The sequence below is a fragment of the Pinus tabuliformis genome, chromosome 2_1, assembly GCF_031772625.1.
Source record: "Pinus tabuliformis cultivar Carrire ecotype Pingquan chromosome 2_1, CPIR1, whole genome shotgun sequence".
Classification (NCBI taxonomy): Eukaryota; Viridiplantae; Streptophyta; class Pinopsida; order Pinales; family Pinaceae; genus Pinus; species Pinus tabuliformis.
The window spans coordinates 162,475,026-162,619,204 of NC_142299.1; the positions used below are offsets into that span (position 1 = coordinate 162,475,026).

The following is a 144,179-nucleotide window of genomic DNA, read 5'->3' on the forward strand; positions in this document are numbered from 1 at the left end:
GGCAACACCTCCCCTGACAACTACATCTGTGTCTGCTACTACGGGTATCTCTCCAAGCATTGCTGAGATCAAAAAAGTTTTACCCTCTCTCGTGCTACCAACAACTACCACAAGACTCCCGACCGAGATATCAAGATGAATGTTGGATAGTGTTGTTCTTTCTACCTTTGCGTCCCAAGAAAAACTTCCATTTTTAATTGATATAGTAGGTAGGCCTGACTGAATAGGTGGTTTTGGTTGCAATACTCTTTTTTTTCTGCCAAGAGCAGATCCTCTAGTCTTTTCAAAGATACATTAACATTAACAACCTGAGTTATCAAGTATGGGAACATATAGAGTGAACCTCTCAATACTATAAAATAGTTAGGAGATGAAGAGACTTTTGCAGGTGTCAATTCACCACCGAGCAAAGTATACAGCCGAAAAACAAGCACGGTAACACCGATTGAAATAGTATTCAGAATCAAGTTGTTGCACGAAAACAACAATTGTGCCCTCCTCAACTAGCTGAGCTCATCATTCCTAATAGTCTGGACCTTCGACCGAAAACTATTTTCCCATGCACAACATTTGACCATGTCCATTGCATCTAGGATTTCATTCATGAGACCAATCCTCTTGTCTGTATGCTGCAATGCTTCCTTTGATAGCTTCTTCATCCTACTAATGACAAATACTTGTACAAGGAACATAAGCACCAATACTGATGTACCAAATAGTGATGCCATGCCAAGTTGTTTATAGAGAAAAACAATAGCAACAACAATACGAAGAGGTGTTGCCCAAAGGTCATTTTCCTGTTGGAAAATTTGCGGGAGAGATTTCAGCATCTTGAGTCATCATGTTGGTTATTCTTCCAGAAGCAAATTTCTTGTGGCCTTCATGTGTCAACCTCAATGTTTTCCGAAATACAGCAGCAACCAAGGTTGCCCTGATACAGAAAGCAACACGCATAGCATTCTGGAGGTACTGTGCTTGTGATAGTACACCAAGGAACACTCCTAGAAAGAATAATGTTGCATACAAGCAACCAATATTTGTAGGCTCCTTGCTTTGCATTGACTCCAACAGAAAATTTAAAACAATCGGACCAACAAATTTTGAAGCATCATATCCAATCTTGAATAAACCTCCAAACCAGAATCGTCCTCCAAGACTACGATTCAATGCCCTTATTGGCCATGGTTTGTGTTTGGTACTTTCTTGTTCCGAACATCACTGGGAATATCATTGTCAGCAATGTACAGTGTCCTCTGCACAGATTCATGGATATCTCTTTCAATCAAAGCAGAACGAGCTCGCCATATGTTGAGATGGGGATTAATCGCACAACAATAAACCCGAAATGCTATGTTCTTTCCTTCTCTATCACAATCCAGCCACAAAACCAGCCACTGACATCTCCTAGCTTCCTCTGGATATTTCAATACCTGAACTGCTGCACGGGAGGGTCTTTGAGCCAATCACTCATTCGGTCATATCTTTTGATCTGGGAGCCGGTTTTTGGAGTGTAATATAATGTTGGAAATCTCTTTCCAAGCTGCTCATGATGAATAGACTTATTACATGTTTTTTGCTGATTAGCATTTGCAAAACATCTAACTAAACCAAACATAGTAAGAGCTCATGTTGATCCCTAGTGACAGGCTACAAAGACTGACTCTAACATTGGCTCCATTGGGGATGGCAGCTCCTTGGAGGTGTCAAGAACACCATAGACCAAGTGCCTCATCCATTGGGAAATACGGTCAACCAGCTGCAAACTCAAAACAACTCTTACCAATCCAAACATACACATACTGCAAATTGTACATAACAAACACCGGAGACTAAAATGTTGCCTTTGGCATATTATTTATGCACAATCCTACCCTACTTTGCAACCAAATCAATAGATCAAGTGATATTGTAATGCCATATCAACCATTCAAGTAACTATGACAAATATGCTGCTTGGAAATGCATGAACCAGGACACAACTGGAAATTCTTCCAGCAATATATACCCATACTACCTCTGGCTCTGTAAAAGGTAACCTGGTTTTTCTTTCAACTTAAAAATATATTCCATATATGCAGCTATAGGATCATATAAACCAGATTCTATTTGCTGCCCCAACTCATTAACATATGCTCTTAGCTGGAGATTGTCACATCCTAGTTGTAAATCATAACATCCTTCAATCCAACCATCCAAGGGTAGCCTTATCTTTCCTTCTTTGGGAGGAGTGAGAGTTTTAAAGAACTGTTTTGGGTCTTGGAATTCAAGTGATTTAACTTGAACATCCAATAATTCAATTTTAGCTTCCAATATTTCAATCACTAAGCCAAGAAAAATATTTATTCTAAGGTGTGAGTTGGCTGGATTTCAAGCTAAGAAACAATGATGTTAAAAAAACTCTGATCAATCTGAAATTTTGCTATATCATCCCTTAAAATCAATAACATTTCACTAGATAATGGATTTGCTACATACACTGTCATCGGTGATTACTATCAACATTCTAAAAACTGGATTCTTTGGCAGTGAAGTCAAAGCTCAAGATCTTGAAAATTGGAGTCATCACGTAGATGATTTCAGCCTTCATATATGTCTGACTTTTGTCCACCATTAGCAATCAAATCTGCAACTTGAATGATCTTTCCTGGAGAAGATCTGTCTCCCCTTCCCCTGTATGGTCGCCACTATGTTAGTGCCTAAATCTACCTCAGGCTAAAGGAAGGTAGGTCTAGCGTAACATCAAACCACACTTAACCTGGTAGCTAGCCCTATCAGGTCGGGAGAGGGCTCTCTCCTTATCAATCTCAATTGAATATGGCAACTAGGGCTTGAGATGACTAAAATGAAATGCTAATTTTAGGCTAGGTATATTAGGTCAGAGGATTTTATTTGATTTTAATGGTTGGTTGCTGGATCAAATGAAGAAGGTAGCTTTGGGTCCAGGAAATCAACTAAGATTTGCAGGATGTTCTGTGGGGAGAGGTAGGTAGGTGTTTTGACACTTCGAAATGAGTGTGATGGTAAGTCTAAGACCAGTGAGGAGTTGGAGAGGGCATGCAAAGTTCATGAGTCCTCTTCAAACAGCAGGAAACATTAAAAACTAAATGTATCCTTAAGGTAGAGCACTGAATATCAATGGATTCCACCTATTTATCTTGATTCATTTATTTATGAAGAAATAAATAGATGCTGGCACATATACACATAAGAGAAACTAAATAACATAGGAAGAAACAATGCCAAGACACATTACCACAAGAATCCCACAAAATGCTGCAAAACCCTGGTTCATTTCCTTGCCAAACTACAGAAGTGATTTACAATGAAGCTCAAAGCATCCACAAGCGTCCAACCTTTACAAATGACTAAGAAAGTACATAATATAGGGAAAAAAATACCTATGCTAGCCATCAGGGGTCAAATCCATGAGTCAAGGATCTTTTTCAACAACATCTAAACTAGGAACTAGAAAATAGGCAGTGGAACAACTTGCCTCTAAAACTATGGAAACTGATTCATTCAACCTCAAACCACCTCTAACTGATGTATCTATCCCCTCAAGTCATTTTCCATCAAATTTACATAATATTACATCATTTACCATCACAAATTTACCAAGGAGAAGAGAAAAAGTCAATTGATAGTCAAACTGGGTGAAATTTTGAGTTTTAGGCAAAACTAGCGAAATTCATCCTATGCGCAACGCCATTGATCCGATGTGTAGCGCTTTTTCAAGGCAAATTTTGGAAGGCTTCCCGGAGTCCACATCATGTGTAGGATAGCTCATTTGAAAGCTTGGTGAGTATTCTTTCTTGAACAACTTGAATTTTTGAATTTGGATGCCATTTACCCCTCCAAAAATTGATTCTCCCAAGACTACTTCTTGTGTGGCAAAAAAGTGGTAGACAGGGCACTTTTTATGTTTTTTTTTGCCTTTTTGGAGACCTAGAATTTGTCCAAAATTCTCACCCACTTCTGAGCTTCCATATTTTTCCATGTTGATTCTAAAAATATAAGCTTTTTTGCAAATGGATGCCTCCAACAAAAGCGCAGTGCCACCTGCTGAAAAAACCTATTTTTACATTAAAAATTCAAAATTGACAAAAATTTCTCCAAATTTCTTGAAATTTGGCATGATTGACCCTTGTTAAGTTATTTGATGAGCCAATGATGTTCCAAATAAGATCTTTAGTTTATCTTGCTCTTTTTTTCTCCTCAAATCTCTTTTTAGCTTAGCCTTTAACCTCTTCACCCTTGTTTTGCAAATTTTGTTTTGGGTTAGGTAGTGATAGGCCATATGGCACAACATTTTCTTCTCTTTGTTGGCTTTCTCAAGCATCTTCTCAAGATGAATGTTTTCCCTCTCCAACCATGATCCTTGGTCATCCTCAATTTCTTGCTCAAGGAAGGTCATCTTGATCTTTCTTTTCTTTACCATTTGCCTATTTTCCCTAATCGTTTATAGTTCCATAATAGCTTGCTTCTCTATCAGTTGCTTGTTTTCCTGCTCAAGGAAGTTGATGATCCATTTGGCCCTGTCAAGATCAAGTGATAAGGCTTTCATTTCAGCCTCCTTCTCTTTGATAACCATGTCCTTGAGTCTTGAGCTTTGAGAGCCCAAATCAGTGACATCATTCTCAATCAAAACAAAATCCCTGTCTTGCCCTTCAGTAGGGCCCTCCTCATGCATCTTGCTAGGGTTCAAGAGAAAAACAATATAACAATCAAGAAATACACATTCAAACCATGTACACCATGATTATCTGGAAAACCCCAATTGAGGGAAAAACCAACCAACAATAGATCTATTATTGTCCTTGGCTAAAATATAGCCAAGCCGGCCAACAACCTGAGCTTTCACTGCTCAACCATGGCTACCTACAATGGAAAATACACAAGCCTTTTAAGGGCTTCAACTACATGTAATACCATGGGCTCAATACCATGAGTCACCAATATTAGGTGCCCAAAACCACAACCGTTAACCATAACTGTTGACATAACCTCAACTCCACCATAAGGTCAAGTTTATCTAACATCCCCCCTTTAAACTTGACTTTGGGTTTTCCTTAGCCAAATTTAGCCAAATATGCCAAGCGAGCCAGCCACCACTCATCTCCAAGCCCTACCTATTCAATCGTAGGATATTTGATAATCTCAAAAGCTGTCCTAGTTCAGCATGCTTCATCATACCACCACATGCATCCCCATATCACCCAAGTGGAAATTCAGACTTTACCAGTGATTTACTGGGGTACGCATGCCTTACCAGGTCTTACATTCATATACCCATTTACATGAAAATTTTCATTTTATTTTTATTTTGTTGCTATCTTGACCCACACACAACTTGAACAGTTGTAAGTTTAACCATGCATTTCACCCTGTAAGACTCCTATCCCACTATTTAACCCTTCTCTTGTAAGAGAATTTTTATTTAAAATTTCTTTTACTATTTTAGAATAGAAAATGATCTTCCCAAAGAGAGTGAGAACAATACCATTCAAATTCTTTTTATCACTTCAGAGTCTGATGAACTTGGGGGTAATCCACCTGTTCCTTCACAACAGGAAGAGAGTCCCCCAGTTCCTACTACTCAAGGGTTTAATTCAACCGTTTATTCGGTACCCCCTCCAAGTATTCTAGTCACTTCCTTTGATTGGAATCAACTAGCAAGTTCCCACCTTCCTTCTAATGTACCCTTCCAAATCATAATACAAGTTTACAAATTGATCGTGTCTGGAACTATCATAGATGAAGGGGCATCAGTGAGTATCCTTTCCTCAACTTCTTGGAAAGTGCCTGGTTTGCCATCGCTTATGCCTATCATACAGAATCTGTCAGGATTCAACAAAGGAACCAGTTGACCATTAGGGATCCTTCTTAAATTACCCATAATTTTGAGAAGGAAAACCGTTCACTTGAACGTGATGGTAGTCCAAGGACCGTTATATTACAATCTACTCCTTGGACGTGACTATATTTATAACATGGAAGCTATTGTTTCAACACTCTTTCGAGTGATGTGTTTCCCGCATGAAGGAAAAATTGTCACTATTGACCAGCTTTCATTCCCCAGTTCAAGCATAGCTCCAAGTCGATCATCATCCCTAAATGGTCCTTTTGCGTCGAGAATGTCTCTTCAACCTTCATTCAATCCACTTGATTGCCGGGAGTAGTCCGACGAATGTAACGAAGCTTAGGGGGCATGCACCCTTGTCTATTTTGAGACGAGCCCAGCTGAAAAGAAAATTTTCCTTGTAGGTTGTGTGATTGGAAGTGCAATCCCACACCATTCACCTTTGTCCACTATGTGGACGAATCCATGGAAGTGTTTTGTTACTATGTTTTCCAAGGAAGTGTTTTGTCTAACTACTGACAATAACCATCCTACTTAACCACAGTGATTTCCATATGGTTACTAAGAGACTCTCCTTTTCATCATGCTGGGGGCATGAAACTTTTTTTTTTCAATTTCATTTCCTAGCCTTTTAGCTTTTTAGCTTCTTAAATTCTTAGGTTAGGTGATTGGTCCAACACACCATTCACCTTTTTTTGCACTGCAAACAAAGAAAAGGAAGTTTTTTGTCTAAACGCTGATGAAACCATCCTACCTATCCTCAGTAAGTTCCTTAGATTTTTAGTTTTCTAGCTTTTTAGCATTGTTTTTTTCTAGTTTTTTTAGTTTTGCCATTTTTAGCATACATAAAAAGAAAAACTAAAAAAAAAAAACTGAGCATATGTTATCGCATGGTTCAAGCTCGTTAAAAAATAAACCTACCAATGAGCATAGTTCCCCACGGTTCAAGCTCGTTAAAAAATAAACCCACCTTCAGTAAATAACCTTTGTGATTGCCATGCTATCAACGTTTTGAGCCTTGGTTGTGTTCCTGCCATCACCTCCATCCTTTTGGTTGATCATACGCTTCCACTTGATTGTTTATCCTTTTGAGGAACAGTTGCGACGAGTGGTCCTATTAGCCAATCTCTTCACATCACCATGTTTTGAGAAGTTCCAAGCTTACTCGAAACTAGTTGCTACCCTAAACGCCACCTGTTCTTCAAAAAACGAGTCTCCTTTAAACTATTTTTAGACTCGTTAAATATGAAAAGATTGTCGAGCTATTGGCTTTTCCAGCTCATTAAATTAATTGAAATACCATCCCTCCTATATATTTTAATCTTTCTCAAACCTGAGGGATTATCTCATGAAAAAGTTCAAGCGCTTGTCATTTTCGGCTCGCTAAAGTGATCTAAAAGTCATCCCTTTTGTATTATTTTATCCTTTTTTGGACTTAAGGGGTTATGCTATGGAAAAGAACTATTGGAGTTTCCTTTTCATCCCTTTTCAAACTCTCTAAACATGAAAAGGACTGAGCTGTCTTTGTCATTAAACTTGTTAAAACAATAGCGACGAACTTGTCCACCTAGGCAAGAACGAGTTTCACTGTCACTAGACTCGCTAAAACGTAGCGACAGGTTTGCCTGAAGGGAAAATGATAGAACAAGCATATGTTATCCTCCTCAAGCTTGACAAAAATAAAGAGGTATTGGTCAGCAATGACTGGGGGAAAAAGGGAAGAAAACTTGAAGAATATTATGGTAGCAGGTTGCTCTTGAACATGACACTTTCACTCCGTCACCCTGATTGAGTCAGGTTGGGTTATTCCCTTCACCATTCATTTCACGATTGGTATTCCACACCATCCATCTGTTGGGGTTAATGCTACCAATCCATCTCAATGTCGCAGATATGTTCAAGAGAATTCATTCAGTTGAGAAGCCACCATCCAGTTAACGTCTCATCCACTGCAATACCTTCACCCTCCATTTTTCATGACCGCCATTCCTGAACCTTGTGTTGTCAAATCATTTGCTTCGTTTCGTGTCGTAAATGTGGGATACATTAATGCCCTCCTACGACGGGTCACTTCTTTTCGACATCAACTCATTATCCAAGAAGTTGACCTAGAAACAACCCTTTCAGTACTTTGAAGCTTGCATGCCTCAATGGCAAGTTTCTCACTTCCGGCGACAAGTTGACATCACTGGCCTTCGACTGAAAGATTTTGCGTGGTGTTCGACATCAGATCATATATTCACACCACATGACTTGTACTGTTGTACCTTGAGGGTCATCATCATTATCGATGATTCCTCTCACGTCTGTTAACAACTCACACTATTGGCTGGTAATGAGGTGATGTCTTTCCATGTTCGACCTCAGAACATATCTTCACATGGATCGACTTGTACTTTGAGTGAAGATTGAACGAGATTGAAGACCCCGGATCTAGTTTGATCCATCCGGGCTGCAATATATTCAGGAATATAAATGCACACAGAAGTTGCACAGACGGTCATCTGTACTAGGGGTGATGATTCTACATTTGAGGAATCACCAGTCTACATATGTAGGCAACTATCTTTTCTATGTACATGAAATGAATTTATAAAGTTGAGCATGGGAATGCCTGCCTCAACTAGATCATGAAAATTATATGATGATGATGTATTGTATTGTATCTTATATAGGTCACCTTCCAGTTTCGAAAACCTCGAATCCTCATGATAAATCATTTCACCCAACATCAAAGATTTACGACTTCATGCTTTAGGGGAAAACTGTTATAGACATATTTGGGAACTGCAAACCCAATCTTATATGTCGATAAACTAAGGGCTCTTTAACCCCTAAAAGTGTTGTTTCATACCCTAAAGGATCATGGTCAACTGATTACGCCATTCCCTAAAAGTTCCACCTGAAAAACTATTCAAAACTGGCAAAATCAGGACCATACTCATTGCTCCACTATCAGGGTTTGATGCATACTGATTGCTACACTAGCCAGGTGCGATGCATACTAATGAGGCCCTCTGTAGGGTGTGATGAGCAAGGATGGACAAATGTCCAAGGCATTTTGCTAAGTGGATGCTCATGGAATCTTCTAGAAACTTCTCTTATGACACTTGCCTCTCTGAATTCACCCAGGGATGAGTAAGAGATCCAAGAAATCTCCAAGTGGAACCAAGAACAACAAGTGGAATGAAACTAATCAAAAACCCAGAGATGACTCACACCCTTGCACACATCTATAAATGGATCCCTCATCTAAGAGAACTGGAAGCTGGAATTTTGTAATTTGCAAGGAAGTGCTGATAATTTGTGGTTGAGAAAGAGTATTGTATTGTTGGTGTGATCTTGCTTTTCATGAGCTGAAGAGGGCTTTGATGTTGGGAGAATGATGTTGGACTAGACAGTTGGGTTGTAATTCTCCCTTCTTATTTAATAAAGTTCTTTGAGTTTTCCTCCATCCAGTCATGTATTTGTGAATGCCATTGTATGTTCATTGTATTTCTAATTCTACAATGCTTATGATATAATAGATCAAGATGCTTTGATGGTGTATTATTACTTTGTTTATACAGATAGTCTCTGAGTGGGATAAGTAAGAGAGGATTTGCAAGCTCGGTCAAGGGGGAGAGAGATCAAGCAAGGAGTCAAGTGAAAGATCCATCTTGGTTCCTTTGCCTCTCTCTTATCTATCATACATAGAATAAATCCCATATTTCTTTGATTGTTTCTTTCTAGGATAGTTGTCAATCCTAGAGGGCTAGTCGGTCGAAAAGACACTAGCTTTCCCAGAAACATTCCTCTTACAACACAACATATAATATTGATGTGTGCTCCCCCTTAAAACATTTTGGAAACATTTTCCTTACTCCTACAATGATTTTTTATTATTCATTCTCGTTGCCTGCATCTAACTTATTTGGCCTCCCTTGAGGCTAGTCTCTTCCTTCAATGAGGACAAACAAAGGATCTACTCCCCCTCAGCACATTTTCCTCCTTTTTCTTTCAAATCTTCAATGGAAAAGTCTTGATAGAGGCATTCCTTCCAGCTTTTCATTTACCCTTGTTTGGGATTTTATCTTGGCTACGCAAGGCTAGAAAACACTTCTCCTTGCTTTCTTCTTTATTTCTCCATATCTTCTTGCTGCCTATTTGCTTGATCTGCAATCGATAAATAACATGGCTGATGTTGCTCTTGATTGCATGCAACTTTTTCCTATTGCAATTAATGATCTTAGAGAAGTGTGCTATAGGAATAGGAGGATCATGTATTTTAAATCTTCTCTAATTTTCTTTGAGGGAAGTATTATACATATGTTGAATCCTTTCACCTCCTTCCAACATGCTGCCTCTATGCAGAGCACTGGAGACAAACTCATTTTCTTCTACCCTATTATTTCGTTTCATATTCAAAGGACAAGTTGCTTCTTTTTTATGCATGTTCTATGAAGAATACTATGCGTTCTTATTTATGTATCTTGCTTCCTTGTGCCCAAAAATGCCACAATTATAGCATTTGAAATGGTAAAGGAATGGGATATAAAGATTGCTATGGCTAGCAACATTATTGACAAAGCCACTACTATTTCATGTATGCTTATTCCTAGGAATATTATGCCTTCTTGAATTGTTGATATCCAACACATTTTGTTTCCTTGTATACCATCTATAATCTATGGCTTTATGTCCAAAATTTTTGTAAGAAAATCAATAGCTGAGGAAGAATTTTTGATATCACATCACAAAGAAACTCTACTGCCAAATTGATGAAAGGAACTCTTTCCCATCCCCTCTTTTTATAATAATTTTTTTTCTTTTTCATATTATGAAAGCGTAGAAAATAATAAAATACCACTTTTAAAATCCTAAAAAAAAAAATGTAGGAAATATAGTGTATACTAGATATAGGAGGTGTTGAATGAAGCACTCCTATCAAAACACTCATGCGTATCCCTGTGCTCCACTTCCTTAGTGTAAGGCCTTCGTGAGCGAAGTGCGACGGGCACTGGCGACTCATGCACGAGAGCGGGCGCGCAGGCGGGCACACGGGCACGCGGACAAAATGTGCGACGGGTGCGACACTTGTGCGGAGGAAATGTGACATAAAAATGCGACGATAACATGAACACTTAATTCGACTAAGTGTTGAGCATATATATCTGTGTGTGTGTGTGTGTGTGTGTGTGATGTTGAACGATGCTTGCAAAGCCGACTTATGGAGTGACTTGTGGGCATGCGTTGGCAGCTTTAGGGGGTCGGACAAGGGGCTGTACACCCCTTGAAACCTGCGCAAGGTTTCATATATATAAGTGGAGTTGAGACTCATTTGTTCACCAACGAATTGGATCATCACTTCTACACACCAGTAAAGGGTAAAACTGCGCAAGGAAGAGATAGAGTTGCGCATATCTCATGTGCTCTATCAAGGTGCAGTTTTGGTGAATTCTTGTGCCGGGTGAGGTGAAGGCAAGCATGCCGGGGTTCAGTTTGGATGTAGATTTGTGCAGGACTTGGTAGAGAGGTATAAGTGGCTCGGGTGAGCACTTCTCTTTGTGCAAGGGTGCACATGATTGTAAAAGGTTGTTCTATGCCTTGGTTGTAAAATATTTTAAGTATAGACTTGGAGTTTTGCCAAGTATACTTGATGATTGTATTATTGAAAAACTGATATAATATATTGTCGGGCAGACTCACATTATGGGGAGTTGCCCCTCCCCTTTATACTTGTTGCAATTGTTGTTCTCGGTTAATTGCATGATGATAATGAATGAGTATGGGCTTCATTAAGTATAAAGGATAATTGCTTTTACTTAGTTGCGAAACACAAGCTAAGTATGTTAATGTGAAAGTAGGTGTAGTCCACGAATGTTAGTAATTGTGAAAAGAACGCATTCGGTGGTGCCGCACCTTGCTACAAGCGGTTGGAAGACTACCGCAGGTGTAGGGGCGTGACAGTTGGTATCGGAGCTCGATCTAGAGCTGGTGAGCAAGGGTTGCTCGTGACAGTGGAAGCAGGTTTAGCAGAGGTGAAGCCTAGTGCTTGGACCAAGTTGAACGATAAGGCATGGCAAGTTTGGGAGAAGGTGGAAGGAAGCTCTTGCTTACCTTGGACAAGTTGAAAAGGTTGAAGGAAGAGAAGCCCCGTATCTGTGAAGAACTTGAAGTCTTGGAAAAGAATGTTGAGGACGAGCTTCTTCAACTCAGTTGGACAATGGAGCAAGATGAAGTTGCAGATTGTGCTAACAAGGAAGAGGAAGCCGTGACAGTTTAAGATGTTGCAGACATGACAACGATGGAGGATGAACTTGAGGATGATCAAGTTGGACCAAGATCGTGCAGTTTGTGGACATTGATGAATGAGGAAGAGCCTCATGATGATGAAGTAAGTATTGATACTTGTGTTCATTTGGACATTGGGTGGATGGACCGTGTGCAGGGAGAGGCAAAGCCAGTCTGCTTATGCTATGGAGGATCTTGCTGTGGATGTCTATGATGAGACCTTGTATGGAGGAACAAGGATTATCGATTGTTGCAGGACTTGTTGGGTTGTTTGTGACCTTATGATAGAAGGTGCAAAGGCCCTTGACAAGGGAGGAACATGATGATCATTGTGGATGATTGGGTCATGCTTTAGCCACATGGAGATTTGGCTAAGTGCCCGGCATGAATCATGGACAGTTGAGGAGGGCACACATTTGTGATGCTTGGGTGGACTTTTCATGGCCGAGACCAAGAGATAGTCTTGGTGGACACTTTAGTGGAGGAGCTATGATGGAAGGGACTCGTGATGATGCTAATATGGTTGGGTGACCGAGTTCACTAAACCGAAGGTTGCAGCTTGGATGAGGATGACCGATGGTTGTGATGGACTACATGGGCAACTTAGTCATGGACATCAGGTTGGAGGCATGGAGCATGGCAGTCTTATGCAGGGACATAGTGTGGGAGCACTTGTAGAGGTGTCATGGACATCCAATGGGGAGTGAAAAGGCAAGGATGTTTTGCATATGGATTTGCTGATGTGACATGGACACTTATTACTTATGAGCCTATGGAGAGGTTGTACACTCTTGTGCAACAAGACCATGGACTTGGTTGGATTTGTGAGCAGATTATGGAGCATTCATACTACATGGAGATGTTGGTTGGAGATGACTCGTGGAGCTCATGATGACATGAGATTGTTGTGACTTTTAGGGACTTCATACATGGTGGACTTCAAGGATTTGATGCATTAAGGAGCTGAGGTCAAGAGACTTTGATGCAGTATGGGATGCATACTTTCAAAGTACATGTATGGGCATGGCTTGGAAGAGTGACTTGATGTAGAGGATCGATATGAGACACTTTGGAGTGATGGAGTTACAACGATGATGATGATGCCTTGACTTAGGCATGGGTTGAGCCGAGACTCAAATACTTTTGGCATATGGATGACTTGAGGGATGACACATTGTAGATATGATGAAGGGGTGCTTCATGGACCTATGTGGCACATCGAGAGTCGGTTTGAGGAGATGATCTCTTCATATGGAAGAGACACACACACACATGATGATGTTGGGATAGATGTGGTTGATTACATGTAGCACATTGACACCAAACATCATGGACAGCATGTTGCAGATGAGGTGGATGGAGTTCCATGGACCTGAGCATCGATTATGGAGATAGATTCTTGATGAGTCAGGGATGTGGCAGAATGTTTTGAGAAATGACTGATGGTGGCATGAGGATGTTCACTCTCATGGATTGAGCGTGGCAGTTGGACTGGCCATCCGACTAGTTCAGACATAAGGTCCGGAAGTGTACAGAGATGTGTTGGCATTATGCTGGTGTATCATGACGAGGTTCACATGATGACATATGGATCGAGATGACATCTTATGGAGAGCATATCGTGGAGGTGCATGCCTTGGTATGGTGAGCTTGGTGGCAGGGGTCATTGAGCCGAGACATAGTGGAGAAGAGTCTCTACATATGTTGCAAGGATGTTTGCCTTGCGAAGAGGAGTTCACATCACAACTGAGTGATGATCTTGGTGGATGGCTACCAGGATGGTATGTTGTCGAGGACGACAACGATTTCAGGTGGAGGAGGATGTAAGGCCTTCGTGAGCGAAGTGCGACGGGCACCGGCGACTCGTGCATGAGAGCGAACACACAGGTGGGCGCACGGGCACGCGGACAAAATGTGTGACGGGTGTGACACTTGTGCGGAGAAAATGCGACATAAAAATGCGACGATAACATGAACACTTAATTCGACTAAGTGTTGAGCATATACATATATGCGATGTTGAACGATGCTTGCAAAGCCGACTTATGGAGTGACTTGTGGGCGTGCGTTGGCAGCTTTAGGGGGTCGGCCAAGGGGCTGCACACCCCTTGAAACCTGCGCAAGGTTTCATATATATAAGTGGAGTTGAGACTCATTTGTTCACCAACGAATTGGATCATCACTTCTACGCACTAGTAAAGGGTAAAACTACGCAAGGAAGAGATAGAGTTGCGCATATCTCATGCGTTCTATCAAGGTGCAGTTTTGGTGAATTCTTGTGCCGGGTGAGGTGAAGGCAAGCGTGTCGGGGTTCAGTTTGGATGCAGATTTGTGCAGGACTTGGTAGAGAGGTATAAGTGGCTCGGGTGAGCACTTCTCTTTGTGCAAGGGTGCACATGATTGTAAAAAGTTGTTCTATGCCTTGGTTGTAAAATATTCTAAGTATAGACTTGGAGTTTTGCCAAGTATACTTGATGATTGTATTGAAAAACTGATATAATATATTGTCGGGCAAACTCACATTACGGGGAGTTGCCCCTCCCTTTTATACTTGTTGCAATTGTTTTTCTCGGTTAATTGCATGATGATAATGAATGAGTATGGGATTCATTAAGTATAAAGGATAATTGCTTTTACTTAGTTGCGAAACACAAGCTAAGTATGTTAATGTGAAAGTAGGCGTAGTCCACGAATGTTAGTATTGGTGAAAAGAATGCGTTCGGTGGTGCCGCACCTTGCTACAAGCGGTTGGAAGACTACCGTAGGTGTAGGGGCGTGACACTTAGGGTAATGATGAATCTATCAAGCATGGTAATCATGAAGATTGTCTTCGATGATGTGGTGGCACTCGATGGCCCTTTGGACTCTCAATATTCTCCTTTGGCATGATTATGTCTATGCTATGAATGTTTTCGTGTCTATGCTCTTTCAAGTGATCTAATTTCCTCACAATGGAATAATTTCACCATTCATCAACTTGCACCTAAAAATCACTATCCTAATTCAACTTTAACTCAAAACACCCCTTCTTATGTTCCTAGTGTTCGAGTACACTCTACTCCACCATGAATGAATTATGTGGCATCATATATCCTCAATGCTCAATTGCTTCTGAGAAGGGTCATTTGAACTCATGTTTTATTTCGTAGGACTTTGTCCGAGTAGTTGATAGAGAGATTTCCCTAATGGGGGCATGGGAGCCTTTGCTTCCCCTTGTTGATCCTTCTAGTTCTCATGATTTCTTCTACGTTAAATTGCTTTCATAGTCTGATTACCTTGAAGCCAAAGCGATTTCCCTAATGGAGGCATGGGAGCCTTTGCTTCCCCTTGTTGATCCTTCTAGTTCTCATGATTTCTTGGATGTTAAATTGCTTTCATAGTATGATTACCTTGAAGCCATGAGGATGGTTGATTGATTATACTTTCTTCCAAAACTAGAGACTGTGTGTTTTATATGTCAAAGGAGTCTTTGACCTAAGACTTATAAGGAGCTTATCCTAGAGAATTGCAAGCCACAAGGCTGTGTGGTCCCATGTACCATATTGTACATATAAGGTATGAGCTTTCAATTTTTGTATTATGCAAAACAAGATTTTATCAAATGTTTATATATTAGATGTATTAACTTCTAGTATAGTGTTTATAATTATGTCTACAAGACTTTGAAGCCATCTTGCTTTGGTATGTTCATGTTGATCCACTGTGACAGGTATTGGATCTCAAAACTAGCATATAGGTTGGGTTCACTGCCTTGCATTGTGCATTATTAGTTTCCTATTCAATTTTGGCCTTAGGATTGATCCCATCAAATTGTGACATAGAACCTTCTCATGTTTTAGAAGTGTCATAATTTGTGCGGTAGATCCTACCTTATCATGCGTGCTCTAGCTAGTACCTTCTTGTCACTTGGCACCCATGTTAAAGTTTTCTTCATAGGCTTGGGAGTCCTCTTTAGTCCTATCATGAATTCTCATTGAACGTGCATACTTCTTCCTTGCTCTTATTTTGACCTATACCTCAAAGACTCTTAAATCTTAAGTCATATTATTGCATTGCATTCGACCACTTGCACTTTTGAGCCTAATGCCAACTCTAGTTTGCTCTCTTATAATTTAACCCCTATGCATTCTCTAAAGTACAAGCCTTGCATTTATTTCCTTTGTGACTTGACACCCTTATCCTTAGAGAGAACATCTAGGGAGTGACATTATCCAACATGATTTTCCCTACATTGAACATAAGAATGTTCCAAGCATCGGATCTAGTTTTTCGATTTAAAATTCTTTTAATTAGATTTAATTTAATTTAAAGAAATTTATTATTATTATTATGATTCAATTTACCATTATATTAAATTAAAATAATATTCTTAGTAAAAATAAATATAAAAAATCAAAACCAAACCATTGCACATCAAGGCCACCCAATTCCAAGTCTAGCCATCACTACACACACGCCACCACCATTGGCCTATAAAACCCTACTCCATGCCCACTCCAACTCCACCCACAATACGCAATCCCCACTCAATTCCGCTCCAAATCAAGCCTACACCAAGCACATCTTACATGCCGGATCCCATCGAGCCACCCCGTCACAATTAGTCCACCCTCGTAACTTTACATAGGTAGCTAAACCCTGCATAAGCAGTGTAACCTTGTGTAAGTAGCTAAAATCTCACACGCATTTCTACAATGAGCCATGAATTCTACTTGGGGTTCTAGAGGACCATAATGTGAAGTATTGTGTGGAAGAAACAAGGTGATTTGAGGCCTAATCAAGAACAATATAACACAGATATGGGCATCATCTCATATAACACAGAGTTGAGCATCATCTCATATTACTTTGATTCAAAGTTGTTCAAGGTTTCACTCAATTAAACAAATCTTCATTTGGGCTCGTTTTCCTTTAGCCTAGAGGTCTAGGCTGAATTGCACTATATATGAATGGATAACCTTGATGCCTTCATTAAAATTCTGGTAAGTTCCTAATTTTTGGTGTTTAATTTCCTTGATAAATTTTTACCTACAATTATCTCTGGTGTGGTACAAAGAAAACAAGACCTCATGAAACCATAAATTAAACATCAATAACAATATTTATGCATCTAAGGAAAATTTTCAAATGCTTGATTGCATATTTTACTTGGTCATATTTGAAAATGTCTAGTATGTTGAGCATCTTCTATGAATGACACTTAGCCACAGGATTTTGATCGATGATTTCTTTAAGTTTTTTGAAACACGTGAATTTGTTTAGCAAAGGAATAAGAGTGCATGGCAATTGCTTTGAAATCAACTTACAAGGATCTTGCCATGAATATGAAAGAACGATGAAGAAACTAGATTTTTATATGAAGAACATAACATGATTTTCCCTTATAAAGACGCTCTGCATTCATCTCGAGACCTCCAGTGCATTTCACTTCTTCTTGCAACATCTAATCTAAATAACATCCACTCTTCACGAGTTGCTCTCAGGTCGTGAGTCTTGGCTTTTAAACCTATACAACAATTAGCATGCATAGTGCACACGTATTCTAACGTGGCTCTTGTGTCACAGAACCCACTAAAGTATGCTGCATCAAGAAACAATAGATTGAGCCCGATCTCGTTAAACTCTTTTAAGAACTTCATCTCGTTGAACACATCTTGATCATGTTTCCCAGGGTAGCGCTGGGTGGAGTTGTACCATAAATTGTACAGCTTGATTGTTCGCTGATTGGAACGAACAAATGTAAAACCTGTATTTGGTAAGTTTTTCACATCTGTAGCACCATAGTCGCATTTATCACAAGAGATTTGGAAATCTGCCTCACTTGAGAACCTTCTGAATGGACTTCGGAACCATAGCACATCTGCATCCTGCACAATATTACTTAAAATTTATAAAAATGTTGATTATATGTAAATTTAAGGCGGCAGAATTTAATATACTAATTACAACCAAATTTAATACATTAACCAGATGTTACATCTTGGCATTCTTGTACTAGCTGGATGTTGCAATTTGTATCTTGTAAATTATCAAAATATTTTGGAATCCGATTAAAGTTAATTATTTGATTTTTCTTAATCATTAAATTCTAAGATATTCCTTAAATCTACAATTAACAATGGCTACTTATATAGAAGATCAAGAACATTATCATGCCCAAGAAAGTTGGGAATCCTTATATTGATTCTTATGTAACAATATCATGCCCCATGCCCCAGAATCCTTATACCGATTCTTATGTAACAATATCATACCCAGTAAAGATGGGTATTCTTATGTGCATTATAAATTCAGTGCACCGTTAGCTGAATCTGTAATAGACACAAGTTCAGGTTATATCCACTTTTATGTTGATTGGAGATTCAGTACACTGTTATCCCAAACTGCAATAGACATAATAGTAAAAGTGTACATATGTACTTATTATTTGTAAATAATAATAATCACTTGTGCCCAACTTTCCTACCAGAGATTACATAGATGGCAAAGATAATACTCCATACGAATGGGATGCACTGAATGAATTTATAATCAAGAAAGATACCCAAAATCACTAATCTCAATTTCTAATCCCAAATTTTTTTAGAGGAAGTAGCCTAAAGAGCAAATAAAATGCAGCAATTTCCCTCCTTGATTTTGGCACATCTAAACTGCAATTGGAAGATGGATCAACCCTGATCATGGTTTCCAGGCATCTATCAGTATTTTGGTGAAGTCTAGTTGTTTTAAGATTTTATCTTCTTTACAATAATCAAATATATATATTATCACATCCCCTAAGTCATGCCTCTAGTTGTTCTTAGTTTTTATCTTTTTATCATAATTAAGCTATAAGATGTAATCATAATATATACTAGCACTCTCTCTAAGTCAGGGTTGGTGAACGCATCGGCTGTTGTTTAAGTGTATTACAAATCGTAGACCCAGAACAATCAGATTCTAAAATATTCTAAAAATCTACACTCTCTCTATCGATCAATCAATATCATACACCAACATTAAAATCCATTATACCTAATCCAACCCAATTATCAATCAATATCATACACCAACATTAAAATCCATTATACCTAATCCAACCCAATTATTATCAGCGTCTGTTAAGGGATGTAAAGTTGTAAACTAGAGAAGAAAACTTACAGTGAAGACGAAACTGAATCCATGCTCTACAACATCCTTCAAGAATTCTATTTTTCTCCGAGTGATCTTCAAGTAATCCTCAGTCATGAAAGATTTCTCGGCTGTAAAATCAACCCCTTCTGTCCTTAAATCATAGCAATGGGGATGTATTTCCTTGCAGCGGTTGAAGGCCTTCTCATCTAACGCAACGATGAGGAGATAGTCCAGAAGGCCTTCTGTTCCCTCGCCAATGCGAAAGCTCTCCAGTAACAAGTCTATGAGGCCGTTGGGCTCCATCCATGCTTTGTTCGCTGCTGTCATGATCAGCGTTTTGTTGGGCATCGAAGCCTTCGCCAGAGCAATCTCCAGCTCGTCTGCATCACTGCCGAGCAGAGGGCGTTCCACTGGCTTCTGCACTCAAGCAAGCAAAACAACCTAGTGACTTGTTACAAAAATCTGACTAATGAATCTTTAGAAAATCAAAACCTACCTTACAAATTGGCATATAGATTGAAGCTCATGCTCATTCCCATGATAAAAAATATTAAATCATTAATAGGCATCAATTTCATATCTGAACTTACCAAAGTAGTGTCAGTGTCTGATGCAGACCAAAAGTCTGCTGTGAAAATGGGTCCTGAACTTCTTACTTCTACATAAGAAAGTAGAAAAACAACACATAAACACAGAACAAGGGTTAGGTCTTTGATGGATTTCAGAGATTCCATTCTCCACCTTCTGCACACCCGACTTAGTGTGGGAAGAGCTTCTACTATCATATTTATATATGTCTCATGCTAGTTTCCATAAAACTTACGTTACATGGATGCATTAATGAATATTTTGCAAGAGGGATCATATTAAATTTCCTGAGTTTGGTATTCGACCATGGTAAATGCACATGGTATGGTTGTGATCGTTCTAAGAAATGTCGAATCGACCTCTGCGCAATGTGAACACATTCACAATTATATTGATTGATGTAATTGCGTTAATTAGTTGATCAATTATAGTGGTTGATGTAATTGATGGGTCTTGTCATTAACTAATTGTGTTAATTAGTTGATCGATCTGGCCAAAAATTGAGTGGTTGATTTGGTCTTATGATGGTTTAATTAATCAAATTGACCATATAGTGATAGATAGGCCTGAAGCATGGTGCTACATTGAGCGAGAGTTTAAATTGTGGTGCTAGACGTCTTCTACTTTTAGTATGGGGTAGGGTAAATTTCAAGTAAAAATTTAAACGGTATGGGTAGGGTAAATTTCAAGTAAAAATTTAAACGGTTAATACATAATGTTTAATATTTAAACATTATTAAATATGGGTTTTATTTAAAAATTAATTTAATGACTATTATGGTAAATAAATAAAAATATAATAAATTAGAAAATATATAAATAAATAAAATATTTTTTCAGTAAATAAATAAAAATATAAATAAATTAGAGGTATGGTAAAGAAGTAATTTTTTTTTTTATATTTATTCCATAAACCACTTTATATTTACAAAAACTCAACAAAGAGGTTTTATTTAGGTGATGCTTAGGGGCCAAATACCATGGATCAAATTATTATTAATACTATGGGCCAAATACCATGGGTTAAATACCATATTTATAAAAGATGTATGGTAAATAAATAAATGTAAAAAAGGTATAAAGAGGTATGGTAAATAAATAAGATATATCAAATATGATTAGAAATCAACATCTAATTATACTTGTGGTCTTTAGTGCGATTTTTTAGAAGTTTTCACGTGGAAATTTCTGGTCTAATTTCTCTAAAATACGGTCTAATTTCTCCAAAATCTAGCAGCAATTCATTGAAATCACAAGTTTGATCGGTAACCCCTACACAATAGAAGTGTCCTAGGGGTTTTGCAAGGTGTTGAATCCATATATACAGTAAAAAAATAGTTTAAATAACACAAATCAAAATTTCACCACAATTTTTTCCATCAGATTGGGACATCAGAAACTCCAAAAAGTCGCACTAAAGACAACTCTAGCAAGCTTATGGGCTAAATACCGTGGACACAATTATTTTTAATATCAATAAAAAAAGATTATTAACCCTAATATTAATATTAAAAGATTAATATTATTATTATTATTATTATTATTAAATCTAATATTCCTATTAATATTATTAAATTTAATAACGTTGGATTATTACAACATTAAATTTGTTGTATATATATATGGAATGGAAGAACAAAGACATAGAGTGAGAGAGGTGGAGAGATAGAGGGAGTGATAAGGGAGAGATAGAGATAAACAAACAGAAAGGGGAGAGGACAAATGAAGAGAGAGATAGGGAGAGGAGTTGATCTGGATTTAAATAGGGACACAACAAATTACAGATATAACCACAAATACAGAGATGCAACAGAAATAACACTTCATTTCATTAATATCAAATACTCACATATTCTTACAAATAGAATGGAAATCAAACTAGCTCAAGCGATGGTAGCTTATCTCTGAAAAGAGAGGTGGCGTCTACATGCCTCTTAACTGAGTTACAATGAGGCTTAAGGACCTTTTATTATTCAATAATAAGAGAAAACCCTAAACAACCAAAACCCTAACTCAAGGAGATGTAACACCAAGAGCTTATGGGCCTCGTTGGGGTTAGTTGGGGAGCCAAATTCCTTGGGTCATAAGTTGGTCATATTATCTCTATTTGACGTGTATAATACCTCGTTGAAAATATCTCTCTGAGGACTACAAATACTGACCCAATTTCCTTATAATTTGACGAATTTCATTTTTCCAAAAAAATGTCGTTTAGGGCCTCAAAATGCCTCCACAAGTTCAAATCCTGAAAAATTGTCAAAAATAGTAAACTGTGCTACAATTAAAAGAAAAAAATCTAAAAGAACCATGGTGAAGGTCCAAGTGGAATAGGTGGGTGGCCACCAATATCCACCTGGATCAACCCTCCCTCCTTAAGAAGAAATGGTCTCCATTACGTTGAGTTCCTCCATGAGATGAGGAAACTTCTATTGAACTTGGTCCTTGGTGAGCCATTTGTCTTGGTGTAGGAGTTGGACAGCTTTGACAACTCGATACAGTGGGATATTCTTCTGGTGAGTTTTCTTTATCTACGTGTTCATGATTCAATCAGTTGCAGCTTATTCCATTCAGCGTAGATTTAACTCTGTTGGTGTGAGTTGTTCTACAATGTCAGATGTGTTTAGTAATGGTGGAAAGTATGGTAGAAGGCAATCCACATTGAACATTGGGTGCAGGCCAAGGAATGGGGGAATGCTAAGCTCAAAAGAATTATCTCCCACAACCTTGGTGATGGTGTATGACCCATATCGAAGTAGGTGAATCTTTGGGTGGGGCCCAACAATGCACTCCTTCTGCAAATGTGGCCAAACTTTGTTCTGCCACCTGGAACTTGTGTGGCACTTGATGTTGATCATTCCACTGCTTATACTTAGCATTGGATTTGTCGAATATGTCATGGAACTCTTGGCAGATATGTTGAATGTGCTCAATGAAGTTATTTTCCTTGTCGACTTTGGACTAGACATGATCCGAATTTGCCTGAGTTGCTGCAAATGGTATGGCCACATCAATGGGACATAGTGGCTGGAATCCCAAGCCCTATGGTCAATCAAGCTATGGAGAGCCTAGTTATAGCTATGCTAGACATAGGGGAGGCTCTCATCCCATGTGTGTGGATGCTTTGAGTTGTACATATGTAGAATGTGTATGATCATTCTGTTGATGATCTCTGTCTAGCCATCAGTTTGGGGATGGAATGCTATGGAATTAGTGAGCTTGGTGTCTAGCATCGACCAAAGACTAGACCAAAATATACCGAGGAACCTATTGTCCTGATCTGAGATGATAGACTCTGGAATCCCAAAGTGTACCAACACTTGTTCGTTCAAAGAAGAGTTTAACAGTGGCTTCTGTTGTGATATTCTTCTTATAGGCTGCCATAATGGCCATCTTCGAGAAACTATCGACGACCACAAAATCATAGTCATTGCTATGCTTAGTAGAAGGAAGGCCCAACATGTCATCCATGGAGATGGATTCCCAAGGTCAACTATGGGCAAGTAGCGGAGTATAGGGTCCTTTATTCTTGATGGTCAGTTTGAAAATGGTGCAGGAAGTGCAGGATCTGATGTACTTCCCAACATGTTGTCGAAGCTTTGACCAATAGAAATACTTCAGCAGTACTACCACTGTTTTCTCAACCGTGAAATGCCCAGTAGCTTGACTGTAGTGTGCTTCCCAAATCATCTTGGCACGCTCACTTGAAGGAACACAAAGGTGTCACAGGTTGCATAATAGAGCATCCTTGAGGTGAAAATATGAAACTTGTTGACCCTCCAAGAGCGTATGGTATGTGTAGCCAAATTTTGGATCGCTTTTTAGAGAAGTGGCCAATCAGAAGTCTCGTGCCCACAAGAGTTGAGCAAGGTGGTTAACACCATTATCAATGGTCGGCTGAGGCAGTCTGCAACATTATTGGTGTTTCCCTTCTTGTACTTGATATTCAAATGGAACTATTACAGGTATGTGGGCCACTTCTGATGATGATCATTCTACAACTTCCCTTGCATCTATATGAACTGTAGGGGTCGGTGGTATAAGTGGATGACCATTTCCATCCACAAAATATAATTTTTCCATTGTTGGCAGGCTTGCATAATGGAATACATCTTACTGTCATAAGTAGGATACTTCCGGAATGTGTCTAAAAGTGTCTCACTATGATATGCCACTAGATTCCCCTATTGAATAAGGACTTCCCCAATAGCATAGTCAGAGGCATCTGTCTCGATCTCAAATGGTTGTTGTAAGTCTGGTCATGTGAGCACTTGTGCAGAGAAGAGGTGATGTTTCATCTTTGCGAATGCCTTCTGTTGAGATTAAGACCACAAGAATTTTTCTTTCTCTCCTCCCTTGGTGAGTTGATTCAAGGGCCAAGTAATATGAGAGAACCCCAACACGAACCTGCGGTAGAAATTGGCAAGACACAAAATGTTGCAGAGCTCTGTTAGAGTGGTTGGGGCTAGCCAATCTCGTATGACTTCGATCTTGGATGGATCCACATGCACCCCCCGTTCATCAATAATGTATCCCAGATACTGTACCTGGGTCATGCCAAAAGTGCAGTTCTCCAAATTGGAACACAACTTGTGTTGCCGCAGTGTTTGGAGAACCTATCGAATGTGGTGGAGGTGCTCTTCCCAACTCTAGTTGAAGATCAGGATTTCATTCAAGTATACCACTACAAATGAGTTTGTGAATGGCTGCAAAATGTCATCCATCATCCCTATGAAGGTTGCAGGAGCATTCATCAACACAAAATGCATAACCAATCATTTAAAAAGGCCCTCCTTGGCTTTGAAGGTAGTCTTCCACACGTCAGAGCATTTGATTGGTACCTGGTAATATCTAGACCTCAAGTCGATCTTGCTAAAATATTTTCCCCCTTTAGTTGGTCCAGAAGGTCATCAATCCGTGGTATCAAGTACCTATTATAGACAGTGATCTTGTTCAGTGCCCGATAGTCAATACAGAGTCTCCAAGTCACATCCTTCTTCTCTACCAACATGATCGAGCTCCCACAGGGCGATCAACTTGGCTGGATGTGACCTTTCTGCAATAGCTCCTAAATGTGCCTCTTCATTTCATCGTTCTCTAGAATGGAGCATTCATTTTATCATAATTAAGCTATAAGATGTAATCATAATATATTCTAGCACTCTCTCTAAGTCATGGTTGGTGAACGCATCTGTGGTTGTTTAAGTGTATTAAAAATTGTATACTGATATAAGACCAGCATAAGAACCAAAAACAATCAGATTCTAAAATATTCTAAAAATCTACACTCTATCAATCAATAAATATCATACACCAACATTAAAATCCATTATAACCTAATCGAACACAATTATTATCAGCATTTACTAAGGGATGTAAAGTTTTAAACTTGAGAAGTAAACTTACAGTGAAGATGAAACTGAATCCATGCTCTACCATATCCTTCAAGAATTCTATTTTTCTCTGAGTGATCTTCTAGTAATCCTCAGTCATGAAAGATTTCTTGCCTGAAAAATAAACCCCTTTTGTCCTTAAATCACAGCAATGGAGATGTATTTACTTATAGTGATTGAAGGCCTTCTCATCTAATGAAACGATGAGGAGATAGTCCAGAAGGCCTTCTGTTCCCTCACCAATGTGAAAGCTCTCCAGTAACAACTCTATGAGATCGTTGGGCTCCATCCATGCTTTGTTTGCTACTATCATGATCAGCTTTTTGTTTGGCATTGAAGCCTTCGCCAGAGCAATCTCCAGCTTTTCTGCATCACTGGTAAGTAGAGGGCGTTCCACTGGCTTCTGCACTCAAGCAAGCAAAACAACCTAGTGACTTATTAAAAAAATCTAGCTAATGAATCTTTAGAAAATCAAAATCTATCTTACAAATTGGCATATAGATTGAAGCTCATGCTCATTCCCAAGACAAAAAAAAATATAAAATCATTAATAGGCATCAATTTCATATCTGAACTTACCAAAGTAGTGTTAGTGTCTGATGCAGACCAAAAGTCTGCTATGAAAATGGGTCCTGATCTTCTTACTTCTACATAAGAAAGTAGAAAAACAAGACATAAACACAGAACAAGGGTTAGGTCTCTGATGGAATTCAGAGATTCCATTCTCCACCTTCTGCACACCCGACTTAGTGTAGGAAGATCTTCTACTATCATTTTTATATATGTCTAATGCTAGTTTCCATAAAACTTATGTTACATGGATGCATTAATGACTATTTTGCAAGAGGGATCATATTAAATTTCCTAAGTTTGGTATTCGACCATGGTAAATGCACATGGTATTGTTGTGATCGGTCTAAGCAATGTCGAATCAGCCTCTGTACAATGTGAACACATTCACAATTATAGTGATTGATGTAATGGATGGATCTGGTCATTAATTAATTGTGTTAACTAGTGGATCGATCTGGCCAAAATTGAGTTGTTGATTTGGTCTTATGATGGTTTAATTAATCAAATAGACCCTATAGTGATAGATAGGCCCGAAGCATGGTGCTACATTGAGTGATCCAAAAATGGATCCTGAATAAACCTCTATGTCTAAAAGACTTCATATAAGAGGTAAAAGGTGCCTAATGGCACAAATCCTTTGTAAATCAGAGGAAAATGAAAGTGGTTGGCTTCTCTCGGAAATAGCCCCATTGCAGAGATCTTTTTCCTATGAATCTATTGCAACTTGAATGGGTTAAAATGGACTTAGGATGCAGAAGTTATCGCATGTAGAAGATGTCAAGTTTCTTTGGAAAAAGAGGCAAATCTTCAAAAAAATGGCCTAAAAGGCTTTATGAAGAAAATCACATCGAACCAAGGAAAAAGAGTGGATTAAGTGGAAAAGGGAAGCCACCTTTGATTGCCGATCCCTAAAATATCGGGTCAGAGGAAGTCACATGTGATATTACATAGGGATTGGGCTAAGCAATATGTCGATCACCTATATCATTGGATCTCAATCGGTGATGCCACAAGGTAAAGGCAGGACCCTGCATCGTGCGATATGTTGATCGCTGATATCGACAGATCGCAATCGGTGTCGGCATCAGTCATTCCATATTGGAACCCTGGGCCCATGCGATACGTGATTGCGATATCACAATATTGTGTCGGGGTCATGCAACGGAGTGGGCCACATATATATGTGCCGATTCAATGCGACGGACTCGAAAGGGTTTTGTAAACACCACTGCATAAATATTTTAGATCCAACTAAAGCCATTGTTACGGGATTTTTATGATGTTTTAATGTGTTTTAAATATAAAAGGAAATCCATGAAACAAGCGGGATTTCGAGAGGACCCAAAGGTAGTAAGTGATTTTGGCCCGGCTTTGCCTGAGCCCATACAGTGGTTGGCACATGTCCAGGCTGAGTAGGGAGAAAACCACCCTTATTAGGTGGTTAACTCCCGTACAAAAGGGCCGCTTGAAATGGAACCACAGCCGTTGGCTCTGGATCTCACAGATCAATGGTGGAGATGTGATATTATGCCTAATGGCAGGCCTAAGAGGGTTATAGGGGTGACTTAATGGATTTTCAGGTCCCGAAATCACGCCCGATAATGAATTTTTTGGGAATTCTCTGTGTAATGGGATTTTCACAATTCTCAGGTTCTTGCTAGAGAAACGGCCACGATCCCTTCGTAATAGCTCCTGATCATTGATGCACGCTACAAGTGGGTGTTTTTGACAAACAATGATGTGTTTGAAGCCACAGAGCCACAGAGCCAGATGGCAGTTGAACAGACAACGCGCAGGGAAGCCAAAGAGCCGCAAAAGGATTATTGCACACAGAGAAACGACTGGGGTATCCAAAAATCCAGAAGCTCACCTCAAAGGAGGTAGAGAGCTCAATTGAGAGCAAGTTGAATGCTAAAAGTAGTTGCAGATCTGAGAGAGTAGAGAGAGCCAAATAGCTACTGCGCAGAGTAGTTGAGGGAGCCTTTGGGGTCACTTGAAGTTCAAGTGAAAAGCCATAGAGCTGAAGGTTGCAGAGCACCAAGAAGCTAGAGCCGAAGAGCTAGAGCCAAAGCCAGAGCCGAAGAGCCAGAGCAGTAGCCAAGAGCCAGAGCCAAGAGCTAGAGCTAGAGCCGAAGAGCTAGAGCGAGAGTCAAGAGCCAGAAAGTCGAGGGCTTCAAGAGCCAGGGATAAAATGGTGTCTAAACCCATCGTTTCTATAGAAAACAATGGAGTTGAGCGAAGAGCTTGTAAAAAGGACTTTTCCATAATCCCAGGGAGCCTAGTTGAGTTGATTAGAGCTCACGGAGACATAGCCCAAGAGTTTTGGGTGAACTCCAAATGAATATTGTTGTTCTATATTTGTTTTTACTGCCGCATTATTTATTGTTATATGTATTTATATATCAGTTCAAGCACATTTACATATCAACACAAACAATAGATTTTAAAGTATATAATTAGTTTAAATCAAATACCACCATACACCTGGTGAGTACCAGTATTGCAGCAATAATGTTGCAACTCCTGGGCTACCTACTTTACTCTTATCAACCCGGTAGTTCATAACAAACTTGGAAGAGTCGGTGTTGTATGCACAAGTACTAGTTCTTACTGCAAGTTGTCACTTGGTCAGCCGACGCAAGATCACTAGGACCTCAAGCCAATTTCTATGGATTCTAGAAGAAGCTCTATATGTGATGAAAGGAAAGAAAGATAGATGCTATTCTAACTGCAAAGAGGAGAAAGACTGAAATGTAAAGGAAACCTAGTAAACCCTAATTAACCAACTAATTCTACTTTTGCAAAAAGAACTTATGAAAACCATGAAAGGAATACCATTACCTACTCAAAGAAGTAAAAAAATTCTAACTATGCTATTTCTAAAAGCAAATAAGCAAAAAACATATTTTTGGATTTTTATGTGAATTTGACATGCATGTAATTTATTGTGTGTGAGTGTAGCAGTGAATAGGTGGCATTAGAGGGTGGTTTTGGCACTTGAGAGGATGTAGGATGGTGTGGATGGGTCCTAATAGGTCTCAGGTAGCCTTCTGGAGGCTTTTCCCACACTCGGCCTTCAAAAGAAAGCCTACAAGAAATTCTACAAGAGGACATAGGAAATCTACAAGAGGAAAAACAACGTTCTACAGGAGGCCTATACGAGGAGGCCGAGAGAAGTTTTCATTGTTTTGAGGGCGTGAGAGGGGGTGAAAGAGGTGGATGAAGGTTGGAATGAGGTGTCAGGGTGGCTATGGTCTACCATGAACAACCAGGAGAGAGAAAGAGGATTGGATCTACTCAAGGAGAGAGGAAGAAGTTCTATGGAAAATGCAGGAAACTAAGGCAAAATTGAGGTGAGACTTGGGCGACCTGTAGGGCATGGATGAGATGGAGGATGGGATGGCTGATAGGTTTTCCTTCTGCTAGAAGAGATCTACTACAAAGGGAATGACAGTCAACCAATAAGATCAAACAAGCAATGAAATGAGTGCATCTAGGAAAACAGAGTTTTGCATCAAACTAGTCTAAACTATGATCTATGAAAGAAAATGCCATGAAATACTATAGGAAAGTAAATTGTGAAATAATACTATTGCAAATTAGGAAGTGAGCATGATGAAGAAGATCTAAAGAAAAGCAAAGCTGGACTATTAACCTACTAAAAGGTTGCAAACACTAGAAGTCCTACGAAGGAGGAAAATCTGTGTTCTTTGGGTAACAAGAGGGTCTTTGTCTCAAATCATTGTCCCAAAGGGAGGAAGAGAGGCCAAGGAACTATTTCTAGCCTTTTGAATCTTTCCTTTATCACTACTTAACCTACTATAGAAAGCACAAATGGAAGAAAACTACTGAATCATCAAAAGAAACCTATTTCTAACCATAAAAGAAATACATCTAATAGCAAACTGATCTACCAACTGAAACAAAGCATAAAGATACAAGTAAAGAGGAGATTGGATACTTGGATTGGACCCTAACCCAAGAGCTTTAGCCCTTTGAGGTAACTCAGTGCTAACTCAAAAAGGACTCCATCTTTATTTCCAAAACAATAGAAAGATTACATGAAACTGTCACAAAATAATAAGCTCAAAGTTGAGCAGAGTTTACATAAGAAAAAATCCAACAAAAATCTGACCCTAGTGAGGCGCTAGGCCTCTCTACTTATACAAATGAACCTACCAACAACTTCCTTAAAATTAGGGAGGCTTGGCTCCCAAAACTCGAGATAATCATCAGTCATCCTTCACTTGCTCATCTTCCTCCTAGTGCATGATTTGGCTGCTTGTACTATGAGTTAAACGAAGGGGAATTCAAAGTGAGGAGTAATAAATGAGGGGGATTCCCTCCTAGAAGTCCTCTACTCTGTCCACTTCGATTTATTGCTGCCATTTCTCCACTGGATCCTTGACTTTGACTTCAAAAATCATCAATAATCTACATTAAATACACATTAGACCACATGGCACAATAACTAACTCAACTCACTCTATAAGCATAAATAAAATCAGAAAATCATGTAATAAGCTAAGAGAATGGTTGGTTTGACTACGTTAGGAGGTAAAATGACCCCATATAATTACCCATTTATGAGGCTCATCATCACCCCCTACTAAATGTGTTGCTCGTCCTCTGAGCAACTTAGTCCATCTCCTCATCTTTTTATGGCCTTGGTGGCCTCCATAGCATCCCAAGCTTTTGATGTGATCTGCTCTTCCTTGTCATAGAATCCTACCTTCCTGTCTATCTCTTCCCACTGCTCCTCCTCTTCTTCTTCTCTTCTGCCTTCCAGCATGCGTAACAACAATGGGGGACTCAGTTTGAGGCCAATCCAGTTGACCTTCATCCTCTGCATGGAGCACTTGTACATTGGCACTCTCCTTAATGCCTCCTTCATCCTCATGGAGGAATGATATTCCCTAATGTTATGAAACCAGCTCAAGAAAAGATAGAAAAGATAGATCAACGCCTTAGAATTCAGCCTCTTCGAGGGGGAAACCTCCTTTACATTACATAAATGAACAATTCTTGGATGATACAAATGACAAAACCTCCTTTCTATATATAGGAGTCTAAGGAGTCACAATATAATCCAGCCAACCTAAGAATAATAATATAAAGCCACAAAAATAACAATAGAGGGATTCTATGGGCACATTAATAACAATATGGGGGCAATGGGGGCACAACAATATAAATAAGGGGTATAACTACAATAGTAATGGGGTAATCACTAGTATTATAGGGACCCAACATGCCCCTCTCCTTCAAAAAAGTGTTGTCCTCAACGCTTGAGTAGTTCTGGATACTTCTGCATAAAATTCTCATCCTCCCATGTGGAATCTTCAGCGGATAAGTTCTTCCACTTGATAAGATACTCTGAAATTGATCGATTTCGTAGCTGTCGAGTTCTTGTTTCTATGACTGCTTCCGGTTCCAATATAATTTTTCCTTCCTCGTCAAGTTCTGGCAATATTGTTTGAACTGGGAGCTTGTCGCCTATAACCTTCTTTAAACATGAAACATGGAAAACTGGGTGCAATCGAGAAGCTGCAGGAAGCTCCAATTTGTATGCCATAGTACCAATCTTTTGCAACACCTTGTACGGACCATAATACTTTGGTGATAATTTATTATCCTTCTTAGCTTGCTTGAGGGACATTTGCTTATATGGTTGTAGCCGTAGGAATACCCAATCACCTACATCAAAACTTCTTTCACTGCGATGTTGATCTGCCTGTTGTTTCATTCTATTTTGTGCCAACACGAGGTTATCCTTTAAGAGTTGGAGGACTTGTTGTTGATGTTCGATGTGATGTTCCACTGCCTGAACCTTAGAATTTTCTCTTAAATATGATGTGATGGATGGTGGTTGATACCCATAAAGTGCCATAAATGGGGTCATTTTTGTTGCTGTATGGAAGGAAGTGTTATACCACCATTCAGCCAGAGGCAACCATTTGACCCATTGTGTCTGTTTATCAGATACAAAGCAACGAAGATATCCTTCCAAACATTTGTTTACTATCTCAGTTTGCCCATCAGATTGAGGATGATAAGATGAGCTATGAGCTAACTGAGTACCAAGACAAGAAAATAATTCTGTCCAAAAATTTCCAGTGAAAATGGGATCTCTGTCACTTACAATAATCTTTGGGTTTCCATGTAGCTTTTGAATTGTTTCCATAAATGCAGTAGAAACTGTACTGGCTTTAAATGGATGTGATAATGCACAAAAGTGTGCATACTTGGTAAGTCTGTCAACTACCACCATGATGACACTCTTTCCCTCAGACTTGGGTAAACCTGTGATAAAATCCATTGAAACCTCCTCCCAACGTTGGCTTGGAATGGATAAAGGTTGTAATAGACCCGGTGTCTTAATTGTTTCAACTTTATTTTGTTGGCAAACCAAACATTCCGCCACAAACTTTTGAATATCTGATTTAAGGCCATCCCAAAAAAATTCCTTCTTAACCCTGTGGTAAGTTTTTAAAAATCCTGAGTGCCCTCCTAAGGGAGAAGTGTGCAATTCCATAAGAATCTTTTGTTTTAGCTGGGAATTCTTACAGAGGTATAAGCGATCTTTGTACCATAACGAATCATTTTTCCAGCTAAATGTATCAGACGTACTGGAATCTTGTTGTAGCTTTCGAATAAGTGCCCACACTTCTTCGTCATTCTTCCATTCCTCCCTTGCTTCGTTTATCCAATCTGGTTGGATAATAGAAATGGCGCACAACAATGCTTCCACATCCTCATCCTTTCTTGAGAGTGCATCTGCCACCACATTTTGCTTCCCTTTTTTGTAGATGATTTCAAAGTCATAACCCAACATCTTTGTGACCCACTTTTGTTGCTCTTCAGAGGATAATCTTTGTTCTAAAAAGTATTTAAGGCTATCATGATCCGTTTTTACCTTGAAGTGTCTTCCCATTAGGTAGGGTCGCCATTTCTTAAGTGCATGGAGTATTGCCAACATTTCCTTCTCATAAATAGCTTTGCTTAAAAACTTTCCCTTGATTGGACGACTTTCAAAAGCAATGGGTCTTTCATCTTGCATTAGAACAGCACCAATTCCATTTCCTGAAGCATCACATTCCACAATAAAGGTTTTTGTGAAGTTCGGTGTAGCTAAGACCGGTGCTTGGCACATTGCCTCTTTAAGATGTTCAAAGGCCTTTGTTGCTTCCGGAGTCCATGAAAATGCATCTTTCTTCAATAATGTTGTTAGAGGTGCTGCTATTCTCCCATAATTCTTAACAAACTTGCGATAATACCCTGTCAACCCAAGAAATCCTCGCAGATGCTTTATGGATGTGGGGATTTTCCATTCCTTAATGGCTTTAATTTTGCTAGGGTCTACCTTAACTCCTTCATGAGATACAATATGACCCAAATATTCCACCTCCTGGACTCCAAAGAAACATTTGGATCTTTTTGCATATAATTGTTTCTCCTCCAATAGTTGTAGCACCCTGTCAACATGTTCAACATGATCCTTCCAAGACTTGCTGTAGATTAGTATATCATCAAAAAATACTAACACAAATTTTCTAAGGAATGGTTTGAAAATTGAATTCATCAAACCTTGAAATGTTGAAGGTGCATTGGTAAGGCCAAAAGGCATGACCAAAAATTCATAATGACCCTCATGAGTTCTAAATGTCGTTTTCGGAATGTCTTCAATCTTCATTCTGATTTGATGATATCCTGAACGAAGATCCAACTTGGTGAAGTAAATTGATCCATGCAATTCATCCAGTAATTCATCAATGACAGGAATGGGGAACTTATCTTTAATAGTGAGCTTGTTGAGCTCCCTATAATCCGGACACATGCGCCATGATCCATCCTTCTTGTGCACCAATACTACTGGAGCAGAGAAAGAACTTTGACTCGGTTGAATTATACCAGCCTCTAGCATTTCTGCAACCATACGTTCAATTTCACTTTTTTGGACATAGGGATATCTGTACGGCCTGATGTTTGGAGGAACACTTCCTGGAATCAGATGAATAGCATGATCATGATCACGCATAGGTGGGAGACCTTTGGGAGTCTCAAATACCTTGGAATGATTGTCCAGGACTTTTTGGAGATCTGGAGAAATAGATGATTCCAATGTGGAAACATCTAGCGAACATAATTGTGCAATTACACCTCTTTGCTCCCTTTTTAGAAGCTTTGTCATACCATTAGAGCTGATTATCTTTCCTGGTTTCCCTGCAATACCCCTTAATTCAACTTCCTTTCCTTCCGTAGAAAATTTGATGAAAAGTTCTTGAAAATTAAAAGCTATTGTACCCAAGGATTGTAGCCATTGGACTCCTAGTACAACATCAGCACCTCCCATTGGAATGGAAAGCATTGGGCTAGTCAATACATATTCTCCCATGGATAGCTTGATATTATGGCACTTTCCAGAGCAATTTATTGTTCCTCCATTTGCAATCATCACTTGACACTCTGGTGCTGGATATAGGAAGCAATTCAATTCTTTTGCTACCCTACAATGAATAAAATTGTGGGTGCTTCCTGAATCAATCAACACTATTACCTTTTTCTTCTTGATTTGTCCTTCTATCTTGATGGTTTGAGGAGTGGTAATTCCCGCCAATGCATTACAAGATATGGTCGGATTTATTTGTTCTTCATCTAGGCTTTGTTCCTGGAGTATATCCTCTTCTTTTGACCTTTCTTGCTCCTTTTCTTCTTCCTCTTCACAATCTATGTAGAATAATTTCTTCTCAGCACACTTATGACCTTTAGTGTATTTGCTATCACAATTGTAACAAAGCCCTTTTGCTCTTTTTTCTTCCAATTGTTGTGGTGTCAACCTTATAGGTTGTGGAAGACTAGGGGCAACAACACTTCCGTCTTTATAGTTGTGAGTGGTATGCTTCCTGGTTGCCATAATTTTGCTTTCCATTTTTCTTGCTAACCTGAATGCCTTCTCTAATGAATCAGGTTCCCAAAGGCGAACATCATGTTGGATATTATCCTTTAAAGACCCTATGAACACATCAATCCTATGCTCCTCTGGAATATCTTTTACCCTTATGTTCAATTTTTGGAACTCCTCAATGTGCTCCATTATTGAACCCTTTTGTTTGAGACTTATCAATTGGCTAAAAAAAGTGTTGCTTTTTGTATCCTCATAATGTGCTATCAATTCTTCCGTAAAAATTGCCCAAGTGATAAATTGTTTACGAGAGCAAAGCCATTGATACCATACAAACTGATTTGGTTCCAAATATAAAGTTGCCATACGTACCTTTTGTGTGTTTTGCACATTATTGAGATCGAAGAATTGCTCCATCTGTAATATCCATGTGGCGGGATCCTTGCCATCAAACTTCCTCATATCGATTTTTGGAATATGGTGGGTCTTCGATCCAACATTAGAGTCTATGGAATCATGATTAACATTTCTTTTGTTCTCATCATGAGTTTCCTTTACTACCTTTTCACCATTAGTAAGTATTTCTTGTAGAAAATTTGTCAAATCTGTCTTCAAATCTGCCATGTCTGTCTTCAAATCTGTCCTCAAATCTGTCTTCAGATCATCCATCTTAGCTTCCATGCCATTTATCTTAGATTCCACGCCATTTATCTTAGCATCTGTTAGCTTTTGTGAGCGTGACATTTGTTGCACTTGTTCTTGTAATTTTGATATATCATGTAGCATTTCTTCCTCTTCTTCATGAGTCATGCTAGAGCTTTCAGGTTCCTTACTAGGTGTTTGCATTTTCTTTCCTCGGGGCATCAGTTACCGATAATAATGCTTTACTATGCCCTTTGAATTCCTTCAAACCAAGCTTATGCAAAAATTAAAAAAAAAAAAACTACACACCTTTTTTTACTTTGTAGAAGCCTGATATTGAATCTGATGTATCTCTGTAATTTTGAATCATCCAGTTCTGAAATTGTGACCTGTAGTAGCCTTCTATGTCCTCTTTCCAATGCCACTAGTCTGATCCAAATTGGATTCTCCAAGAAAGAGTTATGCACAATCTCCCACAGTGACCTGATTATAGACTAGTTCAGTAGAGCGAACTTGTATGAAGTGCCACGTGTCACTGTTTCAACCTTTGAATCTGAAAAATATATAAACAAAAACTACAGTCCGTCCTCTTTCTGTACCTTCTTACGAAATTTCAATTCGATGCTCAGAAAGAAAGTTATGACGATTTTCCCCAGGTCACCTGTTTTGAATGTAATTCAGGAGTCTGCAAAAAGACCAACTTCCTCAGATCATATCTCCGAAAATATCGCGCGAAAAGCTCTGAAATTCAGACCCAAGGTTCAGCACGATTTCTTCTCAAATGGGTTTTTTTTGCGACTTCTGAAACGTCACAGAAAAAAGTTATAGCGAAAATTCCACGATGACCTGTTTGGAGCAGCGAAACCCTAGAATCCAAAGCTCTGATACCAAATGTTATGAAACCAGCTCAAGAAAAGATAGAAAAGATAGATCAACGCCTTAGAATTCAGCCTCTTCGAGGGGGAAACCTCCTTTACATTACATAAATGAACAATTCTTGGATGATACAAATGACAAAACCTCCTTTCTATATATAGGAGTCTAAGGAGTCACAATATAATCCAGCCGACCTAACAATAATAATATAAAGCCACAAAAATAACAATAGAGGGATTCTATGGGCACATTAATAACAATATGGGGGCAATGGGGGCACAACAATATAAATAAGGGGTATAACTACAATAGTAATGGGGTAATCACTAGTATTATAGGGACCCAACACCTGATCTACAGACTGTGTGGTAAGGTGTTCCATCTCCTCATGCATGCATGCACACAGTCATCCCCAAGTAGCCTTTGCATATCCTCAAAGTGTGCAATGGCTTGTGCCTGATCACTTATATATCTAGGGGAAATCTAAGGATTATTGGCAAGCAGGTTGTGTGTGCTGATGAGTGCCATGGGATCTGATGGCTCAGCTCTTATCATTAATGGCTCATTCTACTCTTTTATCATCTATCTTTTCAGTTCTGCTACCTCAACTCTTCATGGTTCATCCATGAGGCCATGGCCATTAGTTGCATGTCCCCTAGCCTAGCATTGGGGTCCCACACATTCATGTTTGTGAGGGCCATGTTATGTAAGTAGAATTCTACCATCTTTGCCTTATCCTCTAATGTGCTTTGGTCACATAGATCCATAAATTGCCTGTAATCTTGGAAGTGCATTCTGCCTCTTTGTGTCAAAGTCTTTATTTGGAATTGTAACCATTGGTCATTGAGATATAGGCCATAGTATTTTGTTGGTTTCCTACATTGCAATGCCTCCATGGATAAGTTGGCCATGCATGCCAGCTGAGTCTCCTTCTCTTGTAGCTTCCTCCTTAACAATTCATTTACAGTTTCAAGGTGGCTTCTTGTAATTGCTTCCCTGTGTCTGATAGCACTCAACTCTCTACCCATTTCTCTGAGTTTGTTTTCCATATGAACAACATCCCTAACTCCTTTGGATTTTGCTATTTGCATCCACCGATGTGTTCTTATTCTCTCTTTCTCTAATTCAAAGAATAGTGGAATTGCAAACTTTTGTGGGATTATCCTTCCTCCCTCAAGCAGATTGTAATAGAAAGCCAAACTAGGCTGGGGATCAGGTTCTTGTATCTTTGGTTCTTCCTCCTTCACCTATGGCTATTCTTCTATCCTTTTCTCAAGCTGTTGGGTCTCCTGTAGTTTTGACAGTGTCTCCTGTAGAACTGTCTGAGCCTCCTCTAGGACTATCTTTGGGTCTTGTAGTATTACCTTTTCTTTCCATGTGGAAGATCTAGGAGTCTCCCTTTCATATGTGATAGGTGTCTTGGAAGGGGATTCTTTCCCCTTGGTAGAGGGTGAATCTTCAATTGTAATGGGCACTTTTGAAGAGGGCTGAGGTTTGCCTATTGTAATTCTTGTGCTTTTCCTAGCCCTGAAATACATGGAGTCCTACCTTTTCCTCTTTTGCTTTGGCTTGATTGGTGTACTGAGGGTAGCAAGGGCAGTTGTTGCCTCCCTTTCCAGAGTCTTAGGGGAGCCTTCTCCTTGTTCTGCCTTTTCTGCCTCTTTTTCTCATCCTTTTGTCTCTTTATCTGTCTCTATTTGCTCTATTTATTCCTACTCTGTTTCTTCAGTTTTCTCATCCTCTATTTCAATTCCTTCCTCTTTTCTTCCTTGTTATACTAAGTCACCAGTGGCTTCAAATTTTCCCCCTTGTTGCTCTTCCTCTTCACTACCAATAGGACTGACACCATAGGTTAGGACCTCTATGTCATCCTCAACTTTAATGTTTCAGAAGACTTCCCATGCTATAGGGAGTGTAAATGTATGGAGGACTTCTTCCACTAGGATTTTGATTAACCAATTGTGAGCTAGATACTCTGAATTCCCTGCTTGAACCTTAGTGTTGGAGTCAATGAGGGACTACAGAAGGAAGTAGGGGATGCTAAGCCTTTGAGGTGCTGGAGTGTCCATGCCATACCTTAATTCATGGAGGATTCTAAAGTGATAACCATAGACAATGTTGTACCTCCCATCACAAGAAATGTATTTGATTATTTGATAGCTAACCTCATTCCAAGGATATGGTATGCTAGCCCTTCTAATGCCATTTTAATCCTCTATAGGGGTTTCATTATTTTGGAAAACGTTTTTCTTGGCAGCCTGGCCAATTGGTTTCTCATCCTTACTCCAAGGCAACCCAAGAGGAAGGGTAGTGACCCTACTGATAAATTCAGGGGTTATCTCCATGGAAATACCTCTAAAGGTTATAGTGGGATGTGTTCTTGAGTGAGGGACCAAAGAGTGGGCAAATTCTTGGGAAATCTCCTCATCAAACCCTCAGAATGTCTCAAAAACGTTTATCCAATTTTCTCTTGTGAATATGTCCACTACTTGGGGATGTGCATGGAGCCTCGTGGAGTTAGTGGGCTCCTTTCTCATAAACCCTCCTATCATTTTGTTTATACTCTTTTGGGAAACCAAATGTGGAGATGGAGACAACAACTTTTGGGAAAAAACAGAGAAACAAAGGAGAGTGTGTTTTTTTTAAATAAGCAGAATTTTTTTTTGATGTATTTTCTCCTCTCCTAAAGGCTTTATTTCCTCCTTAACTTTTAACCACTTCTTGCATATATTGATATTCAATGGGGACATGCATGGAACCTACCTCCTCAGATCAAAAATTGTGCTAAAACTCATGTTTTCTCCCTTCAAAAAAACCCACTGCCCCTCCTGTAGAAGCCTGTTGTCCCTCCTGTAGAATTCCTATAGGTGCTCTTGTAGAACCTATAGGTGTTGCTGTCGAAAACGGCGAGAGTAAGAATATGGGAGAGATCGATGGAGGACGATGGTTACGAGGTTATGGGGGCACAAGGAGACTGTTGTAGCTGAGTTACGAGGAGAGAATGAAGGAAGAGGTGGTGAGAATGCTCGAGGAGGAGTACTTATTACCCTTTATGGATATTTCGGGTGATGGGGGGTGCGTTGGCAAAGCATACGTTGGCCATAGTTGGACTATTGGTCCGCACCTACTTTTTCATCATGGCCCCTCCTCGTAATCATCCCTCATGATTGCATCAGATTTCACACCTCCTCCACTACCTGTCCTTGACATCTTTCTTGAGTTGACTGTGTGCACGTGTGGGTGACATCTTGGATGAGTGGAGTCAACTAGATGAAGGTGGCAAAGTTAACTGGCCACCTTTCCCTCATTCAACCTCAACCATCTCATTACTTTTGCATGACTTCTAATTACATAAATGCAAATAGAGAAGCATGTTAGTTACTTACCTGTGATCTGAATGTATTTGTTGTGAGGTACTATGGCTCTCTCTCTGCTGCATGCCTTTATTTCTTTTTATGCATGTTGTCTGCTTGCTGATGTGTGGTTGTGTTTTGTGCAGGTTCTTCTCTGGCTGGGTCTGAGCTTCAGGTGCCTTCTTCAACCTTCAAGTGTGCATTCTTTTGTTGTTGTTGCTAGGTTTTGATGGGATCAACTGCTACAGGAATTCCTACAAGAGCTCCTGTAGTTGTCTCTCCCCTTGAAACTTCACCTTCTTTCTGTGCTTGGGGCTTTGAGGATGATGCCAGAGGTGTAGATAGAGATGGAGAGGTAGTAGGCTTCAAGTGAGGTGTATGGTGCTGCTTCCTCTCTTATTTTTTGTTTTTTTCTTTTCCTGAGAAACTGTTTTTCCTGTGTTTTTCTTGGACAGGAAGAAGAATGATGCTTGGGGTGTGATGCATGCTTGGAAATGATGGCAAGGAGGTTTGAATACTGTAGGAGGGTTTATGGGTTCTTCATGGAGCTTCCTTGTCCCTTGAACTACCTTTTATATTCATTTCTGGCTCTTTGTAATTCCTACAGGAGCCTCCTATAGAAAACATAGAGCCTCTTGTAGAAAACATAGTTTTTGAAAAAGAACCATAGTGGGGTGAAATAAATGCCAAAAATGATGGAGAAAAGTGTGGAGAAGGTAGAATAGGTGCTGGTGTGGATGTCAGGGTTCCCTTGGAACCTTCTTCTACTTCCTGTAGTTCTCCTACAAACCTAGAATGCAAATGAAATTACATTTTTCTTTATTCTCTTTTTTTTTTCTCTTTTTTTTTCTTAAACAACTAGGGAACCTCAGGGAGGTTTTCACCCTAATTGTCTACCCTGGGCACCTCCAAGGGAGTTTTTCACCCATGGATCTTATTCTTTTTCTCTTTTTTGACATCACTGGGCCATCTCAGAAGAGGTTTTCAACCCAATGATAGGACTCAAGCGCCTCATGGAGGTTTTCACTTGAGTCCTTATTTTTTTATTTTTCTTCAGTGAGTGGGTGAAGTGGAGGCTAAGACATGCTCCACTACCATCATTGTCTTATTCAAATATTCAATGAACTCTTGCTTGGAGAGGGGTTTCTTGTAGACTTTCAACCAATGTCCATTGACAAGCATGGTGATGGCTTCATCATCAATGGTTCTGATCAAAACCAAACCATTGTCGTTGCATTTCTCCATAGTGTAGGATCCTGGCCATCTTGTTATCAGCTTTCCTTTGAAATCTTTGTATCTTGATCATATAGTAGTGCCCAATCTCCATCTTGGAATTGCTCCTCCTTGATATTTTTTTCATGCCATATCTTTCTCTGAAGCTGAACTACCTCTGTATGGAGAAGGGCCTGCAATCTGTGTTCATCCAATCCATTGAGTTGAAGTAATCTTTCTTTCTGTACATGGCTGAGGTCTAGTTCTAGCTGAGCTGCCATCCTCAGGGTACTAAATTCAAATTCTATTGACAACAGAGCCTTATTCCCATAGACTAGTTCATAGGTTGTGAACCCTGTGGTGGTCTGCCATGTTGTGTTGTAGGCCCAAGTGGCCTCAACTAATCTATCCGCCCAGTCTTTTCTACTGTTGCTCACTACCTCGTCAGGATCCCTTCCAATGCTCTGTTAGTGACCTCCACTTGCCCATTAGCTTGTGGATGGTAAGGGGTGGAAGTCCTATGCTTGATTCTATGATGTGTCAGTAGGTCTTCAATCAAATTGGAAGTGAACTGACTTCCTTGATCTGTGACAAACTCTCTTGGATAACCAAACTGGTAGAATATGTTTTCTCTCAAAAACTCAGCTACTTTTTCCTTTGTCGTTTATTTGATTGCTTTTGTCTCTGCCCACTTTGTCAAGTAATCGGTGCACACAATGAAGTATTGTTTCTGCTTTGAAGGAGGGCTTATAGGACCCACGAAGTCCACGCCCCACTTCTCAAATGGCTCAAAGGTCACTTGAGGTTGCATGGGCATCTCATCCTTTGGAGTAGGTTTCCCCATCCTCTAACACCCATTGCACTGGCTAGTATATCTTCTCACATCCTGAGGAATAGTGGGCCAGTAGTAGCCTGCTTGCAATATTTTGAAGGCAATTCTTTTTGCTGCAAAATGACCTCTACAGGGCCTATCATGACAGGTCAGGAGGATGTCAAAGACTTCCTCCTCCCTGAAACATTTTCTCAAGATCTGATCTGTGCCGAGTTTGAAGAGATTGCCCCTAATCCAGGTGAAAGGGGTGCTTTTCCTTACTATCTTTCTCTTCTCTTTTGAGGATAGGTGTGGTGGGAACTGTGATGAAACCAAGTAGTTTGCTATATCAACAAACCATGGAGAGAGTACTGAGATGGCAAACAAATGTTCATCTGGCATTTGGTCATCCACCATTCCTTCTTCACCTGCAGGCAAATTTACTCTAGATGAAAGGTCAGCAACAACATTTTCTTTACCAAGCTTATCAATAATGGTCAAATCAAACTATTTTAGTAAAAGCAACCATATACTAATACTAGCATTCACATTTGGTTTGTTCATTAAGTATCTAATTTCAGCATGATCAATGTGCACAAAGGTTTGATAGCTTGTGATATAATGTCTAAATTTGTTTAAAGAATGCATGACAGCTAGGAGTTCCTTCTCAGTCACTGTATAGTTTAACTCTACCATTGACAAGTTTTTTCTTATAAAGTATATGACATAAGGTAACTTTTCATCAATTTGTCCTAAGGCTTCTCTTAATGCTTTATTCGAGGCATCTATGTGAATGAGGAAAGGTAGGGCCCAGTTTGAGCCTTGGAGAATTGGGGCAGTCATAACTTGCTTTTCAAGGTATCTAAGGCTTCTTGACAATTTTCTGACCATATGAACTCAACATCTTTGCCTAAGAGGCCAAACAAAGGAGAGGCTAGCTTGCTGAAATCTTTGATGAATCTTCTGTAATATCTAGCTAAGCCTAGGAAACTTCTGATATCTCTCACCTTCTGAGGAGGTGGGACCCTTTGGATGATGGCAATTTTGTTGGGGTCCACCTGCAGTCCTTGTCGAGATATTGCATAACCTAACACGGTCCCTTCAGTCATAAAAAATTCACATTTTTCTGGACTGAGGGATAAGTTCATATCACTACACTTGTCTAGAACTTTTCCTAGGTTAGATAGTGCTTCCTGAAAGTCAGACCCATAAGAATTAAAATCATCCATGTATATTTCTATTGCATCATGAACTAGTTCAGAAAATATACTCAATAATGCTCTTTGGAAAGTGGCTGGAGCATTGCACAAACCAAAAGGAAGGACCCAATATGCAAAGGTACCCTAAGGATAAGTGAAAGTGTTCGTATCTTGGTCTTCTGAGCTGATTTGAATTTGATTGTACCAGCTAAACCTATCTAGGAAAGAGAAAAAATATTCCTAGCTAGACCGTCTAACACTTGATCTATGAAAGGTAAAGAAAAATGGTCCTTTTTAGTGGCTTTATTCAATTCTCGATAGTCAACACAGATTCTCTACTTACCATTTTTCTTTGGCACTAGCACCAAAGAAGAGACCCATTCACTGTCAGAGATGGGGTAGATGAATCCTGCATCAAGTAATTTTTGTAGTTCTTCCTTAATAATATCTTTAAGTGCCGGATCGATCCTCCTTTGAGGCTGCCTGACTGGTTTGCAATCTTCCTTGATGTATATATGATGGGTACATACTCAAGGGTGCGCTTCCTTCATTTTCTCATAACTCCAGGCGAAGGCATCTAGATTTTTTCTCATAGGCTGCATAGCTCCTTATCCTAGGAAGTAGATAGGGATGGATTGATTTTCAATGTCCTTTCTAGGCCGAACACTATATTTTTGATAGGGGGAGGAGCAGGGAGGGGTTTCTCTTACTATTTCTTCTAATGGTGATACATTGGGAGGTGGATTCAGAATCAAATTTTCGATTATATTGATGAGCCCCAGAAATGGGTAACTATATGGGTTCATTCTTCCTATTATTTTCATTTAATCCACCATTCTTAATATTTTTGTCCATGTTTTTGAATATATTTATTGTTGGGTGTGCAGCATGATTATTTAGAGGTCTTTGTTTCAGCGAGATGTATATCCCAGGAAGTTTGTACACCCCTCCACACAGGGGGGGTGCAGGGGGGACTTGTCCCCTCCGCCAGGGTTCGGGGGGGCCGATCCCCCCTGGCTGGGGGATCTGGGGGCCAGTGGTCCCCTGGCGGGGGCTTCGGGGGCAATGCCCTTGAAGCTAAAAATAGATGTAAAATTACCTTGTAAAAGTATAGTAATTTCTAGTCAATCTGTGTCGTTCATTAGGTGGATGATCTGACGGTAGAACTTATGTTTAGTTTAGGGTTTTTTGCCCTAGAAGGCAACCCCTCCCCTTGTATGAGGGCATTGTATTGAGGCTATGTAATAGATGTGTATTCACTGAGAGAGAAACGGAGATGTGAGACTGTGATAGAAAATAGAGGATATTACAATGGATCTGTTGTAGGTTGTATCTCTTCATTTTGCTGGATAATAGAAAGGAAGGACTAGCTATTCGAGGTGGACGTAGCCCAAATTGGGTGAACCACGTATATCTGTGTCTCTCTGGGTTTATGTGTTTTTGTGTGTTTTTATTTATGCAATATTCTATGTGTTCCATTACTTTGTAACATATAATTTTCTAACAACTGGTATTAGAGCCAAAGGTCAATTTAGCTGATAAACTCGCAGGAAAGAACGGCTCCTCGTTCGAGTGGGAGGAATGGCGGAAGATGGTAAGTTTAGGGTCAAGAAATTTAACAATCGAAGCTTCTCACTGTGGAAGATGCAGATGGAAGATTATCTGTATCAGAAAGATCTATACCTACCATTGGACGAAAAAATAAAGATGTCGACGGGTATGACAGATGAAGAATGGAACCTTCTCGTTATAAAGGCACTCGGAACAGTACGGTTGTGCCTCGCAACGTCAGTCGCCTTCAAAATTTCGAAGGAAATAATGATAAAGGGTTTGACTAAGGCATTGGAGAAACTATATGAAAAACCCTCGGCCTCAAACAAGGTATTTCTTATGAAACGATTATTTAATGTGAAGATGTTGGAAGGTAGATCTGTTGCAGACCATTTAAATGATTTTAATACTATTACAAGTCAGTTAAGTTCTGTAGGGGTAAACTTTGATGATGAAGTTAGAGCTCTGTTATTCTTATGCTCATTGCCAGAATGTTGGAATGGTTTAGTAATGGCCATTAGTAACTCTATTTCTGGATCTAGTAATTTAAAGTTTGATGATGTTGTTGGTGCTATCCTTAGCGAGGAAATGCGATGGAAAAGCTTCGGTGAGACATCGGGTAATGCTTTAAGTGCAGAGTCGAGGGGGAAGAAAAATGGAAAGAGGAGAGAGATCAGGATATTATAGTAAATCAAGGAAAGGCAGATCCAAGTCCAAATCAGGGATAGTGTGCTGGAAATGTGGAAAGAAAGGGCACCTAAAGAAAGATTGTAGATCTCGAAAGGGAAAAGAAGGAGACACACAACAAGAAAACAATCATGAAGAAAATGTGATAGTTGAGGTGTTACAAGATTCTTTGATTCTTTCTTTCAAAAATATTACTGATTCCTCGGTGGTAGATTCAGGGGCTCATTCCATGCCACACCTAATAAGAAATATTTTCATGACTATGTTCAATGATATTTTGGACAAGTCCATTTTGGTGATGATAAACCCTATAAAATTGTTGGAATGGGTAAGGTTCTTGTAAAACAGCAGAATGGAAACCAATGGCTACTAAAGGAGGTAAGGCATGTTCCAAATCTGAAGAAAAATCTAATTACAACACGGCAGTTAGGCAGTGAAGGTTGTGTGACAACTTTCACAGATAAAGCTTGGAAGGTCACCAAAGGAGCCCCGATAATAGAAAAAGGCGAAAAGGTTGGTACATTGTATTTATGCAATGGTATTTCTAACTCTGTTAATGCTTTAACTTCCAAAGGAGGAAATGTAGCATTATGGCATGATAGGCTCAAACACATGAGTGAGAAGGGGATGAAGATTCTTCACTCAAGGAATTTGTTGCCAGGTTTGAATAATGTTGATTTGGACTTCTGTGAGAATTGCGTTTATGGAAAATAGAAGAGAGTCAAATTTCTCAAAGTTGAGAAAGAAAGGAAGAGCGAAAAAATAGAGCTTGTGCATACAGATGTATGGGGACTTGCTCAGGTATCATCTCTCGGTGGCTCTCGTTATTATGTTACTTTTATTGATGATGCAACTAGAAAAAGTTTGATTTATTGTATTAAGAATAAATCTGATGTATTTGATACTTTCAAGAAATGGAAAGCTTTGGTTGAGATTGAGACAGGAAAAAAATTAAAGTGTCTCAGATCAGACAATGGAGGTGAATATTGCAGCAAAGAATTTGATAGGTATTGTTCAAAGCATGGAATTTGCGGAGAGAGGATAGTCCCAAGAACACCACAAGAAAATGGTGTGACAGAAAGGATCAACAGAAAAATCATGGAGAGTGCAAGGTGCATGAGATTGCATGCAGGATTGCGTTTACAATTTTGGGCAGATGTTGTAGATACTACTGTTTATCTAATAAACAGAGGGCCTTCAAGTTCCTTGGATGGTGGTGTTTCGAAGGAAGCATGGATAGGTAAAAAGGTAAACTACTCTTTTTTAAAGCCTTTTGGTTATGAGGCATTTGTCCATATCAATAAAGAAAATAGAATAAAGCTTGAGGCAAAATCAAAGAAATGTACCTTTATTGGATATGGTGTTAATAATTTTGGTTATCACTTATATGATTATGAAAATCACAAAATCGTTAGGAGCAAAGATGTAATATTCAATGAAAAGGTTTGTATAAGAATCAGTTGCAAGAAAAGAAACAGGAAAAAGAAAACAACGAATACATAGTTCTTGATGAGATCACTGAAAAGGTAAAGGTGCTTGAAAATAATAATAATCAACAACCACAACAACAACAACCACCACAATAGCAACAAGCACCCCAAACACCTAAAAGTGGTGTTAGAAGATCTACCAGGATAAGTAAACCCCCTGAACAATAATCTCCTTCATTATATTATTTATTGTTGACTGATTCTGGTGAACATGAATGTTATGAAGAAGCAATGCAGGTTGAAAGAAGGAAGAAGTGGGAGGTAGCCATGGAAGAAGAGATGGACTCCTTAATGCATAACCAAACTTGGGACTTATTCAGGTTGCCTGCAGGAAAAACTACATTGAAGAATAAATGGGTTTACAGGCTAAAGGAAGAAGATGGAGGAAAACAAAGGTACAAAGCTAGACTTGTGGTGAAGGGGTTTGCACAGAAGAAAGGTATTGATTTTGATGAAATATTTTCTCCTGTTGTTAAAATGACTTCAATCAGAACTATTTTAAGTCTAGTAGTAGTTGAAGATTTGCATCTTGAGCAGTTAGATGTAAAGAAAGCCTTTCTCCATGGGGATTTGGAGGAAGAGATATATATGCAGTAGCCACAAGGATATGAGGTAAAAGGGAAGGAGAAACTAGTGTGCAGGTTGAAGAAGAGCTTGTATGGATTAAAACAGGCTCCAAGGTAGTGGTATCTAATATTTGATAAGTTTATGTCTGAACAAGGTTACACTAGATGTCACTCTGATCATTGTGTTTATCTGAAAATAAAAAATGATGGCAGCTATATTATATTGTTATTGTATGTAGATGACATGCTTGTTGTAGGGTATAACATGCAGGAAATAAATGTGCTCAAAAAAAAATTGGCAAATTCATTTGCAATGAAGGATTTGGGAGCTGCAAAACAAATCCTTGGTATGAGAATAACTAGAGATAGGAAAAATCGCAAACTAACATTGTTTGAAAAGATTTAATATGCACAATGTAAAACCAATTAGTACACCTTTTGCTAGCCATTTCAAAGTTAGTAAGGAAATGTGCCCAAAAACCCAAGAAGACATGGATTATATGTCTAAAGTTCCATATGCATTAGTACTTGGAAGCTTAATGTATGCAGTGGTCTGCACAAGCCCTGATATTGTACATGCAGTGGGAGTTGTAAGCAGGAACATGAACAATCCAGGAAAGGAACAATGGATGGCAGTAAAATGGATTCTCAGATATTTGAAAGGTACCACAAATCAAGCATTATGCTTTGGTGGTTCAAACATTTCTCTACATGGATATGTTGATGCAGATATGGCAGGTGACAGAGATAACAGGAGGAACATTGCAGGATATGTATTTACTATAGGTGGAACAGCTATCAGTTGGGTTTCAAAAATCCAAAGTGTTATTGCACTTTCAACAACAGAAGCAGAGTATGTTGCTGCTACAGAGGCTAGTAAAGAAATGATTTGGTTAGAAAGGTTTATGGGTGAATTTGGTAAGGAGCATGATATGGGCACATTATACAATGATAGCCAAAGTGCCATTCATCTTGCAAAGAACTCACCATTTCATTCCAGGACTAAACACATACAGCTCAAGTACCATTTCATATGATTAGTGTTGGAAGATGGAGAGTTGAAGCTGGAAAAGATACACAGTGGCCAGAATCCTGCAGATATGCTAACAAAAGTTGTAACCAGGGAGAAACTAAGAATATGCTCAATTTCAATTGGCCTTCAAGGATGACGATGAAGATGAGAAATAGCCAGGTCCAAAGAGGAGTCATTGTCCAGAAAATGAAGCAGCGATGGAGTTGCTACAATCATTCTCCAAGTGGGAGATTGTTGGGTGTGGAGTATGATTATATAGAGGTCTTTGTTTCAGCCGGATGTATACCCCAGGAAGTTTGTACACCCCTCCACGAGGGGGGGTGCGGGGGGGACTTGTCCCTCCCACGGGGGTTTGGGGGGGGGCGATCCCCCCTGGCTAGGGGGTTACGGGGCCAGCGGTCCCCCGGCGGGGGTTTCGGGGGCAGTGCCCCCGGAGCTAAAAGTAAATGTAAAATTGCCATGTAAAAGTATAGTAATTTCTAGTCAATCTGTGTCATTCATTAGGTGGATGATCTGACGGTAGAACTTATGTTTAGTTTAGGGTTTTTTTCCCTAGAAGGAAACCCCTCTCTTTATATGAGGGAATTGTATTGAGGCTGTGTAATAGATGTGCATTCTTTGAGTGAGAAATAGAGAGGTGAGATTGTGATAGAAAACAGAGGATATTACAGTGGATCTGCTGTAGGTTGTGTCTCTTCATTTTGTTGGATAATAGAAAGGAAGGACTGGTTGTTCATGGTGGACGTAGCACAAACTGGGTGAACCACGTATATATGTGTCTCTCTGGTTTTATGTGTTTTTCTGTGTTTATATTTATGCAATATTCTATGTGTTCCATTGCTTTGTAATATATAATTTTCTAACATTTATGTCAATAGAGTGAATGGGGATGGTCACTTTGCTATGTAGTCTAATGAGTGTTTATTACAGATTTTTTGGACACTTTTGAACAAGGACTAGGAATTTATGAGCAAAATGATAGCCAAATTCAAGGAAATAGAGATGAGGACTTATAGGAGGGGTGTCTCATTCATTAATGACCCCTTCTTCGAATTCTTCATCAACAGCTCGGAGTACAACGGCCCACATTGATGATTCCAAGGGGCAGCCGAGCAAGCCAAGTAGGGCTACTGTTATCTTCAGTTCTAGGCAGCCGAGTTCCTTAAGTTTAGGAGGATTGTTGGGAGTCCCCACTTGTATAAATAAGAAGGCTTCAAGCCTCAGTGGGTTAGCCATTTCATAGTATATTTTCGCACTTTTGTGCAGCCTTGTCCTTAGCTCATTTTCAAGCTCTTTTTGAAGGCAATTTTGTGATGTAACTGCTATTTTTTGATAAACGAAGATGAACCAAGTTTTGAACCAACACTAATATTTTCTAGAGGACTGAAGCTCTTGGGTTAGGGCCCAACCCAAGTTCCCAGCACCTCCTTTGTGTATTAATATGCTTTTGCTTGCATTCATAAAATAATTTCTGTTGTTTAGGTTAATCTTGGTTTGTTAAATTAGGTTTCTTTTGATGGTTAGAATAGTTGTCTTTTGCTTCAAGTTGCTTAAGTAGTTTGCTGCAATAACAAAAAAAGATCCAAAAAGGCCACCAGCAGGTGTTGATCTCCTTTCTCCCTCCTTGGGACCATGATTTGAGGTCAAGGCACTACTGTTGCCACCAAAAACACAGTTTTTTCTCTTCCAATGCAACTGCTAGTGTGATATTTCGAGTTGGAGAAGTTGGTATCAGTTTGGATTCACATGCTTAGATCATTTCACATTCATTTACCATGGTTTTCTCACATAATTTTCTGTCCATAAATTATTGTTCGACATTTTTCTAGTTTTAGGTCAGAATTAGGTTAAGATAGACAAAACTCTGTTTTTCAGTTCTTTCTTTGGTCAGCTTTGAGAAATAAGTGTGCAGCTCTCTTGTATAAAATTCTAGCTTATCATTCCTACCTAACATAGCCTACACTAGTTCATCTCTCAAGATTTCCCCACTCATTTGCCACATTTCGCTAATCTGCCCTAATTTCTGTGTTTTTTCACAAAGTTGCTTTCTTGCCCTTCGAACAAATCCAACCATCTCCTTCATTCCTGATCCTCATTGACAAAGTTCTAGACCCCTCAGCACCTTCATCCAGCTTCATTTCCCCTTTCCCATCATTTTTCCACCTTCAAATCTCCAAAAACCACTTTCAGCCTCCTCCTATACAACTTCCTGTAGATCCCCTACAACCTCCTGTAGAAGTTCTTGCGAGTGATTTTTCGAAATCTGATCGCAATGGAAGTCTCCATAAGGGTACTAGGGACTTCTTAGGACCTTTCCACACCTTCCTCACCTTCTGCAAAAGCCGACTCCATCTTCCTTTGCCACCAAACCTTTGCATAGTCACAACCAATCAAATCACAAGCATAATAATTCCACATAAAAATACCTAAAAGTACAAAAAGATGATTTCGTCTCATTTATTTTCAGAAGTATCTTGAATAAATGCAATTTACCTTTTCAGTAGTCAATGGCACTCATTTCATTAGTTTCCATCTATTTTCTTGCAAAAGTAGGGTTAGTGGGTAAATTAGGGTTTGCGTTCCATTTCAGTTTTCATTCTCTTTCTGCAAGTAAAATAGCCCCTGGAGAATTAGTTTCCTTTCATCATAGTTAAAGCTTCTTCTAAGAATTCATAGAAGTTGTCTTAATCTCCTAGCGAACTTGTGCTAGCTGATCAAGTGACAGCCTGCAGTAAGAGCTAGTACTTGTGCATACAACACCATTGCTTCCAAGCTTGTTACGTACTACTGGGTTGATAAAAGTAAAGAAGAAAGCCCCAGGAGTTGTAGCATTATTGCTACAATACTAGAGCTCACCACTCCTTTTGGCGTCGTTGCCCATGAAGCATCAGAGTATTTTGTGATTACTACTTTTCTTCTATTTTCTACTGCAACATTCTGCTAAGTAGTTTATTTCAGCAAGAGTATAGTAGTTGTTTCCTTCCAATTCTGCAATTTCATTTCAGCAAGCGTAGATTAGAAATTTCCTGCTTTCATTTCAATTCTGCAATTTCATTTCATCAAGCGTAGATTAGAAATTTCCTGCTTTCATTTCAACTTTGTAATTTCATTGCAGCAAGCATAGATTAGGCATTTCCTACTTTCATTTCAATTCTTCAATTTCATTTCAGCAAAGTAGATTAGTCATCTCTCACTTTCATTTCAATTCTACAATTTTCATTTCAGCAAGGTTTATTTCAGTTGGTTGCAATTTTTTATTCAATCCATTTCAGTTTTGCAGGTACAAGCAAAAAAAATAAAAAGAGATTTCCTTTCATGCCTCATAGGAACAGAAACAATTCAAGAAAATTCCTACCTACAGCCCCACCACATCACCGAGTCACTCTTCTCTCTTCTTTGGTGGCAGTGATCTAGAAGAACCTATAGGTGAACCTCCATAGATATACAAAGATCCTATAACAGAAGAAGAGCAAGAAACCATTCCTCCTGAGACCATGGCTGAAAACAGAAACGTTAGAGGAAATGGGGAAAGAATAGAAGGTGCCTTTCCTATCCGAGAGACCAATGGGGACACAAAAATGAAAAGCATAAGCCCTTCAGCCTTACCTCACTTCCATGGATTGACTACTGAAGATCCTAATACCTTCTTGTTTGAATTTGTTTTTCTCTGTCGAACATATGACTATGCAGAAGACGAGCAGAAGTTGAAACTATTTCCTTCCACCCTCAAGGATGCAGCCTTGTGTTGGTTCATGGGGTTACCTAGAAATAGTATCACAACTTGGGCTCAGATGCAGCAAGCCTTTAACAACAAATACCGGGACTACTGTAGGTCAAAGGATACCAAGGAAGAAATCTTCTGAATGACCATGGGAAGTGATGAATCTTTAGAAGACTATGAAGAAAGGTTTCAACTCAGTTATAAAAGGGCCAGGTGCACACTTGACCCCAAATCTCTGAAGTTGGTTCTGCTTAGAGGAGTCCCTGAAGACCTTCTAGATACCCTCCATTTGCTAGCTGGGGGAGACATCTACCAACTACCTTATGATGACATAAAGACTGTGTTTAGAAACCATTCTAGGTCAGCTAGAAAGAGAGGTAGGGGAAGTCAACCTTTAGCCAGTACATCCTCATCTAGTTCATCCCTTAGAAACAAACTTGAGAATCATCTAGAAGATTTCAAGAGCGAGGTGACGCAGACTCTTGTCATGCAAATGGATACCTTGCATATCAAAATGAAACAAGAGGAAGCCGAGAGGGCTTTGGTCATATTTTGTCCTAGGTGCACTAGAAAGCATCCTAGGAACGAATGTCCATTACACTCTATAGAAGTGTGTTTAGTCTATGAAGAAGACCATCCTATGAATTAGTGCCCTTCCTTGCCCAGAATCAAAACTGCATATCAAGGGGCTGAAGGAGCCACTGAACCACTCTATTTCATGAACCAAAGGAGGCCACATGGACCCAGACCTTACCAGCACGGAATGCAAGGGACATCCCAGAACTATTACAACCCCAATCAAGCCACTTCCATGCCTTCTTGGAGCCCCCTGCTCATCCTTCCTGGTCCACGCCCCCTCCTTGGTAATATCCTCCTCAATACCAAGCTCCGCTAGTTGCTCCTTTGTTTCACCTTTATGCTCCGCCACAGCCTCAGTGGAATGCACCTTATCAGGGATGGAGGCCCCAGTACAACTCTCCTCCCACTCTTCTGCCTCCACCACCTACTCAGCCACAACCATTAGCTCCTGCACCACCAAGACAACCCCAAATACCTACTCAACTAAACCCGAACCCTAACAACAGACAGACCCAACAGGTATATAGTGGAGAAACATCAAGCCCGACCTATGCTGTGGAGATTTAGGAGATTAACCTATAATCTAGGAAGGTTCTCCCAGATATCCAACCTCCTCCTAAGGAGGATGAGGAAGAAAAATAGGAAAGTGAACCGAAATTCACTCCACCCTTTCCTGAGAGACTAACTGGAACCACACAACCGACCCCAGAAGAAACTGAACTTCTGAGATAATTGAAACAGTTATTTGTAAATATACCGCTTCTCCAAGCCATAAAGGATGTGTCTATATACAACAAGATGATCAAGGACAAGTGCTTCAGGCACCCAGTCAGGCACAAGAGAGATGCCCCAACTATCAATGTGATAGGACAACTATTCGACTTGATGTTGGGGCAGGTAATCTGTCCGAAATATCTAGATCCTAGGAGTCCTATAGTCAATGCCACATCAATGGCACCGTAATCCCCCACACCTTCAGGGTTCCCTAAGAGAGACCTCAACGGTACTGTAGTTATTAGACCGATCCACCGTGACCCCTGAGGGGATTGTGGAATATGTGATGGTCTCCATTGATTCCTGGGAGTACCCTGCTAATTTCCTGGTTCTCCAGCCAAGGGCAAATCTCACTGGGTATGTTATAGACATTTTTGTGCTTTACAGAATTGAGCATGAAATGTCCATAATCTAAGGGATCCAAAGTCCCTAAACATGTTGTTCCTACCCCTAGAGGAACAAGGCTAACAAACCACAGCAATTCACAGAAGTTCTCCACCAGAAACTGCTCAAAAACAAGTCAATTCAGGTTCATGTCAATGGCTCCACTGGCTGTCTGCGCTGAATGTCAAAGCCAACGCTGGCTACCTGCGCTAAATGTCAAAACCAACACTGGCTACCTGCACTGAGCGAGAGTGGACATGTGGCAAGCTCATTTCTCAAGGTGTCAAAACCCAGGAAGCTTCCAAAATGACACTTGTCTCAGGGAATTCGACTTTGATGAGTAAGAGGTTCCAAATCTCCAAGTGGAAGCAAGAACCTCCAAGTGGAATCAAGAACTGACAGAGGGAGAGGACACTAGTCAGATCTCAAGCTGACTCATCCTCTCTCCAAACATCTATATATGGATCTCTCCTCCATGAGATCTAAAGGCTGGAATTTTGTTATTGCAAAGAATTGTTGTTGGTTTGAGATTGGAATCATTGGGTGCTTAATGCTTTGAAAGGAGGTGAAGATAGGAATTCCATTTTGCTGGGAAGGAGATGCTGGATTGGAGCCATCTTGGTTGTATCTCTTCCTGAACCTTGTTATTCATCAATAAAGCTATCTTGGCTTCTCCTATATACTGGTGTATCTTTGATGAATGGTTGCATTAGTATGTTTAGTTTATTTCTAATCCTGAACTAGTTATGAATATGAATCTATGTCTTTGTGTAGCGTTCTTCTCTTGTGATCTTGCAGAGACCTTGAAGCTGGGCGAGAAAGAAGGCAAGTAGCTAGGAACTCCCAAAGAAAAGAGGAACTGGATCGAGGGACAAACGGAAGACACCGGTTAGTCCATCCATCTCTCTTCATTCTTAATTCATAACGGAAGAATACTAGAATAGCTGTCTCTGTTTGTTGCTAAGGCACTGTCACACCTTAGGTGGATAGGATCGTCCTGCATAGGCATTTTTCCCCACAACAAATTGGCGACTCTGCTGGGGAGATCTGTTTAGTCATTTTATTTGTGTTTCTATCATTGTTTGTTTCATAGACTCAACGGCAACAATCGAACTGCTTCTGTTATTCTCAGTTGCAAAGTAGACAGTTGCTGCTTTGATCCAATCACTGGATTTGTCTATGACCTGAACAATGGACTCACAAATGATTTGATGATCCTTTGTGATAGATCTTAGTACCCCCTCAAAGCATCCCTTTAATTGTACCTTGCTTGTTGCTTTTATTTGGCCTGAAACAGTGGATTAATTAGCAATCTGTGACCCAGAACCCAGTGAGAAACTCTCGTTTCTCCTTCAGCGCGACCCCTGTGAAGGGATTCTGCATTTCAACGCAGGTCCCGTGAAGGCCACCTGCGCTGAATGTCAAAACCCCAGTGTTGAGGTTGCGCTGATCCAGTTTGGCCTTGTGCAGCTGGGGTTCTCTGCTCTGTTTTGCCCTATTTTGATCTCTGTTTTTTGCAGCCTGTAACCAGCATAGGTACCAGTCTGATAACTCCTTTTCTCTGCTTAAATTCCACCTCCTTTTGTACAAAAAGATTGTGAGTGTTTTTATGTGTTTGTGGCGTCATTTACAGTTTTCCTTTGCATGAGTGAAATAATCATCCTGTAGCCCTTGATTCAGATCTGTTGATTGTGATCTTAGGAGAGAGTTCATTGGTTGTTTACAGTTGATTATACATTTGCTTTTGCTTATTGGTTTGAGTTTGTCTCTTTTAAGTGTCGAAACAAGTGTTCATTTCGAAAGTCGTAAAGTGTTGTAATCTCTTCTACCCTTTCAGATTTCGAAAAAGTAAACTTGTTTGTATTTGTCATTTCAAAGCAAATTCAAAGTTGTACAAAAAGCTTTCTTTGTAGGCATCAATACTAAGAAAGCGGAAAACAAACACCTGCATTGTGCATTTGCATTTTGATAGTTTGCATGCTTGATTTAAGAAAAGTGCATTAGAGTGTGCTGATTGCTCTTTGAGAAAAGATGGTGTCTTTCTTTTCCCTTGGTAGCTAGGATTTTCAAGGTTGAAAAGATATAAAGCTTGCTTATCATCTTTAGAATGCATTTAAGAATTGTATCTTACATCTCGTGGTGATCTAGAAAGGCAAACTTCTAAAAAGATCAACTTAAAATAAACTGAATGAACTTAACAACGCTTTGCAACATAACGCACAACATAGAGGTCTAGGCTAGAGACGTGTTTCGGCGTCGTAAAGCCTGGTGACTGTCGATCTCGTTGAAGATGGGTGATTCCTCCTGAGGGACGATAGCGCCAGTACGGATTGTGCTCCCACGTACCGTCGCGTATATATTGGGAGACCCCTATAGGAATATAACCTTTATCCTTAGGAAGCCGTGTCGGCCACCCTACTGATCGCAATGCACTAAACACAGCATTCAGGAAGATCGACTGCCCGTACCCTAAAAAGTATTCTGCAGTTTTGCGAAAAGTTTGGCACAACCTCTGCCTAGAACTCCAGAGCAGTTCCTTTTGGCCTTTTTCAGACTCTATAACAGAAAAAGTCCATCCGAGCATTTGTCACTTCGGGCTCGTTAAAACATCGAAGGAGACTAGAGTCATCTTTAGCTTTTTCTTGACTCTTTAAAATTGAAAAAGCAAGTTGTGTCTAAGCATCGTTAAAATTTATTTTAAATGGAATAATCATCACCTTTCCCTAGTTGATCTTCGAAGATAGTCTACCTTCATCACAAAGTTCTTGTAGAATCGCTAGGAAATCTTTTGGATAGACTAAATATGTCTGAACAACCGTCGACATCCAGAACTGTGTCATCCGACACAGCAACGGCAGAGCCTCCTGCCGCTACTCCAACGATGTTCGCTGGTATACCATCTGTCCCGGCAAATTGTCAACAACAAGCTAGAGTCCAATCAGAGACTGCTTCGACGACATGGTTAGTTCCTATTTCTTCATCCGGATTATCATCTGGTATTTCTTATGTTGAAACTCAACAAATTGATCCAATGTGTCTTCAAAGGCCAATCTATCCTTTAAATACTGGATTGCCACCATATGGAGGGCAGTATGCCTTTTCATTGTTTCCCCCCGGAGAACAACCATATGAGAGTTTACAACAAAGTTCAGGTCAAACTGGAATTACATCCAGCGGATGGGTACCGATACTGCCTCAGCAACCAAGGGTTGCATATTCAATGCAACCAGTCCACCCTGTGTCGAATGTTGCCACTATACCTGGCATGGTGATTGCGTCGCAAGTACAAGCGCTACCTATTGTATGTCAACCCCAAGTTTCTCAGGTTGCCATACAACATCCTCTTGTCTCGACAACTCAATCACAACCTCCGGTTAGTGCCTCCTTATCTGGAGCGACTCAGGCTCAAACAAGTACTATGACTCCTCATCTTGGTCAATCATCCAGTATTGGACAACAGCAAATGGTCCAACAACCAGAGCTGATTCAAACTCATCAACCCCCATTCCAGCAATCATATTGAGGACCTGAGCAACAAGTCTTTGTAAGTAATGGGCAATCGCATTTAGAAAGCGGTTACCAACAACCATATTATAATGGTTATGCCCATCAACCTTGTCAAAGTTGCCAGCATCAAATACATTATGCTGGTATGCAAAGACCCACTGCTCAGGCGATTCCATCTTATCCTGGGTATGCTTCGCCTAACCTGAATCAACAGTTGCCCTTTATGGCAACTCTAGAATTACCAGATCTAAATCGGCTGACAAATGATCCAATTACTTATGCCCCTTGGTGGCCAGCGATTCCGCATAAACTTCCGTCAGATATTCCTAAATTTAATGGAAATCCGGGTGAAGATCCGTCGAATCATGTGATGACCTTTCATCTGTGGTGTTCATCGAACACCCTAAATGATGATTCGATTAGGCTTCGCCTTTTTCAGAGGACGTTAACTGGTCCGGCAGCAAAATGGTATATCGAATTGCCCAGAGCTTCATTCGACAACTTCAGTACCCTAGCCATGACTTTCTTAACCCATTTTCAATTACCCATAAGGTATGAAATGGGAACGGAACTCCTAACCAACTTCAAACAGACAACGGCCACTCACATATCTGATCATATACATGAGTGGCGACATCGTTGTAGGATGGTAAAAATGTACGTTCCCGATCAGCTATTAGCTGAATGGTTTATCAAGTCATTACTTCCTGCCATCACAGAAGATGTGGCAAAGGGGGGAGTCGTAACGGAAGAGCAAGTCATCGCTCGTGCGCAATATCTGGACTTGGTTTACACTCAGTCCGGCACGCTCTACGACAAAATACCTGATGCCCCTAGACCAGAATTCTCAATTCCTCCTCCTCCTAAATCAAACAATGACTCTCATGCCGGCGATGGCGTGATTGGCACAACAGACATGAAATCGAAAAAGGCTATATCTAAAAAGGCCCGTAAGATTTCCGGTCAAAATGCAAATGAGGAACTTCTTGCCTCGGAAGTAAGTGCCGTGTCGGACGATAAGGGAAAACAACTGAAGCAACCAGGGGCAAGAAGAAAAAGAAAGGGAGAAAAAGGAAACCACCAGCGGGGTGTCATATATGCGATGAGGATCATTGGACAGCAGATTGTCCATACAAAGCTGAGCTTAAAAGATTCTTTAAGAGTTCAAAAACCTTAGCTGTGTTGACTGATCCGTTTCCAAGCCCGGGAACTGAACTGGTTGCTAATCAAAATGCTTCTCGATCCCAAGTGCTTATGTTGTCTGTATCAAAGCAGCAAAATGATGCTTCGACGAGGAATAAAGATTACAGGAATCCAAAGCTGTCGAACAACAAGGCTAATGAACAACCTAGTAGTTCGACAACAACTTTGACCGAAGTTGTGCACCCATCATTCCTGAGCCAATGATAAAGTCGCAAAAGGGAGCAGTACACAAATTGACATTTAATCCTTGTGCGAAAATAGCACAGATAGAGGACCTGGCCCAATCGCCGTCCGCTATGTCGACACTCGAGGTACCGTAAAATTGCTTCTCCCAAAAGCAAGCTTTATTATCAACAATAGGTGGGATTGACCCAATGGATTCCAATCTTGTGGCCTTTGATCATAAAGGATATGACCCTCAGTTACCAGCTCAACCAGCTTTCCTTATTCAAGTGAAAGCCCTCAACAAAACTGTTCATCGAACAATTATTGATGAGGGGGCATCTACATGCATTATGTCGATGAGTTGCTGCAAAACTTTAGGATCTCCAACCTTGTCGCGATCTTCGACGACATTAAAAGCATTCAACGGAAGGACATATACCCCATATGGTATCCTAAGTAACTTGAAAGTTGAACTAGGAGGGAAAACAGTAGAAATAGATGTTGAAGTCATCGATGGCAATCTTGATTACAACATCCTACTAGGAAGACCGTGGATCTACGCCATGGCCGCAGTTGTGTCGACCTACTTCAGGAAGATTGCATTTCCCTTCCAAGGAGGAATTACAATCATCGACCAACAAACTTTTCTCCCCAACAGTTCACAAGTTACGGGAAGCATTCCAATGATCCATGGAAGTAATCATTCGCTCCAAAATATCGGAGTAGGTCTCCTAAAAGACCCTGCCTTAATGGGTACTTTTTCCCTACCGCCTCAGAGTAATCTGGCAGAAGTGGCCACAGTGGAATATGAAACCTTCTATATCTAATGGATTTGGACTCCGAGGACGGTTCTTATCTTGTGTCAACCTCGTTAAAAAATGAAACAAAGAGTCATGAGGATAGTTCATTTACTGTGTCAACCTCATTAAAAAAAATAAAATGAAACAAATCCCCTTTTCAAATCTCAAAGGTAACCTTCATTCCAACCACCGAGTTGAATGCAATGAAGCTTGGGGGGCATGCACCTCGATTTGCGTTATTATGCTGGGGGCATGCAAACTTATATTCGAGCAGTTTTAGCACACAGTTCATGCTCGTTAAAAAATAAACGCAAGATCCGAGCAGTTTTAACGCGGACTTCATGCTCGTTAAAAAATAAACATAAGCAATGAGCAAATGTTTCCACCAGTGTTTAAGCTCATTTTAAAATAAGAAATGAACCTCTACCCGGTAAATAACCACTGTGAATGTAACCTCATCAACCATTAAAGCCTTGGTCGTGTTTGCACCGTCACCTCCACTTTTCATTTGGCCGATCGTTCACCTCCATATGATTGTTTACCCTTTTTGAGGAACAGCTGCGAAGAGTGATTTCACCTAGCCATCCTTGTGACACTGCCATGATTGGAAAATTCCAACCTGTACCTGGAATCAGCTGCTAACCCTGTTTATCACTCGTTCCTCGAAAGACGAGTCTTCTTTAAGCTCTTTTCAACTGACTCGTAAAATATGAAAAGATTGCCGAGTCCTTGGCCTTCCAGCTCATTAAAGGGACAGGAAGTGCTATCCCTCCTCTAGATTTTAATATTTTTGGACCTGAGGGATTATTGCACAAAAAGATCGAGCGCTTGTTTTGTTCGGCTTGTTAAAACTATCGAAAACTCATCCCTTTTGTATTGTTTTATACTTTTTCGGACTTAAGGGATTAGATGGCGAAAAAGGAATTTTGGAGTTAACTTTCTGTACCTTTTCAGACTCTCTAAAAATGAAAAGGACCGAGTTATCCTTCTCGTTAGACTCGTTAAAATCATTAAATAGCGACAAACTTGTCTCTAGACGAGAACGAGTTTCACTATCGCTAGGCTCGTTAAAACATAGCGATGGGCTTGCCCGAAGGGCAGGTTATAGAACAAGCATATGTTATCCTCCTCAAGCTTGACAAAAATAAAGAGGTACTGGTCAGCAATGACTGGGAAAAAATTGGGAGAAACTCAAGAAAACTTTGATGGTAGCAAGTCGCTCTTGAACATGACACTTTTCTTCCGTGCCACAATCGGGTTGGGTTGTTTCATTCACCGGTCACATCACCATGGTCTCGCCATACCATCCATTTTGATCCATCGCATCAGTGTCGCCATATGTTCAAGAGAAGTCGTTCAGAAAAGTCAACCGTGTCCCATCCATTGCCATACATTATCCTTCATCCTTTCATGACCGCCACCCTGAATCATGTGTCACAGGTCGTTTTCACCTCCATCAAAATCATTAGCTCCGTTCCGTGTCACTGATGTGAGATACATTAAGGCCCTCCTTTGACGGATCACTTCTTGTCGACATCAGCTCATTATCCAGGAAGTTGATCTAGGAACACCCCCTTCAGTACTTTGAAGCTTGCATGCCTCAATGGCAAGTTTCTCACTTCCGGCGACAGGTATACATCAATGACCTTCGACCAAAAGATTTTGCGTGGTGTTCGACGCCAAGTCCTTTATTCACACCACGTGATTTGTACTGCAGTACCTTGAGGGTCATTATCATTATCGGTGATTCCTCTCGCGCTTGTTAACGGTTTACCTCATTGACCGGTAATCAAGCGATGTCTTTCCATGTTCGACTTCAGAACACTTCTCACATGGATCGACTTGTACTTAGAGTAAAGATCGAACGAGTTTGAAGACCCCGGATCTAGTTTCATCCATCCGGGCTGCGATATATATTCAGGAAAGATAAAGACATTGACATGTACATCATTGCAGCAGATGATCATCCTACCCAAAGGATGATAATTTCATCAAAATTATCAGTCTACCATCAGACGATTGTCTGTTCTATGTACAGAAAAATGAATTTATAAAGCTGAGCATGGGAATGCCCACCTCAGCTAGATCATGAAAGCAGTATGAAAATAATGTATTGTATTGTATCTTATTACAGGTCTCCTCCCAGCATTGGATGAACTTCGGATCCTCCTGGATAAAGCATTTCACCCGATAAATGGCCTCATACTTTAGGGGGCAACTGTTATAGCCATTTTTGTGCCTTACAGCATTGAGCATGAAATGTCCATAATCTAAGGGATCCAAAGTCCCTAAACATGTTGTTCCTACCCCTAGAGGAACAAGGCTAACAAACCACAGCAATTCACAGAAGTTCTCCACCAGAAACTGCTCAAAAACAAGTCAATTCAGGATCATGTCAATGGCTCCACTGGTTGTCTGTGCTGAATGTCAAAGCCAACACTGGCTACCTGCGCTGAATGTCAAAGCCAACACTGGCTACCTGCGTTGAGCGAGAGTGGACATCTGGCAAGCTCATTTCTCAAGGTGTCAAAACCCAGGAAGCTTCCAAAATGACACTTGTCTCAGGGAATTCGACTTTGATGAGTAAGAGGTTCCAAATCTCCAAGTGGAAGCAAGAACCTCCAAGTGGAATCAAGAACTGACAGAGGGAGAGGACACTAGTCAGATCTCAAGATGACTCATCCTCTCTCCAAACATCTATAAATGGATCTCTCCTCCATGAGATCTAAAGGCTGGAATTTTGTTATTGCAAAGAATTGTTGTTGGTTTGAGATTGGAATCATTGGGTGCTTAATGCTTTGAAAGGAGGTGAAGATAGGAATTCCATTTTGCTGGGAAGGAGATGCTGGATTGGAGCCATCTTGGTTGTGTCTCTTCCTGAACCTTGTTATTCATCAATAAAGCTATCTTGGTTTCTCCTATATACTGGTGTATCTTTGATGAATGGTTGCATTAGTATGTTTAGTTTATTTCTAATCCTGAACTAGTTATGAATATGAATCTATGTCTTTGTGTAGCATTCTTCTCTTGTGATCTTGCAGAGACCTTGAAGCTGGGCGAGCAAGAAGGCAAGTAGCTGGGAACTCCCAAAGAAAAGAGGAACCGGATCGAGGGACAAACGGAAGACACCGGTTAGTCCATCCATCTCTCTTCATTCTTAATTCATAAAGGAAGAATACTAGAATAGCTGTCTCTGTTTGTTGCTAAGGCACTGTCACACCTTAGGTGGATAGGATCGTCTTGCATAGGCATTTTTCCCCACAACAGGGTATGCTCTCATTCTGGGAAGGCCTTGGTTGGCTACTGCAGATGCCTACATCAGTTGTCGAGCTAGGAACATGACAATCAAGAATGGGCATATGTCCAAATAGCTAGTCCTCTATCCTCCGGCCCAACCTCTGCTAGAACATGATTTACCTCTCTAGTTTGAGGAGGAAGATGAGGATGAAGTCTATTCCACACCATTGTGTATAGCAGAGGCTACCATGGGGGGTCCACAAACCAAGGATGATCTTATTGAGAACTTGATTTAGAATCCACCCCCCAGTGTGTTGCCATTAGAAGAGATGGTGGAAGAAACCCAAGCCAATCCTTTAGTTGATCTCTGCATGGCTGATCCAACCTCTCTCTGAGTTAAGAATGTGGAATTCGGCCCAGAAAAAACCTTGAATATCAACTCATCCCTATCCACCTTTCAGGAGAAAGAACTATGTAGCTTATTGAACAATCACTTGGGATGCTTTTGATTGGAGCTATAAGGAGATGAAGGGAGTCCAACCTTCAGTCTGTAGTCATCACATTTACATTAAAGAAGATTGTAAACCAGTCAGGCAACCTCAAAGGAGGATGAATCCAGCCCTTAAGGACATTGTCAAAGAAGAACTGCAAAATTTGTTGGACATAGGATTCATCTATCCCATCTCTAACAGTGAATGGGTTTCTCCTTTGGTGTTAGTGCCAAAGAAAAATGGAAAGTGGAGAATTGGTGTAGATTATCGGGATAAAAACAAGGCCACCAAGAAGGACCATTTCCCTTTGCCTTTCATAGATCAAGTGTTAGATGGCCTAGCGGGGAAGAAGTTCTTCTCTTTCCTAGATGGGTTTAGTGGGTACAACTAGATCCAAATCAGCCCAAAAGACCAAGATAGGACCACTTTCACTTGTCCTGGAGTACTTTTGCCTACCAGGTCCTTCTTTTGGGTTATGCAATGCTCCTGCCACTTTCTAGAGAGCAGTACTAAGCATATTTGCTGAACTGGTGCATGGTTCAGTGGAAATCTATATGGATGACTTTACCCCTTATGGTTCTAACTTCCAGGAAGCTTTGACTAACTTGGGAAAAGTTTTAGCCAAGTGTATCGAAATGAACCTGTCCCTCAGTCCTGAAAAATGTGAATTCCTGATGATTGAAGGGACCGTGCTAGGTCATACAATTTCTCAACAAGGATTACAGGTGGATCCCAACAAGATTCCTATCATCCAAAGGGTTCCACCTCCTCAAAAGGTAAGAAATGTTCAGAGTTTTCTAGGCTTAGCATGGTATTATAGAAGATTCATTAAGGATTTTAGTAAGCTAGCCTCTCCATTATTTGGTCTTTTGGGAAAATATGTTGAGTTCATATCGACTGACAACTGTCATGAGGCTCTGGATGACTTGAAAGGTAAGCTGGTAACTGCCCCAATTTTGAGAGGCCCAAACTGGGCCCCACCTTTCAACATTCACACAGATGCCTCAAAAAAAGCGATAGGAGTAGCCTTAGGGAAAGTTGAGGAGAAGCTGCCTTATGCCATATATTTTGTCAGTAGAAACCTGTCCAAGGCCGAACTAGACTACACTGTAACCGAAAAGGAGCTCCTAGCTATAGTCCATTCCCTAAATAAGTTCAGACACTACATCACCGGCTATCAAACATTCGTACACACTGATCATGTTGCAATTAGGTATTTGATGAATAAACCAGATGTAAATGCTCGTATCATTAGATGGTTACTTTTATTGCAGCAATTTGATTTGACCATTGTTGATAAGCTGGGTAAGGAAAATGTTGTTGCTAATTTTTTGTCTAGACTAGATCTACCTGTAGGTGAAGAAGGAATGGTGGATGATCAAATGCCAGATGAACACCTATTTTCCATTTCAATGTTCTCTCCATGGTTTTCCAATATAGCAAATTATTTGGTTTCAACACGGTTTCCGCCACACCTGTCCTTAAAAGAGAAGAGAAAGATCATGAGGAAAAGTGCCCCATTCACTTGGATTGGGGGCAATCTTTTTAAACTTGGTCCAGATCAGATTTTGAGGTGATGTGCCAGGGAGGAGGAAGTTTTTGACATCCTCCTAACCTGTCATGATGGGCCCTGTGGGAGCCACTTTGCAACAAAAAGGATTGCCTTAACAATTCTATAATTAGTTTACTATTGGCCTACTCTTCATCAAGATATTAGGAGATATATCAGCCAATGTGGCTGATGTCAAAGGATGGGGAAACCTACTCCAAGGGATGAGATGCCCCTGCAACCTCAAGTGAATTTCGAGCCATTTGAGAAGTTGGGTATGGATTTTGTGGGTCCTATCAACCCTCCTTCAAAACAGAAATCTTACATCATTGTGTGTACTAATTATCTAACAAAATAGGCAGAAACAAAGGTGATCAAGGGAGCATCAGAAGAAAAAGTAGCTGAGTTTTTGAGGGAAAATATCTTCTACAAGTTTGGCTATCCAAGAGAGTTAGTCACAGATCAAGGGAGTCAGTTTACCTCCAATTTGGTTGAAGACTTGCTCACACATCATAAGATTAAGAACAAAAATTTCACCCCTTATCATCCGTAAGAAAATGGATAGGTGGAAGTCACTAACAGAGCTTTGGAAGGAATTTTGACTAAGGCAGTGAGTAGCAGCAGAAAAGATTGGGAAAATCGATTGGTTGAGGCCACCTAGACCTATAACACCACCTGAAAAACCACCACAGGGTTCATACCCTATGAGATGGTCTACGGGAAGAAGGCTTTGCTGTTAATAGAATTTGAATATAACACATTGAGGATGGCAGCTCAGCTGGACCTCGATCTTAGCCGTGCACAAAAGGAAAGGTTAATTTAGCTAAATGGATTGGATGAACAGAGATTGCAGGCCTTTCTCCACTCAGAGGTAGTCCAACTTCAAGGAAACATATGGCATGACAGACACCTCAAAGAAAAAAAATTCCAGCAAGGAGATTGAGCACTGTTGTATGATTCAAGATATAAAGATTTCAAGGGCAAACTGAGGACAATATGGCTGGGAACATACACAGTAGAAAAATGTAATGACAATGGTTCAATCCTGATCTGGACCATTGATGAAGAATCCATCCCCATGGTCGTCAATGGGCATAGGTTGAATATCTATAGGAAGCCCCTTTCCAAGAAGGAATTCATTGAGAATCTAGGTAAAACAGTGTTGGTAGTGGAGCAGGTCCCTGTCTCCACTCCACCCACACCCTTAGCAAAAAAATAAAAGGAGGAAAAAACAGAAAAGGAATAAAAGATCACTGGGTGAAAACCTCTAGGAGGCGCCCAGGGCAAGCCGTGAGGGTGAAAACCTCCTAGAGGCGCCCTAGTTGTCTCATAAAAAAAATAAACAAAAAAAAAAGAAAAAACAGAAGAAAAAAAAACCAACTTTTTTAATGCATTACAGGTTGCAGGAAGGTTACACAAGAGAAAACACATGGCCAGGCTACATACAACCTTGATAACTCATTCCTCCATCACCATTGTCTTTTCTCAGGCTTTGGTCTCATTTGTTCTGAAAATTTTACATCCTATAGGAAACTCTGTGCATTCTACAGGAGGCTCCTGTAGAAACTACAAAAAGCCCAAAATCAAGTTTAGAGAAGAATCTGAGGGTTGGAAATTTGTCTAGAAGGCTTGTGGACCTCCCTGCCACCATCCATCCACCTAACTCTCCATTCCATCCATGCACACCCACACTTCCACTTGCTTTTCTTTACCTACACAGACAAATATAGAAATTCTGTTTCTCTCATTCTTTAAACAAAAAATGATGAGAAATAAAGCAGCAATGTTCTTCATTTGGTCTTACCTGATGCCTTCCAGCTGTTATTCCTTTCATTCAAAACCTTCTTCAGCTGTCTTTTTAGCCCCTGCTCAAGCATTAGCCTGAAATTTCAGAGGGAGAAGCAGCTACAAGAAATCCTGCAGGATTCTTGTAGCAGCTAATCCCTTTAAAAAACAAGCTCCAGAGGCAGGGCCAACGCAACCAAGATGTATGCAACATGAAAAAAGCAGAGCCTGATAAAAAAATCACCAGCATAAGCCAAAGTTTGAGCATGCAAAGCACCAACAGCAGCAACAATGAAAAATGAAGTGCCAAAGTCCAAACATGCAGAGCGCAGTAGCGACTAACAGGTAAGTGGATAAACATATTCCTCAATTGCATGAATATTATTTAGGAATTGCATGAACTATTGGGATGGTCACAATTAAACAGAATCAGTGGCTATTAAACTGGTCACCCTCGTTTAGTTCAAAACACCCTCGCGGAGTTCAAATGAGCCTCTTCCAATTCAAACTGCAATTCAGATACGCAGTCAGCACGTGTGGCCCGTCAACTCAGGAGGAAAAAACTCAAAACTGGTAGTGGTGGTAGTGTATAATGGGAATAAGGGAGGTGATGGTAGTTAGGCAACATGAAAAACCATAATGACACTGGTGTAGGACCAACGGTCCGGATGGGGATAATGTACCCATCCAACCACCTCACCTCATGACTACAGATTACACCATTAGCTTAAGTACAATGCGGTCTAAGCCTCCACCGCCTTTTGTTTTCAGTTGCATCGATGAGTTCTCGACTTCAACACTCATCTACCATGTTCAGAATAGTGAACCAATTGTTTTCTACCAGTTTTTCAAAACCCTCCCACCTATCAAGTTCTACAGGAGCACTATTACATTCTACAGGAGCAGGAACACCGTGTACAGGAGGCTTTCTACAGGAAGGCCAGAGAGTAGCTCTGCAGAGGAAAAATTTAGAATTTTTGTCAAAATCGAGCTTGAAAAGAGGTAGGATCAGAAACCCACTCTGCATGCGATATATCTATACAAGGTGGTGGATTAGAAGCAAAGTCTTGGGTTGAAAAAGGAAAGGAAAGAAAGCTTAAAAGTCTGCTTGTGTTTTCCTGAATTCCATACAGTCTCTCCATTTTCTTCTTTGCGCTCAAAAATCTGTTTTTTTCTTTCCTTTCCAGTGTTCTCCTAAAAAAAGGGGGGGTGCAACCATAGAAACCAAGCCTGTGAAAAAATGAATTTGCAAGTCTGTCTACTCTGTGAAAAAACACAGTGTTATATGTTCTCTGTTTTGTCAAAGTATTGATTTTTTCCAAAAGCCGAGAAGCAAATTCAGGTTGAAAACAGTTTGAAGGGAGGGAAAAATTGCAAATTGATGTTGTGAAAAAAAGAAGAACACGAAAAATTTCCTCTCTGGTTTCAGGAAAAAAAAAAAAAAAAAACAAAAAAAACAAAACTCAGTTATCCCTCTGTTTCCGGTTTTGAAAGTTGTTGCCTTCTTCCTCACCTAAACATTTTCAGAAGTGACTAAACACCATGCCAGGAGGTTTTATGAGAAAGGAGCCTTTGAACTCCAACAAATTTCATGAACACCCCGAAGTGGTGGCCCTCTTCACCAAGCAAACTGGATGTCTTTCTTTAAGAGAATTCATGGTTATGACGAAGAGGTGACCAAGGAATTTTTACTGTCCTTAAGAGCCCATTCCAAAACACATGCTACAGTCAATTTCAAGGGTCTAACCCTAGAGCTTCAACCAGATTTTATCAGCAGAATCACAAGTCTTCCACTTGGGCTCCCCTGGAGCAAAGAAGAAAAACCATTAGGACAGGTTGCTAAAAATACATTTTTTTCAGCCTGATGAACATCTTGTAGAAGATAAGAATGGGGTCAGAAGGACAAGCTTACCTCCTCCATGGAGTGAAGTCAGCTACCAGATCATGAAATATATCTCTTTTGAAGGGAGATTCAGTATAGTTTATGGTTATCACTTCAGGTTATTGCATGAATTGAGATATGGGATGGACCTACCCGCAGCTAGGAAACTCAGTCTCCCATATTTCCTCCTCTAATCTTTGATAGAATGTGGCACCAAGTTGAATGCAGGGGTTCCAAACCAATTGGCCCACCATGGCCTCATTAAATTATTGGTGGAGGATTCTCTCCACACATACACCATCCCTATAGCTTGGGAAATTTTTCGGAATATGACCACGGAATATGACATAAAAACTCTCAAAGATGAACTTAGTCCCTCCAGCAGTGAAGAGGAGGATTAGAAAGAGGAACATGAAAGGAAATTCATGAGGAGGCACACAATATTCAAATAGAAGAAGAAAAAGGGGAAAAACGGAGAGAGGAAGAGAAAAAGGACAAAACCACAATTGAATGTAAGGCAGGAAAGAAAACAACATCAAAAGCAAAGAAGAGGAAGAGAACGGAAACTGAGAAGAAGAAGCCCAAGAAAGCTCAGAAAAAGACTGCCATAGGAGAGGCAGAGATTCAGCAAGAAAAGGAGAAGACACCACCAGAGACAACAAAGACAAAACCAAAAACAATAGACTCAGGAAAAACTATAGAGGGTGAAGAAGAAAAACAGTAGGAGGAAATATCCCTTGAAACACTGGCAAGGGAAGCAGCAGCTGTGCTTGTTGCATTAAGTACTCTAGCTAAGAAAAAGGGAAAAAGAAAAAGACAGACATCAATGTATTTCAAAGCCAGGAGGAGCACCAGGATTAAGGTGGGCAAGCCCCAGCCACCATCAAAAGAACCTATTACCATTGAGGATGCACCTACTGTAGCAAGGGAGGAATCTCCCTCCAAAATCTCTATCACCTATGAGAGAGGGAGTCCGAAGACCTCCACCTGGAAGGAAAGGATCAAATTGATGGACTCCAAAGCAGTCCTACAAGAGGCACAAACCTCAATACAGGAGACACTGGCCAAGCTTAAAGAAACTGAAAAATTGAAAAAGAAGGCAGAAGGATAGTCACAAGAGGAGGGTAAAGAAAAATAAATACCTAAGCCAAGCCCTTAGCCTAATTTAGGCTCATATTACAATCTTCTAGAAGGTGGGAAGATCATCGCATAAAAATTCGTAGTACCTCTTTTCTCTAGAAAAAGAAAGGGTCAAGACCCACACCTGGATGAAGATTGCTAAATCTAAAGGAGTCGAATATATAGGGCACATGGAAAACAAGTTGAGAGAGTTGAGCAGGGAGTTGGGCATGGTAAGGCACACAGAGAGCATTAGAAGAGCCCAACTATAGGAGGAAAATGAACTGTTGAAAAAGCAGTTACAGGAATGGGAACCTCAAGGAGGAAACAAGCTGACAATCTTGGAAGGGAAACAACAACAAGAAGGACCCTTAGCAGATAGTGAAGCAGCAGAGGAATAGGAACAAGAAGAAGAACCACAGATAGATGTTGAAATGCTGATGAAACAACAGTAAGAAAGAGAATCTCAGGCAGCAACTGAAGTGCTGATTTTGAAAAAGCAGTTGCAGGAAAAGGAAGCCTAGATGGCCTGCATGGCCAGCTGGGCAATGGAGGCCTTGCAGTGCAAACAGCCAGCTAGATCCTATGCACTGTATCTCAAAGACTAGTGGCTCCAATTCCATATTAAAACATTGGCCCAGAGGGGCACAATCCCATTTCAAGATTATGGTCAGTTTATGGATTTATGTGATCATAGTTTAGCCGAAGATAAAGCCAAGCTAGCAGAATTTTACCTACACAATATGGCACTTCCTGACATGAACTTATGGGATCCAAATACTACATTGGGAGACCTACAGCTCATGTCTATGGCTTCCTGGATGAGACATGAGGAAAAGAGAGCAGTAGAAATTCAAAAGATAATTGAAAAAGAGCTAAGTGAGCCCCTGATGATAAGGGCGGAACTAGGAGAACCATTGGCTCTCATCTATGCACATGAACACCTTGCAGCCAATCCCCAAGTTCTCCCTGATTATGTTGACAGGAAAGCACAAGCTATTGCTCATTTTGAAGATATGGAGAGATTGTTTGGCAATCACTGCCTTCATGCATCCATGAGGTGGAATACATTGCCACATAGCTTAAGGATCAGGGAGTATCATTCCCCAAGTAGAATGAGAGAGGCCATGAGGAAAGTTCCCCTTTACAAACACTCAATGAAAAACCTGAAAGCCAACTGGATTGGTCTTAAGTTCAGTCCTCCACTACTGTTAAGACTGTTCGAAGGAGTTAACGAGGAGGAAGAACAGGAACAATGGGAGGAAGGGGATAGGAAAGCAAGTTTCCATGACAGAGAGAAATACATCACATCAGAGGCTTGGGATGTTAGGGAAGCTGTTAAAGCTATTAAAGATGAAGAACTAGATTAGCTGCTCAGAGTATGAGTAACCCATTCAGCACGGGGGTGATGATGAGCCCTAGAAATGGGTAACTATATGGGCTCATTCTGCCTATTATTTTCATTTAATCCACCATTCTCAATAGTTTTGTGTATGTTTTTGAATATATTTATGTCAATAAAGTGAATGGGGATGGTCACTTTTCTATGTAGTCTAATGAGTTTTTATTGTAGATTTTTTGGACAATTTTGGACAAGGACCCGAAATTTGTGAGAAAAATGACAGCCAAACTCAAGGAAATAGGGATGAGGACATATAGGAGGGGTTTATCCTTCATTAATGATGCCTTACTTGAATTCTTCATCAACAGCTCGGAGTACAAAGGCCCACATTGATGATTCCAAGGGGCAGTCGAGCAAGTCAAGTAGGGTTGCTGTTATCTTCAGTTCTAGGCAGCTGAGTTCCTTAAGTTTAGGAGGACAGTTGGGAGTCCCCACTTGTATAGATAAGAAGGCTTCAAGCCTCAGTGGGTTAGCCATTCCATAGTATATTTTCGCACTTTTGTGTAGCCTTGTACTTAGCTCATTTTCGAGCTCTTTTTGAAGACAACTTTATGATGTAATTGCTATTTTTTTATAAATGAAGATGAACCAAGTTTTGAACCAGCACTAATATTTTCTATAAGGTTGAAGCTCTTGGGTTAGGGCCCAACCCAAGTGCCCAGCACCTCCTTTGTGTATTTATATGCTTTTTCTTGCATTCATAAGATAATTTCTATTGTTTAGGTTAACCTTGCTTTATTAAATTAGGTTGCTTTTGATGGTTAGAATAATTGTTTTTTGCTTCAAGTTGCTTAAGTAGTTTGCTGTAGTAACAAAAAAATATCCAAAAAGGCCACTAGTAGGTCTTGATATCCTTTCTCCCTCCTTGGGACCATGATTTTAGGTCAAGGCACTACTGCTACCACCAAAAACATAGTTTTTGCTCTTCTAATGCAAGTGCTAGTGTGATATTTCGAGTTGGAGAAGTTGATATCAGTTTGGATTCACATGCTTAGATCATTTCAGATCCATTTACCATGGTTTTCTTGCATAATTTTCTGTCCATAAAGTATTGTTCGACATTTTTCTAGTTTTAGGTCAAAATTAGGTTAAGATAGACAAAACTCTGTTTTTCGATTCTTGCTTTGGTCAGCTTTGAGAAATAAGTGTGCAGCTCTCTTGTAGAACATTCTAGCTTATCATTCCTCCCAACACATCTTGTACCATTTCATCTCTCAATATTTACCCACTCATGTGCCACATTTCGCCAATCTACCCTAATTTCCGCGTTTTTTCACAAAGTTTCTTTCTTGCCCTTCAAACAAATCCAACCATCTCTTTCGTTCCTGATCCTCATTGACAAAGTTCTAGATCCCTCAACAACTTCATCTAGCATTCATTTCCCCTTTCCCATCATTTTTCCATGTTCAAATCTCCAAAAACGACTTTCAACCTCCTCCAGTAGATCCCCCTGTAGAACCTCCTGTAGATCCCCTGCAGCCTCCTGTAGAAGTTCCTGCGAGTGATTTTTTGAAGTCTGATCACAATGGAAGTCTCTAGAAGGGTACTAGGGACTTCTTAGGACCTCTCCACACCTTCCTCACCTTCTGCAAAAGCCAAATCCATCTTCCTTTGCCACCAAACCTCTGCACAATCACAACCAGTCAAATCACAAGCATAATAATTCCACATAAAAATACTCAAAAGTACAAAAAGATGATTTCTTCTCATTTCATTTCAAAAGTAGCTTGAATAAATGCAATTTACCTTTTCAGTAGTCAATTACACTCATTTCATTAGTTTCCGTCTCTTTTCCTTCAAAAGTAGAGTTAGTGGGTAAACTAGGGTTTGCTAGGGTTTGCGTTCCATTTCAGTTTTCATTCTCTTTTTTCAAGTAGAATAGCCCATGGAGAGTTAGTTTCCTTTCATCGCAGCTAAAACTTCTTCTGAGAACTCATAGAAGTTAGCTTAAGCTCCTACCGAACTTGTGCCCACTGATCAAGTGACAACCTGCAATAAAAGCTAGTACTTGTGCATACAACATCCTCGCTTCCAAGTTTGTTACGAACTACCGGGTTGATAAAAGTAAAGAAGGAAGCCCTAGGAGTTGCAACATTATTGCTACAATACTGGAGCTCACCATATATCATTCTCATCTTGTGGTTTCCTCCCCATGGCGGTTTCTAATGTATAAAGTGGTGTGGAATAGAATTCATCCTCATCATCCTCCTCCAACCAGAGAGGTAGATCATGTTCTAGCAAGGGTTGGGTAGGAGGGTATAGGATTTGTTATGCCCCTATACCAATCGGTGTCATATATCATGATTGAATTGGTTTAGCTTTGAAATATGTTCATACCTTTACTTGTTGCAAAGGTTTTCCACATTTGTAAAAAATTAAAAAATCAAAAAATTAAAAAATGTAAAGAGGGTATACCATAAAAGAAAAATCAAAGGGTAAAAAGAATAAAGAAAAGGTCAAAAAATGACAAAAAATGAACCCCAACAAAAACAAATGACCAGGAAAGTGTGCAAGACAAAATGCCACTACTATTTTACTTTGTACAATAATGATTGTGTGAAACTTGTTACCTATGCCACAATCCATGGTAACCAAAGAGTTTAAACTTGGTTATTTCATGTTTTCAATTTCTTGTTTTAGAAATAGAGAATAAAGATCTGACCAAATAGTGTAAACTTGGCAGATAAGTAGATAGGTAGAGTGAAAAAGGAGCTCACAAGTTTTACTGAGCCCTTGGATGTAATAAGTGTAGACTTAGATAGGCATCACTATGTAAAAGAAAAGAAAGTTTGATAAGGTTTTCCTAGTCTAAGTGCACCCTAATAAAGAAGCGAAAATGCTAGGATAAAGTAGGTAGAGTAAGTAGATGATGGTTGTAGAATAAATGTGTGGTGAATGTTAAGTTTAAATGTTTCAATCTTTTAACTTTAATCACTAGGCAAAGGCATGTATCACATGGAAAATCACATCATCATTCAAAGTCAAAATAATTAACTTCCCTACTCATTCCCCTAAAATCTTCACTAATTCCCTAAGTGCTAAAGGTAATTTCCAAAGTTAGAGGGGCTCAGAGCATTTCTCTAACTTTTGGAGGGACCAGACCCTCGGCCCAATAATTAGAAATTCCTAAAGTACTTAAGTCCCTTTCATCAACATTACCCCCCCATAAGATCACTCACTCCTTTGATAAAACTTTTCCTAAGTGAAATCCTATTTTACTTAGGAAAATTGAGATAAATTACCATAAAAACCCCTTTCATGCTTTTAGCCTAAGCAATATGTTATAGGATGAAACACTTTCGAAAAACATTGGACTTAGCGCTTTCCCATTCATTTGGTCATATTAACCACTGATGTTTTATTATATAATTCCTGAATAAAACAAAATTACCCACGCCCATATTATATTATTATACAAAACCCCAAATTATTATATATCTCACCCCTTGGTTAAATATAACCATAAAACAAATAAATAAACAAGATTAATTAACTAATCTATAGTTAATTAAGAACCCGACCCCGCCACCATTTAATGAGGTTTAATTATGTCGTTCGGACTAATTAATAACTCAATAACCAATCAAATCGCCCCCGATATGATTAAACCTTTAATTAATATCGGGCCTGCCCTCAGTTATCCATCTGTCACTTCATTGCCCAAACCACCGTGCTTTGCTCATATCGCGTGGGCCTCTTAGTCGACCTTTAGCATGCGATGTGAGCAGTTTCACAAACAATACCGATGCTACGTGTTGAAAGACGTATGGAATTGCATTGCTCCCCCCAAATACCACTTACCCTCCAAAAGCAGTGCGATGACACCCGCTTACTGCCTCCTGCTAACGAAAAAACGTCAAGTCGCCTCCCCGCTGACGCCACCTATCCATATCACGAAACCCACCAAAAGCTTTAACTTTGCATAAAAAAACAAAGTTAATACAGTTTTCGTCCTTATTTTAAAAACTCATGCATGCAACTAGAACGTAGAAGTCGACCAGCTCGTACTCCAACCATTAGCCACCATGAAATTTGCAGTCTAACACCGCTCCAGTCCACCATTTGCACTCAGTGAACTTGCACTCCATTGCCAAACACTCCATAAATAGGTATTTACCAGTTTCCTTCCAGAAACCCTGTAAATACTTAATTTCCTCTGTGATTACATTGAAAACTCAAATATTCAATGTAATTCAGTTGCTGAACTTAAAATTAAAGATTACCAGAACCCATGCTTCACCTATCTCACTCAATAAACCCATTTTTCATCTCTGAATCCACAAGAACCAGAAATGGAAACCCCCATGGCCCTCAATGTACCTCCTATCACTACTCATAGAGATTTGGATTATCTTCCCTTAGTAGTTAAATATTTTCAAATAAAGGACCTTGAATCCAATAAAAACCCCTTGAAAGCATTTTGTCAATGCTGAGACAATTACATGAATGGCTCTGATACCATAGGACTTTGGGAATCAAATCTCCCAAGGTATATGCTCCCTTCTATTCACATTTTCCCTGACATTATCCATCAATGTCAAGCCAATTATAATCCCACCCTCAAAGCAATAATGTCCCCCAATCAAAATATTCTATTCACAATTACTGCAGACTCAATCAATGAAATGCTACAGTTTCAACCCAGTCAAAACCTCACCCCCATTTCCCTTGGGGAATTGCTTGAAAACTCCACCAAAATGTCTAGTTCTGAACTCAATCGCCTTCACCACACTTTCATAGATAGGGATCACATACCAAAAGATCCTCCTCCTTATCTAACATGTTTTTTCATTGATATAGGCCGAAACATTTTTAATATGATTGTTGTTGTAGTGAGTTTCAATACTAGTGAGTATGTGGATGAATTCACTCTAGTTTTCATTTCCATTTTTACCCTTGGTCAGCCTCCTACTGTCAAATATGACTATGCTTCTTTCATTGCTGAGAAAATCCATGACCACTTCTTTAGATTAGAAAATGAAAGGGTATTTAAGTATTCTACAGTCATATATCACCTTTTCCTTTACTATCAGTCTGACAAATTCCTATTCTCTGTGAATAAGCTTGATACTAGAGGTAATACCAGATCAATCATGTTCTTGACTTCCATCTTCCACTACTCATACACGTGTCCCTATTCATACAATGAATTCATTGACCAGTTTTTCCATCCTGTGACCACCATGCTGACAAGAAATCCTCCTCCTCGGATTAGTGATGAGATCAAGAAAATTTTGGAAATTTCAAAACAATACAAGATATGTGATTGGTTCCTGTACCAGAATCACATTGAGATCTGAATATATGGTTATAAGCTCCCTCCTTTCAAGCTGCCTAAGATGTCCCTGTGATATTGTTTGCTAGAATATTACAAGCAAATGTTAAACTCTGGCCAAATTAATTTCACCAAGGCAAAGAAGAAAGCCCAATTAAGGATCAAAGACCACTTAGGCCCATTTGTGTGCAACAATAGAGAAGCAGGGAAAACAACAGAATAAATCATAGAAACAACAATGAAACTCAAGAAAATATTTGCTTGGACATATGATCCTCAAATTTTCATTTGTGATAGGAGAATGAAACATAAGCTGTCACCTTATATCCATCATAGAATCCCTGAGATAGAACAATATGCAAATATGGATGAATGGAGGGAAGGAACTTTAGTTGAGATGGGTAGTGATCAAGTTGAGGTAGAGAATGTGATGAAAGATTTAGAAAAGAGACTTGACCTAGACTCTTTTGAACAGGTACCAGTTGAATCTACTCAAAGGCCAACACCAGAGCCTAGTGCCTATACAATAGACTTCTCAAAGGCACACACAAGAAACTAGTGCTTCCCCAACATAACCACCATAGGAACAAAAGAAAGGAACAAGTACTCCAGCATCAGGACAACCACAAACATCAGAACAACTAGAGATGTTAGAGCAGTCTGAAATCTCTGAAGAACGAGCTCCACCACAATCTCATCTAGCTCAGGTTAATATGGGAAATCCCCCAGTTGTGCAAACTCCTCTAAATGAGGAAAAGAACTTGAAAAGAGACAGGGAAGTAGCTACCCCTGCCAGTGGGCATCCAGACCAACCTTGTGCTAAGAGGCATAGGATAAATCCATATTCAGAGGAAGAATACAATGAAGAAACCACAAAAAGCACAAGAAAATAAAGTGGAGACAGTCTACATACATTCCCGACAGGTGGGACACCTTCTAGCTCACAAAGACAAGAGCTTGAAAGACAACAGAGTGTAGAAGTTTCATCTTTCAGATCTTCACCTGAGAAGATCATAGACATAAAAGGAAAGTTCAAGGAGATAAATACCAAGAATGAGTAGCTGAAGGCCCAAGCCTATGCTCAATACTTGAAGATGGCCCCTACAAATCAAACTAGATTGATGTCAGCTTTTGACATCAAAGAAGGAAAAATGCAAATGAGCTTTCTAAAGCCCACAGTGCTGGAGCCAAAGTCCTTGGCAAATTATCTCAAAAATGACTTTGAAGTCATGGCCAAAGACATCCACCACATAGACCAGATAGAACTTTACAAAAAAACAGGGGAGATGGTTTATTCTACACTGACTAGGAAGGCAATGATGACACATAAGTTGCAAAATTCACTGAGCAACACTACTGCCCAATTGCAACTAGAAAAGGCCTCCTCATAGGCAAAAGACAATAGGATCAAATCATTGGAGGAGTTGATTACTGAGTTGGCCCATAACCCAAAGGATATCAAGGCAGCAGAGAACCTAATAAAGAAAAAGAATGAAGATATAGCTGCACTGAGAAAGAAGTTGAAAATGCCACCACTCATTCACCCTTAGACTGCTGAAATGATTGAGAAGAAAAATGAAGAAGAGCTTATGGACTTGGTCCTTAAGCTAAATGAGAAACTAAAAGAGATAGAGCAGGAATTGGAGAAAACACTATAGTCAAGGCAGAGTGAGTCGACCACACCGCCTAAAACTACAGTACCATTGGTTTCAATAGTAGTCCCTTCCACATTGGCATCAGCTTTAGCACCAAATATTCCTTTGGCAATAGCTGCACCCATAGAAGCAACAGGTACATCACAGACAGGTGCACCAACATAGAGTACAAAGTATTTGATTAAGTCCATGGAGGAGATGAAACTTCAAGTCACAGAATTGCAGAAAGTGAAAGAGAAATTCACTACTTTGGAACAAAAATATGATGTATCAAAAATCAATTTTGCAGAAGAGATGAGGAAAAACAAAGGCTTGACCCAACAGATTAAAGCACTGGAGAAAGACCTTACATTTGAAAAGCCTTTGACAGACATTAGGAAGATATTGTGGACCAATATCATTGATTCCATCAATGATATTTGGTCATAAATTCAAATTATTTTTGAACAAATTGATTTGGTTAAACCTGCTCTTGAAGAAGTTCAAAGGACCAGAGAAGAACTAGGAAGAAAACTAGAAGAAGCCATCATATTAATCAAATTTCTGAACAAAAGAAACAGGGAACAGTTGGAACAATTAGAAATTGAGGATAGGACTACTACCATCCTCGAAATAAAGAAATTATTGACCAAGAGAAATCTGATGAAAGGTCTGGAACGAAGATGTCAAAGTATGCAAGAATACATAGACGAGTTCATGAGGAAGTTTGACATCTTACAAAGTAAAGGACTCCCAAGTCCTTTAGTCATCAATGATAAGCTTATGATTCAGATTGATTACATCAACAACTTACATCAGCAAGCTAATAGTCAGGCCAGTTCATCTGTAGTCAAAGCATTGCCCATAGGGAATGTTCTCTATGATGGCTTGGAGAACCTTTTTTACATTGAGCATGAAGTGAAGCACCTATTCCCAGCGCAACCCAGTTTTGTGAAATATACTGAAGCAGACGAAATCTACAGGAAGCCGAGAAGGAAAATAATACCAAAAGATGATTGTTGGACCAACATGACCAACATCCTATAAATTACCATGACTAGAGTGAGGTAAAAATAAAAACTTGCCACAGTGAAGTCTGGTAAAAAGGGTGAACAATGGTGAACAGGTAAAGAGTATCAGATACAGGTGAAAGAGTATCAGTAAAAAGATAAAATCAGATGTCCAACACAGATTTACTAGCACGATAGCATGATGAACACTCATAGGACCTGCCTCTAGCTCCTTCAACAAAAACAAGGACAACAACAATCATTTCACATTTTGTTTCTACATTCAAGACCATCTATCTCTATATTCATGTAAGTTATTTATTTTTCCTAGAATATATCTCTCTTAGTTAGGAGATATTTTGATGTAACAATTTGTATAAATAGTTCCTCATTCAAAGTATTGGGTGTGGATTCTTAGACATTTCTGTAGACAATTTACTTTTGGAATTGAAGTGTTGTTGAAAACCTTTTTGTATGGCTGGCTGGAACAAAGTAATAAAGCAAAGGACTTTTATAGGATACCTGTGTCAAACAAGAAACAAATAAGTATTCTATATCTTATGTCTTTACAGTTTTCTAGTTTAATAAATATTCATATGTGTTTCATATCTAAATGATAAACGAAAAATTATATTTCAAAAATAGCTTTACTGCATTATGTCCTTAAAATCGTTTACTTTCTTAATGTTTTCTTCCAAGCTATTATAGGTAGGGAATTCTTAACTGCTCCCTGCTTTCATAGTTTATCATTTTGACCATTTAACAAAGAATACTTAATTGCTTTTTGTTAATGAGCACCCACTTTCCCTCCTTTTGGACCTTGATGAAGGATTCTTAGTTGCCCTTCCTCCCTGTTCAAGACCATTTCACCCATTTTGAGCTATCATTTGTCTTTTTTTTAACTATCTTGCCCTATGAAATCTCCTTTGTTAAATCAACCTGATCCAGTTAAGCCATCATCCAGTTGACTCCATAGCCCAATGGCATGAAATACCTTGTTCTATCCATCTGCTCCTGAATTGCACCACCAAACAAAATCAAAACCCCCCAAGCTTTCATAACTAACTTAATATCCCGTAAATAAAGCTAAATCATAATGAGAGAGCCCTCTCTGAGTATAGATTGGCTATATTCTATACTTAAAAGATTGGTTTGTGGTTACCTCAGATCCCTTTCCTTCTTCTAATAACTTCAAGGAAAATCTGAGTGCTAACATAGTGGCGACTCCGCTGGGGAATAACAATTCCTCAGTCAAAACAATCTTTAAGAAAATTTAAACTTTAAATCTAAAAGCATCTTAAAGAATTCACAGAATTTGTTTTGATATTTGTTAAGAAAAAAAAACAAAACCTAAAAACCTGGCTTCAGAAAGAACTAGTTACACTAGAGCTAATCCTGATCCCAATCCACCACAAGTGTTTGAGAACCCCAATCTGATCCCCAAATTTCTTAGAAGACAAGAAAGTTCTGCTAGTCCTCGACCCATATTCAGATCCTCATCTTGTCCTGTTAAGTGGATTTACCTAGAAGACCTACCCTTTGATGAGTATTTTGGAACCTCTTTGTTTAGGACTTCATTCGACTCTGAATTAATAGACCTAGTCCAAGACCTAGAGTTCATCAGAGAACTAGAAATCCAAGCAGCCAATTTGTCAATTGATAGACATTTATAGAACTCACCACAATCTGATCTTACCACTGAAGGAACCCCTAATCCTTCTGTAGTCACTTCATTTTCTGCAAGCTCATCATCATTCCCTCACATCTCTCAACCTCAAACCACTCCACATTTGACCATTACTTCCAGCTCTCCATCCATAACTCAAACATCCACTGTTACTCCAACTCCAGCTTTTGTTTCACCATTACCAATAGCAATGGCCAACAGATATGCTCCCCTGGTACTACCAACTAATTTAGGTGCCATGCCCTAGGACTACCAATGTAAGATCGCTACTTTTGATGGCACTGGAACCTATACAACCCAGCAACACACCAAGAAGATGATTGATTATTTTGAAATTTATGAAATAGATACTGTTGATGTACAAATGAGAATATTCGTTCAAAATTTATCTAGGGAATTTAAAACCTGGTTCAGAGACTTAACACCCAATAATATATATAGCCTAAGAACCCTCTACTAGCAATTCCTGAACAGGTGAGAGAAAAGGAAAGACCCTGTTAGAAAATTATATATATTACGGAGCAATGGAACACATAAAATATTGCAGAAATATAAATAGAGAAAAGACATAAAACAAGAGAGACACAGATATACGTGGTTCACCCAGTTTGGGCTACGTCCACCCCGAACAGACAGTCCTTCCTTTCTATTATCCAACAAAATGAAGAGACACAACCTACATCAAATCCACTGTAATATCATCTTTTTTCTCTCACAGTCTCACCTCTCTATTTCTCACTCGAAGAATACACATCTATTACACAGCCTCAATATAATGCCCTCATATGAAGAGAGGGGGCAAAAAACCCTAAACTAAACATAAGTTCTACCATCAGATCATCCGCCTAATGAACGGCCCAGATTGACTAGAAATTACTATACTTTGACAAGGCAATTCTACATCTGTTTTTAACTTCAGGGGCGGTGCCCCCGAACCCGGCCCCCGGACCCCCACGAGGGGGACAAATCCCCCCCGCACCCCCCCATGTGGAGGGGTGTACAAACTTCCTGGGTATACATCTGGCTAAAACAAATACCTCTGAACAATCATGCTCCACATCCAACAAACCCCCTTTAGATTCTATCTGAATACAAAAACCTAAGAAGAGGACCCCATGAAACTATCCAAGACTATTGCACTAGATTCAACAGTGTGTATAATTCCATCCCACTAGATCTTAGACCCCCACCTGGTTTAGCCTTAATCAAATTCCCAGATGGATTTGATTCTGATATGGCTTTCGAGCTGAGAGAAAGAAACTCCCCTACTTTGGAAGATATGCAAAGCATAATAGTCAGCATTGAAGCCAACTTGCTATCTAATAGAGCCAAGGCCAGGAGTGAAAGGAGGATACCATTAAAAGAAGAAAGCTCACCCTTTCAATAGAAGCTAGATGCCATAATTAAAGGAATGGATAGACTAGGAGACAGAGTGGAGACAATTGTAAGGAAATCTCCTTGGGATAGCCAGCAAGCTAATGCAGGGAGAAGTCCTAATTTTAGGAAAAATCAAAACCAGAACACTGGAAAGGTCCTGACCAAAACATTATACCCCCTTTCTAGGAAAATTATGTAGAAGCTTCTCACTCTGAAGGCCCAGAAGAAGATACTCAAATTAATTTGATGGGGCTTGATGATGAAGGAGAAGTTTTCTTATCCCAAGATGATCAAGAGGCCTACATACTTAAATAGTTCCAAACCCAATCAGGAGAATCATTCGAATTTAGATAGGGATATGACTCAGCCATCTTTGAGGTGCACAAGCAATACAATCTAAGAGGTAGGAGAATTGATGTTCTTGAAACAAACAAGAAAACAGCCCCAAATCAGCCCAAAAAAGGTAAGACATTAACTAAACCTTTACAAATTCTTTCTAGATCAAAAACTAACCCCTCTAACCCCATAATTGAAGATATCCCTGATAATTGACCAAGCAATGAACAACCTTCAACTTCCATTCATTCCAAGGAAACTGTGGAAGAACCTCCAAAGGTTGATCTAGGAGAATCAACAAATCATGATTCTAATCCTGAAAAGGAAAAAGACATAGAAAACACAAAAAACAGAGAAAATACTATTGCTCGAAATCCAAAAGCCCAAATAGAAAAACCCTTTTATCTAGAAACAGAAGTAGGAAAGCTAATAATTTATGTCCCATTATCTGAATTACCTAAACATGATGCCTACCGAACTCAAATCAATAGATCACTGAAAATTACTAGAACTAAAGACTTAGTTAATCTTTTTGACGATCAAACCGAATTAATATTTGGCCCATAAGTGAATGGGAAACCATTGGAAGGAGGAATTCCTCCCTTCTATATTAGCCTAAGCATACATGATAAAATTCTTCACAATGCCATGTTTGACTATAGTGCTTCTCATAATCTCATGCCCATGTCTGTCATGGGAAAGCTAGACCTAGACATCATTAGACCATACAAAGATTTGTCTTCTTTTGACTCCATTCAAGTGAGATGTTTAGGATTGATAAAAGACTTGTGTGTTTCATTGGTTTAATACCCTGCAAAAACAATTTTAATGGACATAGTGGTAGCAGATATACCACCCAAATATGGCATGTTGATTTCCAGATCCTGGGGTTCTAAGCTTCAGGGATCTCTTCAACTGGATATTTCATATGCCACTATATCGGTTTTTGGACAACCCAAGAAACTATACAGAGAAACATTGATGAAATACGTAGTAAGTAGTCAAGAAAGACCCCAAAATTTCCCCATATACTCAGTACACTCTGATATGGATTCTTTCATTCTTTACAATGCAGAAGCCAATCCTTCAAATACTTTAGAAGTTTTAGCAGCAGAACCAAAAGAAATTGAGAAAGAAAAGTCAACTGTTCATATTCAGGAAATATCAAATAGCAAAGAAAAGTCAAATGGCAATGAAAACCTAGATGTCGTGGTTAAACAAGTTCCCATTACCCCAGACACAAATTATGAGCATGAAATCCTATGGAATTTAGAATTTGATGGCATAGTAAATAAACTAGGAGTAGGAGCAGGAGTTTGGGTGTACAATTTAGAAAATGATCATGCTAAAGGCCATGCCTACAGATTAAATTTTAGACGCACCAATAATATGGCAGAATATGAGGCTCTCTTGTTAGGTCTTAAACTTGTTAAAAGATTAGGAGCTATCAAGGTGTCTGTCATAGGAGATTCATAACTAATAATTAAAAAGATTAAAGCAACTTACTCAACCAGGGATCCTAGACTAGGATATTATAGAGGAACAGTCATAGAGATTCTCAACACTTTTTTGGAAACCCAGCTTGCAACCGTATCTAGGAAACACAAAATGCAAGCCCACAACCTGGCCATGTTTGCCAACACCTACAAATTACCTTTTCAACCTAATCATCAGTATATTGTTGAGATTAGGCACAGACCAGCCATCCCTGATAATCTTAAGAATTGGCAGGTTTTTGATAGTGATAAGAAGATTAATAATTTTTTAACTTTATATGAAGAGTTTTCTAACATAAACATAGATGTTGATGTATTTTCTAGTTCCAATCAAATAAATGATGTATAAATTAACATTTCAGAAGAGAATTCAATAAATATTCTTCATCCTACAAAATTCACACAAAAACAAATTCAAGGCCTGAAACAAATGGACCTAGATGAAATAGTTGAAGAAGAAACAGAGGTTATCAACCTAAAGGACAATCATTTACCCAAAGGATTGACTCCTCTAGAAGATTTGTTTGACTCCAATGAAATTCCCAAGAAACCTAAAATGGAGCCATTAAAAGCAGATATCGAAGAGTATAATTTAGGAACACAGGATAATCCCAAATTGATTAAGCTATCAAAATCCATACCTCCTTATCAAAAGCTAAAGTATGTTGAACTTATGAGGGAATTCCAGGATGTCTTTGCCTAGAGTTACGAAGATTTGAAGTCCTATGACACCTCTATCATTCAGCACACTATACCTCTGAAAGAAAATCAAAAGCCCTTTAAACAAAAACTCAGAAGAATTAACCCTGTGCTATTACCATCAATTAAGAAAGAAATCAAACGCATGTATGAAGTAGGGATTATTTCCCCTATTAGATTTTCAGAATGGGTGTCTAACTTAGTACCTACTAGGAAGAAAACACGGGAAATAAGGTTATGTGTTGTTTTGATAAATGTAAACAAGGTCTCTCTTCAAGATAACTATCCTTTACCCAAAATGGATCATATTTTGCAAAGGGTAGTGGGTTCTTCTAGAATTTCACTTTTAGATGGGTTTTCAGGATATAACTGAATCTTGGTTCATCCTAATGACCAAGAGAAAACTGCTTTTACAACACCATGGGGTACTTTCATGTACATCAAAATGCCATTTGTGCTAGAAAATTATATATTGCAGAGCAATGGAACACATAAAATATTGCAGAAATATAAACACAGAAAACGCACAAAACTAGAGAGACACAGATATACGTGGTTCACCCAGTTTGGGCTACGTACACCCCGAACAGCCAGTCCTTCCTTTCTATTATCCAGCAAAATGAAGAGACACAACCTACAGCAAATCCGCTGTAATATCCTCTGTTTTCTCTCACAATCTCACCTCTCTGTTTCTCGCTCACCGAATACACATCTATCACACAGCCTCAAATACAATGCCCTCATACAAAGAGAGGGGTTGCTTTCTAGGGCAAAAAACCCTAAACTAAGCATAATTTCTACCGTTAGATCATCCGCCTAATGAACGGCCCAGATTGACTAGAAATTACTATACTTTTACAAAGCAATTTTACATTTATTTTTGGCTTCGAGGGCGCTGCCCCCGAGCCCCCGCGGGGGGACCGCTAGCCCCCGGACCCCCCAGTCGGGGGGGATGGGCCCCCCCACACCCCCCTGCGTGGAGGGGTGTACAAAACTTCCTGGGGTATACATTCGGTTGAAACAAAGACCTCTGAACAATCATGCTCGACACACAACAATTTGGACTAAAAAATGCAGGAGCAACCTTCCAAAGAGCAATGGACATTACCTTTGCCAAAGAAATTCATGATTTTCTTGTTATATATCTAGATGATTTAACTGTTTTTTCTAAATCAGATCAACAACACTTAGAGCATCTCAGGCAAGTCTTTTAGAAATGCAGAAAGTATGGCATTTATTTGAATCCAAAGAAGTCATTGTTCGTTGTGGAGGAAGGTAAAATTTTAGGTCACAACATTTCCAAGGATGGCATTCAAATTGACCCTTCCAGGATTGAAGCTATTTTACAAAATCCCCATCCAAAAAGAATTAAAGAGCCTCAGGCTTTCCTAGAGAAGATAAATTTTTTAAGGAGATTTATTTCTAACTTAGCTAAACTCATTAGATCATTAAATAACATGCTAAAAATGGATTCAAGTATGAAATGGACAGTAGAGGCCAAGCAATCATTTGAAGAAATCAAAATGGCCTTAACTAGAACACCAGTCCTCACAAGCCCACAGTTTGATAGAGACTTCATCATTTTTTCTTTTGCATCAGAACACACCATAGCTGCATTTTTACTACAAAAGGATGATTAGGGATGTGAAAAACCTATAGCTGTTTTTTTTAAAGCACTCAGAGATGCATCATTAAATTAAAAAAAAAAGGAGAAGCAAGCTTTTGCACTGGTAAAAGATATCAACGATTTCAGAGTCTATATATTATACTCTCATGTATTAGATTATGTTCCTAATGTAGTAGTCAAAGACATCCTAACTCAGGATGGAGTTGATGGTAAAAGAGGAAAATGGATAGCTACTATCTTAGAGTATGATATAGAGATAAAACCTACCAAGCTAATAAAAGGTCAGGGATTTGCAAAATTCATGGCAGAAATTAATTGTCAAGCCCTACACATAAATCTCATTGTAGAGCTGGATAACGAGCAGGAGATGGTGACTCCACAAATCAGCCAGGCGTTTTCAGATTCACCCTGGTATGTTGATATAATTTATGTTTTACAAAACCTACAGGCTCCTCCAGGGTTATCTAGAACCAAGAACAGGTTTTTGAAAATGAAAGCTTAAAAGTTTTGCATCTTAGATAATACTCTTTTTTGGAAAAATGATGAAGGAATTTTGTTAAATTTTTTATTAAAAGATGAAGCTAACAAGGCTCTCCAAGAATTTCATGTAGGGGACTGTGGTGTACATCTATTGGAAGTCAACTACTGACAATATCCTAAGGGTTGGATTCTATTGGCCAACCTTGTTTGCAGATGTGAAGAAATTTGTAACTTCTTGCCACAAATGCCAAATCTTGGAAGGCAAAAGAAAATTGTTACTTTACCCTTGAAACCTATTTCCACCAAGAAGCCTTTTCAACAATGGGGTCTCAACTTCATTGGAGAAATTCATCCACCCTCTTCTGGTCAACACAAATGGATACTCACTGCAACTAACTATTTTACTAAATGGATAGAAGCCATCCCCTCTAGAGAAGCCAATGACACTATTATCATAGTTTTCCTAGAGACCAATATTTTGTCTAGATTTGTTTGTCCCACTAAAATCATTATTGATAATTATGTAGCATTTAAGTCAAAGAAAATGATTAATTTCAATAACAAGTATCACATCACACTGGGCCATTCCACAGCCTACTACCCCCAAGGGAATGGACTTGCAGAATCTTCCAACAAAAGTCTAATTAATATCATCAAAAAACTGTTGGAAGAAAATAAGAAAACTTGGAACAAAAAATTGATCAATGCTTTGTGGGTAGACAAGATTACAACCAAAAAATCCATTGGAACCAGTGCCTATGAGTTAGTATATGGAATTGAGGTTGTTTTTCCTTCATCATTATGGGTTCCTGTCATGAAAATACTCCAAGAAGATCAAGTGGAACCTAATGATATACAAAGAAGGATAAACCAGACCATCAATTTGCAGCAAACCAGGGAGGAGGTGTACCAAAGATCCCAAGTATTGCAGGAGAAACTCAAGAAGATATTTGACAGAAGAACCAAGGCAGAAGATTTCTACCTTGGAGATAAAGTATTAAGATGGGATTCAAGAAGAGAGGACAAGGGGAAACATGGGAAGTTTGACTTCCTGTGGAAAGGACCATACATCATCTATGCTTTCAGAGGAAACAATGCATATTTTCTTAAAGAGTTAGATGGTACAGAAGTGGAAGGAGGACCAGTCAATGGTCAGATGTTGAAGCATTACTTTGATCCTAGTTACTAATATTACCATGTTCCTAATTGTACATATTATATCTTTTGTAATGTCAAAGTGTTGATTGGACAGTAAGATTTTGGAGTTGAAGCCCAAAGAGAAGGCCCTAAGCTTCAGAAGTATTATTGTCATACATATACATAAAGCAACAGGAAAAAGGAAGATTGCAGAGCACAGTCAAAGTCATTCAGAGGCCACTGATCTACTATTCTTGACTTTCCACCAAGAAAAGCCATCCCCAAGTGGAGCCACTATTATGCCCCTATACCAATAGGTGTCATATATCATGATTGACTTGGTTTAGCTTTGAAATATGTTCATACCTTTACTTGTTGCAAAGGTTTTCCACATTTGTAAAAAATCAAAAAATCAAAAAATTAAAAAATTAAAAAATGTAAAGAGGGTATACCCTAAAAGAAAAATCAAAGGGTAAAAAGAACAAATAAAAGGTCAAAAAATGAAAGAAAATGAACCCCAACAAAAATAAAAGACCAGGAAAGTGTGCAAGACCAAATGCCACTACTATTTTACTTTGTACAATAATGATTGTGTGCAACTTGTTACCTATGCCACAATCCATGGTAACCAAATAGTTTAAACTTGGTTATTTCATGTTTTAGAAATAGAGAATAAAGATCTGACCAAACAATGTAAACTTGGTAGATAAGTAGATAGGTAGAGTGAAAAAGGAGCTCAATAGTTTAATCTGAGCCCTTGGATGTAATAAGTGTAGACTTAGATAGGCATCACTATGTAAAAGAAAAGAAAGTTTGATAAGGGTTTTCCAGTCTAAGTGCACCCTAATAAAGAAGTGAAAATGCTAGGATAAAGTAGGTAGGGTAAGTAGATGATGGTTGCAGAATAAATGTGTGGTGAATGTTAAGTTTAAATGTTTCAATATTTTAACTTTCATCACTAGGCAAAGGCATGTATCACATGGAAAGGCGCATCATCATTCAAAGTCAAAATAATTAAATTCCCTACTCATTCCCCTAAAATCTTCACTAATTCCCTAAGCGCTAAAGGTAATTGCCAAAGTTAGAGGGGGTCAGAGCATTTCTCTGACTTTTGGAGGGACCGGAGCCTCAGCCCAATAATTGGAAATGCCTAAATTACTTAAGTCCCTTTCATCAACATTACCCCCCCCCATAAGATCAGTCATTCCTTTGATAAAACTTTTCCTAAGTGAAATCCTATTTTACTTAGGAAAATTGAAATAAATTCCCATAAAAAGCCCTTTCATATTTTTAGCCTAATTAATATGTTATATGATGAAATACTTTCTGAAAACATTGGACTTAACACTTTCCCATTCATTTGGTCATACTAACCACTGATGTTTTATTATATAATTCTTGAATAAAACAAAATTACCCACGCCCATATTATATTATTATACAAAACCCCAAATTATTATATATCCCGCCCCTTGGTTAAATATAACCATAAAATAAATAAATAAACCAGATTAATTAACTAATCTGTAGTTAATTAAGAACCTGACCCCGCCACCATTTAATGAGGATTAATTACGTCCTTCGGACTAATTAGAAACTCGATAACCAATCAAATTACCCCCGATATGATTAAACCTTTAATTAATATCAGGCCCGCTCTCAATTATCCATCTGTGATTTCATTGCCCCAACCACCATCTAATCAGATCCTTCAGAACTGACGGCCTTCGCTCATATCGTGTGGGCCTCTTGGTTGACCTTTAGTGCGCGAGGTGAGTGGTTTCACAAACAATACCGATGCTACGTGTCGAAAGACGTATGGAGTCGCACTGCTCCCCCCAAATATCACTTACCCTCCAAAAGCGGTGCGATGAAACCCGCTTACAGCCTCCCGCTAACGACGAAACGTCAATTCACCTCCCCGCTGACGCCACCTGTCTGTATCATGAAACCCGCCAATAGCTTTGACTTTGCATAAAAAACAAATTTAATACAGTTTTCATCCTTATTTTAAAAACTCATGCATGCAAACAAAACGTAGAAGTCGACCTGCTCGTACTCCAACCGTCAGCCACCCTGAAATTTGGAGTCTGACGCCGCTCCAGTCCACCATTTGCACCCGGTGAGCCTGCACTCCATTGCCAAACACTCCATAAATAGGTATTTACCAGTTTCCTTCTAGAAACGCTGTAAATACTTAATTTCCTCTGTGATTATGTTGAGAACCCCAAAAATCAGTGTAATTCAGTTGTTGAACTTAAAATTAAAGACATCCAGGACCCCTGTTTCACCTATCTCACTCAATAAACCCCATTTTCATCTCTGATTCCACAAGAACTAGAAATCGAAACCCCTGTGGCCCTCAATGTACCTCCTATCACTACTCCTCATAGAGATTTGGATTATCTACCCTTAGCAGATAAAGATTTTCAAATAAAGGACCTTAAATCTGATAAAAACCCCTTGAAAGTATTTTCTCAATGCTAGGAAAATTACATGAATGGCTTTAATACCATAGGACTTTGGGAATCAAATCTCTTAAGGTATATGCTCCCTTCTGTGCACATTTTCCCAGACATTATCCATTAATGTCAAGCCAATTATAATCCCACCCTCAGAGCAATAATGTCCCCCAATCAAACTATTCTATTCACAATTATTGCAGACTAATTCAATGAAATGCTACAGTTTTAGCTTGGTCAAAACCTCAACCCCATTTCCCTTGGGGAATTGCTTGAAAACTCCACCAAAATGTCTAGTTCTGAACTCAACCACCTTTGCCACACTTTCATACATAGGGATCACATACCCAAAGATCCTCCTCCCTATCTAACATGTTTTTTCACTGATATAGGCCAGAACATTGTTAATATGATTGTTGCTATAATGGGTTTCAATACTAGTGAGTATGTGGATGAATTGACTCTAGTTTTCATGTCCATTTTTACCTTTGGTCAGCCTCATGCTGTCAAATATGACTATGCTACTTTAATTGCTGAGAAAATCCATCACCAGTTCATGAGACTAGAAAATGAAAGGGTATTTAAGTATTTTACAATCATATATCACATTTTCCTTTACTATCAGTCTAACAAATTCCCATTCTCTGTGAATAAGCTTGATACCAGAGGTAATCCCAGATCAGTCATTTTCTAGACTTCCATCTTCCTGTTATGAAACCAACTCAAGAAAAGATAGATCAACGCCTTAGAATTCAGCCTCTTCGAGGGGGCAACCTCCTTTACATTACATAAATGAACAATTCTTTGATGATTCAAATGACAAAACCTCCTTTCTATATATAGGAGTCTAAGGAGTCACAATATAATCCAGCTGACCTAACAATAATAATATAAAGCCACAGAAATAACAATAGAGGGATTCCATGGGGCACAGAAATAACAACATGGGGGTAATAGGGGCACAACAATATAAATAAGGGGTATAACTACAATAGTAATGGGGTAATCACTAGTATTATAGGGACCCAACATGCCCCTCTCCTTCAAAAAAGTGTTGTCCTCAACGCTTGAGTAGTTCTGGATACTTTTGCATAAAATTCTCTTCCTCCCATGTGGAATATTCAGCGGATAAGTTCTTCCACTGGGTAAGATACTATGAAATTGATCGATTTCGTAGCTGTCGAGTTCTTGTTTTTGTGACTGCTTCCGGTTCCAATATAATTTTTCCTTCCTCGTCAAGTTCTGGCAATATTGTTTGAACTGGGAGCTTGTCGCCTATAACCTTCTTTAAACATGAAACATGGAAAACTGGGTGCAATCGAGAAGCTGCAGAGAGCTCCAATTTGTATGCCATAGTACCAATCTTTTGCAACACCTTGTACAGACCATAATACTTTGGTGATAATTTATTATCCTTCTTAGCTTACTTTAGGGACATTTTCTTGTATGGTTGTAGCCGTAGGAATACCCAATTACCTACATCAAAACTTCTTTCACTCCGATGTTGATATGCCTGTTGTTTCATTCTATTTTGTGCCAACACAAGGTTATCCTTTAAGCGTTGGAGGACTTGTTGTTGATGTTCGATGTGATGTTCCACTGCCTGAACCTTAGAATTTTCTCTTAAATATGATGTGATGGATGGTTGTTGATACCCATAAAGTGCCATAAATGGGGTCATTTTTGTTGTTGTATGGAAGGAAGTGTTATACCACCATTTAGCCAGAGGCAACCATTTGACCCATTGTGTCTGTTTATCAGATACAAAGCAACGAAGATATCCTTCCAAACATTTGTTTACTATCTCAGTTTTCCCATCAGATTGAGGATGATAAGATGAGCTATGAGCTAATTGAGTACCAAGACAAGAAAATAATTCAGTCCAAAAATTTCCAGTGAAAATGGGATCTCTGTCACTTACAATAATCTTTGGGTTTCCATGTAGCTTTTGAATTGTTTCCATAAATGCAGTAGAAACTGTACTGGCTTTAAATGGATGTGATAATGCACAAAAGTGTGCATACTTGGTAAGTCTGTCAACTACCACCATGATGACACTCTTTCCCTCAGACTTGGGTAAACCTGTGATAAAATCCATTGAAACCTCCTCCCAACGTTGGCTTGGAATGGATAAAGGTTGTAATAGACCCGGTGTCTTAATTGTTTCAACTTTATTTTGTTGGCAAACCAAACATTCCGCCACAAACTTTTGAATATCTGATTTAAGGCCATCCCAAAAAAATTCCTTCTTAACCCTGTGGTAAGTTTTTAAAAATCCTGAGTGCCCTCCTAAGGGAGAAGTGTGCAATTCCATAAGAATCTTTTGTTTTAGCTGGGAATTCTTACAGAGGTATAAGCGATCTTTGTACCATAACGAATCATTTTTCCAGCTAAATGTATCAGATGTACTGGAATCTTGTTGTAGCTTTCGAATAAGTGCCCACACTTCTTCGTCATTCTTCCATTCCTCCTTTGCTTCGTTTATCCAATCTGGTTGGATAATAGAAATGGCGCACAACAATGCTTCCACATCCTCATCCTTTCTTGAGAGTGCATCTGCCACCACATTTTGCTTCCCTTTTTTGTAGATGATTTCAAAGTCATAACCCAACATCTTTGTGACCCACTTTTGTTGCTCTTCAGAGGATAATCTTTGTTCTAAAAAGTATTTAAGGCTATCATGATCCGTTTTTACCTTGAAGTGTCTTCCCATTAGGTAGGGTCGCCATTTCTTAAGTGCATGGAGTATTGCCAACATTTCCTTCTCATAAATAGCTTTGCTTAAAAACTTTCCCTTGATTGGACGACTTTCAAAAGCAATGGGTCTTTCATCTTGCATTAGAACAGCACCAATTCCATTTCCTGAAGCATCACATTCCACAATAAAGGTTTTTGTGAAGTCCGGTGTAGCTAAGACCGGTGCTTGGCACATTGCCTCTTTAAGATGTTCAAAGGCCTTTGTTGCTTCCGGAGTCCATGAAAATGCATCTTTCTTCAATAATGTTGTTAGAGGTGCTGCTATTCTCCCATAATTCTTAACAAACTTGCGATAATACCCTGTCAACCCAAGAAATCCTCGCAGATGCTTTATGGATGTGGGGATTTTCCATTCCTTAATGGCTTTAATTTTGCTAGGGTCTACCTTAACTCCTTCATGAGATACAATATGACCCAAATATTCCACCTCCTGGACTCCAAAGAAACATTTGGATCTTTTTCATATAATTGTTTCTCCTCCAATAGTTGTAGCACCTTGTCAACATGTTCAACATGATCCTTCCAAGACTTGCTGTAGATTAGTATATCATCAAAAAATACTAACACAAATTTTCTAAGGAATGGTTTGAAAATTGAATTCATCAAACCTTGAAATGTTGAAGGTGCATTGGTAAGGCCAAAAGGCATGACCAAAAATTCATAATGACCCTCATGAGTTCTAAATGCCGTTTTCGGAATGTCTTCAATCGAACAAAGATCCAACTTGGTGAAGTAAATTGATCCATGCAATTCATCTAGTAATTCATCAATGACAGGAATGGGGAACTTATCTTTAATAGTGAGCTTGTTGAGCTCCCTATAATCCGGACACATGCACCATGATCCATCCTTCTTGTGCACCAATACTACTGGAGCAGAGAAAGAACTTTGACTTGGTTGAATTATACCAGCCTCTAGCATTTCTGCAACCATACGTTCAATTTCACTTTTTTGGACATAGGGATATCTGTACGGCCTGATGTTTGGAGGAACACTTCCTGGAATCAGATGAATAGCATGATCATGATCACGCATAGGTGGGAGACCTTTGGGAGTCTCAAATACCTTGGAATGATTGTCCAGGACTTTTTGGAGATCTGGAGAAATAGATGATTCCGATGTGGAAACATCTAGCGAACATAATTGTGCAATTACACCTCTTTGCTCCTTTTTTAGAAGCTTTGTCATACCATTAGAGCTGATTATCTTTCCTGGTTTCCCTGCAATACCCCTTAATTCAACTTCCTTTCCTTCAATAGAAAATTTGATGAAAAGTTCTTGAAAATTAAAAGCTATTGTACCCAAGGATTGTAGCCATTGGACTCCTAGTACAACATCAACACCTCCCATTGGAATGGAAAGCATTGGGCTAGTCAATACATATTCTCCCATGGATAGCTTGATATTATGGCACTTTCCAGAGCAATTTATTGTTCCTCCATTTGCAATCATCACTTGACACTCTGGTGCTGGATATAGGAAGCAATTCAATTCTTTTGCTACCCTACAATGAATAAAATTGTGGGTGCTTCCTGAATCAATCAACACTATTACCTTTTTCTTCTTGATTTTTCCTTCTATCTTGATGGTTTGAGGAGTGGTAATTCCTGCCAATGCATTACAAGATATGGTTGGATTTATTTGTTCTTCATCTAGGCTTTGTTCCTGGAGTATATCTTCTTCTTTTGACCTTTCTTGCTCCTTTTCTTCTTCCTCTTCACAATCTATGTAGAATAATTTCTTCTCAGCACACTTATGACCTTTAGTGTATTTGCTATCACAACTGTAACAAAGCCCTTTTGCTCTTTTTTCTTCCAATTGTTGTGGTGTCAACCTTATAGGTTGTGGAAGACTAGGGGCAACAACACTTCCGTCTTTATAGTTGTGAGTGGTATGCTTCTGGTTGCCATAATTTTGCTTTCCATTTTTCTTGCTAACCTGAATGCCTTCTCTAATGAATCAGGTTCCCAAAGGTGAACATCATGTTGGATATTATCCTTTAAAGACCCTATGAACACATCAATCCTATGCTCCTCTGGAATATCTTTTACCCTTATGTTCAATTTTTGGAACTCCTCAATGTGCTCCATTACTGAACCCTTTTGTTTGAGACTTATCAATTGGCTAAAAAAAGTGTTGCTTTTTGTATCTTCATAATGTGCTATCAATTCTTCCGTAAAAATTGCCCAAGTGATAAATTGTTTACGAGAGCAAAGCCATTGATACCATACAAACTGATTTGGTTCCAAATATAAAGTTGCCATACGTACCTTTTGTGTGTTTTGCACATTATTGAGATCAAAGAACTGCTCCATCTATAATATCTATGTGGCGGGATCCTTGCCATCAAACTTCTTCATATCAATTTTTGGAATATGGTGAGTCATCAATCCAACATTAGCGTCTATGGAATCATGATTAACATTTCTTTTGTTCTCATCATGAGTTTCCTTTAGTAACCTTTCACCCTTAGGGACTATTTCTTGTAGCAACTTATTCATATTTATCTTCAATTCGTCCATGTCTGTCTTCAAATCTATCTTCAAAACATCCATCTTAGCTTCCACGTCAATCATCTTAGCTTCTACACCTTTCTTTAAAAAGTCCATCTTAGCTTCTGTTGAGGGCCCCGAAATCGGGTCGACAACAAAGGGGACACCCACCCGGTCCGGAACCTGGTTGGCGGCTCCTTGCCCGTTTGGAGTAGCGGGTCCGACTGGGGGTAACGGGACCAGCTTCCCGATGCATGGGATGTGTGTGTGTGTAGAGTTTGATTATGTTGATTCTGGAAGCATTCTAAAACTAATTTAAATCTAACTTGCAGACTGACTTTAATCTATTGTAATCTAGTGAGAACAAACATATATAATCTACACTAACCCAGGATATATCTTTTCCATTATGAAATTTAGAAAGATTTCATATAATAACTGGTAATAAAGATTATTCAGCTATCATAAGAATATAAACGATTTAAGATGAACCATTCTGCATAAGAAGTTAAACAAAACAGTTGTGAACAGCATATCGCATAATTAAATCATTCATATGTCAAGCATAAATAAATAAGTCCACCGTACAGAAGTGCCAAATGATAACCCACATGCTCATACATTAACATATAAACAATATCAGCTGCATATCACTCTTAGAATATGAGCAGAAATTCGTCAAGAGATAAAAGTACCATTTATGACTGATTTTTTACTCACAGACTTCAAGCAATAACGACTTATCTCTACTTGTTCTAATATCTACTAAGAGTACAGAAGTGCAACATCAGTAGCAGACATTAAAATGCAAACATAAATAAATCTCGATCCTTCCATTCATCAAAACCTCCTCTGAGGGTGCAGAAGTGCATGTTCCGAGGACAAGTTTTTGACAAATTTCTGGACCCTTTTCCAATGCAATGAGAAGGGTTAAAATACTACTTCCTAATCCTAATAATAGTATTATTACAAAATTGAAGATACGGTTCTCAAATGACCGCCCTTTTTCTAATTTAGTCAAAAAGGAAAAAACAACATTCTAAATGAAATTACTTCTCAATTTGGTCTTTAAAGTTGCAGCTGTCAAGCATAGGCTTGAGAAGAGTAGGCTGGTTGATTTCTGCGCTTAGCTGGGCCGTGAAAACGACATCCATAAGAGCTGGCGCTACCTTCTCGGCTGCGTTCATGATGCATCTTACTGTCATGCATTGGCTATGCAGCTTAACTAAGTAAGTCCAGTAACTTTCCCAATTTAGCCTAGCCAATGCCTGGATTGTTTTCCCATTTGCCTGTGCTTTCTGCCTCCATTCTGTCTCCAGTTGCAACGTGCTTGGTAGGTACCCCGGGGTGGTCTCTGAAATCAAATTGGCCCTGTGTAAATTTTCATTTACACAGTCGATAAGAATGCTCGCTTGTGTCGCCGCTGTCTCTGCTGCTTGCTCCGCCTGTGTGATTTGTTCGTCCCATTTATTAAAGAGCAGCTCCTTATGATTTTCATTAATCTTGGGTGCCCCTGCTCTTTTCCATTCCTCGTCATTTTGCCAAGTCAGATATTCTGTTGGTCTGATCATAGTCGTTCCGCAATTCTACCACCTGGCTGGTGATCTTGTCGCTTAGTTCACAAAAATGCCTCCACTGTGATATTCTACGTACCATATCTTCCTGTTGCTGTGATAGTTGGTCGTTCAAGCCGATGAACTCTGAAATAAACTCTGCCAGCTTAGGTTCATCTTTATTCATTTCTTGCACCGTCTGCAGTTGTTTTTCTTTTTCTTCAAGACTTCTTTTGATAGCTCACCTGCATCTGGCGAAAGTCTTCTTGTAGTTTTTCGGGCTGTCTGGAAGCTTCAGTGTTCGCATTGGCTTGTTGCAACTGTTGTTGTAGCAGTTGTATTTGATTTTCATGTTCTTTTAGAAGTTGCTGAACTTCAGAGGCTTTGTCGATAGTTGCAGAAGCATATGCTCCTGCAATTTGAGATAGTTTCGTGAGGTTCTCGGTTGGATTATTATTTGGGTCTTTCCACAAGACGTCTAGATGTTCAGCATCTTGAGACAGTGCATTCTCAAGTTTTCTCTTCTTTCTTTGTCTCCTTACAACTGCTTTGTGCTGGGGACTGTAGAATACGTCCAGTGGAGGAATTTCTTCTACGTTGAGTAGAAGTTCTGAGGATGGAGCGATAGGAAGATGCTTCGTTCCTTCGGCACTACTGACTATGGTCGAGACGACCTCTTGCACCACCTGTGTATTGCTCACAGGTGTCTTCGGGACTTGACCTTCAAGATTAATTAATTCATTGAAGGTTTCCCATTCCTTATCCAACTCTGTTGTGACCGGAGGTGTTTCGATGACAGGAGGGGGAACCTCTCTTGGTGGTGAGGCGATAACTTGCTGCTGAGCCATCGTACTTGACTGAGCTGTGTCTTTGATTGTTTCTTCGTTCTCCTCTTTGTTGTGCACAGACTCTTTAGGATGTTCAGATATTTCTCTTGCGGCGCTGGACTTAGATCTGGAAGCGCTGGAGTTTTCACTGACGCTGATGCTTGGAGTCGGTTCTCTATTAGCTACTCGCAGTCCTTCTAGTGGAATACTAGCCAGCCTTCTTTCTCTATACAGCGTGAATTTTCGGAGGTCATCTGGGGACAACCTCGACTGAGCTTCTTGCAAAACTTCCTTGAGCGAGTTCTTATTCTGAAAGAGATCATCAAACAGATCTTTCTTCCCAGAGAACACTCTTATCTTGACGTTGGTTGTAAATTCCTGGGCCACATTATTTGGGTCGAATGGTCTTGATGAGAACTTAAATAATTGAAGACACGTCACATTCTCCACCTCGCCAAAAGCGTGTCCCACATCGAACAAAGAGAAGGCCCCACAAGTGACGGGAAATTGAGGCCAAATGGCCTTCTTTTTGTCCTTTAGGTCCTTGGTTAAGCCGCCTTCAGAACAAGTTTGATAAGCGATTTCCCGGGCCAACAGTTTATCCGGGATGTACAAGGGTAGGACATGTGGGGGTACAGTGCTTCCAAAAACTCGAATGTAGGTAAACCATTCTTCTCCAAACCATCTCGCGATGGGGATGATATCAATTTGTGCCTCGGGAGAGCACCTTGGGGGGTTCTTATCATATATCATTCTATGTATGGGCAATATGAGCCCGTGGCAAATCTGGTAAAAATGAGGGGCAAACTGGGAATCCCATAAGACTTTATGATAAACATGAATGGGCAATGGGCCTTGGGTAGTCCATTTCCAACCCATAGTAGGGAATTTTGATACAAGACAGACAGAGTCCATTATATAGGCAGACAGATAAAAAGGAGGATAGACCCTTTGGGAGAAGGATCTCTTAGAACGGTAGTGGAGAACCGCCGTGTATAGGGTGTCAGAAAGGATTTTGGCCCAATCCACTATCTCAGAACTAGTCACGGCATCAACTAATGCTAGCCATTCAGATGAAAACTTATTGATATCGGGCCTACCAAATAGCCTACAGAGCATGGCTGCAGCAAAACAATATGGAGAGGTAAGGGAACCAGTGCTATACATACCGTTCTTATCTTTTTTCAACGGCTCATCTCTTCTTGACCATTCTTTAGTGGTGTCTGATAGGTCCGGATTCTCTACTGTGAACTTCCTAACAAACTCTGCATTATAGGTTGCTTGTGGTTCAGGAAGATGATACATGAGCTTCAGGTCTTGAGCAGCAAACGATCCCACGAGCCCATGTCCCTGTACTTTGAATTGCCTATTTGTCAACTCCGCATCATCTAAAATCCACTTGATCATGTCTGTATACGGTAGAATCTTCGGCCTTGCCGCTATTCTATGGAGGAAAGAACACGCTAGGTCTTCCAGGGATGCCTCTGAAGGACGTGATGCACCCGCGACAGCAGTAGTTACCTTGACTATTCTAGGGTTCTCTTCTTCTAACAGCCTATACATGCCTTCCCATGTTGAGATACCTGCATCTCTATTGCATGCTGTATCTATGTACAGGGGCGCCATCTCCTTGGTCTTCTCTCTTGTTTCGGAGCTTTGAGCTTTGTTCTTCTTCCCCATTTCGCTTGGCATTTCTGTTTGATTTTGCCTTCGCACTTTGCTCCTGCAGGTTATGAGTGAAATGGAAAGACTGATCAGAAAGGTGATGGGAGAGTTTTAAATGCAAGAGATAAATCAGATACGCCACCTTACGTGAAGCAAATCCGCATTAAGGGACGCGTCTTTATTCCACTTAATAACTGACAACTGATTTATTACTATCATTAAAAGCGCATAATTCCAAGTCGGGTTATAGTAAGTGGCTTTTCTTTGGGTGGCGCACCCAAGGGATTCGTACTAAGGTGCTTTTATGATTTGCCAACGTACCCTTGTATGTCGCGCAATCGCAAACAGCAGCGATCGCAATATCGCAGATCGCCATATCGCAGATCGCAATAATTCAATGTTTGCCGAACTTCGCCTGCCTCATCTCTGCGATATGCGATCGCGCGATCGCAATATCGCAAATCGGCGGATTTGTAAGCTTTCCTTTATGGATACTAGTATGTTGCGATGTGATGTTGTTTATTAATACTAGGGCGGTGTGCATATTGGTCTTTAGAAGGGAAATGAAGGTGTTTCTTATCCTTTTTGATGCAACCTTAGAGATTTGCTTTCATGAACACAGTTTTAGGCTGAAGCCATTCAAGAAACCTTTTCTAAGCGTATGCTTGTAACTTCAAAAAGGAATCCTTGCTTTTCCTAAAAAAATAACTAAGGGTCCCCATTCATTCTAGTATCGTGGCCGATACTAGATTGAACAAGGGGGGGGTTGTTGCTGGCCACAACAATTGGCGATTCACTTGGGAGAACCAGTTATCTCTGCTCTTTTTCTATTGACGTTTTCAAACTTCTAAAAAAAAATTTCTCAGGAATTTTGAACTTTATTATAAAAAGATAAAAAACAAATGATACTTCAAAGCGTCAATGATGTTTTGTTTCAGCCCCATTCTATTTCAATTACTTGCATCCCCAGATTGTTTTCGAATTTAAATCAGTCATTACTTGGTCTTGTAAAACATAAAAATAAAGTGTTCTCTATGTATCAGCCCTTCTTAAGAATGCTCCTTTGTCGTAGGTAGAGCCACTGCTGCCAGCAGGCGTCCATAGCCTCGACAGGGTTACCTATTATCCAGGAATGATCCTTTATCCTGCTTCAGGTTATTTACAACTTTTTCAGAAGGAATCCCTTTCTTGATGCTTTTTCCTTCTTTTTTTTTTATTCTCTAAAGAACAATGTCTTGGTTTGGTGGCCAAATTATGACACAGTCATTCACTTGATTTACACTCTTGCTGAAGAAGCTGGCTCGTGATGAGACCCCTTGTCTTTTGATTGCAACAATCTTGAGTCATTGCCCTGTTTTGGTAGACAGTTTCGGAAAAGTCAGCAAGTTATAATATCTGTGATCATGATAAGTCGGCTCGTGATGAGACCTCTTATTCTTTGAGATATAGCAATCTTTTTAGGCCATTCCTCTGATTGTTGTGTTTTCCTTCAGCAGGGAGGAAGTCAAATTCTCTTTCCTTAAGAAAGTTTTGGACGACAATGATAGGGCTGCTTTTGGTAATGGCTGTTTTCACAGAGAATCTTTATTTTAATATTGATACCTTTCATTGTGCTGACCTAAAACAAATTCTTTACTGAGATAGCTTTCTTTTAATTTTTTGGAGTTGAAACTATCATCATTTCTGGGTTAAAGTTCTATCGATAATAAAGATCAAATTCTCAAAAGATTTGCTGTTCATAGGAGCCGAAGTTCAAAATCTTTAACAGAGACAAGGTGTCTTTAGTAAAAGTCAAATGCCATTTAGCCAGAACAAACATTATTTGAGAGAGAGGCAAACATTCTCTAGGGTCGTATAACTAACTTTGCCTATCAATTATTGAAAACAAAACTAATAACCTAGCTAAATTACTCCTACTCCTATTCTAACTATACACAGGAGATAACTAAGTAAAATGATATTTCCAATGAAACCAACGATTCATTATTATTCCTAGCCGTATGAATCTTCCAAGCATCAGTAAAAAGAACCGAATTTCTCTTGGATCGAAATTGTTGGCTAGGGAATAAGAACCTATAACCTCAATTGGAATTCTGTCTGATTTTCTTTTCTCATGAGAAGTTTTTTCCAACTGAGTACCTATCGGATCATAAAAATTAGGATGAATTTCTGTTGTAAATTGATGATCTTTCGATAGGAGGGATAACAAGTCAAATTGTGAAAAGATTTTTTCAGTTTCGATGGCTTGTAGCCCGTTGCTTGTTGACGTTGAGTTTTTAGCGATTTCGTTTGAAATGAAAGTTCTCATATATAAATCGCTAAAATATAATCTATCAAAAATTTGAAAATTTAAAAAGAAATCTGATTTTGTAGAAAATGAATGCAAGTGAGAAAGGAATGATTAGGTATTTATACAAATAGTGTTATCGCACAACTGGGAGTTACTTGCAACTTTTTGCTTTTCACAAGAACTGGCCAGGTTTTGTGAATCAGGAACTGAGTTATGATTGCGAACAGGGATGGAGCTTTCCTCTTGATATGAATCATAGATCGGAGTATTGTCTTGGATAGTAGAATTATTCAAATGAGTTTTTGCTTTGAGATGAGGGTCAGATGGAATAATTCCTGATCTAAGATGTTCCTTATTAACTGACCCTAGATGAGTTACTTGTGATAACTCAACATCATCAAAATTGTCAAAGCAACTATCACGAAAGACTTTACAGTTTTCCCTAGGTTCCTCTTTTTCATTACATGTTTTCAGACAAGGGAGGTCAGGCAGCTCTCGTTTGATATTAATCAAAGGTTGTGCTAAAGTGGTCTCTTTATTTTGAAAACCCAATGATGATTTGTTTGAATAATCCTCTGTGTCTGTTGAGATATGCCTGATATTATGAGGGGAAAAATCGTCATCACTAAAAACATCGGGGTAAAGAGAAAAATGCGAATCTGGAATAATGCATTTAAAAACATCAAATAAATTTTGTTCATCAGACTCACTATAAGCATCGGGCTTTAGATCATACCTTTTTGTGCCGATATTTTTTGAAAGAGAAACAGTTGGTGGATCTAACCTTGGCATCAGCATTTGTTGATTTGAAATGATATTGTCTGACTCTATGTCAAAGTGATCTTCTGGTTCCAAGGTATTTTCCCTTTCAGTACTTTCGCCTTTGTTTTCTGGTGTTAGAGCATGCAAGACTCCTAGGCTAAATTCTGTTTGGTCAAGTACAGGAGGTAGGAAATGCTCGTCACAATCTGAAGATTCTTCATCTGTGAGCTCATTCTCGAGGTCATATTGTAGACATTTAAGATGAAATCGCGTATTGAAATCCCTTACGGGTTCGTCTTGTTTCCGTAGATAGTCGATTTCATCATATACCTGATCGTATTCATAGCAATCAAATTCCAAGATGAAAGTCCTAACGAATTGGTCCCAGCTGTGAACTGATGCAACTGGGAGGTTTCTGCACCATTTTCTAGCTTCCGCTGTGAATGTAAGAGTAAAAATCCTGCATAAAACACCTTCATCAATTTTTTGAATATCAGGACTCAAAACTCTTTGAATGAATTGCAGGGCATGATGAAATGCAGAAGAATTATTCTTACCATTGAATTTTACCTGAGACAATAGTCTTACCACATCTGGTGGAGTGTTGGAAGAGGCAGGAACATGGATGCAACTCCAAATAGGGATTCTATGAGCAGCCATCCTTTTTCAAGATTTCTAATTTAAAAACATTCCAACAGACAATATGCTCAGGCCCTCCTTCTAGCGCCAAATATGTTGAGGGCCCCGAAATCGGGTCGACAACAAAGGGGATACCCACCCGGTCCGGAACCTGGTTGGCGGCTCCTTGCTCGTTTGGAGTAGCGGGTCCGACTGGGGGTAACGGGACCAGCTTCCCGATGCATGGGATGTGTGTGTGTAGAGTTTGATTATGTTGATTCTGAAAGCATTCTAAAACTAATTTAAATCTAACTTGCAGACTGACTTTAAGCTATTGTAATCTAATGAGAACAAACATATATAATCTACACTAACCCGGGATATATCTTTTCCATTATGCAATTTAGAAAGATTTCATATAATAACTGGTAATAAAGATTATTCAGCTATCATAAGAATATAAACCATTTAAGATGAACCATTCTGCATAAGAAGTTAAACAAAACAGTTGTGAACAGCATATCGCATAATTAAATCATTCATATGTCAAGCATAAATAAATAAGTCCACCGTACAGAAGTGCCAAATGATAACCCACATGCTCATACATTAACATATAAACAATATCAGCTGCATATCACTCTTAGAATATGAGCAGAAATTCATCAAGAGATAAAAGTACCATTTATGACTGATTTTTTACTCACAGACTTCAAGCAATAACGACTTATCTCTACTTGTTCTAATATCTACTAAGAGTACAAAAGTGAAACATCAGTAGCAGACATTAAAATGCAAACATAAATAAATCTCGATCCTTCCATTCATCAAAACCTCCTCTGATGGTGCAGAAGCGCATGTTCCGAGGACAAGTTTTTGACAAATTTCTGGACCCTTCTCCAATGCAATGAGAAGGGTTAAAATACTACTTCCTAATCCTAATAATAGTATTATTACAAAATTGAGGATACGGTTCTCAAATGACCGCCCTTTTTCTAATTTAGTCAAAAAGGAAAAAACAACATTCTAAATGAAATTACTTCTGAATTTGGTCTTTGAAGTTGCAGTTGTCAAGCATAGGCTTGAGAAGAGTAGGCTGGCTGATTTCTGCGCTTAGCTGGGCCGCGAAAACGGCATCCATAAGAGCTGGCGCTACCTTCTCGGCTGCGTTCATGATGCATCTTACTGTCATGCATTGGCTATGCGGCTTAACTAAGTAAGTCCAGTAACTTTCCCAATTTAGTCTAGCCAATGCCTGGATTGTTTTCCCGTTTGCCTGTGCTTTCTGCCTCCATTCTGTCTCCAGTTGCAACGTGCTTGGTAGGTACCCCAGGGTGGTCTCTGAAATCAAATTGGCCCTATGTAAATTTTCATTTACACAGTCGATAAGAATGCTCGCTTGTGTCGCTGCTGTCTCTGCTGCTTTCTCTGCTTGTGTGATTTGTTCGTCCCATTTATTAAAGAGCAGCTCCTTATGATTTTAATTAATCTTGGGTGCCCCTGCTCTTTTCCCTTCCTCGTCATTTTTCCAAGTCAGATATTTTGTTACTCTTCTGTTGGTCTGATCATAGTCGTTTCGCAATTCTACCACCTGGCTGGTGATCTTGTCGCTTAGTTCACAAAAATGCCTCCACTGTGATATTCTACGTACCATATCTTCCTGTTGCTGTGATAGTTGGTCGTTCAAGCCGATGGACTCTGAAATAAACTCTGCCAGCTTAGGTTCATCTTTATGCATTTCTTGCACCGTCTGCAGTTGTTTTTCTTTTTCTTCAAGACTTCTTTGATAGCTCACCTGCATCTGGCGAAAGTCTTCCTGTAGTTTTTCGAGCTGTCTGGAAGCTTCAGTGTTCGCATTGGCTTGTTGCAACTGTTGTTGTAGCAGTTGTATTTGATTTTCATGTTCTTTTAGAAGTTGCTGAACTTCAGAGGCTTTGTCGATAGTTGCAGAAGCATATGCTCCTGCAATTTGAGACAGTTTCGTGAGGTTCTCGGTTGGATTATTATTTGGGTCTTTCCACAAGACGTCTAGATGTTCAGCATCTTGAGACAGTGCATTCTCAAGTTTTCTCTTCTTTCTTTGTCTCCTTACAACTGCTTTGTGCTGGGGACTGTAGAATACGTCCAGTGGAGGAATTTCTTCTACGTTGAGTAGAAGTTCTGAGGATGGAGCGATAGGAAGATGCTCCGTTCCTGCGGCACTACTGACTATGGTCGAGACGACCTCTTGCACCACCTGTGTATTGCTCACAGGTGTCTTCGGGACTTGACCTTCAAGATTAATTAATTCATTGAAGGATTCCCATTCCTTATCCAACTCTGTTGTGACCGGAGGTGTTTCGACGACAGGAGGGGGAACCTCTCTTGGTGGTGAGGCGATAACTTGCTGCTGAGCCATCGTACTTGACTGAGCTGTGTCTTTGATTATTTCTTCGTTCTCCTCTTTGTTGTGCACAGACTCTTTAGGATGTTCAGATATTTCTCTTGCGGCGCTGGACTTAGATCTGGAAGCACTGGAGTTTTCACTGAGCCTGATGCTTGGAGTCGGTTCTCTAGTAGCTACTCGCAATCCTTCTAGTGGAATACTAGCCAGCCTCCTTTCTCTATACAGCGTGAATTTTCGGAGGTCGTCTGGGGACAACCTCGACTGAGATTCTTGCAAAACTTCCTTCAGCGAGTTCTTATTCTGAAAGAGATCATCAAACAGATCTTTCTTCCCAGAGAACTCTCTTATCTTGACGTTGGTTGTAAATTCCTGGGCCACATTATTTGGGTCGAATGGTCTTGATGAGAACTTAAATAATTGAAGACACGTCACATTCTCCACCTCGCCAAAAGCGTGTCCCACATCGAACAAAGAGAAGGCCCCACAAGTGACGGGAAATTGAGGCCAAATGGCCTTCTTTTTGTCCTTTAGGTCCTTGGTTAAGCCGCCTTCAGAACAAGTTTGATGAGCGATTTCCCGGGCCAACAGTTTATCCGGGATGTACAAGGGTAGGACATGTGGGGGTACAGTGCTTCCAAAAACTCGAATGTAGGTAAACCATTCTTCTCCAAACCATCTCGCGATGGGGATGATATCAATTTGTGCCTCGGGAGAGCACCTTGGGGGGTTCTTATCATATATCATTCTATGTATGGGCAATATGAGCCCGTGGAAAATCTGGTAAAAATGAGGGGCAAACTGGGAATCCCATAAGACTTTATGATAAACATGAATGGGCAATGGGTCTTGGGTAGTCCATTTCCAACCCATAGTAGGGAATTTTGATACAAGACAGACAAAGTCCATTATTTAGGCAGACAGATAAAAAGGAGGATAGACCCTTTGGGAGAAGGATCTCTTAGAACGGTAGTGGAGAACCACCGTGTATAGGGTGTCAGAAAGGATTTTGGCCCAATCCACTATCTCAGAACTAGTCGCGGCATCAACTAACGGTAGCCATTCAGATGAAAACTTATTGATATCGGGCCTACCAAATAGCCTACAGAGCATGGCTACAGCAAAACAATATGGAGAGGTAAGGGAACCAGTGCTATACATACCGTTCTTATCTTTTTTCAACGGCTCATCTCTTCTTGACCATTCTTTAGTGGTGTCTGATAGGTCCAGATTCTCTACGGCGAACTTCCTAACAAACTCTGCATTATAGGTTGCTTGTGGTTCAGGAAGATGATACATGAGCTTCAGGTCTTGAGCAGCAAACGATCCCACGAGCCCATGTCCCTATACTTTGAATTGCCTATTTGTAAACTCCGCATCATCTAAAATCCACTTGATCATGTCTGTATATGGTAGAATCTTCGGCCTTGTCGCTATTCTATGGAGGAAAGAACACGCTAGGTCTTCCAGGGATGCCTCTGAAGGACATGATGCACCCGCGATAGCAGCAGCTACCTTGACTATTCTAGGGTTCTCTTCTTCTAACAGCCTATACATTCCTTCCCATGTTGAGATACCTGCATCTCTATTGCATGCTGTATCTGTGTACAGGGGCGCCATCTCCTTGGTCTTCTCTCTTGTTTCGGAGCTTTGAGCTTTGTTCTTCTTCCCCATTTCGCTTGGCGTTTCTGTTTGATTTTGCCTTCGCACTTTGCTCCTGCAGGTTATGAGTGAAATGGAAAGACTGATCAGAAAAGTGATGGGAGAGTTTTAAATGCAAGAGATAAATCAGATACGCCACCTTACGTGAAGCAAATCCGCATTAAGGCACGTGTCTTTATTCCACTTAATAACTGACAACTGATTTATTACTATCATTAAAAGCGCATAATTCCAAGTCGAGTTATAGTAAGTGGCTTTTCTTTGGGTGGCGTGCCCGAGGGATTCGTACTAAGGTGCTTTTATGATTTTCCAACGTACCCTTGTATGTCGCGCAATCGCAAACAGCAGCGATCGCAATATCGCAGATCGCCATATCGCAGATCGCAATAATTCAATGTTTGCCAAACTTTGCCTGCCTCATCTCTGCGATATGAAATCGCGCGATCGCAATATCGCAAATCGGCAGATTTGTAAGCTTTCCTTTATGGATACTAGTATGTTGCGATGCGATGTTGTTTATTAATACTAGGGCGGTGTGCATATTGGTCTTTAGAAGGGAAATGAAGGTGTTTCTTATCCTTTTGTGATGCAACCTTAGAGATTTTCTTTCATGAACACAGTTTTAGGCTTAAGTCATTCAAGAAACCTTTTCTAAGCATATGCTTGTAACTTCAAAAAGGAATCCTTGCTTTTCCTAAAAAAATAACTAAGGGTCCCCATTCATTCTAGTATCGTGGCCGATACTAGATTGAATGAGGGGGGGGTTGTTGCTGGCCACAACAGCTTCTACACCTTTCATTAAACCATCCATCTTAGCTTCTACATCTTTCTTTAAACCATCCATCTTAGATTCTATTCCTTTTTGTGCAAGAGACAGTTGTTGCACTTGGTCTTGTAATTTTCATATATCATGTTGCATTTCTTCCTCTTCTTCATGAGTCATGCTAGAGCTTTCAGGTTCCTTACTAGATGTTTGCATTTTCTTTCCTCGGGGCATCAGTTACCGATAATACTGCTCTACTATGCCCTTTGAATTCCTTCAAAATAAATTTTCAAACCAAACTTAAGCAAAAATTTAAGAAAATCTACACACCTTTTTTTTCACCTTGTAGGAGCTCGATATTGCCTCTGATGTATCTCTGTACTTTCCAATCATCTACTTCTGAATTTGTGAGATGTAGTAGCCCTCTGTGTCCTCATTCCAATGCCACGAGTCTGACCTCAATTGGATTCACCAAAGAAGAGTTATGTGAAATCTCCCACAGCGACTTGCTTATAGACTAGTTTAGTAGAGCGAACTTGTACGACGTGCCACGAGTCACTGTTCAAACCTTTGGATCTGAAACATGCATACAAGAAACTAAAGTCCGTCCCCTTTTTGTACCTTTTTTCAAAATTTCAATCTGATCCTCAGAGAGAAAGTTATGACAATTTTCCCCAGGTCACCTATTTTGAATGTAATTCAGGAGTCTGCAAAAAGACCAACTTCCTCAGATCATATCTCCGAAAATATCACGCAAAAAGCTCTGACATTTAGACCCAAGGTTCAGCGCCAATGCTTCTCAAATGGGTTTTTTTTACGACTTCTGAAACGTCACAGAAAAAAAGTTATAGCGAAAATGCCACGATGATCTGTTTGGAGCAGCGAAACCCTAGAATCCAAAGCTCTGATACCAAATGTTATGAAACCAGCTCAAGAAAAGATAGAAAAGATAGATCAACGCCTTAGAATTCAGCCTCTTCGAGGGGGAAACCTCCTTTACATTACATAAATGAACAATTCTTTGATGATTCAAATGACAAAACCTCCTTTCTATATATAGGAGTCTAAGGAGTCACAATATAATCCAACCGACCTAACAATAATAATATAAAGCCACAGAAACAACAATAGAGGGATTCCATGGGGCACAAAAATAACAACATGGGGTTAATAGGGGCACAACAATATAAATAAGGGGTATAACTATAATAGTAATGGGGTAATCACTAGTATTATAGGGACCCAACACTTCCACTACTCATACACTTGTCCCTGTTCATACAATGAATTCATTGATCAGTTTGTCCATCCTGTGACCACCATGCTGATAGGAAATCCTCCTCCTAGGATAAGTGATGGGATCAAGAAAATTTTGCAACTGTCAAAACAATACAAGATAGGTGACTGGTAACTGTACTAGAATTACACTGAGATCTGAATATATGGTTGTGAGCTCCCTCCTTTCAAGCTGCCTAAGTATGTCCCTATGAGATTGTTTGCCCTGGAATATTATGGGAAAAAGTTAAACTCTGACCAAATTCATTTCACCAAGGCAAAGAAGAAAGCCCAATTAAAGATCAAATACCACTTAGGCCCATTTGTGTGCAACAATAGAGAAGCAGGGAAAAGAGCAGAAGAAATCATAGAAACAACAATGAAACTCAAGAAAAGCTTTGCTTGGACATATGATCCTCAAAGTTTCATTTTTGATAAGAGAATGAAACATAAGTTGTCACCATATATCCATCAAAGAATACCTGAGATAGAATAGTATGCAAATATGCATGAATGGAGGGAAGAAAATTTAGTTGAGCTGGATAGTGATCAAGTTGAGGTAGAGAATGTGATGAAAGATTTAGAAAAGAGACTTGATCTAGACTCTTTTGAACATGTACCAGTTGAATCCACTCAAAGGCCAACACCAAATCTTACTACCTCTACAGCAGAAACTTCTCAAACGCACACACAGGAAACTAGTGCTCCCCCAGCAGAACCACCACAAGAACAAAACTAGGGAACAAGTACTCTAGCATCAGGATAGCCACAAACATCAGAACAACCAGAGATGCCAGAGTAGCCTGAAATCTCTGAAGAACGAGCTCCACCATAATCTCATCCTACTCAAGTTAATATGGGAAATCCCCCAGTTGTGCAAACTCCTCTAAATGAGGAAAAGAACTTGAAAAGAGACAGGGAAGTAGCTACCCCTGCCAGTGGGCATCCAGACTAACCTTGTGCTAAGAGGCATAGGCTAAATCCATATTCAGATGAAGAATACAATGAATAAACCACATAAAGCATAGAAAAGAAGGTGGAGACAGTCTACATACATTCCCGACAGGTGGGACACCTTCCAGCTCACAAAGACAAGAGCTTGAAAGACAACAGAGTGTAGAAGTTTCACCTTTCAGATCTTCATCTGAGAAGATCATAGACATAAAAGGAAAGATAAAGGAGATAAATACCAAGAATGAGTAGCTGAAGGCCCAAGCCTATGCTCAATACTTGAACATGGCCCCTACAAATCAAACCAGATTGATGTTAGCTTTTGACATCAAAGAAGGAAAAATGCAAATGAGCTTTGTAAAGCCCACAGTGCTGCAACCAAAGTCCTTGGCAGATTACCTAAAAACTGACTTTGAAGTCATGGCCAAAGACATCCACCACATAGACCAGATAGAAATTCACAAACAAACAGGGGAGATAGTTTATTCTACATTGACTAGCAAGGCAATGATGGCACATAGGTTGCAAAATTCACTGAGAAACACTACTGTCCAATTGAAACTATAAAAGGCCTCCTCACAGGAAAAAGACAATGGGATAAAATCATTGGAGGATTTGATTATTGAGTTTGGCCATAACCCAAAGGATATCAAGGTAGTAGAGAGCCTAATAAAGAAAAAGAATGAAGATATAGCTGCATTGAGAAAGCAGTTGAAATTGCCACCACTCATTCACCCTCATACTGCTAAAGTGACTGAGAAGAAAAATGAAGAAGAGCTTATGGACTTGGTCCTTAAGCTAAATGAGCAACTAAAAGAGACACAGCAGGAATTGGATAAAACATTACAGTTAAGGCAGAGTGAGTCGATTGCATAGCCTCAAACTGCAGTACCAGTGGTTTGAACAGTTGTCCCTTCCACATTGGCATTAGCTTTAGCACCAAATATTCTTTTGGCAATAGTTGCACCCATAGAAGCAAGAGGTACATCACAGAAAAGTGAACCAACACAAAATAAAGAGGATTTGATTAAGTCCATGGAGGAGATGAAACTCCAAGTCATAGAACTGGAGAAAGTGAAATAGAAATTCACTACTTCGGAACAAAAATATGATGTATCAAAGATCAATTTTGCAGAAGAGATGAGGAAAAACAAGGCTTGACCCAACAGATTAAAGCACTAGAGAAATACCTTACATTTGAAAAGCCTTTGATAGACATTAGGAAGATAATGTGGACCAAAATCATTGATTCCATCAATGATATTTAGTCATCAATTCAAATTATTTTTGAACAAATTGATTTGATTAAACCTACTCTTGAAGAAGTTCATATGACCAGAGAAGAACTAGGAAGAAAACTAGAAGAAGCCATCAGATTAATCAACTTTCTGAACAGTAGAAACAGGAAATAGTTGGAACAATTAGAAATTGAGTATAGGACTACTACCATCCTTGAAATAAAGAAAGTATTCAGCAAGAGAAATCTGATGCAAGGTCTGCAACAAAGATGTCAAGGTATGCAGGAAGTTTGACATCTTACAAAGTAAAGGAATCCCAAGTCCTTTAGTCATCAATGATAAGCTTATGATTCAGATTGATTACATCAACAAATTACATCAACGAGCTAATAGTCAGGCCAGTTAATCTACAATCAAAGCATTGCCCATAGGGAAAGTTCTCTATGATGGCTTGGAGAACCTTTTTTACATTGAACATGAAGTGAATCATCTATTCCTAGTGCAACCCAATTTTGTGAAATATACTTAAGCAGATGAAACCTATAGGAAGCTGACAAGGACAAGAATACCAAAATATGATTGGTGGACCAACATGACTGACATCCTATAAATTACCATGACTATAGTTAGGTAAAAAGTAAAACTTACCTTAGTAAAGTCTGGTAAAAAGGGTGAACAATGGTGAATAGGTAAAGAGTATCAGATACAGGTGAAAGAGTATCAATAAAAAGATAAAACTAGATGTCCAACACAGAGTTGCTAGCAAGATGCACACTCACAGGACCTACTTCCAGCTCCTTCAACAAAAATAGGGACAACAACAATCAGTTCACACTCTGTTTCTACATTCAAGACCATCTGTCTCTATATTCATGTAAAAGATATTTAGTTTTCCTAAAATATATCTCTCTTAGTTAGGAGATATTTTGATGTAACAATTTGTATAAATACTTCCTCATTCGAAGTATTGGGTGTGGATTCTTAGACATTTCTATAGACAATTTACTTTTTGAATTGAAGTGTTGTTGAACACCTTTTTGTATGGCTGGCTGGAACAAAGTAATAAAGAAAAGGACTTTACAGGATACCTATGTCAAATGAGAAACAAATAAGTATATCTTCTATTTTTACAGTTTTTTGGTTTAATAAATATTCATATGTGTTTCATATCTGAATGATAAATGAAAAATTATATTTTAGAAAGAGCTTTACTGCATTCTGTCTTAAAATCATTTATTTTCTTAATGTTTTCTTCCAAGCTATTATAGGTAGGGGATTCTTAACTGCTCCCTGCTTTCATAGTTTATCACTGTGAACATTTAACAAAGAATACTTAATTGCTTTTTGTTATTGAGCACCCACTTTCCCTCCTTTTGGACCTTGTTGAAGGATTCTTAGTTTCCCTTCCTCCCTGTTCAAGACCATTTCACCCACTTTGAGATATCATTTATCTTTTGTTTAGCTATCGTGCCCTGTGAAATTCTTCTTCGTTAAATCAACCTGATCCAGCTAAGCCATCATCCAGTTGACTCTATAGCCCAATGGCTTGAAATACCTTGTTCTATCCATCTACTCCTGAATTCCACCACCAAACAAAATCAAAAACCCCCAAGCTTTCATAACTAGCCTAATATCCCATAAACAAAGCTAAATCATAAAGAGGGAGCCCTCTCTAAGTACATATTGGCTAGATTCTGTACTTGAAAGATTGGTTTGTGGTTACCTCGGACCCCTTTCCTTATTCTAACAACTTTAAGGAAAATTTGAGTGCTAACAGGATTAACTGCTTGGACATGTGCCCATTACTTATGGTCATGTTCCCAACTCAACAGCTGATGTAGGCATCGACTGTAGCCAACCAAGTCTTACCAGAATGAGAGGATATCCAATGAGCTTTGCCTTTAGCTAGAGAACTAAGAAATCAGCAGGGTACTCACAAGAATCAACGGAGACCATCACTTCTTCCACAATCCCCTCAGGGTTCACGGTGGAGCGGTCTGCTAGCTATAGTATGACCGTGGTATTCCTCAAGGAGCCCTGAAGGTTGAGTTTGAACATTGTGTCCTTTGTCATCACATTAATGGCCGCTCTCATATCAATCAAGGTATGCGAGATCATTGTGCCATTGATGTGGACATCAACTACTAGGCTTCCAGCGTCCAAATATTTTGGACAGATTACCTGCCCCAACATTAGGTCGGACAGTTGTCCTATGACATTGATGGTTGGGGCATCTCTCTTATGCCTTCCTGGCTGCCTAAAGAACTTCTCTTTGATCAACCTATTGTAGATAGGCACATCTTTTATGGCTTGGAGATGTGGTATCTTTACACATAGTCACTCAGGAAAGGGTGGATTTTCTTTATTTTTTCTTTGCTATTTATCTTCCTCAACCTCCCTAGGTGGAGGCTAGTGATCTAAATTTGAAACTACTTGAAATTTGTTTGCAAGGTATTCAATTCAGAATTAAACATGTTTAAAAGATTTCCATGTCTTGCAGAAAGAAAACACATGAAATTTTCAGCTGTTCATGACCCATTTAAGCATAGCAGAGTTATTTCCTTTTACTGTTTAACACATTAAAATGAATTTTATCTGCAAAATAAATCAACCACAAATGCAAAAGAAGTTGATAAAGCAGTTCACCCCCTCCAGGGCTACGTCTGTTGGGTCCAAAGCTCCCAACCGAGCTTGTCCTTGTTTTTATTAAATGCTCAAATTGAAAATACAGCTGAATAGAATCATCTACAGGAGAAAAATATGGTAAAAATGTATTCATAACACTTGAATCCTTCAGGATTGACTATTGGATCACCTCCAATGGATACCTGCAACCCTATAGAGCCTTCACAAAACTGGGCCCTAGTGGCTCCTAGAACTTTCATGGCTCCAAAACCTTTGAAAATGACCTCATATGGTTGTAAGACCTGCACCCATGGCTTCCGAATGTCGAAAATACCCAAAATAAAAAAAAAATCGTCCAAAACCGACATTCCTAGCCAAAGTTATGGCCATTTAAAGTTTCTCCAGTTTTTCCCTAGAAAAACTCCAGCTAACTTTAGTTAACTCCAGATAGCTCCGCCAATTATGGCGGGTCCGCCAAATTTGGCACTCCTGCCAAAATTCCACCAAATTAACCGCAGTTACATTTAATGTTTGGTGGTTGCCTCGGATTTCATGCCCGGCGGAATATTCCTTTTTTAATTTTATTTTGAAAAATTAAAATTTCTAATGTTATGGACAAATTCTTCTTTTTGCCATAACTTCCTCATATGGCGACCGTTTTTCGAACCGTTTGCGGTGCCGGAATCGGGAAGATGAGAAATTTCCAGACATTCAATTTTGAACTAGTTCTAAGCACTTTAAATTTTGAGCATTTTATGACACTTAGGACATGAGCACCTGATCACGCCTCCCCATTGGGAAGCTTTTGGACCCCAAAACCCTTCAACTACCTGTTAAAGAGGTGAGGGTACAGCTCCCTCACTCTATCCACCTCCATCCACTTTGCCTTGTTCGGTTTGCTGCCTTTGAAACCAACCCGAACATAATCTACACTACCCCTTCTTGAAGTGCGTGTCCTTCTGTCAAGGATTGTATCTTCTTTCAGCTCATCTAAGAATTCTGGCGAGAAATCTTCTATAGATGGCAGCTGAACAGCATTTTCATGATCAGCAATTAAAGGAGGTTCATACAAACGTAAGTTCTCCACATTGACAACAGAATACATTTGCATGTAGGAAGGCAAATCTAATTGAAAAGCATTATTTCCAACCTTCTTGAGGATTTTGAATGGACCATAACGACTATGCTTCAGCTTTTTACCTTCTCCTTGCATCCTTTCCTTACTAATGTACAGCCATACCTCATCTCCTTCTTGAAACTTGTGATCGACTCTATGCTTGTCATGTCTTTCCTTGTACTTGCCTTGACTCTTCTCAAGCTGTTCTTGAATTTGCTGATGTATTTGCTGAATTCTTTCAATGAATGAACGAGATTTGTCAATGTCACTATGTCCCTCAATGGCGACATCTTTCTCAAGAATGAAATCAAGAGGTGATTTTGGCAAGTAACCAAAACAAGCTTCAAATGGTGAGGTGTTTGTGGAAGAGTGCTTGGCACGATTGTAAGCATGTTGTATGTAGTGCAAATGTTCATCCCAAAGCTTGGGATGCTTGCTGCAATAACCTCTCAAGAGGTGCACAATGGTTCTGTTCACAACTTCGGTTTGTCCATCTGTTTGCAGATGGAAAGCAGTACTTTTCTTCAACTTTGTGTCCATCATCTACCATAGGTTGGACCAAAAATTCCCCACAAATCTAGAATCCCTGTCACTAATAATGGAAGTAGGCAAACCAAAGTGAATCCATACATGATGAAAAAATAATTCAGCAGTTTGTTCAGCAGTTATAGTTTTCTTACAAGGCATAAGTATACACATTTTGCTGAAACAATCAACTACTACATATAAATAATCATGCTGCTTTCGAGATTTTGGCAAACCTCCTACAAAATCCATAGAGATGCTCTCCCATGGTCTAGAAGGTACCGGCAAAGGAGTATACAACCCAAGCTTCCTATTGCTAGGCTTGCTTGTAGCACATAATGAACAACCTCTTATGAACCTTGAAACATAATCTACCATGCGAGGCCAATAGCAATACCTCTGTAGATGTGCAACTGTTTTGCTCACACCAAAATGGCCAGAAATAAGAGAAGAATGAGCTTCTCTTATGACATTTATCCTCTCCCCCTGTGGTATACACAACTTGCCCAAATGAAACAACAAATTGTTATGCATGTGATAGTCATTTTCCTCTACATGATTCCCTTTACTCAAGTTAGCATACACATCTTTAAAGTCATCATCAGATGCATATTGTTCTATGTAACTATCATGTACAATGGAAGCATTCTTAAGTAAAGTAACAGCACCAATAATAGGCCTTGAAAGCATATCAGCAACCTTATTCAAAGTACCTTTCTTATACCTTATTACCAAATGGAACTGTTGCAAGAAGCCCATCCATCTGAAGTGTCATGACTGTTGTAACTTGCTTTGTGATTGCAAGTACTATAAGGGCTGATGGTCGGTATGTATAACAGTTTCTTTGCCCATCAAGTAGTGTTTCCACTTTTTGACGCTTTGTACCAATGCATACAACTCCTTATCATATGTAGGATAATTTACAATAGCACCATTAAAAGTTTCAGAATGAAAAGCAATAGGCTTACCATGTTGTAGAAGAACTGCACCCATAGCATAATCACTAGCATCAGTTTGTATCTCAAATGGTTGTCTCAAATCCGGTAATGCAAGGACTGGAGCTGAACTAATCTTCTCTTTCAAAGATTCGAAAGCTTTTTGCTGCTTGCCTCCCCATTGGAAAGCATGCTTCACACTTTTCACTGCATGCATAGGAGCTGCTATAGAAGAGAAGTTAGAGATAAACTTCCTCCAATATTGAGTTGCACCCAAAAAGCTTCTTACCTCTGTTATGGATTTTGGAGTAGGCCACTTCACAATAGCCTCAATCTTAGCAGGATCAATTCTCAAAGCACCTCCTCCTACTATGTGTCCCAAATAAACCAAAGAAGTCTTTCCAAATTCACACTTTGACATTTTAAGAAATAATTGATTCTTCTTCAAAAGATCAAGTACTTTTCTAACATGCATGACATGATCTTCTCTAGACTTCCTGAAAATTAAGATGTCATCTAAGTAGACAATAACGAAATCATCAAGAAAAGGATGCAATACATCATCCATTACCCGCATGAAAGTTGCAGGTGCATTGCACACACCAAACGGCATCACAAGCCACTCAAAGAGTCCTTGTTTGGTTTTAAAGGCTGTCTTCCAAATGTCACTTTCTTCAATTCTTACTTGATGATATCCACTACGCAAGTCTAGCTTAGTGAAATATCGAGCATCTTTCAGCTGGTCTAGCAAATCATCTATCCTTGGGAGTGGGTAACAATTCTTTACCGTTATCTTGTTCAAGGCCCTGAAATCAACACACATATGCCAAGTGCCATCTTTCTTTGGAATCAATACAATCGGTGACCCACATGGCGAAGTACTTGGCCTTATGAAACCCTTGTCCAGCAAGTCCTTGATTTGCTTCTTTATTTCAGCATTCTCCATAATAGACATGCAGTACATGCCTATGTTTGGAAGAGGACAATCTGGATGCAAATGGATTTCATGCTGAATCTCCCTCTTAGGAGGCAAACCTGTTGGCTCCTGAAACATCTCATGATATGCATCAACTACATCATATAGATCTGATTTAAGTTTTGGATCACAATTGTCAAATGACTCATGATTCACATCAACCTTGGGCTTAATCATAAGAAGAACAAAATTCTTACTTGAATTGACCAGCCTTTTTACCTATCCTGCATTCACCATCGCTATATTTGTCTTCTTGTGATGAGCTCTAACAATGAACTCCTTGCCATCTTTGAACAAATGATATTTGTTTTCATGGCGATGAAAGATAGCTTTCTTGTCAAACAAGTAAGGACTTCCCAAAACAATTCCTGCTATATCAAAAGGTACCACATCAAGTTCAACTGTGTCAATAAAATGTGTAGTAATTGCAAAGCGCAATGTGCACTTTCTTGAAACTTGTAAATTTGCATCCTTGCAAATCCATCCAAGTGGATATGGCTTCGGATGTGGAACAGTCTCAAGTTTAATCTGCTTGACCAAGTCATCTAATATAAGGTTTGCTTGTGACCCACTATCAAAAAGTGTGTCAATTTTAGTATGTTTTGAAATCACCCTCACATGAAACAGTTCAATTCTTTCTTCCTCATTAGGAGCTTGTACATGGCAGTTTGAGGTACTAGTGCTGGCTTGAGTTTCAACTTCTTTTCCCTTCAAGTTTTTCAAACCCATGGTTGTAATTTTGGTTTCATCACCTGAATCTTCCCCTAAATCTTGTGGTGTTGATGTAGTAGCAGCAGTTTTCTGTTTCCCTTTGGATTTGTTAAATTGAGGTCTTTTTTTAGGATATAATTTCCAACAGTTTTTCTCCTCATGGCCTGGTTTAGAACAGTGTTTACAGATCACTTTCTCACTCTCCTATTTGATAGATGCATTCTTTTTGCCCTTTCCCTTGGAGGTTTTCATTTTGTTTTTCCCCTTGGGGGGCTTGTTTCTACCCTCTTCAAATGTGTTTTTTCCCCTTGCCTCTAAATGGGTAGCTTAGACACAAACCTCATCCAGGCTAGTGGGGTTAAACATCAAGATGGTGTGTCTAAGGTAGCTATGCAAGCCACCAATGTATTTCAGCAAGGTTTCCTGGGTCTGCAAATCTACCCCTAACAAGAGAGCTCTTCTCCTGAATTCTTGGGTGTAGTCTTGGACACTCTAACCCTTAAGTTGTCTGAAATTTTGCCAATTCATAATGGCCTTCTGCATGTGAGCAAGAGGATAAAACTGTTTTTTAATGGCTAACAGAAATTCAGGCCATGTTAAGGTAACCTTACCAAATTTTTTGATCTCCTCTTTAGCCTTGGCCTCCCACCAGACCAGTGCTGCTCCATCCATTCTCAAAAAAGCCAACTGAATCTTTGTGGCATCATCATGCATATTTTGGATCCTCAAGTAAACTTCCAACTTCCTAATCCAGTTGTCAAGCTTTTCTTCATTCACTTCACCATTAAACATAGGTAATTCGAATTTTACATCAAGCTTCAAAAAAGGACTTTTTCCAGAGGATCTATGCTTATGAACAGAAGAATACGAGGATGAAGAGGAAGAAGGTGAAGATGGGGGTGGTGGATCACCATTTCCTCCATGTCCTTTCTTGGAATGATCGTCATCCTTCTTACCTCTTGAAGAGCCCTCTCCTTCATGTGGATGTTTGGACCCTTCTCCAGCCAATTTCTCATTTCTTTCTTGGTACAATATCCTCACCATTTCAGTGAGGTCTAAGAAAGCCTTTCTGAAGACTCTTTCTTCTTCTCTTGGATCTGTCTCTATAGGAATTTCTCCTTCATGTTCAGACATCCTTGAAGCTTCTGCTGAGACTCTTGAGGGTGAAATTGAAGGTGGAGGTGATGGCTCTCTGGCCTTCCTTGACTGAGGATTCTCTCGTTCTCTAGTCAACTGTCATTCCCCTCTTTTAAGTTTCAACCTGGTAAGCATCAATACTTTGCAAGATAGTTAGAAGATCTTTGCACAAATCCCTAAGCTCTGATACCAACTTGATCTGAATTTGAAACTACTTGAAATTTGTTTGCAAGGTGTTCAATTCAGAATTAAACATGTTTAAAAGATTTCCATGTCTTGCAGAAAGAAAACACATGAAATTTTCAGCTGTTCATGACCCATTTAAGCATAGCAGAGTTATTTCCTTTTACTGTTTAACACATTAAAATGAATTTGATCTGCAAAATAAATCAACCACAAATGCAAAAGAAGTTGATAAAACAGTTCACCCCCTCCAGGGCTACGTCTGTTGGGTCCAAAGCTCCCAACTGGGCTTGTCCTTGTTTTTATTAAATGCTCAAATTGAAAATAGAGCTGAATAGAAGCATCTATAGGAGAAATATATGGTAAAAATGGATTTAGAACACTTGAATCCTTCAAGATTGACTATTGGATCACCTCCAATGGATACCTGCAACCCTATATAGTCTTCACAAAACTGGGCCCTAGTGGCTCCTAGAACTTTCATGGCTCCAAAACCTTTGCAAATGACCTCAGATGGCTGTAAGACTTGCACCAATGGCTTCAGAATGTCGAAAATACCCAAAATAAAAAAAAAAAAATCGTCCAAAACCGACATTCCTAGCCAAAGTTATGGCCATTTAAAGTTTCTCCAGTTTTTCCCTAGAAAAACTCCAGCTAACTTTAGTTAACTCCAGATAGCTCCGCCAATTATGGCGGGTCTGCCAAATTTGGTGCTCCTGCCAAAATCCCGCCAACTTAACTGCAGTTACATTTAATGTTTGGTGGTTGCCTCAAATTTCGTGCCCAGCGGAATATTCCTTTTTTAATTTTTTTTTGAAAAATTAAAATTTCTAATGTTATGGACAATTTCTTCTTTTTGCCATAACTTCCTCATACGGTGACCGCTTTTCGAACCGTTTGTGGCACCAGAATCGGGAATACGAGCACTTTCCAGTCATTCAACTTTGAGCCAATTCTAAGCACTTTAAATTTTGAGCATTTTACGACACTTAGGACATGAGCACCTGATCAACTAGCTATCTGGGAGAACTTTCTCAGATCGCAAGTTGATTTCTTGAATCTATACAGCATAAGTTGGGCATGATGATTCCCCACTATACACTTGCTAAGCATGTCTATTGTTCGGGTTCATATTTGGCTGGGGAGGCATTTGGGGTTGCTTTGGTGCAGCAGAAGGTAACGGTTGTGGTTGGGCAGATGGTGAAGGGATAAGAGTGAGAAGAGAGTTGTATTGGGGCCTCCACCCCTAATGAGATGCATTCCACTGAGGTTATGGCTAAGAATAGGATTGAAATGAATGAGCGGCTGGTTGGGCATGATATTGAGATGTGAAAGACCAAGGAAGTGGTGTGGACTAGGAAGGATGAGTAGGGGGGTCCTAAGAAGGTATGGAGGTGTTATGAAACCAACTCACAAAAATATAGAAAAGATAGATCAACGCCTTACAATATAGCCTCTTCGAGGGGGCAACCTCCTTTACATTAAACAAATGAATGATTCTTTGATGATTCAAATGACCAAACCTCCTTCCTATATATAGGGGTCTAAGGAGTCACAATATAACCCAGCCGACCTAACAATAATAATATAAAGGCACAAAAATAACAATATAGGGATTCTATGGGGCAAAGTAATAACAATATAGGGACAATAGGGGCACAACAATATTAATAAGGGATACAACTACAATAGTAATGGGGTAATCACTAGTATTATAGGGACCTAACATGCCCCTCTCCTTCAAAACGTATTGTCCTCAATGCTTGAGTAGTTCTGGATGCTTCTGTATAAAATTCTCATCCTTCAATGTGGAATCTTCAGCAGATAAGTTCTTCCACTTGATGAGATACTCCAAAATTGATCGATTTCATAGCTATCAAGTTCTTGTTTCTGTGACTGATTTCGGTTCCAATATAATTTTTCCTTCCTTGTCAAGTTCTCGAAATATTGTTTGAATTGGGAGCTTGTCGCATATAACCTTCTTTAAACATGAAACATGGAAAACTAGGTGCACTCGAGAAGTTGTAGGAAGCTCTAATTTGTATGCCATAGTACCAATCTTTTGCAACACCTTGTACAGACCATAATACTTTGGTGATAATTTATTATCCTTCTTAGCTTGCTTGAGGGACATTTGTTTATATGGTTGTAGCTGTAGGAACACCCAATCACCTACATCAAAAATTCTTTCGTTGCAATTTTGATCTGCCTGTTGTTTCATTCTATTCTACGCCAACATGAGGTCATCCTTTAAGAGTTGGAGGACTTGTTGTTGATGCTCGATGTGATGTTCCACTACTTGAACCTTAGAATTTTCTCTTAAATATGATGTGATGGATGGTGGCTAATATCCATAAAGTGCCATAAATGGGTTCTTTTTGGTTATTGTATGGAAGGAAGTGTTATACCACCATTCAGCCAGAGGCAACCATTTGACCCATTATGTCTGTTTATTAGATACAAAGCAACGACGATATCCTTCCAAACATTTGTTTACTATCTCAGTTTGCCCATCAGATTGAGGATGATAAGATGAGCTATGAGCTAACTGAGTACCAAGACAAGAAAATAATTCTGTTCAAAAATTTCCAGTGAAAATGGGATCTCTGTCACTTACAATAACCTTTGGGTTTCCATGTAGCTTTTGAATTGTTTCCATAAATGCAGTAGAAACTGTACTGGCTTTAAATGGATGTGATAATGCACAAAATTGTGCATACTTGGTAAGCCTGTCAACTACCACCATTATGACACTCTTGCCCTCAGACTTGGGTAAACCTATGATAAAATCCATTGAAACCTCCTCCCAACGTTGGCTTGGAATGGATAAATGTTTTAATAGACCCGAGGTCTTAATTGTTTCAACTTTATTTTGTTGGCAAACTAAACATTCTGCCACAAAATTTTGAATATCTGATTTAAGGCCATCCCAAAAAAATTCCTTCTTAACCCTGTGGTAAGTTTTTAAAAATCATGAGTGCCCTCCTAAGGGAGAAGTGTGCAATTCCATAAGAATCTTTTGTTTGAGTTGGGAATTCTTACAAAGGTATAAGCGATCTTTGTACCATAACGAATCATTTTGCCAGCTAAATGTATCAAATATACTGGAATCTTGTTGTAACTTTCGAATAAGTGCCCACACTTCTTCGTCATTCTTCCATTCCTCCCTTGCTTCGTTTATCCAATCTAGTTGGATAATAGAAATGGCGCACAACAATGCTTCCACATCCTCATCCTTTCTTAAGAGTGCATCTGCCACCACATTTTGCTTCCCTTTTTTGTAGACGATTTCAAAGTCACAACATCTTTGTGACCCACTTTTGTTGCTTTTCAGAGGATAATATTTGTTCTAAAAAGTATTTAAGGCTATCATGATCCGTTTTTACCTTGAAGTGTCTTCCCATTAGGTAGGGTCGCCATTTCTTAAGTGCATGTAGTATTGCCAACATTTCCTTCTCATAAATAGCTTTGTGCAAAAACTTTCCCTTTATTGGACGACTTTCAAAAGCAATGGGTCTTTCATCTTGCACTGAAACAACACCGATTCCATTTCTTGAAGCATCACATTCCACAATACAAGTTTTTGTGAAGTCCGGCGTAGCTAAGACCAGTGCTTGGCACATTGCCTCTTTAAGATGTTCGAAGGCCTTTGTTGCTTCTGGAGTCCATGAAAATGCATATTTCTTCAATAATGTTGTTAGAGGTGCTGCTATTCTCCCATAATTCTTAACAAACTTGAGATAATACCTTGTCAACCTGAGAAATCCTCGCAGATGCTTTATCGATGTGGAGATTTTCCATTTCTTAATGGCTTTAATTTTGCTAGGGTCTACCTTAACTCCTTCATGAGATACAATATGACCTAGATATTCCACCTCTTGTACTCCAAAGAAACATTTGAATCTTTTTTCATATAATTTTTTCTCCTCCAATAGTTGTAGCACCCTCTCAACATGTTCAACATGATCCTTCCAAGAGTTGCTGTAGATTAGTATATCATCAAAAAATACTAACACAAATTTTCTAAGGAAGGGTTTGAAAATGGAATTCATCAAACCTTGAAATGTAGAAGGTGCATTGGTAAGGCCAAAAGGCATGACCAAAAATTCATAATGACCCTCATGAGTTCTAAATGCTGTCTTCAGTCTTCATTTTGATTTGATGATATCCTGAATGAAGATCCAACTTGGTGAAGTAAATTGATCCATGCAATTCATCCAGTAATTCATCAATGACAGGAATGGGAAACTTATCTTTCATAGTGAGCTTGTTGAGCTCCCTATAATCCGAACACATGCGCCATGATCCATCCTTCTTGTGCACCAATACTATTGGAACAGAGAAAGAACTTTGACTAGGTTGAATTAAACCAGCCTCTAGCATTTCTGCAACCATACGTTCAATTTCACTCTTTTGGGCATAGGGATATCTGTACAGCCTGATGTTTGGAGGAACACTTCCCGGAATTAGATGAATAGCATGATCATGATCACAAATAGGTGGGAGACCTTTGGGAGTCTCAAATACCTTGGAATGATTGTTCAAGACTTTTTGGAGATCTAGAGAAATAGATGATTTTGATGTGGAAACATCTAGTGAACATAATTGTGCAATTACACCTCTTTGTTCCTTTTTTAGAAGCTTTGTCATACTGTTAGAGCTTATTATATTTCTCGGTTTCCCTGTAATACCTGTTAATTCAACTTCCTTTCCTTTTGTAGAAAATTTCATGAAAAGTTCTTGAAAATTAAAAGCTATTATACCCAAGGATTGTAGCCATTGGACTCCTAGTACAACATCAACACCTCCCATTGGAATGGAAAACATTTGTCTAGTCAATACATATTCTCCCATGGATAGCTTGATATTATGGCACTTTCCAGAGCAATTTATCATTCCTCCATTTGCAACCATCACTTGACACTCTGGTTCTGGATATAGGAAGCAATTCAATTCTTTTGCTATCATACAATGAATAAAATTGTGGATACTTCCTGAATCAATCAACACTATTACCTTTTTCTTCTTGATTTGTCCTTCTATCTTGATGGTTTGAGGAGCGGTAATTCCAACCAATGCATTACAATATATGGTCAGATTCATTTCTTCTTTATATAGGCTTTTTTCCTGAAGTATATCCTCTTATTTTGACCTTTCTTGCTCCTTTTCTTCTTCCTCTTCACAATCTATGTAGAATAATTTCTTCTCAGCACACTTATGACCTTTAGTGTATTTGCTATCACAATTGTAACAAAGCCCTTTTACTCTTTTTTCTTCCAATTGTTGTGGTGTCAACCTTATAGGTTGTGGAAGACTAGGGGCAACAACACTTCCATCTTTATAGTTGTGAGTGGTATGTTTCCTAGTTGCCATAATTTTTCTTTCCATTTTTCTTGCTAACCTAAATTCCTTCTCTAATGAATCAGGTTCCCAAAGCTTAACATCATGTTGGAAATTATCCTTTAAAGTCCCTATGAACACATCAATCCTATGCTCCTCTGGAATATTTTTTACCCTTCTGTTCAATTTTTGGAACTCCTCAATGTGCTCCTTTATTGAACCCTTTTGTTTGAGACTTATCAATTGACTAAAAAAAGTGTTGCTTTTTGTATCTTCATAATGTGTTGTCAATTCTTCCGTAAAAATTGCCCAAGTGATAATTTGTTTACAAGAGAAAAGCCATTGATACCATACAAACTGATTTGGTTCCAGATATAAAGTTGCAATACATACCTTTTATGTGTTTTGCACATTATTGAGATTGAAAAATTGCTCCATCTGTAATATCCATGTTGCAGGATCCTTGCCATCAAACTTCCTCAAGTCGATTTTTGGAATATGGTGGGTCTTCGATCCAACATTACAGTCTATGAAATCATGATTAACATTTCTTTTGTTCGCTTCATGAGTTTCCTTTACTACCCTTTCACCATTAGTAAGTATTTATCGTAGAAAATTTGTCAAATCTGTCTTCAAATCTGCCCTGCCTGTCTTCAAATCTGTCTTCAAATCTATCTTCAAATCATCCATATTAGCTTCCACATCATTTATATTAGCTTATACATATTTATTTAAACCATAAATCTTAGATTTTGTTACTTTTTGTGCGAGTGACATTTGTTGCACTTGGTCTCGTAATTTTGATATATCATGTTGCATTTCTTCCTCTTCTTCATAAGTCATGCTAGAGCTTTCAAGTTGCTTACTGGGCATTTGCATTTTCTTTCCTCGGGACATTAGTTGCTGATAATAATTCTCTATTATTCCCTTTGAATTCCTTCCAAATAATTTTTCAAACCAAGCTTAAGCAAAAATTTAAAAAATCTACACAGCTTTTTTCACCTTGTAGGAGCTTGATATTTCCTCTTATGTATCTTTGTAATTTCAGATCGTCTAGTTCTGAAATTCTGAACTGTCGTCGCCCTCTGTGTCCTCTTTCCAATGCCACCATTCTGATCCAAATTGGTTTCTCCAAGGAAGAGTTATGCCAAATCGCCCACAGTGACCTAATTATAGACTAGTTCAGTATAGCGAACTTGTACGATGTGCCACATGTCCCTATTTCAACCTTTAGCTCTAAAAATATATATACAAAAAACTAGAGTCCATCCTCTTTATTTACCTTTTGAAGAAATTTCAATCTGATGCTCAGAGAGAAAGTTATGATGATTTTCCCCTGGTCACCTGTTTGGAATGTAATTCAGGAGTCTGCAAAAATGCCAATTTCCTCAGATCATATCTTCGCAAATATATCGTGAAAAGCTCTAAAATTCAGAACCGAGGTTCAGTGCGAATTCATCTCAAATGGGTTTTTGTTTTCACTTCTGAAATGTCGCAGAAACAAAGTTATAGCGAAAATTCCACGATGACCTATTTAGAGCAACGAAACCCTAGAATCCAAAGATCTGATACTAAATGTTATGAAACCAACTCACAAAAAGATATAAAAGATAGATCAACACCTTAGAATTCAGCCTCTTCGAGGTGAAAATCTCCTTTACATTACACAAATGAATGATTTTTTGATGACTCAAATGAAAAAACCTCCTTTCTATATACAGGAGTCTGAGGAGTCACAATATAACCCAGCCGACCTAACAATAATAATATAAAGGCACAAAAATAACAATAGAGGGATTCTATGGGGCACAGTAATAAAAATATGGGGACAACATGGGCACAAAAATATTAATAAGGGATACAAGTACAATATTAATGGGGTAATCACTTAGTATTATAGGGACCTAATAGGAGGGAACTTGGTTGGGGTTGTAGTATGCCTCAGATGTCCCTTGCATCCCCTGCTGGTATGGTCTAGGTCCAGGCGGCCTTCTTTCGTTTATCTAGTAGATCTGTTAAGTGACACCCTCAGCCCCTTGATATATAGATTTAAGTCCGGCTAAGGAAGGGCACTTATCTGTAGAATGATTTTCTTCACATACTGAACAAACCTCTATAGAGTTCAATGGTCATTCATTCCTAGGATACCTCCTGGTGCATCTAGGGAAAACAATGGCCAAAGCCCTCTCTACTTCTGCTTGTTTTCTTTTTATATCTAAGTTTTCCATTTGCATGGCAAGAGCTACAACATCTCACTCTTGAAGTCTTCCAACATGTTTCCAATTTCTCCTTTAATGGATGAGATGGAGGAAGAGGTACTGGCTACAGGGTGACTCCCCTTACCTTTCTTTCTGGCTGCTCTAGAATGGTTTCTAAAAGCAATCTTTATGTCCTCATGGGGTAGCTGGTATATGTCTCCCCCGGCTAGCAGATGTAGGGTGTCTTGAAGATCTTCACGGATTCCCCTCAGTAGGACAAACTTGAGAGACTAAGGGTCAAGTGTACACTCAGCCCTTTTGTAACTGAGCTGGAACCTCTCTTCATAGTCTTCCAAGGACTCATCACTTCCTATGATCATTCGGAAGATTTCTTCTTTAGTATCTTTTTACCTAAAATAGTCTCGATAGTTGTTGTTAAAGGCTTGTTGCATCTGAGCCCAAGTTGTGATGCTAATGCCAGGTAATCCCATGAACCAGCGAAGTGCTGCATCCTTGAGAGTAGAAGGGAACAATTTCAACTTTTTCTCATCCTATACATAGTCATAGGTTCGACAGATAACAACAAACTCGAACAAAAAGGTGTCAGGATATTCTGTAGTTAGACCATGGAAATTAGGTAGGGCAGAAGGGCTTATGTTCTTCATTTTGGTGTCCCCATTGGTCTCCCGAATGGGAAAGGTACCCTCTATTCTCTCTCCATTCCCCCTAGCATTTATGTTTTCAGCCATTGGCTCCAAAGGAATGTTTTCTTCTTCTTCTTCCACTATAGGTTCTTCAAATATGTTTGGCTATTCACCTAAGGGTTCTTCTTGATCACAGCCACCGAAGAAGAGAGAAGATTGGCTGTGTGAAGCAGTGGGGGTGTTGGGAAAAAAATTTCCTGAGTTATCTCTATTCCTACGAGGCATGAAAGGAAATTTTTTTGGTTGGTTTTTGTTTCTTTTTCCCCACACTGAAAGTACCTACAAAAATGGAAATTGTGATTGAAAAAAACAAATTTCAACTAACTGAAATGAACTTGCTGAAATGAAATTTGCAGAATTGAAAAAGAAAGCAAGGAAATGCAGAACTGAAGGAAAAGAAAGGACTAGTCAACTTTTGCTGAAATAAACTAATAGCATAATGTTGCAATAAGAAATAGAAGAAAGCAGTAATCATAGAATACTATGACACTTCCCCAGCAACAACGCAAAAAAGTGGTGACCACTAGTATTGCACCAATAATGTTGCAACTCTTGGGCTGCCTACTTTACTCTTATCAACTTGGTAGTTCGTAACAAACTTGGAAGCGTCGGTGCTGTATGCACAAGTACTAGTTCTTACTGTAGGTTTTCACTTGGTCAGTCAACACAAGATCACTAGGAGCTCAAGCCAACTTCTATGGATTCCATAATAATCTCTATATGTGATGAAAGGAAAGAAAGATAGATGTTATTCTAACTGCAGAAAGGAGAAAGACTGAAATGTAAAGAAAACCTAGTAAACCCTAATTAACCAACTAATTCTACTTTTGCATAAAGCACTTATGAAAACCATGAAAGGAATGCCATTACCTACTCAGGGAAGTAAACAACATCTAACTATTTTATTTCCAGAAGTAAATAACCAAAAAACATATTTTTGGATCTTTATGTATTTTTATGTGAATTTGGCATGCATGTAATTTATTGTGTGTGAGTGTAGCAGTGAATAGGTGGTGTTGGAGGGTTGTTTTTGAATTTGAGAGGATGTAGGATGGTGTGGATAGGTCCTAGGAGGTCTCAGGTTTTTCCGACACTCGGCATTCAAAAGAAAGCCTACATGAAAATCTACAGGAGGACACAGGAAACCTATAGGAGGAAAAACAACGTTCTACAGGAGGAGGCCGAGAGTCAATTTCACTATTTTGAGGGTGTGAGAGGAGGTGAAAAAGGTGGATGAAGGTTGGAATGAGGTGTTAGGTCACCTATGGTCTACCATCAACCACCAAGAGAGAGAAAGAGGATTGGATCTGCTCAAGGAGAGAGGAAGAAGTTTTATGGAAAATGCAGGAAACTAAGGCAGAATTGAGGTGAGACTTGGGTGACCTGTAGGGCATGGATCAGATGGAGGATGGGATGGCTGATAGGCTATCCTAATGCTAGAAGAAATCTACTGCAAAGGGACTGACAGTCAACCAATAAGATCAAGCAAGCAATGAAATGAGTGCATATAGGAAAACAGAGTTTTGCATCAAACTAGTCTAAACTATGATCTATGAAAGGAAATGCTATGAAATACTGTAGGAAAGGAAATAATGAAAGAAGACTATTTCAAATCAGGAAGTGAGCATGATGAAGAAGATATAAAGCAAAGAAAAGTTGTACTATTAACCTACTAAAAATATGCAAACACTAGAAGTCCTATGAAGGAGAAAAATCTGTGTTTTTGGGGCAGCAAGAGGGTCTTTGCCTCAAATCATGGTCCCAAAGGGAGGAAGACAGACCAAGGAACTATTGCTAGCCTTTTTAATCTTTCCTTTATCACTTCTTAACTTGATATAGAAAACACAAATGGAAGAAAACTACTGAATCATTAAAAGAAACCTATTTCTAACCATAAAAGAAATACATCTAACATCAAATTGATCTACCAACTGACACAAAGCATACAGATACAAGTAAATAGGAGCTTGGCTAATTAGATTGGGCCCTAACCCAAGAGCTTTAGCCCTCTGAAGTAAGTCAGTGCTAACTCAAAAAGGATTCCATATTTATTTCCAAAACAATAGCAAGATTACATGAAACTGTCACAAAATAATAAGCTCGAAGTTGAGCAGAGTTTACATAAGCAAAAATCCAAAAAAAAATTGACCCTAGTGAGGCCCTAGGCCTTTCTACTTATACAAATGAAGCTACCAACATATTCCTTAAAACTAGGGAGGCTTGGCTCCAAAAACTCGATATAATCATTAGTCATCCTTCACTTGCTCGGCTGCCTCCTATTGCATGATTCGGTTGCTTGTACTCCAAGCTGAATGAAGGGGAATTTAATGTGAGGAGTAATAAATGAGGGGGATTCCCTCCTAGAAGTCCTCTACTTTTTCCAGTTCGAGTTATTACTGCCATTTTTCCACTGGATCCTTGACTTTGACTTCGAAAATCATCAATAATCTGCATTGAATACACATTAGACCACATGGCACAATAACTAACTCAACTCACTCTATAAGCATAAATATAATCAAAAAATCATGTAATAAGCTAAGAGAATGGTTGGTTTGACTATGTTAGGAGGTAAAATGAGCCCATATAATTAACCATTTATGAGGCTCATCAACACCTATATTTTCAAGCATTTTTAATTCTGCATTGGTTAATCATGAAGACTTGGGAATATTTAAAGCTTTAGAAGTGGGAGAGGTTCTTGTAAGTAAACAAGAAGCCTAAGAGCCCCATTTTCAGATCAGGTGGTATCTGAGCCTGAGATTGATTGACCTCACCTTCAAAGAAGTTTATATCATCGTGCTTGATTGACAGAGCAAAGGCTTCTTGTCTAAAAGGTATTTAAACAATTAGAGGCTGATTGTATGCTTGTTTTGCATATTGACTATTTTCTGAGTTTGCAGAGGTGAAGGGAAAGCTTTTGATAGCTTAGTCCAGGAAGGAAAAGAAGTAAGAAGGGCTAAATGCATTCTTCTATCCCAAGGACCTCAAGGCAGTCCTTAAATCACAAGAGGTTTTTTGCAAAAGGTTGCTGAAATAAGCTCTATTATTAATGTTGTTGAAGTTCTTTTGTTCATTGGTATAATGACAACTTCTACAAGTGGGTCCTAAAATTCTGCATTCTTCACAAGATTCTTTGATGAAGACATGAAACAAGAATTGTCCACCATGATGGATATGCTAAGAGAAATGTATGAGGATGGAAGGAAGAGCAACATACTTAGAGAAGCAGTTGCTTTCTGACAAATTGCAGGAAATGGAGAGGCAACTTCATATTGCAAATATGAACCTGAAAAGGATGCATGAGTTGGAGACATAGCTCTTTGCTGCCCAAGAAGCCTTAGTCAAGTATCAGCTTGAAGAAGAGGTAAACCATTCCAGTTTGTCTTCGAATTCCTCTAAGAATGCTTATATTGCTTCTTTTGAAAAACATACTAAAGGCATACGTTCCAAGCTAATCTCCAAGATGGGCTATGAAGGAAAGGGCTTAGGAAATCATGCACAAGGTATTGTTGAACCAATAACGGTTGAAGAAAGGAAAAATTATTTGGGTCTTGGCTATGGACAGTCTTATGGAAAGTGTTCCAAAGCTGCCATGAAGGCCATTGAAATAGCTCCAAGAAGGGGTTGCATTACAGAGTGTGAATGTTGTATTCAAGAGGAATGCAATAGCTTGAAACATCAATTGTAGGATGTAGGTGTTTAGAAGCACATACTTGAACAAGAGAGTTGTGGAGACTCCAACATCCTTGAGGAGATTGATGGTGTTCCAAAGGGAGCCATTTCTTCATTTGCTTCACCTCCTAATGAAGGCAATGAAGGTGAAAGAGAAATGTATAAATCTGGTTCTAAACATTTTCCTTTTGATTGTGCAAAGCATGATAAATTTCCACATATGTATGGAAAAAGAATTTCATGTTCCTTTTGTGGGCTGGATAACCATAATGTTTCTAGATGTTGGAAGAGAATGGCCACATACAGGAAAATTTTGAAGGAAAGGAAGCAAGAAGCGAAAGGTCCATTGGACAAGGAAAACCATGTTGTCAAGAGGATGCACATGTAGTGCACTTACTGCCATAAGCAAGGACATCTTGCTGCAAAGTTTTGGACTCCCAATCCAGCAATGCTTCCACAAAATTTGAAGAAATTGGAAAGAGAAGATGGTAGGAATGGAAGTGAAGATTCCATGAATGATGTGTCTTAGAATGATTCACTTGATGACGCTGATGTGCACACAAAGGTAATACCTTTGAAAGGGATTGGTAAGGAACGGTTAGAGTTCTTATCTGATTAATATTACATGTCTATTGATGCATCTACATTATATTTCAATTCATCTTCAAAAGTACAGTGTGCTTAAGTGAAAGTTGAAGTATGACATGCATGCATGAGCAAGAGATGCATGAACACAGGGATGTTGATAATTTCCTTTTTTTTGAACATGTATGTGTAATTAACTTGCAGGGTTGATTACTTTGACATGCATGTAATGCCATGTTGACTTGGAAGAAGTTAACTTGGTCTCCAAATGGAGATAATGGTGAAGTGTTTCATCTTTTGAAAAAGAGTCCTAATCTTCTTTTTCTACATGCTTGACTTGAAGGGTCATTTGTTTAAAGGCATGCTTTGTGGGCTTGTATCTAATCCATCATTTATATGCAAATGTAAGACATGGAGGTGTTCACAAGATGTGAAAATCTGTTTCTTTTGTTGAATCAGGAGTTTAGGCCATCTAGTTGTTGTCTGTGTTTCTATTGTTGTTGATAGCTTGCTCAAAAAGGTACAAATGAAATTTTTGTGCAAAAGATGAACTTCACATTTGTTTGAGTCACCTCGGATCAATGATCAAGGCAAAGAAGTTCAAACCACCTTCTATGACCATTTCAGCAGAAGTTTTGCATGAAGGTAAGGAGGAAGACTAGCCCATCCAAGAAGGGAAGTGGTCAAAAACCTTGGTTCAGAGGCACTATGCGAGGCAAGTGTAGGGGGAGGCTGAGAGAAGAGGGTGAGTCACTCTCATTTACTGTTCAGATCAGTATATCAGTATTTTGGAGACCAAAATTTCTTTTAGTGGGAAGGCGTGATCCAAAAATGGATCCTGAATAAACCTCTAAGTCTAAAAGACTTCATAGAAGAGGTAAGCAGTGCCAAATGACACAAATCCCTTGTAAATCAGAGGAAAATGAAAGTTGCAGGCTGCTCTTAGAAATAACCCCATTGCAGAGATCTTTTTCTCTTGAATCTATTGCAACTTGAACGGGCTAAAATGGACTTAGGATGAAGAAGTTATTGCATGCATAAGATGCCCAGTTTCTTTGGAAAAGGAGGCAAATCTTCAAAAAAATGGCCTAAAAGGCTTTATGAAGAAAATTGAATCGAACCAGGGCAAAAGTGCTAATTAAGTGGAAAAGGGAAGCCACCCCTGATTGCCGATCCTCGACATATTGGGTCGAAGGAAGGCACATGTGATATAACATAGGGATCGGGTCGAGCGATATGCCGATCACCGATATCAACGTATCGCAATCACTGATGCCACGAGGTAAAAGTGGGACCCTTCAACGTGCGATATGCCGATCGCTGATATCAACGGATTGAAATCAACATTGGCATCCGTCATGCCATATTGGAACCTCGAGCCCATGCAATACGTGATTGCGATATCACAATATCGCGTCAAGGTCATGCGATGGAGCAGGCCACATATATATGCACTGATTCGTTGCGACGGACTCGAAAGGATTTTCTAAATGCCACTTGCATAAATATTTCAGATCCAGCTAAAGCCATTGCTACAGGATTTTTACGATGTTTTAATGTGTTTTAAATATAAAAGGAAATCCAAGAAACAAGAGGGATTTTGGGAGGACCCAAAGGCAGTAAGTGGTTTTGGCTGGGCTCTGCCTGAGCCCATACATTGGCTGCCACATGTCTAGGCTGAGGAGAGAGAAAACCACCCTTATTGGGTGGTTAAATCCCGTACAAAAGGGGCGCCCAAAATGGAACCATGGCCATTGGATCTGGATCTCACAGATCAATAGTGGAGATGTGATATTACGCCTAATGGCGGACCTGAGAGGGTTATAGGGGTGATTTAATGGATTTTTAGGTCCCGAAATCATGCCCGATAATGCATTTTTTGGGAATTCTCTATGTAATGGGATTTTCCTAATTCTCGGGTTCTTGCCAAAGAAACGGCCACGATCCTTTCGTAACATCTCCTGATCATTGATGCATGCTACAGGTGGGCGTTTTTAACAAACAATTATGCATTTGAAGCCACAGAGCCAGATGGCAGTCGAACAGACAACGTGCAGGGAAGCTAAAGGGCCACAAAAGGATGATTGGACACAAAGAAATAGATGGGGTCGCCAAAAAGCCAGAAGTTAACCTCAAAGGAGGCAGAGAGCTCAACTGAGAGCAAGTTGAATGCTGAAAGTAGTTGCAGAGCCGAGAGAGTAGAGAGAGCTGAAGAGCTATTGTACAGAGCAACTGAAGGAGCCTTTGGGGTCACTTGAAGTTCAAGTGAAAAGCCAGAGAGCTGAAGGTTGTAGAGGGCGAAGAAGCTAGAGCCGAAGAGCTAAAGCCAAAGCTAGATCCGAAGAGCCAAAGCCAGAGGTAGAGCCGAAGAGCGAGAGCGAGAGCCGAGAGCTAGAAAGCTGAGAGATTCAAGAGCCAGGGATAAAATGGTTTATAAACCCATCATTTCTATATAAAATAATGGAGTTGAGCCAAGATCTTGTAAAAAGGACTTTTCCATAATCCCAGAGAGCCTAGTTGAGTTGACTAGAGCTCACAGAGATGTAGCCCAAGAGTTTTGGGTGAACTCCAAATTAATATTGTTGTTATGTATTTGTTTTTACTGCTGCATTATTTACTATTATATGTATTTATGTATCAGTTCAAACGCATTTACATATCAGCACAAAGAACAGATTTTAAAGTATATAATCAGTTTAAATCAAATACCAACATGCACGTATATTTTCAAGCATTTTTAATTCCGCATTGGTTAATCATGAAGACTTGGGAATATTTAAAATTTTTGGAAGTGGGAGAGGTTCTTGTAAGTAGACAAGCCCCATTTTCAGTGAAAATTTATATGGTTAACATGTAACGTTTAATATTTAACAATTATTTAATACTGCTTTTATTTAAAAATTAATCTAATTATTGTCATGTATAAACACAATATAAATTTAAAATATGAATAGATTTAAAAACAATAAAAAAAGTCAAACTAATTATTAATATATATAAATACAATAAAAATTTAAAAAAGAGTATTGTAAATAAATGAAAATATAATAAATTAGAAAATATAAATAAATGAGAGGTATGGTAAATAAATAAAACTTTTTTTAGTAAATAAATAAAAATATAAATAAACTAGAGGTATGGTAAATAAATAAATAAAAAAAATTATATTTACTCCATAAAACTCTTTATATTTACAAAAACTCAACAAAAAGGTTTTATTTAGGTCAAAATTATGGGCTAAATACCATGAGACAAATTATTATTAATACCATGGGCCAAATACCATGGGTAAAATACCATATTTATAAAAGATGTATGGTAAATAAATAAATATAAAAATGGTATAAATAGGTATGGTAAATAAATAAGATATATCAAATATGATTAGAAATCAACATCTAATTATACTTGTGGCAATTTTCTAGGTGGAATTTTCCAGTCTAATTTCTCTAAAATCTGGCAGGAATTCATTGAACTCACAATAGAAGTGCCCAAGGGGTTTTTCAAGGTGTTGAATCCATACATATAGTCAAAAAACTAGTTTAAATAACACAAATCAAAATTTCACCACAAATATTTCCATCAAGACACCAGAAACGCCAAAAAGTCACACTAAAGACAACTCTAGCAAGCTTATGGGCTAAATACCATGGACACAATTATTTTTAATACCAATCAAAAAACCATTATTAACCCTAATATTAATGTTAAATGATTAATATTATTATTATTATTAAATCTAATATTCCTATTAATATTATTAAATTTAATAACTTTGGATTAATAGAATATTAAATTTGTTATATATATATATATATATATATATATATATATATATATATAGATAGATATATATATATATATATAGATGGGATGGAAGAACAAAGACATAGAGTGATAGAGGTGGAGAGATAAAGGGAGTGACAAGGGAGAGATAGAGATAAACAAAAGGAAAGTGGAGAGGACAAATGAATAGAGAGATAGGGAGAGGAGTTGATCCAGATTTAAACAGGAACACAACAAATTACAGATATAACCATAAATATAGAGATGCAACAGAAATAACACTTCATTTCATTAATACAAATAGAATGGAAATAAGACTAGCTGGGGTGATGGTAGCCAACTTCCTAGGGTCGTAACTTCGTCATATTATCTCTGTTTGACGTGTATGATACCTCATTGAAAAGATGTCTCTGAGGACTACATCTATTGATGCAATTTCCACAAAATTTGTTGCATTTCATTTTTTCAAAAAAACGTCATTTAGGGCCTCAAAACGGCTCCAGAAGTTCAAGTCTCGAAAAATTGCCAAAAATAGTAAACTATGCTACAATTAAGGAAAATGAAGGTCCAAGTGGAATAGGTGGGTGGCCACCAATATCCACCTGGATCAGTCCTCAACCCTTAAGAATAAATGGTCTCCATTGCATTGAGTTCCTCCATGAGATGAGGAAACTTCTGTTAAACTTGGTTCCTGGTGAGCCATTTGTCTTGGTGCAGGAGTTGGCTAGCTTTGAAAACTCGATACAGTGGGATATTCTGCTAGCGATTGTTCTTGATCTACATGTCCATGATCCAATCAGTTGCATCTTGTTCCATTCAGTCTAGATTTAACTCTATTGGTCTGAGTTGTTTTGCAATGTCAGATTTGTCCAGTAATGGTGGAAAGTACAGACGAAGGCCATCCACATTGAACACTGGGTGCAGGCGAAGGAATGGGGGAATGCTAAGCTCAAAAGAATTATCTCCCACAAGCTTGGTGCTGGTGTATGACCCATATTGAAGTGGGTAAATCATCAGTTGGGGCCCAACAAGGCGCTCTTCCTAAAAATGTAGCCACACATTGTCGCCCACCTGGAACTTGTGCGGCACTTGATGCTGATCATTGCACTACTTGTACTTAGCATTGTCTTTTTCCAATCTGTCATGTAACTCTTGTTGGATGTGTTGAATGTGCTCAATGATGTTATTTTCCTTGTCGGATTCAGGCTAGAAATGAGCCGAATTTACCTAAGTCGCTACAAATGGTATGGTCACATCAATGGGAAATACTGGCTAGAATCCCAAGCTCACCTAAAAATGTTTGTGGCCAGTCGAGCTGTGCAGAGCCTTGTTATGGCTGTGCTAGACATAGGGGAGGCTCTCATCCCATGTGCAGGGATAATTCGAGTTGTACATGTGCAGAATGTCTACGATCATCTTGTTGATAGATTTTGTCTGGCCATCAATTTTGGGATGGAAAGTTGTGGACATAGTGAGCTTGGTGTCTAGCTTCGACCAAAGACTGGATCAAAATATACTGAGGAACCTGTTGTCGCAATCTAAGATGAAAGACTGTGGAATCCCAAAGTGTACCCACATTCATTCATTCAAAGCAGAGTTTAGCAGTGGCTTTTACTGTGATATTCTTCTTGCACGTTGCCATAATGACCATCTTCGAGAATCTGTCGACGATCACAAAAACACAGTCATTTCCATGCTTAGTAGAAGGAAGGCCCGACAAGTAATCCATGGAGATGAATTCCCAAGGTCGACTATGGGTAGGTAGTGGAGTATAGAGACCTTTATTCTTGATGATGAGTTTGGCAAATGGTGCAGGAAGTGCAGGATCTAATGTACTTCCTAACATGTTGTCGAAGCTTTGACCAATAGAAATACTTCTGTAGTACTGCCACCATTTTTGCGACCCCAAAATCCCCAGCAGCCCGACTATAGTGTGCTTCCCAAATCATTTGGCATGCTCGCTTGATGGAACACAAAGGTCTCCCAAGTGGCATAACAAAGCATCCTGGAGGTGAAAATCTGAAACTTGCTAACCCTCCTGTTACATAGCATTTTGTCACTGCCCCAGTACTCCCCGTTCCTTGATCCTGGAGGACATCTACAGTGAACCCTACCTGCTTTCCCTTCATGAAGAAACTCCCATTGTGTCCCTCTTCATGAGCAGAAAAATTACCTTTTGCACCATATGATCTAGGTGGACATTGGTGGCCACCTACCAAGTCCACTTGGACCCCCACCATTGTTTCTCTCAGCAATTTCAGCTTCCTTAATTGTAGCACAACTTACTATTTTTAGTAGTTTTTCAGGTCCTAAACTTCCAGAGCCATTTTGAGGCCCTAAACGACATTTTTTGGGAAAAATGGGAGCAACATGGGTCCATGCACTGATGTTGCCCTTCCCAAAGTTGTAGTTCTTGGATAGATCTTTCTAACGAGATATTGTGCATGTCAAACAGAGATCATATGCCAAAGTTACGACCCTAGGAAGTTGATGTACCAATTTACCCAAACGAGGCCCACAGTTTTGCGTTTCATCTTCTAGGGTTAGGTTTTTGGATGTTTAGGGTTTTCCATTGTTTCTCAACAATAAATAGGCCTTCGAGCCTCATTGTAAGACAGTTGAGAGGCATGTAGCCACCACATCTCTTCTCAGAGATAAGTTACCATCGCCCTAGCTAGTTTATTTCCATTACTATTTGTAAGCATATTTCAGTATTTTACATTAATGAAATGAAGTATTATTTCTACTACATATCTATGTTTATGGTTATCTCTATAATTTTTTGCATTCCTGTTTAAATCCGGATCAATGGTATCAGATCGGTCTGCTTTTTCTCTGTTTTTCTTTGCATGTCCCCAACGAGGTCGGGATATAGGGAGTTAGGGCTTGAACTAGTCGAACCTTTGCAAGAACAGCCTCACAAATCTCGATGGCCTCCCATGGTGGATGAGAAGAAAGATGAGGGGGTAGGAGATCCTATCAAAATCTTGCTCGAAGCAGCCCTCGAGCGACAAAGGAATGCTATGATGGACAACTTTGCCCAAATCCTTCAGCAGCTACCCAGAAGCGATGCGTTGGCCTCCAGCAGCTACTCTGGAAATGCCACGCCCTTTAAGGTACAAGTTAATTTTTAAATCCCCATATTCGATGGTTAGATAGACGCAAATTCCATAGATAAATGGTTAAATCTGCTAGAGGGTTATTTTTCTGTTCATGAATTTTCGAGTCGGAAAAAGATTGCTTTCGCTCTTCTCAAAGCAGCCCCCCACGTCAAGGACTGGTGGGAAATCTACTACGAGCAAAAGAATGAAAATACCAGCTCACTATTTTTAGCCGCACCCACTAGGAATTCATTTCGGGCTGCCATCAAGGAGCAATACTACCCTGTCGGAAGCTATGAGGATCAATACATAAAGTGGACCACACTGTGGCAGGGAAGGGACCAAGTCGTGCTGGAGTTTACCAATATTTTCCATACCCTTCGCACAAAGTTGGGTATCAAGGATTTGGAACAGCATTTGATACTAAAGTACCATGGCTGCCTGCACAAGTACATCCAAGAAGAAATAGAATTCATGAACATCTCCTCTCTCAGCACAACATACCCATATGCCGTCAAGGTCGAGCAAAAGTTTAAACAGAAGAAGCGAGACTTTGGATCTGCGAATCTGAAGCAAGGGAAAGGTGCCCCTAAACCACAAAGAAAAGGACAAAGCCAAGGCGGGGCAGCCCAAGACAACCCTCCAAAGCTGCAAGCAAAGAACAATGTTGTAAAGTCGAAAAAGGACACAAGAAAATGGTGTGAGTTCCATAAGAGCTCCACTCACAACACAAGTGAGTGTCAGGCCAAGTAGTCATTGGTGGCTGAGCTAAAGGTTTCAGAATCAGATGCATGTTCCGACTCTAAGTCAGAACCCGATAAGGGGAATGACAAAGGTAAGCAGATTATTGATGTAGAGCCCAACGCCACCGTTGCCACCATGAAGATATAGAAGGAGGAACTCGAAGATCAAGAGGAGGAGGAGCGTCTCTTCCACTCCCAGATGTGGGTAAAGGGCTCCCCGCTATAGTTCATTGTCAATAGCGGGAGCCAAAAGAACATCATTTTGGCAGAGGTCATGAAGTGGTTGGGCCTACCGACCACAGCACATCCACAACCGTACACCATTGGGTGGCTTCAAAAAGGATGGGATCTTCGCGTGAGCCAGCAGTGTCGCCTTCCATACAACATCAAGCCCTTCACGGATGAGGTATTGTGTGACATTGCTCCCCTTGACATTTGTGATGTATTATTAGGACAACCATACTTGTGGAAGTGACATGCTATGTATGAATCACGACCCTGTGCTGTTATTGTTACATTGGGAAATAAGTTGTACAGGATACCGGAGGTAGCACCACCTGCCGCCATATCTTTGGTTACTACAAAACAATGCAGTAAGCTCATTTTCAAAACTGGGAAATTTATTTTCCTGATGATACACCCTCAAGGAAAGAAGAAGACGGTGGCCACGACCTCCAGATAGGGCCCCTCCGCACGACAACGATAGATGGACAAGGTCGTGGAGGAGTACGAGGACATCTTCACCTCCCCCGTAGGGGTTCCTCTGCACTGTTAGGTCAAGCACTCCATTAATATGACCCTGGTGCACGCTACCCAATGGACCAATCTATCGGTTCTCCATTCTATAGAACAATGAAATCAAGGGGTAGAATCAGGAGCTGCTGCAGAAAGGTCACATCCATCCGAGTTCATCGCCTTATGGGAGCCCGATCGTGTTGGTATAGAAGAAGGATGGGACATGGAGACTCTGTATTGAATATCGTGCACTGAACAAGATGATTGTCCGTAATAGGTACTTGATCCTTCGGATTGATGACCTCCTGGACCAACTAAAGGGGGCAAAGTATTTCATTAAGATCGATCTGAAGTTAGGATATCACCTGGTACCAATCGAACCCTCTGATGTGTGGAAGACTGCCTTCAAAGACAAGGAGGGCCTTTTCGAATGGTTGGTTATGCATTTCGGATTGACAAATGCTCCTGCAACCTTCATGAGGCTAATTGATGACATCTTGTGGCCATTCACAAACTCATTTGTAGTGGTATACTTGGATGACATTCCGATCTTGAGCCAAAGTTGGGAAGAGCACCTCCACCCCATCCGACAGGTTCTCCAAACACTGCAGCAACACAAGCTATGTGCCAATTTGGAGAAATGTACTTTTGGCATGACCCAGGTTCAGTATTTGGGATACATTATTGATGAAAAGAGGGTGCATGTGGATCCAGCCAAGATGCAAGTCATTCAGGATTGACCATCTCCAACCACTCTGACAGAGCTCCACAACTTTCTAGGTCTTGCCAACTTCTATCGCAGGTTCGTGTTGGGGTTTTCTCATATCACTTGGCCCTTGAGTCAAGTCACCCAGGGAGGAGTGAAAGTAAAATTCTTTTGGTCTGAATCTTAACAGAAGGCATTCATAGAGTTGAAAGATCACCTCTGCACAACACCAATGCTTGCGTTACTAGATTTGCAACAACCATTTCAGGTCGAGACAGATGCCTCTGACTATGCTATTGGGGCAGTCCTTACTCAACATGGGCATCCAGTGGCATATCACAGTGAGACACTTTCAAACACAGTCCAGAAGTATCCCACTTATGACAAAGAGATGTATTCTATTGTGCAGGCCTGCCAATAATGGAAGCATTACATTTTGGGGAAGGAAACAGTCATCCACACAGACCACCGACCTCTGCAGTTCATACAGACCCAAGGGAAATTGCAGAATCATCGCCATCAAAAGTGGTCTACATACTTGCAACAGTTCTGTTTGAATATCAAGTATAAGAACGGAAACACCAATAATGTTGCAGATTGCCTTAGTCGACCACCGATCATGGCATTAACCACCATGATCAACTCTTATGGGCACGAGACTTCTGATTGGCCACTTCTCTACAAAAGCGACCCAGAATTCAGCCACACATACCAGACACTCTTTGAGGGTCGGCATGTTCCAGATTTTCACCTCTAGGATGCCCTGTTATGCCACCCGGGTCACCTTTGTGTTCCTTCAAGCGAGCATGCCAAGATGATTTGGGAAGCACACTACAGTCGGGCTGCTGGGCATTTCGTGGTCGAGAAAATGGTGGCAGTACTGCAAAAGTATTTCTATTGGCAGAATCTTCAATAGGATGTTGGGAAGTACATCAGATCATGTACTTCCTACGCCATTTCCAAACTGACCATCAAGAAGTAAGGCCTCTATACCCCACTTCCTACCCCTAGTTGACCTTGGGAATCCATCTCCATGGATTACATGCCAGGCCTTCCTTCCACTAAGCATGGGAACGCCTATGTTTTTGTGGTCGCTGATAGGTTCTCAAAGATGGCCATTATGGCGGCCTTCAAGAAAAATATCACAGTAGAAGCCACTGCTAAACTATTCTCTGAATGAGTGTGGGTGCACTTTAGGATCCCACAGTCTATAATCTTAGATCGAGATAGTCGGTTCCTCAGTACATTTTGGTCCAATCTCTGGTCAATGCTGGACACCAAACTCACTAAGCCCACAGCCTTCCATCCTCAAATTGATGGCCAAATAGAGGTTGTCAACAGGATGATTGTACACATTCTACGCATGTATAACTCAAAGCATCCACACACATGGGACGATAGCCTCCCCTACGTTCAGCACAACTACAACTGAGCTCTTCATAGTTCGACTGGCCACAACCCTTTTCAAGTGGGTTTGGGATTCTAGCCACTATGCCACATTGATGTGGCCATGCCACTTGCAGCTACTCACATAGATTCGACTCATGTCCAGTCTGAAATAGACAAGGCAACTAGCTTCATTGAGCACATCCAACATATTCGCCAGTAGGTCCATGACATCCTAGAGAAATCAAATGCCAAGTACAAGCAGCGACATGATCAACATCAGGTGCCACACACGTTTTAGGTGGGCGATAAAGTATGGTTGCATTTGCAAAAGGAACGCCTTACTAAAGCCTGTCGGAAACTGAGACCACTCCGATATGGTCCTTACACCATTACTACGACTGTGGGAGACAATGTATTTGAGCTCAGCATTCCCCCATTCCTCACCCTGCACCCAGTTTTCAATGTGGACCACCTTCGACCATACTTTCCACCATTACTAGACACATCTGACATTGTAGAACAACTCACACCCACATAATTAAATCCAAACTGCATGGAACAAGCTGCAACTGATCGAATCATGGATGCATAGATCAAGAACACTTGCCAATAGAATATCCAACTGTATCGAGTTGTCAAAGCAGGCCAACTCCTTCACCAGGGCAAGTGACTCACCAGGGACCAAGCTCAGCACAAGTTTCCTCATCTCATGGAGGAACTTAATGTAATGGGGACCATTGCTTCCTAAGGGGGGAGGAATGATCTAGGTGGACATTGGTGGTCACCTGCCAAGTCCACTTGGACCCCCACCATTGTTTCTCTCAGCATTTTCAGTTTCATTAATTGTAGCACAACTTACTATTTTTAGCAGTTTTTCGGGTCCTAAACTTCCAGAGCCGTTTTGAGGCCCTAAATGACGTTTTTTGGGAAAACTAGGAGATACATGGGTCCATGGGCTAATTTTTCTCTTCCCAAAGTTGTAGTTCTCAGATAGATCTTTCTAACGAGATATTATGCACGTCAAACGGAGATCATATGCCAAAGTTATGACCCCGGGAAGTTGATGTACAAATTTACCCAAATGGGGCCCACAGTTTAGTGTTTCATCTTCTAGGGTTAGGTTTTTGGATGTTTGGGGTTTTCCATTGTTTCTCAACAATAAATAGGCCTTCGAGCCTCATTGTAAGATAGTTCAGAGGCATGTAGCCACCACATCTCTTCTCATAGATAAGCTACCATCACCCTAGCTGGTTTATTTCCATTACTGTTTGTAAGTATATTTTAGTATTTTACATTAATGAAATGAAGTATTATTTCCGCTGCATATCTGTGTTTATGGTTATCTCTGTAATTTTTTGCATTCCTGTTTAAATCCGGATCACCATTTCCCCAAAATCTTCTGTTTTTCCCAATTTACAAGATCGACGCTAATGACCCTTGTCCTCATCACACCGATATGCAAGGATTAAAATTGTCCCTAGCACTGACCGGAGTGACTGAGCTTTGTTCCAGTCGTGCTGGTCCTCTTATGATTTTTTTTTTTTTAAATAAGGAGCTGAAGCTTCCAGCTCTAGAAGCTTCGTAATGGAAGTCTGGTAAATGGTTTGGCTAGTTGGGGTTGAGGATGTCAGTTCGAGCTCCTTTCCTCTTTAAGGATGGAACTACCTCAAGAGATAAGACCTTCTCCCATGATAAGAGGATCCATATCCCTTCCATTCATGCTATATAAACCTCCCTTTTTCCCAAGCACAAGCTAGTGTTAATATTGGTGTGCTAGTGCTAATTATGTTTCGAGTAAATAACAGGCTATTCGTAGTTGTAGCTCTCTTGTTGTG

At 39.5% G+C, this 144,179-nt stretch overlaps 1 protein-coding gene across 1 annotated transcript; it reads right to left on the reverse strand.

Annotated features, from left to right (window-relative positions):
• Window positions 1-17,514: 17,514 nt before the first annotated feature.
• Window positions 17,515-77,838, reverse strand: LOC149199231 (uncharacterized protein At4g15970-like). Its single transcript, XM_089400500.1, has 6 exons — window positions 77,676-77,838; window positions 25,804-25,871; window positions 25,465-25,627; window positions 19,837-19,904; window positions 19,274-19,663; window positions 17,515-18,000 (listed from the first exon to the last, which is right to left on the reverse strand). The coding sequence occupies exons 1-6, from the start codon at window positions 77,836-77,838 to the stop codon at window positions 17,515-17,517; spliced, it is 1,338 nt and encodes a 445-aa protein (XP_089256626.1).
• Window positions 77,839-144,179: the final 66,341 nt, after the last annotated feature.

Coding starts and splice junctions, on each gene's coding strand:
- LOC149199231 (XM_089400500.1), bottom strand. CDS start 77,838: ATGGACTTAATCAAATACTTTGTACTCTATGTTGGTGCACCTGTCTGT. Junction 19,664..19,836: donor CAGACACTGACACTACTTTG/GTAAGTTCAGAT, acceptor GCTTGAGTGCAG/AAGCCAGTGGAACGCCCTCT. Junction 18,001..19,273: donor GATTCAGTTTCGTCTTCACT/GTAAGTTTTCTT, acceptor AATATTGTGCAG/GATGCAGATGTGCTATGGTT.